This window comes from Macaca fascicularis, chromosome 7 (assembly GCF_037993035.2).
Source record: "Macaca fascicularis isolate 582-1 chromosome 7, T2T-MFA8v1.1".
Lineage (NCBI taxonomy): Eukaryota > Metazoa > Chordata > Mammalia > Primates > Cercopithecidae > Macaca > Macaca fascicularis.
This window is the reverse complement of record NC_088381.1, coordinates 74,261,992-74,403,831: the sequence shown is the minus strand read 5'-3', so window position 1 is coordinate 74,403,831 and position 141,840 is coordinate 74,261,992. Positions and strand designations below refer to the sequence as shown.

Below are 141,840 nucleotides of genomic sequence, written 5' to 3'. Positions count from 1 at the left end.
ATATCAAGCTAATTAATGTATGCATTACCTCACGTACTTATTTGTACTGAGAACACTTAAAATGTACTCTCCTAGCAATTTTCAAGTATATAGTACACTGTTTTCCTTTCTTTTCTTTTTTTTTTTTTTTTTTTTTGAGACGGAGTCTTGCTCTGTCGCCCAGGCTGGAGTGCAGTGGCACGATCTCCGCTCACTGCAAACTCCACCTCCTGCGTTCAAGCGATTCTCCTGCCTCAGCCTCCTGAGAAGCTGGGACTACAGGCACGTGCCACCATGCCCAGCCAATTTTTTGTATTTTTAGTAGAGACGGGGTTTCACCATGTTAGCCAGGATAGTCTTAATCTCCTGACCTGCTGATCTGCCCACCTGGGCCTCCCAAAGTGTTGGGATTACAGGCGTGAGCCACCACGCCCTGCCTATACTACCTTTTTATTTAATCATTCATCCATTGACAGTTAAGTTGATGACCTATCTTGGCTATTATAAATAGTGCTACAGGAAACATTGGAGTGCTGAAAACTGTTTAACATACTGATTTCATTTCTTTGGGATATAGAGTTAGTAGTGGGATTGCTGGATTATATGGTAGCTCTATTTTTAAATTTTTGAGGAACCTCCATGGGTTTTTTTGCGGGGGTGAGAAGGTCTCACTCTGTCACCCAGGCTAGAGTACAGTGGCGTGATTGTAGCTCACTGCAGCCTTGGTCTCCTGTGCTCAAGCAATCTTCCCACCTCAGCCTCCTGAGTAGCTGGGTCCACCGGCACGTGACATCACACTTGGTAATTTTTTTTTTCCCAGTAGAGACAAGGTCTCGTTATGTTGCTCAGGTTGGTCTTAAACTCCTGAGCTCAAGCAATCCTCCAACTCGGCTGGGATTACCGGTGTGAGCCACGGAGCCTCGTCATCTATCTATATATACTGCATCGTAGTGTATATAATTAATTTGAAGTCTCCTTGGTTTCTCTGTTTCCTGAGTTTGGTATCTCTGTTTTAAGATTGTGTTTTTCCTCAAATATTTTTTGATTCCTGGATGTGCGACTGTCTTTTTATATTTGAGCATCCTTGTTGGCTTTCACAGAAGACCTTGACAATGGGCTAGTAATAGGTATTTCTCACTTCTTGCTTCCTGACCAGCAGAAAGTTAATTGAGTTTGCGCAATTGCATGTTCAGCCAGCTCAGGTAACAAATCATGACGGTTCTAAACCAATTGTTGTAATTCTAATTTTGTTTTTTTCCAGCCTCTCTTGCAGCAGGGCTGATGTGTGACAAAGTTCTGGCCAATGAGATATAAGTGGAAGCCTACTCACGAATTTCTGGGGAAACTTTCACTTTATCATAAAAGTGACACTTTTTTGAATGAAAACTCAGTAACACTGCGTCTTTCTCTTCTTCTTTCCTTTGACATAGATGTTGTGTTCGGAGTTGGTTCCTTCCGGTGGGTTCATGGTCTCGCTGACTTGAGGAATGTAGCCACGGACCTTTGCAGTAAGTGTTACAGCTCTTAAAGTTGGCACAGACCCAAACACTAACCAGCAGCCAAGATGTGTTGTGAACAGCAAAAGAACAAAAGTTCCACAGTGGAAGGGAACCCCAGCAGGTTGCCAGTACTGGCTGGCGGTGGCTAGCCTTTATTCCCTTATTTGTCCCCGCCCATGTCCTGCTGATTGGTCCATTTTACAGAACGCTAATTGGTCTATTTTACAGAGTGCTGATTGGTCTATTTTATAGAGTGCTGATTGGTCCATTTTACAAACCTTTAGCTAGCTACAGAGTGCTGATTGGTGCATTTTTACAGAGCACTGATTGGTGCATTTTACAAACCTCTAGCTAGCTACAGAGTGCTGATTGGCACATTTTACAATCCTTTTGTAAGACAGAAAAGTTCTCCAAGTCCCCACTGGGCCCAGGAAGTCCAGCTGGCTTCACCTCTCAGTGTTAAATCTGAAGTGCAGCATACATCATGCGACCATAAGGCAGCTGTATACTAAGGATGATGAAGTGGAAAGGTAGAAAATCTGTTTTCTGTATAGCTTCCTTGAGTCAGAGACACTAAACCTGAAACCACCTATCTCTAGACATCTCATGATGTGATTTCATTAAATGTCTTTTTTGCTTGCATCACTATTAGTCAGATTCCTTATTATTTGCTAAACATTACTAACTAATGTGACCAGTGTGTGACACTAACTGTTTGCTACATCCTGAATCCAATTATTGTGGTAGAGGAACGGGATACTCTGCTGGGTGGGTTGAGCCAGTAGCTTATGGTTTTTATCTTTTTTTTGCTCCTAAGTGTTGGTGGTCTTCCAGAGCACTGCCCTACTTTTTGAGCTGAAGTGCCCACCCTGCTACTCCTAACTGCAGGCAGAGGCCTCTGCTGTCCTCTGTTTGGTACAAAAAGGGGAGGAAAGCAGAGAGTCAGACCTTTGTTCCCACTGTGAAGCCTGAATTAACCACCTTCATGGTGCCCCAGAGCTTCCTTCTTTTCCCCGTATCTACCATCTCCAAGCTTAGAGCCCCTAAGATACTCTTGACTTGTACAGCAATCTTTTCTTGCATGTGGTTTAGGCTGTGGTTTCCTCCTGTAGTGTAGCCTCATTCTCTTTCTGCCTTTCAGGGGTCCCTGATCATTTATGGTCTACTGAGAGCACTCTGTTTTCCAGTGTTGCCACTGTGTGTGTGTGTGTGTGTGTGTGTGTGTGTGTGTGTGTGTGTATCTATGTGCCTACCTCACGTCTGATCCAAAAACTGTGATTTGTATTCATGAAAAGAATAGGCCGGGTGCAATGGCTCGTGCCTGTAATCCCAGCACTTCAGGAGGCAGAGGCAGATAGATCGCTTGAGCTCAGGAGTTTGAGATTAGCTTGGTCAACATGGCAAAACCCCATCTCTACCAAAAAAAAATACAAAAATTAGCTAGATGTGGTGGCGTGTGCCTGTAGTCCAGGTACTTGGGAGGCTGAGGTGGAAGGATTGCTTGAGCGTAGGAGGATTGTTTGAGCCTGGGAGGCAAAGGTTGCAGTGAGCTGAGATCATACCACTACACCCTGGTCTGGGCAACAGAGACAGACCCTGTCTCAAAAAAAAAAAAAAAAAAAAAAAAAAAAAAAGCCTTATTTTTAAATATCTAAACTCTCTCTTCTGGGACTCTATCTGAAGAAATAGCAGAGTTGTAGTCAAAGTTTTATATTCAAAGATTTCCTTTCCAGCAGTATTTGTGTAATAGGATTAATATCTTAGAAAGTATCAAAGAGCCTTTCCAAGTACATGACCTTCTCTCCATGTGGTTTGAAGCATCCAGCCTTCCTAGAGGAAGGAGAAGAGGTGCGAGAAGGAATAGTATTAAGGTTTACTAGAATTCATTATTTCTTTGAAATTCATATGTGTCCCTATAATCACTGTTTGCTGACAATAGCTGTTGGCCAGGCAGTAGTTACGATATAGTTGTCATTGTCTGCATATATGAAAACTTGGCCTAAAAACCTTCTATTGACACCTTCTATAAGATTAAAAGAAGAAAAAAAGGACAGGAGGTGCAGCATAAAAACCTGCAGAATGAGGACGGGCGTGGTGGCTCACGCCTGTAATCCCATCTCTTTGGGAGGCCGAGGAGGGTGGATCACTTGAGGTTGGGAGTTCAAGACCAGCCTGGCCAACATGGTGAAACTCTGTCTCTACTAAAAATAAAACAAATCAGCCGGGTATGGTGGCGGGCACCTGTAATCCCAGGTACTTGGGAGGCTGAGTCAGGAGAATTGCTTGAACTGGGGAGGCAGAGGTTGCAGTGAGCCGAGATCGTACCACTGCACTCCAGCCTGGACGACAGAGCAAGACTCTCAAAAAACGAAAAACAAAAAAACTTGCTGAATGAGTGTCGACATTTGGGAAGGCAATCCCAGAGGCAGCGGTGGAGCACTGGATGAAGAAATCCTATATCAACAACTCTCTCAATGTACAGGCAGCAATGCTGTATAGAGACTCGGTCATTATTGACTTTGATATGAAAAGGGGTTCAGAAGAATTAATGTCTACATCAGTCTCTTCTATAAAGAAGGTATAGAAATACCTTCCAACTATTTCACTTAGATTTTCCTTTTTACATGTGCACAAGATGACATATAAAAATATATGTCTAAATAAGTCTAAAAAGAGCTTTTGAATGAGTGTAAACCAAAATTCTAAATAAGAATGCATTGTTCACAATTTAATTGGCAGTTTGTTTTTCTTTCTTAGGAGTACCTAAAATAACAGTGCATCTTACAACTGATGGTGCTAGTTGTGGTGAAATGCAAAATTATAGAAAGTATGAGGAGAGAAGAAGGAATTAATATCGAGTTCTGACATTCAAAATAGATTATGCAGCAAGACATTAGCCTTGCAAAATAGGTGTTTGTCTTAAGAGATCTTCTAAATTATTTTCTTTCGATCCTATGCACAGACATCCTTTAGCATTTCAACAACCAAGCCCAGAGGACTTAGCCTGTAGAGTTGTCCCCTAAGTGGAAAAGAGAGCCCTTTCAGCCTAGACTGTGGGCCTCAAGGCTTGCCGCCTCGCTGGATGGATGTGTGTGGCAGAGCAAGGTGGAAGGCTGCCTGTTTGAGGCCATGGGGAAAGTGGGAAGAAGAAAGCAGTGAAGGGTCGGGCGCGGTGGCTCACTCCCAGCACTTTGGGAGTGCGAGGCAGGCGGATCACTTGAGGTTAGGAGTTCGAGCCCAGCCTGGCCAACATGGTGAAATCCCATCTCTATTAAAAATACAAAAATTAGCTGGGCATAGTGGTGCACGTCTGTAATCCCAGCTACTTCAGAGGTTGAGGCACGAGAATAGCTTGAACCTGAGAGGCAGAGGTTGCAGTGAGCCGAGATTGCACCACTGTACTCCAGCCTAGATGACAAGGCAAGACTCCGTCTCAACAACAACAACAACAACAACAACAATAAAAAGGGAGCAAAGGAGGAGAGGGATTCAGGCAGAAGCGCGACCAGAGTTAGAGAAGTCAGTAACTCAGTGATACCCATGGTGAGGGGGGCTTTGCCTCTCTTCTGCTTGGAACCCCTGAAGGAGGTTGCCTCAGAGGAGGCCCTGTAACTCTCTGAGGCACAGTCTCATCAAATTAAGGCACAGTTTGAGTAGGCAGAGCAAGGAGCTGAGCTTCAGCCTACCTGAACTTCTGTACAGCCCCCGTGGGGTGAATGGGATCCAGATGTCGCTAGGGTGGGCTGTGAAGTTGCCAGAGGGGATCACCCTGGGTTCAGAAGAGGCCTGAGCAAACCCACGGCCAGAGAGCCCTCGGCCTCCCTCCTACTCCTGCCCCTGGGATCTCAGCAGCCACAGTCCTGCCCCTAATACTCCCCAGCCATCACTTGGGACAGGAGCAGAAGATGGGCTGCTTTTCTTAGAGAGACTGAGACCTGTGTATAAGGATTATTGGATAGGACTAACTTTTCAAGGTAACTTCTTTCCCCCCACAGTAACCAGAGAAGAGAACTTGGGAAGACCAGAAAAAAATAAAAGAACTACATTTTTTTTCTTTACATCCCAGATATAGTTGAGCTGCATTTTAAGACCCTGCTACATTTAGAAAAATGAAAGTGTGGAAACAAATATGTTGTCACAGGAGAGTGATTTAACAAGTTACTACACATGCATAAAATGGATTTTTACACAGTTATTAAAATTATGTTTTTTAATTTTGAATTTATTTAATCTTTTGTAAAAAGTAAATTATTTAATTTAATGAATTTATTTTATTTTATTTTATTTTATTTTATTTTATTTTAGAGACATGTATGTCTCTCTCTGTTGCTCAGGCTGGGTGTGGTGGCACAATCCCAGCTCACTGTAGCCTTGAACTCCCGGGTTCAAGCAATTCTCATGTCTAAGCCTCCTGAGTAGCTGGGACTACAGACACCCACCACCATGCCTGGCTATTTTTTGTATTTTTAGTAAAGATGGAGTTTCACCATGTTGGCCAGGCTGGTCTCCAACTCCTGGCCTCAAGTGACCCTCCCACCTCTGCCTCCCATAGTGCTGGGATTACGGGCGTGAGCCACTGCACCTAGCCCCGGCTAATTTTTTAAATGTTTTGTAGAGGCAGGGTCTAGCTATTCTAGCTATGCTGCCAAGGGTGATCTTGAACTTCTGGCCTCAAGCCATTGTTGAGGATCAAAAAGATAGGGTCCTTCTACAAGACCACTAGCTTGGACTCTGGAAAAAATGCCGATGACATGAAAGTTAAAACAAGGCTGTGGGCTCTGAGCTCGGAGATGGTAGGTACAGGGAACAGAAGGAAGTTCTGGGGCACCATGAAGTTGGTTAATTCAGGTATCACAGTAGGAATAAGGGTCTGGCTCCCTGCTTTCCTGCCCTGCTTGTACCAAAACAGGACAGCAGAGGCCTCTGCCTGCAGTCAGGAGTAGCAGGGTGGGCACTTGGGCTTAGAAGGTAGGGTAGTGCTCTGGAAGACCACCAACACTTAGGAGCAAGAAAAAGCTAAAAGCATAAGCTACTGATTCAAGACGTCTTGATGGAGATGAGTGCTCCCAGACCATGAGGAAGACGACATTGAAGCAGCAACGCCAGAACACAAATTGACATTAGACAATCTGGCAGAAGGGTTTCGATTATTTAAGACTGCCTTGACTTCTTTTATGACATGGACCCTTCTATGGTACAGGCACTGAAACTAAAGCAAATGGTGGAAGAAGGATTGGGACCACACAGGAACATTTTTTAGAGAAATAAAAAAGCAAAAAAGTCAGACCGAAATTCTGATGTATTTCTGCAAGTTGCACTGAGTATGCCTGCCTGTCCTGCCTCCCCTTCCACCTCTTCCACCTCTGCCACCCCTGAGACACCAAGACCAACCCTCCTCTTCCTCCTCCTCCGCCTAATCAATGTGAAGATGACAAGGATGAAGAACTTTACTTAATAAATAGTAAATATATTTTCTCTGCATTACAATTTTCCTAAAACATTTTCTTTTCTCTAGCTTACATTATTGTAAAAATACATCATATAATACATATAACATATAAAATATGTTAGTAAAATGTTTATGCCATTGGTAAGGCTTCCAGTCAACAGCAGGCTATTAGTAGTAAAGTGATTTCTGCTGTTCCAATAGAAAGAAAGAAAAAGAAAGAAAGAAAGAAAGAAAGAAAGAAAGAAAGAAAGAAAGAAAGAAAGAAAGAAAGAAAGAAAGAAAGGAAGGCAGGCAGGCAGGCAGGCAGGCAGGCAGGCAAGAAAAGTAGTTAAGTATTTGGAGAGTGAAGAGTTATACACAGATATTTTACTGCATTGGGGAAGGGGGGGTGTCACTGCCCCAACTCCCCGCATTGTTCAAGGGTCAACTGTATTAAGTTGTAAAACTTTTTTTTTTTTTAAAGAGATGAGGTCTTGCTATGTTGCCCAGGCTAGTCTCAAACTCGTAGGCTCAAATGATCCTCCTGCCTTGGCCTCCCAAACTGTTAGGATTGTAAGCATGATCCACCACGCCCAACCTAAAACATTATTTCTTTTCTTTTCTTTTCTTTTTTTTTTTTTGGTTTTTTTTTTTTTGTTTTTTTTCTTTTTTTGAGATGGAGTCCTGCTCTGTCACCCCGGCTGGGGTGCAGTGGCATGATCTCGGATCATGGCAAACTCCGCCTCCCAGGTTCAAGCAATTCTTATGTCTCAGCTTCCCAAGTAGCTGGGATTATATTCTCACGCACCATGCCCAGTTAATTTTTGTATTTTTAATAGAGACAGAATTTCACCATGTTGGCCAGGCTGGTCTCGAACTCCTGGCCTCAAGTGATCCACCCGCCTTGGCCTCCCAAAGCATTGGGATTACAGGCATGAGCACCATGCCTGGCCCATTCACATTGTTGTACAACCATCACCACCATCCATCCATGGAACTCATTTCATTTTGCAAAATGGAAACCCTGTGCCTGTTAAACAACATCCTCCCTTCCTCTTCCCTCTGCCCTGGCAACCACTATCCTGCTCTCCGTTTCTATAAATTTGACTACCCTAAGTACCTTATGTAAGTGGAATCATAGAGTATTTATCCTTTTGCAACTGGCTCATTTCTCACTTTGCATAATGTCCTCTAGGTTCATCCATGTTGTAACATGTGTCAGAATTTCCTTCGTAAAGCTGAATGATATTCCATTCTATTGTGTATATCACCTTTTGTTTATTCTTTCGACTGTCAATGGATATTTGGGTTGCTTCTACGTCTTGGCTATTGCAAATAATGCCCACTATGAACATGCATAGACAAATACCTCTTCGAGCCCCTACTTTCAGTTCTTTTGGATATATACCCAAAAGTAGAATTGCTGGACATATGGTGGTTCTATTTTTAATTTCTGAGAAACTGCCATACTGTTTTCTATAGTAGCTGTACCATTTTACATTCCCACCAACAGTGAACAAGGGTTTCAATTTCTCCACATTCAAACTTGAAGACTGATATACATACACAAACTTGTCTGATGAACTAGAGTGTTCCCGCACATGCAGGAAAGAGTATGAAGCTCTGAAACAAAATCATCATGTATAAGGAAGATGCTGGCAGACAGGATGCAGGGTCAGAGGGCACAAGGATTTCAGGGACCCCATGACCCTGACTCAGACACTCCACGAAGTGCCTGTGGGTAACTGCAAAGCCATTTTTATATCATTGCATTGATCTTTCTCTTATTAATCAATAACAGCTTCTCATATTTCCCAATTTGTCATTATATTCAGAACTAAATACAACCCTGAAAGTTTATTTGAAATGCCATCTTTGTAATATCCTTTAAAAAAAAGCTATGGATACTCTTTTTTTTTTTTTTTTTTTTTTTTTTTGAGACAGAGTTTTGCTCTTGTTGCCCAGGTTGGAGTGAAATGGCGCAACCTTGGCTCACCGCAACCTCTGCCTCCCAGTTCAAGCGATTCTCCTGCCTCAGCCTCCTGAGTAACTGGGATTACAGGCCTGTGCCACCATGCCTGGCTAATTTTGTATTTCTAGTAGAGATGGGGTTTCTCCATGTTGGTCAGACTGGTCTCGAACTCCCGACCTCAGGTGATCCACTCACCTTGGCCTCCCAAAGTGCTGGGATTACAGGTACGAGCCACCACGCCCAGCCAAGATATGGATACTCTACTTGCAAATATTTCTTGGTTTTTTATTTTTTTTTTATTTTTTTTTTATTTTTATTTTTATTTTTTTTTTTGAGACGGAGTCTCGCTCTGTCGCCCAGGCTGGAGTGCAGTGGCCGGGTCTCAGCTCACTGCAAGCTCCGCCTCCCGGGTTCACGCCATTCTCCTGCCTCAGCCTCCGGAGTAGCTGGGACTACAGGCGCCCGCCACCTCGCCCGGCTAGTTTTTTGTATTTTTAGTAGAGACGGGGTTTCACCATGTTAGCCAGGATGGTCTCGATCTCCTGACCTTGTGATCCGCCCGTCTCGGCCTCCCAAAGTGCTGGGATTACAGGCTTGAGCCACCGCGCCCGGCCTTTATTTTTTTTTTATTTTTAAGTAAAAGCAAGTTTATTAGGAAAGTAAAGGAATAAAAGAATGGCCACTACATAGAGCAGCCTCCTGGCTTTTTATTCTGGTCCACTGATCTGTACATGTACTACCATGGTTAACATTTTTTTAGTTTTATGAGATAATCCAATAACCAACAGGGCAAGTTCCCCTTTGTGATCCTGTCTGTCAATCTGACCTTGAATTTTCCTGCTGCACTTGTTTTTCTAGGTGTATCTATTCTAGAATGATTAGAGCCCCTGGAGTGACAATCAATTGTCAGGGCTTAGGACATAATGATGCTGGGCCTCCCAGGCAGGTCTCTCTCTGTCCAGCAAGAACCTCCATGGTAATCACAGTCAGTGATGGTAACTTCCCCTAAGGTATTCCCATTATGCCAGACTGAGTTTTCCTTCTTTTTTTTTTTTTTTTGAGATGGAGTCTCACTGTGTCACCCAGGTTGGAGTACAGTGGCACAATCTCGGCTCACTGCAACCTCTGTCTCCTGGGTTAAAGCAATTGTCCTGCCTCAGCTTCCCGAGTAGCTGGGATTACAGGTGTGCACCACCACACATGGGTAACTTTTGTATTTTTAGTAGAGACAGTGCTTCACCATGTTGGCCAGGCTGGTCTCGAACTCCTGACCTTAATGATCCGCCCGCCTCAGCCTCCCAAAGCGCTGGGATTATAGGCGTGAGCCACTGCACCCGGCCAAGTGCCCTCTTTCAGTGGGTCTCTACTGGTGCTCCACCCAGTGTGGCTGATTGGACCAGAGCACCTGAAAAACTTCCGCGTTTCCAGGGACGAATTAACCTTCTTTTCCCTTTGACTAGAGGCCTTCACACTGGGCGCAGGTCTGTCAGTGGATAGCTGTGGTTTCAGAGGTGCCTGAGACTCCTGTCTGCTGGTATTACATTTTGTTCTTTATTCCTGAGGTTATCTGCAAGACAGAGTTTTAGAAAATAATGCTCTTCATAGTCAAAGTTGGAAATGTTTTAAGGCTGACTGTACAGGAAACCCTTTGGCAGTGTGGCCAGTGTAATTTCTGTGGGCATTGATTCAGGGACCTTCTCCTGGCTCCTCTGCTCTTATTACTGGATATCATTCTGCCTGATCAGACATCTGGCCTGTCTGCCTGGACATCTGGTCACATTTTAATGGTATTTAAATCTTTATTTGTCTTATCACTGAGGATTAGAATGTCAGAATCAGGGGGTTCTCCTAAAGCTTCCACTGCAAATATTGATCTAAATGAACAATTCCTCAATGTTCATAAAGAAACAGGCATTGCTAAATGGGGACAATCTTGGAGAAACTCTACCTTGATATTTCTGCTTTGAGGGCTAGCGTTAGGGAGGTATCCTGTTAACATTACCTTGCAAACTGTCATACTTGTACCAAATATCAGGGATCAGGGAGAAAGAATCATTTCCCACATTCTGTCCCTCAGTCAAGTCATCCACATCCTGTTGTAGTCAGGTTATGTTGATTTGGGAAGAGTAAGGGTCTTCAGAATCCATTTGTAACATTTGCTATATGAAATTATGTTGGTTGGGTGCGGCGGCTCACACCTGAAATCCCAGCACTTTGGGAGGCCGAGACAGGCAGATCACCTGAGGTCAGAAGTTCAAGACAAGCCTGGCCGACATGGTGAAACCCCATCTCTACTAAAACACAAAAACTAACCAGGCAAGGTTGTGGGCACCTGTAGTCCCAGCTACTTGGGAAGCTGATGCGGGAGAATCTCTTGAACTCAGGAGGTGGAGCTGAGATGGTGCCACTTGAACTCAGTGAGCTAAGATGGTGCCACTACACCCCAGTCTGGGAGGCTGAGGTGGGAGGATCACTTGAGCCCAGGGGTTCCAGACCAGCCTGGGCAACATAGTGAATCCTCATCTCTACAAAAAGTAGAAAAAATTAGCTGAATGTGGTGACATGTGCCTGTAGTCCCAGCTACTCAGGAGGCTGAGACAGGAGGATTGCTTGAGCCAGGGGAAGTGGATGCTGCAGTGAGCCATGATCATGCCACTGCACTCTGGCCTGGATGAGGCTCAAAAATTTTTAAAAATTAAAAAAATTTTCTCAAAAATTAAAAAAATTGGCCGGGCTCGGAGGCTCATGCCTGTAATCCCAGCACTTTGGGAGCCCGAGGCAGGTGGATGAGCTGAGGTCAGGAGTCGAGACCAGCCTAGCCAATTTGGTGAAACCCTGCCTCTACTAAAAATACAAAAATTAGCCGGGCGTAGTGTTGGACGCCTGTAATCCCAGCTACTCTGGAGGCTGAGGCAGGAGAATCGCTTGAACCCGGGAGATGGAGGTTGCAGTGAGCTGAGATCATGCCACTGCCCTCCAGCCTGGGCAACAGAGCAAGACTCTGTCTCAAAAATAAATAAATAAGTTAATTAATTAATTAAAAAATTAGCCAGGAATGGTGGTACACACCTATTGTCCTAGCTACATGGGAGGCTGAGGCAGGAAGATTGCTTGAGCCCGGGAGTACAGGATTATAGTGAGCTGTGATCATGCCACTGCACTCCAGCCTGGGTGACAGAATGAGACTGTGTCTAAAAAAAAAATAAAAATAAAAATATGAGTGCATTCAATGCCACATAAATGTACACTTAAAGATAGTAAAGATAGTAAATTTTGTTATGCATCTTTTACCACAATTGAAAAAAAAAAAAAAAAAAAGGAGGGCACTGATAAACACAAAATTAGGATGGTGGTTACTTTTAGTTGGGGGAGGATGGGGATGGTAAAGGCAACAAGCCATGGATAGTTATTGGCAATAGTTATTGGCAATGTTGTAGTGGGGTGGTGGAGAGGGTATTATAAAAAGTATTATTATTATTTATTACTATTATAAAAATACTCAACCATGTGTGGGGCAAATAATGATAGTGGGCTCTTTAAAAAAATTTTTTTTCAATTTTTAAAAAATTACACTTTAAGTTCTAAAAATTTTTTTTAATTTAAGATATATTTTTAGGCAGGGTGTTACTCTATTGCCCAGGCTGGAGTGCAATGGCACGATCATTGCTCACTACAGTCTTGACCTACTTGGCTCCCCTCCCACCTTCACCTCCCAGAGTGCTGGGATTTCAGGCATTCACCACTGCACCCAGCCTATAACGTGTTCATAATTAAGAATTACAGTCTTTTTTTTTTTTTTTTTTTTTTTGAGACGGAGTCTTGCCCTGTCACCCAGGCTGGAGTGCAGTGGCCCAGTTTTGGCTCACTGCAACCTCTGTCTCCCAGGTTCAAGCAATTCTTCTGCCTCAGCCTTGCAAGTAGCTAGTAGCTGAGATTACACGTTCCTGCCACTATGACTGACCAATTTTTGTAGTTTTAGTAGAGACGGGGTTTCACCATGTTGGCCAGGCTAGTCTCGAATTTCTGACTTCAGGTGATCCGCTCACCTCGGCTTCCCAAAGTGTTAGGATTACAGGAATGAGCCACCACACCCAACCTACTGTCTATTAATTGCATGCACTTGAAGCTCAAAAAGTCAAAGTCATTTATAAAATGTATGATAATAAAGAGACCATAAATCACCCATGACTTATTAGGTCTTGCTAATACTTTTGCAGTCTTTTTTTTTTTTTTTAAGTGGAGATGGGATCTTACTGTTGCCCAGGCTGGTCTTGAACCCTTGCCCTCCCAAAATATTGGGATTACAGATGCGAGCCACCATGCCTGGGCTTTTTGTAGTCTTCATATGTGTGTGTGCTAAAATTGGAATATGGAACATTCTCTTTTGTAACTGTGTTTTTCATCCAACAGTAAATTGATAATATTTTTGCATGCCATTAGCATACTTTGACAGCATTTAAAATATAGTCATACAATTCTATTACATGGATATACCATAGTTTATTTAAATAAGTCACTAGTGTTAAAATTTAAATTGTTTCTATAATTTCCCTATTATAAACCTGCTGGAATGAATATCTTTGTAGCTTAATCTTTGCATCTGTTTCTTATTCTTTGGGGAAATTCATGGACATGGAATAGTTGAGGCAAGGATATACTAAAAAAACGCCTTTGATACCAAAATAGTCAAGTGATCCTCAGGAAAGGTTTGCCAATACTCATTCTGACAAAATATACAAACAACACGTGAGTCCATTTTCTCGTATCCTCATCAACAATGAGCTTTTTGAGTTTTTAAATCCTTCCTGAAAAATCTTATTTCCCTGATGTTTTAATTTGCATTTATCTGATTACAACTGGATTGAATATTAAGATGTTTTCACAGTTTAAAAAATTAACTAGTTTTTAATTGAAAAAGTAATTCATGTACATGGTAAAAATATCAAACAGCATAAAAAAGTACACTATGAAACATAAGTCTCCTTCCCGCCCTGGAGCCCCAGTCCCTCAGAGGCAGCCACCATAATCGGTTTCTTGTTTCTCCCTCCAGAAATATTATGTATATAAAGAAGCAGGCTGGGCGTGGTGGCTCACGGCTGTAATCCCAGCACTTTGGGAGGCTGAGGTGGATGGATCATGAGGTCAGGAGTTCGAGACCAGCCTGGCTAACATGGTGAAACCCCATCTCCACGAAAGATACAAAAAATTAGCCGGCGTGGTGGCGCATGCCTGTAATCCCAGCTACGCGGGAGGCTGAGGCAGGAGAATAGCTTGAACCCGGAAGGCGGAGGTTGTAGTGAACTGAGATCATTCAGGAATATATACATACACATATACATATATATACACACACGTATACGTATATATAGTATACATATACATACATATATATGTATGTATGTATATGTATATCCCCAGTTTTTTATGCACTGAGAACATGTTCATGTTCTTAGAATAAAATACAAATTCTGAGCCTTGCCTACCACTCAGACCTCATCTATGCTGGACTCCCTAAGAGTCACTGAGTTCCATCAGCCTTATTTCTTTGTGCCCTCAGCACTCTACATTCTCTCTTGTCCCCTGACCTTTGTTCTTGCAGGTCCCAGTGTCTCAACTCAAAAGGCACCTTCTAGAGAAGTCTTCCCTGGCTACGTGTCTCCTGACCACCCCAGTGCACCCAGTCTCTCCCTTCCCCATCCCTTTGTTGAGTTTCCTTCATAGCAGCTACTACTGCCGGAACCTCTCTCATTTCTGGGTTGCTTTATTTGTTCATTACCCCTCTCCTCTACCAGGATGTCTGCCTCATGACAATTTGGATCTTATCTGTTCAGTTCACCTCTATATCTCCAGCACCTAGGACAGTTCTCAGCAGAGAGGAAGTCTCAAACGCCTGACCTCAGACGAGTCGCCCGCCTTGGCCTCCCAAAGTGCTGGGATTACAGATGTTAGCCACCACGCCCAGCCTGTTTTTGTTTTTTAATACAAATTGAACATCATGCTGAGAGGCAGACCTATCAAGGCTGCACACTCAGCCTCCTTTGACAGCTCTGTCGTCATCAGATACCAAGTCCGATTTTTAGCAGTTGTCCCTGAAGCTTCAGGAAGTGACAGTCTCCTTAAAAACTGCCACAAAGCTCCCCATGGCTCTTTTTTTTTTTTTTTTTTGAGAGAAAGTCTTGCTCTCTCATCCAGGTTAAGGTGCAGTGGGATAATCAGGGCTCACTGCAGCCTCTACATCCCAGGCTCAACTGATCCTCCACCTTAGTCCTCCAAATAGCTGGGAACCACTGGTTTTTTAATTTTATTAGATATGAAGTCTTGCTATGTTGCCCAGGCTAGTCCTGAACACTTGGGCTCAAACAAGCCTCCTGCATCAGCCTCCCAGAGTGCTAGGATTACAGGCATGATCAGCACTACACCCAGCCCCCTCTGGGCTCTCTTAATCACTACTTCCCCTTCCACAAAGATAACTTCCTTGCTTTTCTTTTAGAATATAACCACCCAAGCTTTTATTTCCAAACAATATAGTTTAGTCTTGCCTAACTTTTGAACATTGCATAAATGAAACTATATAATCTACGGCTCTATGAATTATTTAGTGACTATCTTCTTTCGTATGACATTCTATTTGTGACAGTCCTCCCGTTGTTGTGAGTTGCAGTCAGTCATTCATTTTTATGGCTGTATCATATTCCATCATAGGACTACACCGCAATTTATTTCTAAATTCTACCTTCTCTAGACATTTGAATTGTTTCCAGTTTTGAACTATTATGAAAAGTGTTGCTATAAATTTTATTTATTTATTTGTTATTTATTTATTTATTTATTTTTTGAGACAGAGACTTGCTCTGTCACCACGCTGGAGTGCAGTGGTACAATCTCGGCTCACTGCAACCTCTGTCTCCTAAGTTCAAGTGATTCTCCTGCCTCAGCCTCTTGAATAGCTGGGACTACAGGCAAGCGCCACCACGCCCAGCTAATTTTTGTATTTTTAGTAGAGATGGGTTTTCACCATGTTGGCCAGGATAGTCTCCATATCTTGACCTCGTGATCCTCCTGTCTCAACCTCCCAAAGTGCTGGGATTACAAGTGTGAGCCACTGCACCCAGCCTCTATACATTTTCTCATATATATCTTTTTTTTTTTTGAGGTGGAGTCTCGCTCTGTCCACCCAGGCTAGAGTGCAATGGCGTAATCTCAGCTCACTGCAACCTCTGCCTCCCAGGTTCAAGTGATTCTCCTGCCTCAGCCTCCGGAGTAGCTGGGATTATAGGCGTGTGCCACCATGCCTGGCTAATTTTTTATATTTTTGGTAGAGACAGGGTTTTACCATGTTGGCCAGGATGGTCTCAAACTCCTGACCTCAAGTGATCCTCCTCCTTTTTTTTGAGATTTGGTCTTGTTCTGTCACCCAGATGGGAGTGCAATGATGCAACCAGAGCTCACTGCAGCCTCCATTTCATGGGCTCAAGGGGTCCTCCTGTCCCAGCCTCCTAAGTAGCTGGGACTACAGGGATAATCTACCAGGCCCAGCCAATTTCTTTTATTTTTAGTAGAGACTAGATTTCACTATGTTCCCCAGGCTGGTCTCAAACTTCTGAGCTCAAAGGATTCTTCCCCCTCGGCCTCCCAGAGTGTTGGGATTACAGGCATGAGCCTCTGTGCCTGGCCTTGTCTATATCTCTTGGTGTAATGTTTCTATTGGTTGTATACCTGGGAGTGGAACAGCCGGGTCATAAGGTTTGCCTATGTTCAGTTTTCACAGATACCAAAATAGTTTTCTAGAGACTGATTTGAGTAATGAATAATTAAGCTCTGGTCTCCTGCAAAAAAAAAAAAAAAATTCTAAAATGATTGTATCCTGTCCCTACACCCAGCCTCCCCATGGCTTGTACATATCTAAAATTGGCTGTTAGCTATCCTGAGACTATCATTTTCTTTTTTGTAAGATTTCAATGCTGTTAATAAAAGCTGGTCTACCCCATATTTCTTTTCTTTATTTTTTTGATACAGAGTCTCACTCTATTGCCCAGACTGGAGTGCCATGGGGCAATCATAGCTTACTGCAGCCTCAAACTCCTGGGCTAAAATGGTCTCCCACCTCAGTCTCCTGAGTAGCTAGAACTACAGGCATATTTCACCATACCCAGCTAAATAAAACATTTTTTTTTTTTTTGTAAAATTACCAGTTTCAATAATAGCTAAAAGTGTTCAAAATGTTAACAAAGGTTTTTGTTGCATGGTTAAATAAATAAATAAATAAATAAATTTTGTAGAGACAGGATCGTACTATGTTGCCTGGGTTGGTCTTCAATTCCTGGCCTCAAGTGATCCTACCTCCTTGTCTGCCCAAAGCACTGGGATTACAGGCATGAGTCACCACACCTGGCCCAATAAAAGCTAGCCTACTCAACATTTCTTATAATGATCATTGCTCCATACCAATCAAATGCCACAGACACTCCATTTACCTGCCCAATTTCACTCTCCACCTACAGCTCACCCCCAATTAACTACAGATGAAAACCTTAATAATTTTGATGTCACTTCATGTCAAGGGTTATCATGAGCCACTTACCACTAGTAACAGTGTACCTATTGCTGTCATGAGGGATTGTTTCCACATGAGATCAGTGGGGCCCTAGGCAGAATTGATCACTGTAGAGAGGTGAGGACAGAATAGGTCAAAGACCTGGGAAGAATGTGAGGCCAAGAGGCTCTGATGTGGCATTAAGAGATGTTTGATCTAGGCCAGGCGCAGTGGCTCATGCCTGTAATCCCAGCACTTTGAGAGGCTGAGGCTGGTGGATTACCTGAGGTCAGGAGTTTGAGACCAGCCTGGCCAACATGGTGAAACCCTGCCTCTACTGAAAATACAAAAATTAGCTGGGTGCGGTGATGCACGCCTGTAATCCTAGCTGCTTGGGAGGCTGAGGCAGAATTGCTTGAACCTAGCTATTTAGGAGGCTGAGGCAGGAGAATAGCTTTAACCTGGGAGGTGGAGGTTGCAGTGAGCTGAGATCACACCACTGCACTCCAGCCTGGGCGACAGAGCAAGACTCTGTCAAAAAAAAAAAAAAAAAAAAGAAAGAAAGAAAAGAAAAGAAAAGAAAAGAGAAAGAAAGAAAGAAAGAAAGAAAGAAAGAAAGAAAGAAAGAAAGAAAGAAAGAAAGAAAGATGTCTGATCTAAAGGCATATATCTTTCCAAAGTAGGGTTACTCCATTTGCATTTATTGATGTGATGTGATGGATAGGTTTAGTCTTCATTCTGGCATCATGTTATGCTTTCTCTCTTGAGCGATTCCTTTGTTTTTCTTTTGCTCTGTGGTGTGTATACAATTTCTTCAGCCTTTTTTTTTTTTTTTTTTTTTTTTACTGTCTTGATGGCAATTTGGCATGCTATTTCTTCTGGAACCACCAGACTTTGTCAGGACAAGATGTGTCAGATATGCTAAGATCTGATGTGATGCCTAAAATCTAAAACTCGATACACAAGTGCATTTTCTGTTTGTTTTACTGCTAGACATTTGTGCCCTACACAGGAATCCTGATAAATTCTATTTTGCCCGATGCCCATCAAAAGACAGGGAGAAAAATGGTTGGTATGTTTATAATTACATGCACAGCTTTAGGGAAGACATTCCTGAGAGAACTTTGATTTTGACTACAGTTAAGGAGAATCTTCTGCTTATAATTTCATCTGTCTGATAACTGGAAAAATTTTCTTTTCTTTTCTTTTTTTTTTGAGACAGACTCGCTCTCTTCCCCAGGCTGGAGTGCATCTCAGCTTACTGCAACCTCCGTCTCCTCAGGTTCAAGTGATTCTTGTGCCTCAGCCTCCCGAGTAGCTGGGATTACAGGCGTGCACCATGACATCTGGCTAATTTTTGTATTTTAGTAGAGACAGGGTTTCACCATGTTGGGCAGGATGGTCTCGAACTCCTAATCTCAAGTGATCCGCCTGCCTCGACCTCCCAAAGTGCTGGGATTACAGGTGTGAGCCACTGTGCCTGGCCCAAAGAATTTTCTACACACCAGCTTCTGGCACTTTATGACTCACACTTTGTTCCTTCTCCAGCACCCACGAAGTCTCAGTGCCAGGCACTGTAGGGCACATTTCTACTGTGATGTGACCTCTGGCCCTACTCCTTCATGTCATCCACTCTGTGCTCTGTACCAGATGAGTTGGCACAGAGGGAGGTAGGATATTTCTACACCAGGATGGCTGGCAATAATTTAATTATAGGTGGAAAAGAGTACAGACCACATAAAAGTATTCCACTAAACCCAAACTAAATGTATTCCATGTCAGCTTCCCCTCACTCGTATTTCATACCACCATCACTTGACATGAGGCAAAGGAGAATTCTGAGCAAAAAGAGTAGTCTCTGCTTGAAGCAAAATTGCTTCATCTATGAAAATTTTACAAAAGTGGATGGCCATGTGAACATGTTATGAGAGCCTTCCAACACTGGCCTAAGTAGGGGCTCATGGAACTGAGAGGCCCAAAGCTTAGGCATCTGTAGCTGTAAATTTGTTTAAGCTAACAATTAAAAAAAAAAAAAAAAAAAAAGAGGGCCGGGCGCCCTGGTTCACACCTGTAATCCCAGCAGTTTGGGAGGCTGAGGTGGGCGGATCACCTGAGGTCAGGAGATTGAGACCATCTTGGCCAACATGGTGAAACCTTGTCTCTACTAAAAATACAAAAATTATCTGGGCATGGTGGCTCATGCCTGTAATCCCAGCTACTCGAGAGGCTGAGGCACGAGAATCGCTTGAACCCAGAAGGCAGAGGTTGCAGTGAGTCAAGATCGCGCCATTGTATTCCAGCCTGGTGACAGAGCAAGACTCCATCTCAAAAAAAAAGAAAAAAAAAAAAAAATTAGCTGCACGTGGTGGTGCACGCTTGTAATCCCAGCTACTTGGGAGGCTGAGGTGGGAGAATCGCAGAGGTTGCAGTAAACCAAGATTGCACCACTGCACTCTAGCCTGAGTGACAAAGTGAGACTCTGCCTCAAGAAAACAAAAAACAACAAAAAACTGGACATTTTAGAAAGTTTGATGATGATGAAGAAATCAAAGCAAGGGGAGTTAGTGTAGGAATCGAATGTTGAATGGTGTTAATCGAAGATGACTTGATACTGTCTCCATGGTACCTTGTAGTTTATAATTTAATATAGCGACATTATTAAACTGCAAAATACATGTAAGAAAGTCCAACAAAATTCTGGGTTTTTTTTCCCATGATGATTGATGCTTTTTAGGAAATAAATGTCAAAACCTTTCCAAAATTTTCCTTTTGTTCTTTTGGGTTCCTCTGTCTTGCTGGTGCCTGGCTTGCAGATCGTGCTGATGGGGTGAAGTTGCAGAGCCTAATAAGCAGATGACTCTTCCTGAGAGGATGTAGAGCAGCCCTGTCCAATAGAATGTTCTGCAACGAAGAAATGTTCTGTGTCTTGTAGTCGCTAAACACACATTGCTATTGAGCACTTCAAAATGTGGCTAGTGAAAGTGAGGAATCGAGTTTTACATTTTATTTAGGTTTAATCAATTAGAATCTAAATTTAAGTAGTCACATGTGGTTAGTGGCGACCATAGATGGCTATTCAGAGTTGGAGCCACAGTGAGGGGGAACGTGACACAGAAAGGTGAAAGAGGAGGAGGGCATGCCAGCCAGCTGGCTGGGAGCAGCTGGAGGGTTTTGAGCAGAGAGGGCCAAGGGACAGTTCTGCCCAGAGGGGCTTTCCAGTAGGGCTTTTCTATGTTTTTCCTTCTCAGACATATACCAGGCAGCCAGGTAGGCCAGATAGGAGTGGAACTGATTCATCCATTAGGCCCATCATACTTTTAGTGGTCCACAAAATGTTTTTATTCTTTTGAAATTTACATTTAATTTCATTAATTTTTTTTTTTTTAATAGACAGGGTTTTGCTATGTTGCCTAGGCTGGACTCAAACTTCTGGGCTCAAGTGATCCTCCCACTTCGGCCTCCTGAGTAGCTGGGACTACAGGTGCTCTTTCTTCCTAAAAATATGTTTAGTAATGGATGATTGTATGCAGAAAAAAATATATATATGTTTAGGTTGAAGAAAATACATCAGGCCAGGAGCAGTGGCTCAGGCCTGTAATCCTAGCACTTTGGGAGGCCAAGGCAGGCAGATTACATGAGGTCAGGAGTTTGAGACCAGGCTGACCAACATGGTGAAACCCCATCTCTACTAAAAATACAAAAATTAGTAGGGTGTGGTGGTGAGTGCCTGTAATCCCAGCTACTCGGGAGGCTGAGGCAGGAGAATCACTAGAACCTGGGAGACAAAGGTTACAGTCAGCCAAGATTGCTTGCACCACCGCACTCCAGCCTGGGCAATATACCAAGACTCTGTCTCAAAAAAATAAAATAAAATATATAAAATTCATATATTCATCTTTATGCCAACCCAGTGGTAAGATATAATTTAAAATTTTTTTTTTTTTTTTTTTTTGAGACGGAGTCTCGCTCTGTCGCCCAGGCTGGAGTGCAGTGGCCTGATCTCAGCTCACTGCAAGCTCCGCCTCCCGGGTTCACGCCATTCTCCTGCCTCAGCCTCCCGAGTAGCTGGGACTACAGGCGCCCGCCACCTCGCCCGGCTAGTTTTTTGTAGTTTTAGTAGAGACGGGGTTCCACTGTGTTCACCAGGATGGTCTCGATCTCCTGACCTCGTGATCCACCCGTCTCGGACTCCCAAAGTGCTGGGATTACAGGCTTGAGCCACCGCGCCCGGCCTAAAAAATTTTTAATGGAGAAAGGGTCCCTTGAAAACAAAAGTGCCTAGGACCCAAGAAAGTCATGGTGTGTGTGTGTGTGTGTGTGTGTGTGTGTGTGTGTGTGTGTGTATAGCAGGGAAGGGAGAAAGTGCTTGCTTCTTCCAACATTGACAGCTCATGCTGGACTCCTAGGCATCTGCCTGGCCACCACCCCCTTTAAATGCCGCCCCACCCCCACCGGGGTTACACCTGGCCTCCCTGAATGGGCCCACCTGCCCCGAGGTCTGGCACGAAGAAACCAAACAGAAGAACAAGATTCTTCAGCAATCCCAGGGTCAGAAGAATCTCCTGTACCAGGCTTGGAAAATGCACCTATGGACTATGACATACTTGGGCAAAGGGCACTGTGGGACCAGGGAGGAGTTCAGGAGCTGTGCGGGAAGAAGGAGGGAGGGCAATGCTATATTGTAAAAAGAGTGAGCTCGTTAAACTTTACAATCCTCCTGATACCGACCCCATTTTACAGAGGAAGAAGCATGGGCTCAGAGAGGTTGAGGATCTTGCCCAAGCTCACAGCTGGGATTCAAACTTAGGCGTCTCTGTTCTGACACCCATGCCCCAGCTCCCTGGTCACAGATCCCTGGGATGCCTGACTCAGCCATTGTAGGGCCGCCGGCAGGGCATAACGGACAGCTTCTAAGCTGACCACCCAATTCTCCCCAGTGGCTGTTCTCCATTCCTGCTTCCCAGAAACCCATCCTTCACGGGCTAATCCTACAAAGGATCTTCTTTAATAGGATCTCGGGGCCTCAATTTCCCTTGTTGCGTGTGCTGGGGCAGGAATCTTCCTCTAGGAATGAGGAAGAGAGAGAGACAAGAGAAAGGCATGGCCTTTCTGCCCCACTGTGCTAAGCCCCTAGCCAGGGTCCTCCCGGAAGCCCAACCCCTGCCGCGCGCGGCCTGGCGGGCAGGAATGGAGCTCGGTCCCTTTAAATCCCGCCGAGGAACGCCGGAGGGCCGGGCCGCGCCATTCCCGGATCCGCCGGCTGGGAATCGCTGGTCCCCAGCGCGTCCTGCAGCGCTTCCCGCGCCGCGCCCCCAGCCCGGTGCGCCGGCTCTGTGCGCGGGTGCCTGGGCGGTCTGGAGAATGAGCCGCATCTACCACGACGGCGCGCTTCGGAACAAGGCGGTGCAGAGCGTCCGGCTACCAGGGGCCTGGGACCCCTCCGCCCACCAGGGGTAGGCCTGGGCGCACGGCCTCGGGTCGGCCTCATCTGCCCCGGCTCGAACCCCGCTCCAGGATCGGGGGATGGGATGCGGGTGGAGAAAAACTGGGGTTGCCAAAGCCGCCTCTCCGCCTCCAGTCCACCCCTCCCGGCGCCCCTGCCACCGCGCCCGCCCTGCGACCCCATGACACAGATCGGCTTAAAGCTCCCCGCACGTCCTCCTGCCCTTGAGAGAGGGTCCCGACCCCCAGACAGGTCTCGGAAGGCTGTGCTTCGCCTCACGCCGACCTCCGGCCCTACCCCACCCCCATAACTATAAACTCCAGCTGCTTGCCGCGCTGCTTTTGCACAGGCTCATGCGCTGCCCCAGAAGGGACACTGGCCGTGCTGTGGCGGGAACAGCGGGCGTGCTGGTCCAGAGCAGGGCCTGCCTGGGTGAGGAGGATTTGGAGGGCCAGGCCCTGTCGTCACAGGGTTATGAGGCAGAACGGACCATTCCATTTACAATTGCACTAAAGAATTGTGCTAAGTGAAATAAGCCAGACACAGAAAGACAAATACTGTGTGATCTCGTATGTGGAATCTATAAAGGGGTGGAACCATAGAAACAGCAGAACAGACCGGGCGCTGTGGTTCACCGCTGTAATCCCAGCACTTTGGGAGGCCAAGGCAAGTGGATCACTTGAGGTTAGGAGTTTGAGACCAGCCTGATGGTGAAACCCTGTCTCTACTAAAAATACAAAAATTAGCGAGGCGTGGTGGCAGGTACCTGTAATCCCAGCCATCTGGAAGGCTGAGGCATGAGAATCGCTTGAACCCGGGACGTGGAGGTTGCAGTGAGCCAAGATTGTGCCACTGCCCTCCAGCCTGGGCAACGGAGGGAGACTCTGTCAAAAGAAAAGAAACAGTAGAGCAGTGAACAGTGATTGCCAGGGGATAGTGGATGGGAGTGGGGATGGGGGTGGGGAAATGATCAAGGGTACAAACTTTCAGTTACAGAATAAACAATTTCTGGGGATCTAATGTACAGCATGGGGTCTGGTGGGTGTGTTCATTAATTTGTGGTAATCATTACATAGTGTGTACTTAAATCATCGCGTTGTGCACCTTGAATATATAGTCTTTGTCAGTTAAATATTTAGAAAAATAATTGCCCGGGGGGGTGGGGATGGATTGGATAGAGACAAGTTAGGTAGAGTTTTCACTTCCCACTCCCATCCCTCTTCCACTGTCATCTTCAGCTGTCCCCACCCTTCTCCATTTCTGTGGATGCAAAAAAGGAAGCCTCCAGGTTCTGCTTTTATGAAAACCAGAGTCAGGAAGCCAGGGGTCCACTTCCCCTCAGTGAAGGACTGTGTGATCTTGCGCTAGTCCCAGACTCCTGAGTTTTGGGTTCTTCACCTCTCAGAAATAACCTTTTCCTTGGATTAATGACCACCTGGATATGAATGAGAACAGGAATATGAGAGTGTTTAAAAACAGGTGGAAAGGGAAAATAGCTTATTGCAGCTTAGATACCTACCCTCACATTTGGCCCAATAAAAAAGTAAAATATTTTATATTTAGTAAGCACTTAATAGCTTACAAAACACCTTCACACACATGATCTTGTGTCATCATCAGAGGAGCAGAGTGAGGCGGCTGTTTTCCTCGCCATTTTGTAGATAAGACTGAGACTCTGGTTCCAATAACTCCCAGTGGCCTTGTAGGAGGGGGCCGTAACTTGATCTTAGGACAGCCTGACAAGGTTCCTCCTGGCATCTGGGCAATGCCCCAGCCTTTGGGACCCTTGCAGGGTTGGAGACCCCTGTGTAGGAAGCACGGGGAAGGGAACTGCTCAATACCCAGCCTGCTCAGGGTTGGGTGAATAGGAGACACAGGTGAGATTTCCTGAGGAGTGACAGAACCGACTATCCTTTCTTTCCCATTCATCCCCAGGGGAGATGGTGTCCTGCTGGAGGGAGAACTGATCGATGTATCTCGGCACAGCATCTTGGACGCTCATGGCAGGAAGGTGAGGATGCTTCCTCAGTGCTAGCTAGAAGGCATTGACTTCACGGTCGTTACCCACTGTGGCATCTCCTTGTGCTGCGTCCTTCCAGTGCCATAAGTGGAGATTCTTGATGGGCTTAGAAAGCAAGTGGGAAGTAGGTCAGGAGATTTACAGCCAAATGGGACCACCAGCTGGAAGCAGAATAGTTTAAGGCTGTGTTGGGCAGCAGACAGGTGGGAGGGCCTGTGTTCTTGCCAGAAGAGCCTGGGTCATGGCTGAGAAGGCGGACCAGGCCATAAACCCCAGTCTTGCCTGAATGTAAACTCAGACACTGTCTGGGGCTTCAGTTCCCATGTTGATGTCCTGGCTGCCTTTGCCCTCTCAGCCTCCTGGGGTCATGCCCCGTGTCACCACCCCATCTCAGGTGTCTGTGGATACACCTGGCATTCACCATCCACTACTAGCCTGTGTCTTTTTTCTGAGTGCTAGTTCTGACTTTCCATTCCCCTTTCAAATAGCCCCACCTAGATGTGCTGACCACCTTATCTCCTTGGTCTCTATAACTGACCTTGGTCTCTAAAAATGTCCCCTCCAGTAGGGCCAGAGCCCTGGTGCTACGTGGAGCCTGCATGTCCCTCCTATACCCCACGAGAACACTCAGCACTATTTTCATGTCAGGTGGTATTTTGCTGTACCCTCCCCTCCTTAGCACACAGTCAGCAGGTGGGAACACCCCTCAGAGCCCCTAACCAGCCTGCCCAGGAGAGCCCAGCAGTGTCTCCATGCTGATATGGGGCTTACTTGCCTCAGCTGCCCTCAGGCAGGGCCTTCTCCTAGCCCCTCTTAAAACTTGCCTCCTCTGAGTTCCATTCCTGGTGACGGTTCAGTTGCCCTCCCAGCCACCAGGCTGCGAACCCTCACTGTCTGCTCCCCAGGAAAGCAATGCCAGGTCCCACTGGGCTCCTCCCTTGCCCATTCCTCCCCCTCCCCTGCCTTCCCTTCCTCTTTCCATGGCTGCTTACCTCAGATGGGCCCTCAGCCTGTCCTGATAAAACCTTGCACCTGTCCCTCTGCCTTCTGGCTGTCCCCAGAGCTCATCCCTGCCCTGCTGCCAACAGGACAAATGTCTTTCCAGAAATACATATCTGAGGGTCTCACTGCTGCTCAGAAACCTTTCAGGATTCCTTGTCCATCAGATAAAATCCAAACTCCAAATGCCAACTCAAGGCCTGTCCTGAACCAAGCTCACTTGCTTTCCCAGCCTGGGCTCCCAGAAGGCCTCCAGGTGCCCTGCGTGGCTCAAACATGCACAGGGGCCTCTTGACTTTTATTTCCTATACTGTCCCAGGCTTTTAATATTCTTCCTACGGCTTCTTATTCCCACAGTTGGCAGACTTCCTCACCCTCCAAGACTTCATCTTTCTTGATTCTACCAGGAAGTGGCCACCTGTTCTTCAGGCCCTGGGAGCATTTCACCCACCTGCCTTGAACAACTGGCAAATAGCATTTACAGCACACTTCACACTTGGCACTGTGCTTGCCCCTCTGTTATCTCGTTGAACCCTCATAATATTCTTAAACACAGACATCGCGTTATCCCCATGTGATGGGGAAACTGAGTGGCTTGTCCCACGCACTGCATCTGCTGGAAGGGGCAGAGTGGCTACCCTCACCCAGGGCTCCTTTTCAGTGCCCTTTCCATTGTACCTTGGCAGTACCCATTCCTGCTGCATGGTATTTGGGGTCCTCGGACTTGGGTTATGGATTTTGTTTTGTTTTGTTTTGTTTTTTTGAGATGTCACCCCGGCTGGAGTACAGTGGCATGATCTCAGCTTATAGCAACCTCCGCCTCCTGGGGTCAAGCGATTCTCCTGCCTTAGCCTCCTGAGTAGCTGGGATTACAGGAGCATGCTACCACACCTCGCTAATTTTTTATATTTTTGATAGAGACAGAGTTTCATCATGCTGGCCAGGCTGGTCTCGAACTCCTGACTTCAAGTGACCCACCCACCTTGGCCTCCCAGAGTGCTGGGATGACAGGCATGAGCCACCTTGCCTGGCCGAGTTATGATTTTCTTTCTTTTTTCTTTCTTTTCTTTCTTTCTTTTCTTCTTGAGATGGAATCTTGCTCTGTTGCCCAAGCTGGAGTACAATGGCATGATCTTGGCTCACTGCAACCTCTGCCTCCTGGGTTCAAGCGATTCTCCGGCCTCAGCCTCCTGAGTAGCTGGAATTACAGGCACCTGCCACCACACCTGACTAATTTTTTGTATTTTTAGTAGAGACAGGGTTTCCCCATGCTGGTCAGGCTGGTCTTGAACTCCTGACCTCGTGATCCACCTGCCATGGCCTCCCAGAGTGCTGGGATTACAGGCGTGAGTCACTGCACCCAGCCCAAGTTACGGTTTTCTGTATATACTCTTGGTCTTTGGCTGTGTGGAAGCCCTGGGCTTGCCCTGTTAGGAACTTCTAGCAGGGCTCATTATATGTGGCAGGTGCTCTTGTGAACCCATGAATGAATAAATATTTGGTGGGGTTGGGGCGTCTGTCTAGCTTGAACATCTTTTGGAGCTGAGGTGGGCTTCCAGGGTAGATGTGAGGTTGGCGGGGCTGCAGCCAGAGCCCAGAGTGTGTGTGTTGTGGGATGAGGCCGCCTCCCTCACTCTCTGTCTGCCTGGCCCCAGGAGCGCTACTATGTGCTGTATATCCAGCCCGGTCACATCCATCGCCGTAAATTCGACGCCAAGGGAAATGAAATCGAGCCCAACTTCAGCGCCACCAGGAAGGTGAACACGGGCTTCCTCATGTCATCCTACAGTAGGTATCCTCTGCCCTTCCTCCCTCCCTTAGGGCCCTCCTGCAGTGTGGCAGCCTTTGTCTTCTGAGCCTCTTGGCCCCTGGAAAGTGTCTTCTCATCCTGCTTGATGCTGAAGCCCCGTGTGTGGCCTGAGGCTTCCCCACCCACTCCTGGGGCTGGACTCCTTCCTGCCTCCCATTCACTCAGAGGATCCCCGTTTCCTCCCCTCCATCCCAGGGAGCAGGCTGGCCTTCCCACCTCCTGCCATTTCCTGTGTCTGGCAGAATCACCCACAAACCTGGCTTTGGGCTCTAACTGCCTTTGTGCAGAGCCCAGGCCAGGCCCTAGGTGGTCTCCGTTTTACTGCCCAAATCCTCATTTGGTTCTGGGCTCTTAGTCCATGCGTGTTATATAACAAAATAGCTTAGGCTGGGTGATTTATTAACAACAGAAATGTGTTTGTTTATTGTATTCTTAATTTAAAAATTTTTTATTTCTTTGTGCATTTTTAGTGGCTGGATTTTGCTATGTAGCCCAGGTTGGAGTATAGTGGCTATTCTCAGGTGCAATCATAGCACACTACAGTCTTCAAGTGATCCTCCCTCCTCAGCCTCCAGAATAGCTGGGACTGTAGGTGTGTGCCACCGCACCTGCTTAAGAACAAAAATGTCTTGCTTACAGTTCTGGAGGCAGGGAAGTCCAAGGTCAAGGTGCCAGCAGATTCGGTGTCTGGTGAGAGCTTGCTTTGTGCTTCAGAGACGGCGCCTTCTTGCTGAGTCCCACATGGCAGAAGGCAAGGCAGCTCTGTCTTCAACCTCTTCTGTAAAGGCACTCATCCCACTCATATGCCATGACCTTCTCACCTCATAAAGGACCCACCTCTTAATACTATCACGTTGGTGATTAAGTTTCAACGTATGATTTTTTTCTTTTTTAAAAAAATTTTAGGGTGAGTGCGGTGGGTCACGCCTGTAATCCCAGCACTTTGAGAGGCCGAGGTGGGTGGATCACTTGAGGTCAGGAGTTCGAGACCAGCCTGGCCAACATGGTGAAACCCCGTCTCTACTAAAAATACAAAAATTAGCTGGGCATGGTGGCAGGCGCCTGTAATCCCAGCTACTTGGGAGGCTGAGGAAAGAGAATTCCTTGAATCCTGGAGGTGGAGGTTGCAGTGAGCCGAGATCCCACCACTGCACTCTAGCCTGGGCAACAGAGTGAGACTCTGTCTCAAAAAAAAAAAAAAAAAAAAAAAAAAAAATAATAATAATAATAATAATACTTTTCAGTGGCCACTTTACTTCTAGGCATTACGTCCATACTCCGTCAGTGGAGGAAAGACAGCTGAGTTTGTCTCTTTGTTTTTCTTTTCTTTTCTTTTTCTGTCTGAGACAAAGTCTGGCTCTGTCACCCAGGCTGGAGTGAGTGGCTCGATCTTGGCTCACTGCAACCTCCACCTCTCAGGCTCAAGTGATTCTCCTGCCTCAGCCTCCTGTCAACATATGAATTTTGGGGGATACATTCTGACCATAGCAGACCCTCCATGATCTTGTTCTTCTTCCTAATTTTGTCTCTGGTAGGGCCTCTTTGCTGTCTGCCCCTGGGTGAGAAGGTTTTGAGGTTGAGTGGGACGCCATCACTTTATTCATTCATACCTTCAGTTACTCATTGACTCTCTGAACATTAGGGATCATCTATATCATGTGCCAGCCCTTGTGCCACATACTGAGGGGTCCAGGGATGAACAAAACCCAGTCGTATACTTGAAATGTTCTCAGTCCAGTAGAGGAGATAGAGAGGCCTGGGCCTGGATCCTGTGAAGGGTGCTGAGCCCAGGCAGGCATGACTGGGGACGCCCTGGAGCAGGGAATACCAGGACTGAATCCTGAAAGATAAGCAGAGGTCAGCCAGGTGCCAGGGATTTGCAGGGTGTTTCAGAGAGGCAGAGGGTGCCCAATGCCTGGAAGTTGAAGAGTTCCTGACCCAGGTATGAGAAGCCATGCAGGGCAGGCAGCAGGAAGAGCAGGCGCTGAGGAGCTCAGCTCTAACCGAGGGTGCAGGGCAGCCCTGTAGTGAGTGGTTTTAAGTAGGCAAGTGACATGATCAGGTCTGTGTTTGAAAATCCCCAGGGAGGCAAATAGCCTGGAGCCCAGCGAGGCCTGTGAAGAAGCTGTTATGGTCACCTAGGACAGAGATAAGAAGGCCAGGATTAAGGACCTGTCAGTGGGGGTGCAGAGACTGGAGCAGCTCAAGCTAGAGGAGGCACAGTGGCCTGTTGGCTTGGCTATTGGGGAGGAAGAGGAAGGAGTCGTGATGACACCAGAGGTTGGGCATGGGTGCCAGGCTCAGGGGAATGGAGGAGTGAGAGGTTTGTGTAGAGGAGATCTGTTTGGAACACACCGAGTTTGAGTTGCCAGGAGCACTGCTGGGTAGAGGTCCACTGAGGCCTTGGAGGACAGTTCTAGAACTTGGGGAGAGAACTGGGCTGCAGCACATTGAGAGTATTGAAGCTACGGAAGTGGACCAAGTTACCCAGGAGGAGAAAAGAAGTGGGCCCAGGAGGTTGTCTTGGGAAACAGCAACAACGGGAGGTGGATGGAGAAGGAAGAGCAGGAGATGGAACCACTGAAAGGTCCGAGGGATGGGGAAGGTGTCATGTCTCTAAAGCCCCTTGAAGCCAAGGGGAACAGGCGTGAGGAGCTAACAATGGGGTCAGGCACTGCCCAAGGGTTAGTTAGGTCTGAGATATGGAGCATCCAAGAGGTTTGCCCGTTAAGACCTCACCGGTGACTCTGGTGGGGGTACACGGGGTCTGGAGCAGTAGGTGTCAAAGCCAGAATGCAGGAAGGCCTTGAGGAAAGGTCAAGGAGTAGGGAGAGAGAGACAGGTCCTCAGGAGGTGGGAAGGGGTCTGCAGCCCAGATGGAGGAGCTGGCTTGAGGCAGGAGGAGAGGCCTCCTGTCCTTTGAGACTGAAGAAAAGAGGAGATGTTTTGTGTGGTCAGAAGTGAGTTGATGGCTTGGCGTGGTGGCTCACGCCTGTAATCCCAGCACTTTGGGAGGCTGAGGTGGGTGGATCACCTGAGGTTGGGAGTTTGAGACCCTCCTGGCCAACATGGTGAAACCCCGTCTCTACCAAAAATACAAAAATTAGCCAGGTGTGGTGGCGCACACCTGTAATCCCATCTATTCGGGAGGCTAAGGCAGGAGAATTGCTCAAACCCAGGAGGCAGAGGTTGCAATAAGCTGAGATTGTGCCACTGCACTCCAGCCTGGGTGACAGAGTGAGACTCCATCTAAAAAAAAAAAGTGAGTTGACAGGTAAGTGGTGTCAGGGAAGTGAGAGGCCCCACTTGATGGCTTCTGTTACCTTGCAAAGAAGGTGAGATGCCCCGTCTAGCCGGTGTCGGGCAGAGGGCTGAGGAGAATGGAGCGGTCCTGTGGGGGCAGCCACTTGTGCAGTCCCAGAAGGCATCCCTGACAGAGGTCGGCTGAGGTTGTACCCCATGAATGAAATGTGCTCCATGAAATGTGTTCATGGGTTGACTGGGATGTTCTTCAGCAAAGTGCAGCCACCTGGGCTTGGCGTGGCGCAGGCAGCCTGTGGGACAAGCTCCGGGATTGCTGTGCTGGGGTGTGGCCTTGTGAACACCCAGCCCTGTGAGGCTGGGCCCACTTCACAGTCCAGGAGTGCCCCTCCCCTAATCCAGCACCTGGATTTAGGACTCCTCCCTTACCCCATGAACTCTGCCAGGAACAGGAAAGAGGAGGGGGACTACCAGAGTTTACTCCTGGTTCCAGTAGACCTCACCCCAGCCAAGGAGACCCTGAGGGCTTGGACAGAACCCTTCCTGGCCACTGGGGTCTCAAGATGGAATTGTGTTGGGGTGCTTTGAATCCTGCCTCCTCTACTACTATGTGACCTTGAGCTAATTACTGAACTTCTCTAAGCCTTGGTTTTCTCATCTGTAAGATGGGAATAGTGAAAACATATGAACGCTCCCTGAGGCGTCCACATGCCAGGCGCTGTGCTACGTGCTTTATTTCCTTTATATGTCATGTCAGTCCTGTCAGGTAGGTACCGATTTTATCCTATTTTTCGGGTACAGAGAGGTGATGTAACTTGCCCAAGTTATTGTGGAGCCCAGATCTGCACCAGGCTGCCTGTCCCCAGCCCATGCCTGTCCGCCTCTGCTGTGGAGTTCCTTGTTGAGGACTCGCAGAATGGGCACCGAGTCCCAGCCTCCGGGTGACTGAGCTTGGAACCACTCAGCCCTCACCTGGCTCTTGAGAGGCCCTGCAGAAGTGCTTGCTGCCACAGTGATAATGACCCTCCTGTGCTCTGTGCCTGCAGAGGTGGAAGCCAAAGGGGACACTGACAGGCTCACGCCCGAGGCACTGAAGGGGCTGGTCAACAAGCCAGAGCTGCTGGCACTGACAGAGAGCCTCACCCCCAACCACACAGTGGCGTTCTGGATGCCCGAGTCGGAGATGGAGGCAATGGAGCTCGAGCTGGGGGCCGGGGTACGGCTGAAGACTCGGGGCGATGGTCCCTTCCTGGGTGAGCAGTGCAACCCTCACTGTGGCCCACCATTCCTGTGTGGCCCATGGGAGCTTTCGGCCTCCCTAATGTCTAGAGCTCATGGGAGCAGGCAAGGTCTGGCCTCCGTGGGGACACAACCAAGCCCCGGAGATTTACTCCTAAATCCCTGCACAGGTGCCCTAGGGCCATTAGGCTCGACAGCCTGGATCCCCAGGTGCCACCCAATCCCATGATTCCTGTGAGCGACCTCTCCCCACCATACCTTGGGGGTCCCACCCAGGGATTCACTGACCACATCTAGGCCTGGAAAAAACAGTGGCTTAACTCAGGCCTAGGGGACCCCACCACAATGGGCCCAGCCCTCGCTATGTTTCCACCACAGGGACAGAGGACATTCAGCTTCATCTCTTCTTTCAGATTCACTGGCCAAACTTGAGGCTGGAACAGTGACAAAGTGTAATTTCGCTGGTGATGGAAAGACAGGGGCATCCTGGACAGACAACATCATGGCCCAAAAGTGTTCGGAGCGGGCTGCAGCGGAGATCCGAGAGCAGGGGGACGGGGCAGAGGACGAGGAGTGGGTAGGTCAATGGGGAACTGTGCACCTGGTGTTGGTGCAGTTGAATCTCCTGGCAGGAGTATGGTACATACTGGTTGAGGTTATGGCTAGGATGAGAAGATGACAGAAGAATCTTACCCCCCAGCTTTAGTGGAATTCTGTGAAACACCTGGGAGTGTGTTAGCATCAGGAAAATTCCTTTAAGGTATGAAGAATGACAACCTGGGACCTTCCTTGTAGGTGGCTGTGAACCTAACTATGCCCCAAAGATTCCCAAGTGGTAGGAAGAAGGGGGTGCAGAGGGATATTAATGATGATCATTAAGTCTCAAAACATCTCTACTTCAGGTGAATATATTAACAATGCTGAGGCAGTTGAACAACTGAATGCGTAGTTTTTCCTCCTTTGGTTTGGGCTGCTTGCCTGAAGTGTCTGGAGAATGGCTGACCTGGTCCTTACTGGTTTTTCTTTTGCTGAGAGTCAGTCCCCTCATTGATCCTCAGCCTATTCACAGTTGCTTTTCTTTTCATTTCTTTTCTTTTTTTTGGAGACGGAGTCTTATTCTGTTGCCTAGGCTGGAGCGCAGTGGCATGATCATGGCTCACTACAGCCTCAAACTCCTGGGCTCAAGTGATCCTCCCACCTCAGCCTCCCAAGTAGCTGGAACTATAGGCATGCATCACCATGCCTGGCTAATTTTTTTATTTTTTGTAGAGACAATGTCTTGCCATGTTGCCCAGGTTCACAGTTGTTTTTCTGAAATATATTTTACCCAAAGAGTTGAATTGATGTCAAAAGGCCCCCAAATGCACACTTATTATTTTATTTTATTTTTTCGAGACGGAGTTTCACTCTTACTGCTCAGGCTGGAGTGCAATGGTGTGATCTTAGGTCACCGAAACCTTTGCCTCCCAGGTTCAAGTGATTCTCCTGCCTCAGCCTCCCAAAGTGCTGGGATTACAGGCATGTGCCACCTTGCCTGGCTAATTTTGTAGTTTCAATAGAGACGGGGTTTCTCCATGTTGGTCAGGCTGGTCTCGAATTCCCAACATCAGGTGATCCACCAAAGTGCTGGGATTATGGGCTTAAGCCACCACACCTGGCCTCAAAATGAACATTTAAAGCAAAGAATTCACAGAAAAATGCTCTATCTAGGTGATGGAGATGATTTTTGCCAGAGAAAGCAAGGGCACGCAGATGAGAGTGTCTGAATTCCTTTGTCTTCATAAAGCAAGTCTTGGACTGAAAAACAGTCTAAGAGCTGTTGGAGCTGCCAGGCCAGCTCTAATGAGGGTAGGCCCAGGCAAGCACTCATGGGCCCCGCAGGTACCACACGATTGAACCCTTGTTTGTCTGATAACTTGCAGCGATGTTTATGACATGTGCTCTCTCTGTATCTCTTTACCCCTTGGATTTCTCCAGGATGACTGAGGGATGTGGCTGCCTCCGGGGGCACCAGCACCTTCTGTAGCATTGTTGAGAATTTCTTCCATGAACTTCTACTCTGGAGCTGGAGAGAACAGTCAGCCAAGTCTTACCTGGTTCTTCCCCACAGCCACCTTGGAATACTCTTTGAACAAGCTCTGCTAAAACCAAACCCATGACCACTGTGTTGGTGGTGGGGCCCCATGCTGTGGCTCACGGAGGGCCCCTCCCTGCATGTGAGTCTAGCCTTCCTAGACATTACATGATGACCCTTTAAAAAAAAATTAGAGGCCAGGTGTGGTGGCTCAAGCCTGTAATCCCAGCACTTTGGGAGGCTGAGGCGGGTGGATCATGAGGTCAGGAGATCGAGACCATCCTGACTAACATGGTGAAACCCCGTCTCTACTAAAAATACAAAAAACGGCTGGGCGCGGTGGCTCAAGCCTGTAATCCCAGCACTTTGGGAGGCCGAGACGGGCGGATCACGAGGTCAGGAGATCGAGACCATCCTGGCTAACACGGTGAAACCCCGCCTCTACTAAAAAATACAAAAAACTAGCCGGGCAAGGTGGCGGGCGCCTGTAGTCCCAGCTACTCGGGAGGCTGAGGCAGGAGAATGGCATAAACCCGGGGGGCGGAGCTTGCAGTGAGCTGAGATCCGGCCACTGCACTCCAGCCTGGGCGACAGAGCGAGACTCCGTCTCAAAAAAAAAAAAAAAAAAAAAAAATACAAAAAACTAGCCTGGTGTGGTGGCGGGCGCCTGTAGTCCCAGCTACTCGAAGGCTGAGGCGGGAGAATGGCGTGAACCCGGGAGGCGGAGCTTGCAGTGAGCCGAGATCGGGCCACTGCACTCCAGCCTGGGCGACACAGCGAGACTCCGTCTCAAAAAAAAAAAAAAAAAAAAAAAAAAAATTAGAGATGGAGGTCTCACTGTGCTGCCAAGGCTGGTCTCAAGCTCCTGGACTCAAGCGATCCACCCACCTCCACCTCCCAAGGTGTTGGGATTACAGGTGTGAGCCACCGCACCCGGCCTCATGTTGACCCTCGCCCTGGATAGCAGCCTGGTTTTTGGAGGCAGGTGGTGGGAGAGACCCTAGGGCAGCCGGAGAGTAACTGGACCTGGTATTGGTGCAGAATGGGGAATATCCCTTGTCTAAATGCAGAGCAGCTGAGAGAAGTTAGCGGGGCTCTTCCTCTGTTCTCATTGTTTCCTGCTTTCCTTCCCCACCGGCCCCCTCCTTAGCACTCCATGTTGTAGCCTCTACTATCCAGCTTCAAGCCTCTGTGTCCCCTGTACCTTCCCCCCGCCTCCCAAGTTGCCAGGTCTTTATTCCCCCATTGACCCCATGCCACCTCGGGGGTTCCTGTCGTCTGACATCCCTGGCTGCTTTCCTGGTAGATGGCATTCCCAGAGAGGCCAACAGCGTTCCCAGAGAGGCCAACAGTGTTCCTAGGTGTGGCTGGCTGGTCTGCATCTCTCAGACTCACTCTGCCAGGCTACAGTTTTGAGAATACCTTTTTTGTTGTTGTTTTATACCTGGAGGACTTTTTATGAATGAGCAAATCTTCAGAAAGGAATTCCTCCACCCTTACTGGGTTATTGTCAGGTGTAAACAGCCTTTCAGCTGGGCAATGTTCCTAGGAGAAGGAAGCCATTTATCTTGGGTCGTGAACATTGCCTTTTTGGGTGGTATACCCACACCCAGATCTGTGAAGAGACCTGGAGTTGAAGTCTCCATGTCATCAGGACTTTGGCATGTGGATCTTGCTTGACTTGGGAAAAGAGAGGGTGGTGGTGAACTAATAATTATGGAGTGCCCCTAATGTGTCAAACACAATGCTGGATGATTTCCATGATAATAATGACTCATACTTGTGCTAAGCACTTGCGATATCTTACTTGTCACAACAGTCCGTGAGGTACTGATTATCCCCATTTTTTCATGAGACTAAAGCTCAGAGCTCTAGGATAGTATACAGTGGCAAGAGGAATTTACACCCAAGCACCCAGATTTCAAAGCCCACATTCTTAACTACTGGACTATTCATATTACAGAGCAGGAAAAGGGTCTCAGAGAGGTTAAGCAACCTGCCCAGAGTCACACAGCTAATGAGCAGCAGAATCAGGATTCAAACCAGAGCTGTCAAAAGCAAATCTTATGTTCCTTCCACTGTCCCCTGCTTCCTTACTTTTAAGAAAGGTCTTGGAAACGGGGCCAGAAGACGTGGTAGCCACTTCACTGGTGTTCTGTGTCTGAATGGGACTTTCTCACAGGCAGGCCATGCTGGGACCTCAACCATGGGGGTGGCCAGGGAGGTGGTTGAGCAGAAGGATAGCTCGGGACACTGACTGGGGGTAGAGTCACCCAGTGTCTTTAGACATCCTGCTGTCTAAAGCACTGTGCCCAAATGGTATGGCAAACTTATATGGACAGGTCACCATTCCAAACAAGGAGGCCCAGTGTGTCAATAGGAGAGGTCCTAAAGCAACAAAAAAGGCGGGGTGTCTTGGAGGGGCTTCAGAAAGGGAAAGGCCATTGTGTCTGGAGCTCAGAGAATGGGGGCTGGTGTTTGAAATGAAGCTGGAGATTGGGCATGGCATCCTCACGCATTTGGGGACTTTACCCTTAACATCCTGGAAGCCAGTGATACCATGAAGAGTGAGATCTGATCTATGTTTCAAAGGTCACTTGACTACAGAGCAACTGGAGGTGAGGAGCTCCTTTAGGAGACTGCTGCAGTTGCCTGGGTGAGAGGCTAGAGGGTTTGGGCTATAGCAGTGGCAGGGGAGATGACAAGAAGAGAATGGTTTCAGGGGCATTCAGGGGGCAAAATCAACAGGACCTGGGGGGAGACGAAGGGGTCAAGAATGATGCCCAGATTCTGGGTGAGTGGCAGTGCTGTGGTGCACAAGTAGTGATGTTATGGTTCTGGGTGACCTGCTGTTTAGGAGGAGCCCAGCCTGTGGCTAAGAAGTATAGAGAACTGAAACCAGCTCCCTAGGGATGGGAAAACCAAGTGGGCTGATGATAAGAACAGGGCCCCAGGGCCGGGTGCAGTAGCTCACGCCTGTAATCTCAGCACTTTGGAAGGCTGAGGTGAGCAGATCACTTGAGGTCAGGAGTTCGAACGCAGCCTGACCAACACAGTGAAACCCCATCTCTACCAAAAAATACAAAAAGTAGCCGGGCATGGTGGCACGTGCCTGTAGTTCCAATGCCTTGGGAGGTTGAGGCATGAGAATTTCTTGAACCCAGCAGGTAGAGGTTGCAGTGAGCTGGGCGACAGAGTGAGACTCTGCCTCAAAAAAGGAAAAAAAAGAAAGAAAGAATAGGGTCCCAGGCTCAGCAGGTAGGGAAACTGATGCAAAATCCTATTCCCTAGGGCTAGGGACTATGAAGGGAGAAGATGGGAAGCTGCTGTGGCTCAGAGGCTGCATGGGCATCTACATGGGCAGATGGTGAGGCCAAAGCCCCTGATTTTGCTGCACCTCCTGCCCTGGTCAGGACTGGCTCAGGCATTAGGGCAGGCCCAGCCAGGGCAGGAGCCTTCCTAGATACACTTGTGGGGAGCTGAGCAAATATGGCAGGGCTGAAACCTTGCTTTCAGGGGCCCCCATGTGGCTGGCAGGGGCAGCTTTCAGAAGCTAGACTGGAGCCTATTACTCCCCAGATGGAAAGTTCAAATTCCTTAATACAACTCAGAGCTCATCACAACGTCACAACCCTCCTCTCTTGGCTCGCTTCCTCCTTAAGAACTCTGCGGCGATCCCTTCAGACCAGCTCGAGGGATATTCCACAGGTTGTTAATAGGGCTAGAAACAAAAAGCGGTTGGTGTTTCTATGATCTAATTTGTTGGGACAAACGTAATGTTAAACTCAAACATTTCTGTAGGATTTCCCAGAGCTTTTACTATACTAACATTTACTGTAACTCTTCAGGACAGGGTATGATTAAGTATTTCCCACATTTCTTTGGTCATAGAACCTGTTTTTGTGAGGAGCATTTCATGGGACAGCTGCTCTGAGAAACAGTTTGGGAAGGGCTGTGTTGGTCCCATGGAGGGGCTGGCTGTTTCCGAAGCAGGCCACTCTCCCACTTCCATCGCCTTGCCTGGACTCTTTTCTTATTGGGAGGTGCCTTTCCTCTATCCATCTGAATTTCTTTTCTTCCACCAGTGTCCAGCTTGCCTTTCACCATGGGCCTAATGATAGAAATTGACAGTTATTTTGTATCTTCAAACAGAACCAAGAAAATCCTCTGAGCTTCATTCATATGGGAATTTTTTTTTTTTTTTTTTTTTTTTTTTTTTTTTTTTTTGAGATGGAATTTCACTCTTGTTGCCCAGGCTGGAGTGCAATGACTCAATCTCGGCTCACTGCAACCTCTACCTCCCGGGTTCAAGAGATTCTCTTGCCTCAGCAGGAGTATTACCATAATCCCAAGTAGCTGGGATTATAGGCATGTGCCACCACACCCAGCTAATTTTGTATTTTTAGTGGAGATGGGATTTTATCATGTTGGGTAGGCTGGTCTTGAACTCCTGACCTCAGGTGATCCATGTTCCTCGGCCTCCCAAAGTGCTGGGATTACAGGCATGAGCCACTGTGCCCGAACGATATAGGAAGAATTTTTGAGGGACTAAACTAATCTCCATAAATAGCAATGCACTTAGGAAATATATTTAAAGGGGAAAAAAAACTCATAGTTTCACTCAGTCATGTTCATAATTTTTAGTGTTTGGGTTTTTTAGCATGTAATTTGTGTACATGGTTTTGGTTTCTGTAAACTTGCATAGGGGTTTTCTGGTACAAACTGGAAAACCTGCTAGACAAATTCTAAAACATCTGTAATACTTGTACATAGTTGTTGTAACACTATGCCCACACATAAAATTTGATACTACTTTTTCGATTAATGTTACATAATCACTTTCCATATTGCTACATAGTCTTTGTAACCATTTTTCTTTCTTCTTTTTTTTGAGATGGAGTTTCACTCTTTTTGCCCAAGCTGGAGTGCAATGGCGCGATCTTGGCTCACTGCAACCTCTGCCTCCCAGGTTCAAGCTATTCTGCTGCCTCAGCCTCCCTAGTAGCTGGGATTACAGGCACACGCCACCACGCCCGGCTAGTTTTTTGTGTTTTTAGTAGAGACGGGGTTTCACCATGTTAGCCAGGCTTTTCTTGAACTCCTGACTTCAAGCGATCCTCCCACCTCAGCCTCCCAAAGTGCCGGGATTACAGGCATGAGCCACCATGCCCACCTGCAACCATTATTTTTAAGATTGCTACCACTGGATAGTTCCGTCATGGTCCAACTTTTGGATATTTAAATTGATCCCTGTGTGGCTAACAGGATTGTTTCCAAAAATGTTGAAAATTATATAGTTCCCTTAATTCCCCACCTCTAACTATATTTTTGGGTTATTTCTTTAGGAGCAGATTCCCAGGAGTCATATTACTGAGAATCTAGAAATCTTTTGTAAAGTTCTTGTTATATTGCCAAATTGCTTCCCAAAAGAGTTGTTCTAAACCATAATTTCACCAGCAATGTAGGGGAGAACCATTTTTATGCTGCCCTTGTCAGAATTGGGTATGAAAACATTTTAAAAATGATTTTGGATAAGGTGAAAATTATATATATATATATACACACACACACACACACACACACACACACACATATAGTTTTTTTTTTTGAGCCGGAGTCTCACTCTGTCGCCCAGAGTGCAGTGGTGCGATCTCGGCTCACTGCAACCTCCGTCTCCCAGGTTCACGCCTTTCTCCTGCCTCAGCCTCCCGATTGGCTGGGACTACAGGTACCCACCACCACGCCTGGCTAATTTTTTTGTGTTTTTAGTAAAGACAGGTTTTCACCATGTTAGATAGGATGGTCTCAATCTCCTGACCTCGTGATCCACCCGCCTCAGCCTCCCAATGTGCTGGGATTACAGGCGTGAGCCACCGCACCCGGCCTATTTTAATATATTTTAATTTGCCTTTCCCCTCACTTGTAGTGAGCTTAAACATTTTTTCCTTTTCCTAGCTGTATTTCTCCCTTTGTTATTCAGTTTTTTTGTCCATTTATCTACTGGGGAGATGGGGAGTGATACCTCTTTATCAGAGTTATTTGTATTTTAAATGTAACCATTTGCCATATTTTAATGACTTTTCCATTAAATAATTCTTTTCATAAAAAAATCTTTATATATCTGTTGATGTTTTGTGATTTTTATTGCTTCTAAGCTAATGCAGGTTTTTGGATATTATTCAATTTCGTTTTCTTCTATTTAGGTTATTATCTGGTTTTATACTTAACTACTTATTTTCAAATTGCTAACCAGTTTATCCTAATAGTATTTACTGAATTCCTTCCCACTCCTACATCACATATTAAAATTATTTTGTGCCTAAATTATTTATAGTATTTCAGTTAGTCTTCCTATAATTACAATTTGAACCATCAAAGTAGGTTTTAATAGTTGGCAGAGCTAGTTCTTCATAATTCTGTTTCAGAATATTCTTTGATATTTTTCCTCAACATTTTAAACATTTTTGTCAAGTTTCAGTGCAACTGACTTTGGGTTTTTATTTATTTAAAAACTGGGCCACGCCAAGTGCAGTGGCTCACGCCTGTAATCCCAGCACTTCGGGACACTGAGATGGGTGAATCACTTGAGGTCAGGAGTTTGAGACCAGCCTGGCCAGTGTGGTGAAACCCCATCTCTACTAAAAATACAAAAATTTGCTGAGCATGGTGGCATGCGCCTGTAATCTCAGCTACTGGGGAGGCTGAAGCAGGAGAATTGTTTGAACCCGGGAGACGGAGGTTGCAGTGAGCCAAGACTGTGCCACTGCACTCCAGCCTGGGCAACAGAGACTCCATCTCAAACAAACAAACAAACAAACAAAAACAAAAAAAACGCTGGACCAGGCATTGTGGGGGTTTGGGAGGCTGAGGCTGGAGGATCGCCTGAGGCCAGCAGTTTGAGGTTACAGTGAGGTATGACTGTGCCACTGCACTCCAATCTGGGTAAGACCCTGTCTCTGAAAAAACAAACAAGCAAACCCCAAAACTCTGGCTGCAAAAGTAGCACATATTTCTTTGAAGGAATAAAAGGAAAACTTGATAATCCTACCACCCAAAGATGTTTTAAAATCACTTATGTGGTACTCAGTTATGTGCCATGCACTGTTCCAAGTGCTTACAAATATTATAATAACTCCTTTTGTGTTTATAACAACTGTCTGCAGTCAGTAGACTCATTTTCCAGTTTAGGAAACTGATATTACACCTTTTCTACAGATGAAGAAACTTGCCCAGGGTGCCCAGGCAGTCCGCAGAACCATGCTTTGAATCAGGGCAGTGTGGTTCCAGGGGCCTGTACAAATCAAACCACCCTGACTCTGCCATTCCATCAGATACATTATTCATATTTTGGTGTATTTGCCGCCAATCTTGTGTAAAGTGGGTTGTCCCTGTGCATACTTCGTGTAATCTTTTGGCTTAACAGATGTCATGAACACTTCTGTATCATAAATCTTTCCCAGCATGATTTTTATTAGCTATTTAATATTTCTCATATTCATGTAGAACAATGCACTTAACCAATTTCTCATTTTTGTAATAAATTTTTTCCCGTTTTCCCCTGTAATAACACTGCTGAGATATATATTTTTTTCTTTTTTTTTTTTTTACTGTTCTAAAGATACTCTGGCAGAAATGTATGTTCCTGAGGCTAAATCTTTTCACACATCCACAATCATTTTATTATAAATTCCAGAGCTGGAAACACTGAGTCTAATGTTAAATAAATACATATATATATATACACACACACACACATATATATATTATACATATATATACATATATATTTTAAATAAATATATATATATATATATATAGAGAGAGAGAGAGAGAGAGAGAGAGAGAGAGTTTTGTTTTTGGAGACAGCGTCTCGCTCTGTCGCCCAGGCTGGAGTGCAGTGGTGCAATCTCGGCTCACTGCAACCTCCGCCTTCCAGGTTCAAGCCATTCTCCTGCCTCAGTCCCGGGACTAAGTATCTGGGTATCTGAGTCCCAAATATCTGGGACTACAGTCGCGCGCCACCACACCCGTCTAATTTTTGTAATTTAGTAGAGGCGGGGTTTCACCATGTTGGCCAGGCTGGTCTCGAACTGCTGACCTCAAGTGAGCCACCCGCCTCAGCCTCCCAAAATGCTGGGATTACAGGCGTGAGCCCCCGGGCCTGGACTGTTACATATTTTAAAGGCTTCTGATCCATATTGCCAAAAAGTCCTCTGGATCGATTTGCAGCTGTATCCGCTGCTCCATCTGCAGTATACGAACGTGCTCCACCTTACCCACACTGGGTCATTAAAAGAACAAACAAAAATAAGAACTTGATTGATTTGGGATTTTAAAGGAAATGCACTAAAACTTCTTTAATTCCACCATTCACCGTCTACCATGGAGGAACAGCCCATATGCACGGAGAGACAGCTACGTAATTCACTGCAGCATTGTAATACTGAAAAATAAAAATGAACGAAACGTTCCTTAACCGAGGAACGGCCGAACGACCGGCGTCTCCACTCCGCGGAACGTTCTGCGAGCGCTAAGGGGAAGGCGGGAGTACAGGTTTTGGAGCGGACGGTGAGAAAGGCAAGCTCGCGCCGCCTCTCTGTGTTGGCAACCCCGCTGGTGGTCAAGTTTCGGCTTCTGGGGCCAGCTGTCGGTCTTGGCGAGGGACATAGATCCGGATTCGCATCCTGACCGGCCAACCGACGCTGGTCGAGGTGACCACGCTCCTGGGCACCCGCACCTGCAGTCCGCAGGGGACCCCGCCGCCTTCTCCAGGGCGTCAAAGAGGCCGGACCCTTGGGTGCTAGGGCTCCTGGGTGCCGGGGCCAAGTTTCCGAGTGCCGCTCTCAGCAGCGCACCAACCGGAAGTAGCCGTGTTGTGGCGGAAGGAGGCGATTTCTGGGAGTAGCCGGTGCTGAGAGAACCGTGGCCGGCGAAGATGATTCAGGCGATTCTGGTTTTCAACAACCATGGAAAGCCGCGGCTAGTCCGCTTCTACCAGCGTTTCGTGAGTGCGGCCCGGCTTCACCACGCCCGTTGAGGGTGCCCACTATCTCTTCCCTCCTCTTTGGCCTCTGGGCGCCCGGGGGCACCGCTCCTTGGTCACCTGGGGCTCCTGCACCGTGCATGACCCTCACCCTTCTTAAGCACTTAAGCTGGGCGCAGGCCGGTGCCAGGCATTCTGTCTTCCGCCCTACTGCCCTCGCTCTTTCTGACCCTTTTCTGGATCCTGGCATTTCTGTGCCATTTTGTGACATTTTCCCTTGGGTCTCTGGGAACGAGATAGAAGCGACAGTGGGGAGTGTGCCTCGTTGAGAACTTGAATGATTGAAGTCACGTTCTGTCATCTTTTTGGTTGTTGACCACAGTTTCATGAGGAAGAAATATTAAGTTTCTGAAAGTTTTTGTTATAGCCAAAGGGTCTGGAAAAGTTCTTTATTTGGAATTATTTTGCTTCAGTGTTGGCTGGGACTTTCCAGAGACTAGATACCCTTCACTCTGTAGGGTTGAAGAAAATTTTAGTTTAAAAGTGGAAACATGATGAGAAATTATAAATGCTGCTGCATAAGGGCTCAATAAGTGATTACGTAAATTTGAATTTTCCCAACACGTTCCTTTGCAAACACATAAACATCAGTATTTGCTTCCTATCTTCCAATATTTTATTTCTTCATGGCAGGGTTTCAAAATGTTACATAATTGGGGTACTGGCCAAACTGAAGAGGGGAGTCAGAAAACGTATTCCGGCTTCAGCTCCACCTTTTCTACTCTTGCGTCTATTGACAAGTTAATAAACCCTTTTCAGACTTAAATTATTCTGTCTTTTGTCAATTAGAAATGAAAAACTAATTTTACTCCTTCATAAGATTTTTAAAGCTAGATTACATTTAATTAAGTAGATTACATCGAGGTAAAAATATGAGTATTCAACATAACTATTTGTATTTGCATTTGTGTGTATACAGATTCCCCCCTAGTTTTTTTCTAACAGGGTTATTGAGATAAAAAAAAAAAAACTAACATGCCATACTATTTACTTATTTATTTTACGTTATTTACTTACACAGATGAAGTCTTTCTATGTTGCCCAGGCTGGTCTTGAACTCCTGGGCTCAAGCAATCCACCAGACTCAGCCTCCCAAAGTGCTGGGATTACAGGCATGAGCCACTGTGTCCGGCCCCAGTTTACCTATTTAAAGGGGACAGTTGAGTGTTTTTTAGCACGTTCACAGAAGCTGCACAACCATCACCACAATCAATTTTAGATCATTTTCATCACCCCAAAAAGAAACCTCTGCCCATTAGCACTCATTGCCTATTTCTCCATGACTGTCCCAGCCCTAGAGAGTCTCTTTCCCTCTAAATTCGCCTGTTCTAGAATGGCAAATGGAATTTGACTATTCCAGAGTGGCAGATGGAATTTGCCTACTCCAGAGTGGCAGATGGAATTTGCCTATTCCGTTGCATATAAATGAAATCATAAATAAGTGGGTTTTTTTGTGTCTGCCATGTTTCATGTAATATAATGTTTTCAAGATTCATCCATGTTGTAGCATGTATCTGATCTTCATTTCTTTTATTGCTGAATAATATTGCATTATATGGGTATGCCATATTTTGATTGTCTGTTTATAAGCTGATGTTTCTACTTTTTGGCTCTTCTAACTAATGCTGCTATGAACATTCTTGTGCAAGTTTTTATGTGGACTTATGACTTCATTTCTCTTGGTTATATACCTAGGAGTAGAATTGCTGGATCATATGGTAACTATGGTGAACATTGTGAGAAACTGCAAACTATTTGACAAACTTTCCAAGTGGCTGCACCATTTTACATTTCCATCAGCAATGTATAAGGATTCCAGTTTCTTCACATCCCTGCCATTCGTTATTTATTTATTTTTTGATTAAAGACATTTTAGTGGGTATAAAGTGGTATCTCATTGTGGCTTTTTTTTTTCCCCCGAGACTGAGTCTTGCTCTGTCTCCCAGGCTGCAGTGGCGTGATCTTGGCTCACTGCAACCTCTGCCTCCCGGGTTCAAGTGATTCTCCTGCCTCAGCCTCCTAAGTTGCTGGGATTACAGGTGCCCGCCACCATGCCTGGCTAATTTTTGTATTTTTAGTAGAGATGGGGTTTTGCTATATTGGCCAGGCTGGTCTTGAACTGCTGACCTCAAGTAATCTGCCCGTCTTGGCCTCCCAAAGTGCTGGGATTACAGGTGTGAGCCACTTCACCTGGCCCATTGTGGTTTTGATTTTAATTTCCAAAATGACTAATGATGTTGAGCATCTTTTCATGTGCTTATTGACCATTCATGTATCTTTGGAGATCGTAGGATTTTTATAAGACCTCATGAGCTCATAGATGAAAGTACCTTGAAAACTACAGAGTACTAAAATGATATGAGGGGTTATTAAAATCACTGAGGCATGTAAGCAATTGGTAGTTTACCTTTTTACTGAACTAGAAATTAGGTAGCCTCATCATTTCATACCATTTCCCACTGCTGCCACTTCCTCCAGAGTCAGATAAAAGGCTTTAGTTCAAAAGATGTGTTTTCAGTTTTAAAAAGTGCTGATGTTTAGCATGTTTCGTATTTTGCAGTATATAGACTTAGTTCCTTACAGCATCCTGTCATCTGTGAGCTTTGTTCTTTAAATGGAAATGAGGAAAATAGTGATTGATTTACTCAAATTTGTAGTGACCAATGATTAGCAAGTTTTCATTCATTCAGTAAATACTGTGAGCCATTCTATACCCATGTGAGTCAAAGTAATTTCCCCACAATTACGTTTTCCCTGTTTTTTCCCCTCTCTGTTTCTTTTAAATAACCCTTTCAAAGCTAAATTCAGGGCTGTAGAAAAAAAGGGATTAAAATTACTTGAACCTATTTTCTAACTCTTGGGGCAAGTCCAATTTAAGGTTTTCTTATGCTTTGTTACTCAAAGTGTGGTCCCCAGACCAACAGAAATGGTATTGCCTGGGTGCTTACTAGACTTGCATCTCAGGATTTAACCTATACCTGCTAAATCCGAATCTGTATTTTAACAACATTCACAGCTGATTCATTGCAAATTATTTGAGAAGCAATGGTCTAGAGCTTTAAATTATTTTCTATCTTAATTGCTGGTTTCTCCCTCTCGTTACCCTTTTTAACCATACTTCTTCTGAAACTCATATGTATAATTAGAAATCAAAGGTGAGTTATCAAAGTGATTTCATCAGAGTTGAGCTTTCTTATGCACGTAGTAAGTGAAAAAATAAGGCCAGACATGGTGGCTCACACCTGTAATCCCAGCACTTTGGGAGGCCAAGGCATGTGGATCACCATGAGGTTAGGAGTTCAAGATCAGCCTGACCAACATGGTGAAACCCCATCTCTACTATAAATAAAAAAATTAGCGGGGCATGGTGGCACATGCCTGTAATCTCAGCCACTGGGGAGGCTGAGGCAGGAGAATCGCTTAAACCCGGGGTTGGAGGTTGCAATGAGCTGTAATCGCACCACTGCCTGGGCAATAGAACAAGACTCAGTCTAAAAAAATAATAATAAAACATTTTATTTGTAGCTCTCTGATTGTTCAAAATTTTAATCTGTGATCTATTTTTCTCAATAATACTTTGTTGATGAGTAACACAGCATCTTATATGTAGTATCTATATTACCAGTACAAAAGATGGCAGCTGTATTTGCCAATACAACTTTTTAAAACATTTACATGATTACTTCTTGACCTTTTTTTTTTTTTTTTGAGATGGAGTCTCACTCTGTCGCTCAGGCTGGAGTGCAGTGGCGTGATCTCAGCTCACTGTAACCTCTGTTTCCTGGGTTCAAGCAATTCTCCTGCCTCAGCCTCCCAAGTAGCTGGGATTACAGGCATGTGCCACCACGCCCGGCTAATTTTGTATTTTTAGTAGACATGGGGTTTCTCCATTTTGGTCAGGCTGGTCTCAAACTCCTGACCTTGTAATCCACTCCCCTCGGCCTCCCAAAGTGCTGGGATTTCAGGCGTGAGCCACCGTACCTGGCCCACATCTTGACCTTCTTAAAATGTTAGACCTGTTGAGATTTATTATATACTTGTCACAGATGTTTTCCAGGGGAAGACAAAATATTTCAGGATCAGGCCTTCTAGTTATTCTCTGACTTTGTATGAGAGTTTATCAATGTTCCTTTTCTTGTTTAAATATCAGCTTACCTATAGGACAGTAATGGTTAGTGACTTAGATATTTAGGTAAAATACCCTATCTTAATTCCTGTATCAGAGCCTTGTCACCCATTTTTCATAGATTCACTCTTATTTTTTCCTCATCATTTTTATCATTTCTAGAAACAAGTACTAAATGTTTAGATGTTCCCAGCTTAGAAACACTTCTTCCCTGTCCATCCCCATGGATGGGATGTAGTTTTTCAGGCCTGCCCACTGATTCACTTATCTTTTTGTTCCATAGCCAGAAGAAATTCAACAGCAGATTGTTCGAGAGACTTTCCATTTAGTCCTCAAGCGGGATGACAACATCTGTAACTTCTTGGAGGGTGGAAGGTAAACTGTCAGCTTCATTTTTCTCCCCATATATCCACTTGTGAGTGCCCTTCATTATTGCATCTTCTGGCAGTAATCAAGTGTCAGGTGGATACTTGATGCAACTTTAACTGGTCTCACCATGATCTGCTCAGGGAGAGACACAATTCTCTCTGGGGGCGCAGTTCAATTACTGTGCTTCTGATATCGCTCATTTAGATGATCGGTCCCTGGGAGGATAGGCAGGAGAAAAGGTAAGGTAAGGTGGCTTTAGGTACCTCTGCCAAACTTGGTTGCCATTCACCTAGTAAGAATGGCCTGCTTCTAGCATCTGGCCTTCTCCTTTCCAGTGGGCCCTTTCTCATTCTTTGGCACAAGGTTCCTTTTTGATGTGTTTAATTAAGCTGTGGGCATTTAAATGTTTCCCATCTTCTGCAGTTTGATTGGTGGCTCTGACTACAAACTGATCTACCGACACTATGCTACCCTCTACTTTGTATTTTGTGTGGATTCCTCAGAGAGTGAACTTGGAATCTTGGACCTCATCCAGGTATGTGTAGTCAGCTAATGATGGCAGCAACTTTAGAGAGTTTCCACGGGATTTTTGAGTAACCTTGTGTCCATCTCCTTATTGATACTGGTAAAAGTTGCCAGACGTCCACCAGGTGGTGCTCTGGGAGAGCTCCTGAGAAACCCTCAGCACTTGTAGATTTATTGGTTTCTATCTAGCCCTTGCGCTGCCTTGGTTTTCATTTACAAACTTATACTTTTGGCCGGACATGGTGGCCCACAATCTGCTTTCAGATTGTTTTTATTACCTTCATGAAAACTGAGATGTGTAGGGACCCTAGCTTGGGAACTATTCATTTAGCATAATTTCATCATTTTATATGTGAGATTCTAGATGAGCTTCTTTTAAGTACTTGAATAAGCCCATAGGTAGAAAACACTCAAATAGATGCTACATTGAAAACTTAAGTAACAACAATTGTGGAAAAGAAAATTCTATAGCTATAAAATGTAAATTTTAAATGCTTACAACAACAGGCCAGGTATGGTAGCTCATGCCTATACTCCCAGCACTTTGGGAGGCCAAGGCAGGCGGATCAGTTGAGGTCAGGAGTTTGAGACCAACCTGCCAATAGGGTGAAAGCCTATCTCTACTAAAAATACAAAAATTATCCAGGCATGGTGGTGTGCACCTGTAGTCCCAGCTACTCAGGTGGCTGAAGCAGGAGAATCGTTTGAACCTGGGATGTGGAGGTTGCAGTGAGCCGAGATCGTGCCACTGTACCCCAGCCTGGGCAACAGAGTGAGACTCCGTCTCAAAACAACAATAAATTAAAAATAAATAGGCCGGGCATGGTGGCTCACGCCTGTAATCCCAGCACTTTAGGAGGCCGAGGCGGTCAGATCACGAGGTCAGGAGATTGAGACCATCCTGGCTAACACGGTGAAACCCCGTCTCTACTAAAAATACCAAAAATTTGCCGGGCATCGTGGCGGGCGCCTGTAGTCCAAGCTTCGGGAGGCTGAGGCAGGAGAATGGCATGAACCTGGGAGGTGGAGCTTGCAGTGAGCTGAGATCGCGCCACTGCACTCCAGCCTGGGCTACAGAGTGACACTCTGTCTCAAAATAAATAAATAAGTAAATAATAAATAAATAAATGCTTACAACAAAATTTGTTTTCTTAAGATAAAAGTTTAAAAGCTAAACATATCTTGGAACAAATAAATTGAAATTTTGAATATATAGTTTTGTAAGATAATTAAAAATTTCATACATTGTATTCACGTAATTATACATAAAAGTATACATAAAGATGAACCCATCTAAAACAGATGCATCTTGGAGACAATTTTTAAATACTTTCTTAAAACCTGAGTCAGATTGGACATTGAGAGTCAGCATAATTGAAAGAGCTCAAGGTGGGGCGCAGTGGCTCATACCTGTAATCCTAGCACTTTGGGAGGCTGAGGTGCGTGGATCACTTGAGGCCAGGAATTTGAGACCAACGTGGTCAACATGATGAAACCCTGTCTCTACTAAAAATACAAAAAATTAGCTGGGCCTGGTGGCATGTGCCTGTACTCCCAGCTACTTGGGAGGTTGAGGTGGGAGAATCGCTTGAATCCAGGAGGCAGAGGTTGCAATGAGCCAAGATCGCACCTCTGCGCTCCAGCCTGGGCAACAGAGTGAGACCCTGTCTCAAAAAAAGAAAAAAGCTCAAGATCTAGCATCAGGAAATCTGAGTTTGAGTCATGAATCTACCATCTGAAAAGTGATATTAGGTTGTAGAATTCAAATGTGAGAATGTGCTTTATACTACTGTTAACTGTATGTAGCAGGCTATAGAAATGTGTACATAATATGAGTTTATTTGAAAATTAAGGAAATATAGTGATAATGTGTTTTAAAAATTGGGATAGAGTGCTTGCTTCATTCAGCAGCATATATTCTAAAAGTGGACCAATGCAGAAAAGATTAGCATTGCCACTGTGTAAGGATGACATGCAAATTGGTGAAGCATTCCATATTATAAAAAATAAGGAAAATTTTTTAAAAGAGAAAAAAAAATTGGGCCACAGTTATTAGAGAAAATGGACCTTTGAGATTTATATTAATAATACAAAAGACCAGTTTTATAATTTTTTTAAAATTATTTATTTATTTATTTATTTTTGAGACAGAGTCTTGTTCTGTTGCCAGGCTGGAGTGCAGTGGCACGATCTCAGCTCACCGCAACCTCCAACTCCCTGCTTCAAGCGATTCTTCTGCCTCACTCAGCCTCTCGAGTAGCTGGGATTACAGACACACACCCAGCTAATTTTTGTAGTTTTGGTAGAGACAGGGTTTTACCATGTTGGCCAAGATGGTCTTGATCTCCTGACCTTGTGATCTGCCTGCCTTGGCCTCCCAAAGTGCTGGGATTACAGGTGTGAACCACTGTGCCCGGCCTCTAACTTTATAATTTAATAGACATTTATTAAATATTTAGTGTACATTGGATTTGGTAAGATCAGATAAGTAAAATGTAAAAATAATAGGAACTAAAAAGTTTGATCTTTGTTTTTGTTTTTTTTTTTGAGACAAGGTCTTGCTCTTAAACTGGAGTGCAGTGGTGTGATCACAGCTCACCGCAGCCTCCATCTCCCAGGCTTAACCCATCCTCCTACCTCAGCCTCCTGAGTAATGGGGCCTACAGGCATGCATCACCACATCTGGCTAATTTTTTTAATTTTTTAGAGATGAAGTCTCACCATGTTTTCCAGGCTGGTCTCGAACGTCTCAGCTTAGGCAGTCTTCCCACTTTGGCCTCCCAAATTGCTGGGATTACAGGTGTGAACCACTGGACCCAGCTGATCTTTGAAAAAATAAAAATTAATAAATAGTTGGCCTAATTGATATAAAGAAGATAGAAATAGAAAACATTGTTTTAAAGAGATGATATATACATAGTTATACTACCAATATAACTGAAATAGCTGACTACAAAAAATAACCGCACTGGCCTGGCACAGTGGCACGTGCCTATAATCCCAGCACTTTGGGAGACCAAGGAGGGTGGATCACTTGAGGCCAGGAGTTTGAGACCAGCCTGACCAACATGGTGAAACTTCATCTCTACTAAAAATAGAAAAATTAGCTGCGCATGGTGGCACATGCCTGTAATCCCAGCTGCTTGGCTACTTGGGTAGCTGAGGCATGAAAATCACTTGAACCTGGGAGGCAGAGGTTGCAGTGAGCTGAGATCACACCGTTGCACTCCAGCCTGAGCAACAGGGCAAGACTCTATCTCAAAAAATATGAAAACAAAAAACTGCCCAAATGAGGTCAACATAAAAGCACTGAAATAATATTAGGATAAAATAATAGATGTTAAAAAAAAAAAAAAAAAAGAACTGACTCCCTAATGGGGTCACAGTAGAATTTTTTAAAGTTGAAGTACATTAAAACCTGTATGTTGCATTCAGTTATTTTTTAAAACTTAGAACAAGGAATCCTACTACCTAAGCGTATTTCATGGAATAAATTGGTTATCATCCAAAAACCTGACTCTAAAAAGCAAGATGGGCCGTGCACAGTGGTTCACGCCTGTGATCCCAGCACTTTGGGAGGCCAAGGTGAGAGGATCACGAGGTCGGGAATTTGAGACCAGCCTGGCCAATGTGGTGAAACTCTGTCTCTACTAAAAATACAAACAAAATTAGCTGGGTGTGGTGGCCTGTGCCTGTAGTCCCAGCTACATGGGAGACTGAGGCAGAAGAATCACTTGAGCCTGGGAGGCGGAGGTTACAGTGAGGTGAGATTGGCCACTGCACTCCAACCTGGGTGACAGAGTGAGACTGTGTCTCAAAAAACAAAAAAAAGGGGAAGATGTTTGTCAAATATTGCTTGTTAGTATTGGTATAAAATTACATACTAACTAAAATCTTAGCCAACAATCGGTTGAACCAAGGGATTGTGAAACCTGACTTTTTTTTCCTTTTTGACTCTCCCATTAACAAGCAATGTACCCTTAAACAAATCATCTAGGCTTTATTGGCCTTAAGGGTTTTTGTTTGTTTTGCATTTTGTCTCTTCTGTGTGTTGGGTGTTTTTGTTTTTTTTTTAATCTACAAAGATACTAGATATTCTTTTCTAGCCCTAAAATTATTTCTTTAGCAGGAAAACTGCATACTATTAAATAGAAGAATTATACATTGTGTCCAAATAGTATTTATTCCCAAGAATGCAAGTCAGTGTAACAAAGAAAAATTAATAGTTGGCCGGACGCGGTGGCTCAAGCCTGTAATCTCAGCACTCTGGGAGGCCGAGACGGGCAGATCACAAGGTCAGAAGATTGAGACCATCCTGGCTAACACAGTGAAACCCTGTCTCTACTAAAAAATACAAAAAGACTAGCCGAGCGAGGTAGCGGGCGCCTATAGTCCCAGCTACTCAGGAGGCTGAGGTAGGAGAATGGCGTAAACCCGGGAGGCGGAGCTTGCAGTGAGCTGAGATCCGGCCACTGCACTCCAGCCTGGGAGACAGAGCGAGACTCCGTCTCAAAAAAAAAAAAGAAAAAAAAAGAAAAAGAAAAATTAATAGTCTATTATAGCAGTAAGAAAAACTAATATAATAAAAATTAGTAGTTTCTGAGAGGAGTGATTATCCAAATTATATTAAATACACTCTTAAACTGGAATAAGCATTTTTGATTAAAAGTACACATTTATTAATTGTTTACTTTCTGAAGAAATGAATATAGTTATGTGGTTCAGAATTCAGAGACACACTATGAGTATGCAGGTTGAATATCCCTTTGAACTGCTTGGGACCAGAAGTGTTTTGGATTTTGGATTTTTTCACATTTGGGAATATTTGCATTATACTTATCCTAAATCTGAAAGTCCAAAACCTGAAATGCCCAATGAGCATTTCCTTTGAGCATCGTCGGCACACAAAATTTTGGATTTTGTAGTGTTTTGGATTTCAGATTTTTGGATTTCGAGTGTTCAACCTGTATGGTGAAAAATATCCTCCTTCCCCTTTCCCCTCATCACTTAGTTTACTTTCCCTGAAGCAATCAATTTTAGTTTCAAAACCAAGAGCCAAGAAACCAGAGCCACTGTTGTCTCAGGGTAAAATCTGTAGGCATTTGTGAATACTCTTGTTGAGTGTTTCATCCAGGTGCAGTGGCTCATACCTATAATCCCAACCCTTTGGGAGCCTGAGGCAGGAGGATCACTTGAGCTCAGAAGTTCAAGACCAGCCTGGGCACCATAGTGAGACCTACCTAGTCCCTATAAAAAATCAGGTGGTGTGCCCCTGTGGTCCCAGCTACTCATGTGGCTAAAGCAGGAGGACTTCTTGAGCCCAAGAGGTTGAGGTTTCAATGAGCCATATTCACGCCACTACACTCCAGCTTGAGTGACAGAGCGAGACTCTGTCTCAAAAAAAAAAAGGAATATCTTTTATTGTTTACTCTAATTTTAACAAACATTCGTAGTGAGTGATACAAAAACAAATGAAGAAGTGACATAGTAAAGAAAGACAGAGAGATAAGTTATGTAAGGTGGCTGGATTATGGACATAGAAAATCTTTTAAAAAAATTATAAGTAAGGAAATTATATCAGCAAAATGACAGAATATGAGATAAAGCCAACAAAATTAAATTTCCTGTTTCTGAGAAAACAGCTAGAAAATTCATAATTAAGTCTCATTTACGGTAGTAATAAAGGATAGTTAGTGCTTGGGAATGAACTTGGTATGGAATACTTGACATTGATTCCAATAAAATTATAAAATCTTAAAGGAGAAACAAAGGAATAGTTGGAACAAATGGAGCTACAAACTCTCCCCTTGTTGGAAAGAGTCAAGCAAAGATGACAGTAGTCCCAAAGGTGGTGAGCAACACATCAAATGGAAAACCAAGTATAATTCCATCAGGAGAGTTTATAGAACTCGGTAAAGGCAAAATATATCAGGGAAAAGGAGTGGCCAAGAAATGCAAAAGTATATTCTAGGGAAAAAGGACAGTGATGGGAGATTTGCTTTACTAGGTTTCAGAATATATAATAGTTACAGATGAATTGATTAGAAAATCGAAATCAGTTGGAAACAACTGGAACTAATAATAGAGTTCTGTAAGGTGACTGAATACAAGTTTAACATATGGAAATTAGTAGCTTTTGGCCAAGCGCAGTGCATCACGCCTGTAATCCCAGCCCTTTGGGAGGCCAAGGTGGGCAGATCACTTGAGGTCAGGAATTTGAGACCCGCCTAGCCAACATGGAGAAACCCCGTCTCTATAAAAAAATACAAAAAATTAGCCAGGTGTGGTGACACGTGCCTGTAATCCTAGCTACTTGGGAGGCTGAGGTAGGAGAAACTCTTGAACCTGGGAGGTGGGGGTTGCGGTGGGCTAAGATTGTACTCTGGCCTGGGCAACAAGAGCGAAACTCTGTCTCAAAAGAAAAAAAAAAAAAAGGTCAAAGCAGAACGGGGGGTAAAATGAGTGTTCTCAGCTGATTCAGGTAGCAGAGCACCTACGATAACAGACACTGAATACTTTGTTTCTTTTTTTTTTTAATTAATATGAATAAAACTACTGTAAGTCTTTATGCAAACTGTTATGCCTATTCATACCCTGCTAAAACCAGAATACCTGGGTCAAAGGGAATTAGTATTTCTAATCATAATGCGTATTGCTAGATAGATATTTAGAAAGAGTATGTTAGCCAGGCACGGTGGCTCACACCTGTAATCCCAGCACTTTGGGAGGCCGAGGCGGGCCGATCACCTGAGGTCAGGAGTTCAAGACCAGCCTGGCTAACATGGTGAAACCCCGTCTCTACTAAAAATACAAAAAATTAGCCGTGTGTGGTGGCATGCGCCTGTAATCCCAGCTACTCGGGGGGCTGAGGCAGGAGAATTGCTTGAACCTGGGAGGTGGAGTTTGCAGTAAGCTGAGATTGTGCCATTGCGCTCCAGCCTGGGTGACATATCTCAAAAAAAAAAAAAAAATGAAGAGTATGTTAATTTATAATGCCTCCAGTACTATATAAGTTTGTTTCCTTGTAACTCTAGTACTGAAGTATATCGTTTTAAATTTCTACTCAGAGATAGAGGTACCTCACATATTTGAATTTTTATTAATCATGCTTTTTCCATATGTGAGTTTATAATTTTATTTTCCATGTCAGCCTTCTGTAATATAATTGAACCACTTGTCCAGTGAAGTCTAGATCCTGGCTTATAATATCATATTTTATATATTCTAAGGTGCACATTTTATCACACTTTAATAACTCTAAAATCTGGATGTGTGTTATAGTGGGTGACATCTTACAATTATAATTGACAGCATTTTTTTTTCTTTGTTAGCAGATAAAACAATGGTTTGCCTTATCATCAACAAATAAGTAAATCTCTGTGTATTTTGAGTTTATTTTAAAACTTATTTTTTTCAAACTAATTATTGTCTAACCTATTATATTAAGTGTAAGTAATCCATTTTTACCTCCCCTTGTTGAATAAACTCTAATGTTGTATACTGTATTAAGTTTAGAGTAAAACTCAGGCCCCCTATTATAGCCTGTAAGGCCCAGCATGGTCTGGCTCCTTTGCCTCTCTCTCCCCTCACTGGATACACTCTCATCTTCACTGTGCTCTGGCCTTCTTGCTGTTCTTCAAACACAAGTACATTTTTGCCTCCAGGCCTTTGTACTTGTTCTGTCCCCTGGAATACTCTCATCTAGGTTCCTTCACTTCAGCTCTTCAAATGACTGATGACTTTTATCATTTATGTCTCAGCTCGAATTTTAATCCTTAGACAGACTTCCTTGACATTCTATCTGAAGTAACCCCCATCACATCATCCTGTTTACTTCCTTCAGGGCACTTAGGACAATAGAAGATACCTCGTTTCATTTGCCTCCTTATTCTTCCCACACCCAGAATATAAACTCGATAAGAACATGACTTGTTGACTGTGGTGTCAACAATGGTATGTTCCTGGCATGTAGTCATCACACCTTTCACATTGGTTGAATAAACATTTAATACATAGTTGGATTTAGTTTTTACTCTTCATTTCTTCATTTTATTCCACTGAGTTACATTTTTCTTTCTGCATTACTTTCTTGTTGTTTTATTTATTGTTTCTTTTCTTTTTCTTTTTTTTTTTTCTGAGACGGAGTCTTGCTCTGTTGCCCAGGCTGGAGTGCAGTGGCTCAAACTCGGCTCACTGCAATCTCTGCCTCCTGGGTTCAAGCGATTCTCCTGCTTCAGCCTCTTGAATAGGTGGGACTGTAGGCGCCCACCACCGCATCTGACTAATTTTTGTATTTTTAGTAGACACGGGGTTTCACTATGTTGACCAAGCTGGTCTCAAACTCCTGACCTCGGCCTCCCAAAGTGCTGGGATTACAGGCGTGAGCCACCGCACCCAGCTATTTATTGTTTCAATATAGTTTCACATACCTAGTAAGACTAGTTATTCCCCTTTGTGGCAGTTGTTTTTCAACACATTCTCTGATATTTGTAACTATTTATTCATCCATGTATATTCTTGAATAATTTGTAAAGGTCCCAAAAAGTCCCTGTTGGATTATAATTATAATTAGAAGTGAATTAACAGTTAGCATTTCCCTCTTGTTTATTCATTTCTTCTTTTGAAACTTACATTACTTTTATTTATTTTTTATTTTTTGGAGACAGAGTCTCACTTCGTCACCCAGACTCCAGTGAACTCTAGATCCTGGCTTATATTATCATATTTTATATATGCTAAGGTGCACATTTTATCATACTTTAATAACTCTAAAATCTGAGATCACACCACTGCACACTGGGCGACAAGAGTGAGATTGCATCTCAAAAAAAAGAAAAAAAATGAAGAGCATGTTAATTTATAATGCCTCCAGTACTATATAAGTTTGTTATGTAATTTGGAATCTCACTCTTGTCGCCCAGAGTGCAGTGATGTGATCTCAGCTCACTGCAACCTAACCTTGAGGTTAGGAGTTCGAGACCAGCTTGGCGCCACATGGTGAAACTCTGTCTCTACTAAAAATGCAAAAAAATTAGCCAGGAGTGGTGATGGGTGCCTGTAGTCCCAGCTACTGAGGAGGCTGAAGCTGGATAATCACTTGAACCCAGGAGGTGGAGGTTGCAATGAGCCGAGATTGTGCCACTGCACTCCAGCCTGGGTGACAGAGTGAGACCCCAAAAAATAAAAATTAATAAAAATTAAAAGTAATCACACTCTATATATAGTTCTAAAACTTTCCTTTTCATCATTTAAGTTCTGGAGCTTTTTCCACATGCATTTTTTTTTATGGTGTGTGATTTTCTATAATATGAATGTATTCATATCTTCATCTTTGATTCATCATGCTGCTTGTGTGAAGGGGTGGCCTACCCCTCCACACCTGTGGGCATTTCTCGTTAGGTAGAACGAGAGACTTGAGAAAAGAAATGAGACACAGAGACAAAGTACAGAGAAAGAAAAAATGGGCCCAGGGGATGGCGCTCAGCATACAGAGGACCCACGCGGGCACTGGTCTCTGAGTTCCCTTAGTATTTATTGGTAATTATCTTTACCATCTTAAAGAAAAGGAAGTGGCAGGATAATAGGATTATTATAGGGAGAAAGCAGTAAGACATATGAATAAAGATCTCTGTGACATGAATAAGTTTAAGGAAAAGTACTGTGCCTTGATATGCATATGTAAACATCTCCATAAACCTTTTTAGTGCATAAAGAGCAGCATTGCACTAGCAAGTCCCGCCTTTCGCCCTAAGGCGGTTTTCTCTTTTCTCAGTAAACAGAACATACAATCGGGTTTTATACCGAGATGTTCCATCGCCCAGGGACGGGCAGGAGACAGATGCTTTTCTCTATCTCAACTGCCAGCAACCGCCAAGAGGCCTTCTTTCCTCTTGTACTGGTCCTCCTCAGCACAGACCCTTCACGGGTGTCAGGCTGGGGGACGATCAGGTCTTTCCCTTCCCACGAGGCCATATTTCAGACTTTCACATGGGGAGAAACCTTGGACAATAGCTAGGTTTTCTAGGCAGAGGTCTAGAAGTGTGCGAGTCCCTGGGTACTTGAGATTAAGAGAATGGTGATGGCTTTTAACCAACAAGCTGCCTTCAGGCACTTGTTTAACAAAGCACACCCTGCACAGCCCAAAATCCTTTAAACCTTGAGTCACCATAGCACATGTCTCTTGCAAGGACAAGGTTGGGGGCAGGGTCACAGATTAACAGCATCTCAAATACAGAACAAAATGGAGTCTCTTATGTCTGCTTCTTTCTATATAGACACAGTAACAAGCTGATCTCTCTTTTCCCCACATTTGGGGGCATCTATGTTTTTCCCAATTTCTTGCTATTTAAAGGAGGCTGCAATGACATCCTTCCATGTGCATCTATATGCACATATGTTAATTCCCATAGTACAGATTTCTCAATTGGAATTGCTGCTTTAATAAGGGTATGTGTTTTTTAAATGAATAGATACTGCCGAATTGCCTCCAAACAAAGGCTTTGCTTTTGATACTTGTACTAATGGAATGTAATAAGAATGTATCTGTTTACCTGTAACCTCACCGACTTTTGAATATTAGAATATTAAGAATATTTTCACGCTGGGTGCAGTGGCTCACGCTTGTAATCCCAATACTTTGAGAGGCCAAAGCAGGAGGATCGCTTAAACCCTGGAGTTTGAGACCAGCCTGGGCAGCATAGTGAGACTTTGTCTGTACAAAAAAATTAACCTGGCTGGGTGCAGTGGCCCACGCCCGTAATCCCAACACTTAGGGAGACCAAAGCAGGCAGATCACTTGAGGTCAGGAGTTGGAGACCAGCCTGGCTAACATGGTGAAACCTTGTCTCTACTAAAAGTACAAAAATTAGCTGGGCCATGGTGCGGGACATCTGTAATCCCAGCTGCTCAGGAGGCTGAGGCGGGAGAATCACTTGAACCTGGGAGGTGGAGGTTGCAACGGCCTGAGATCATGCCACTGCACTCCAGCCTGGGTGACAGAGACCCTGTATCAAAACAAACACAATAACAACAAAGAAAATTAGCCTGGGGTGGTAGCATGCCTCTATGATTCTCAGCTACTTGGGAGGCTGAGATTGAAGGATTGCTTGAGCCTAGGAGATCAAGGCTGCAGTGAGCTATGATTACACCACTGCACTCCAGCCTGCATGACAGACCAAGACCTTGTCTCAAAAATAAGATAAGAATATTTTCAAATGTTTGCCAATCTGATGGGTGAAAAAATGCAAATTCATTGTTTTCACTAGAGTTTCCCTGAATAGTAGTGAGGCTGCATATCTTTGGTATTTGGAAATGTCTATGATATTTGTCCACTTATCAAATGGCTCATTTGTTTTGTTTGTAAGTTGGATTCTTTCCTAATTGTATGGATATTCTTTTTTTTGTTATATTTATTGCAAATATTTTCTCCTAGTCCATTGGTCTTTTTACTTTATGTAGATACATCTGGAAGTTGTTTTCTTCATAGCTCCCAAGGTATGAAAATATTCTCCAATAGTTCTGCTGGTTTTTTTCCTTTGGAGAAAACCATTTTTATTATCATCACCACCCAGCTTATTTGTGCTGGGTTATGTACCAGTGGCAAGATCTTCTAACGAACATCTGCATAACATTTCTTTTATGTTTTAAAAGATGAAAATAACTGTACAAGGTTAAGTACAAAAGTACACAAGATAACAGACACAAAAAAAATGCATGTATGAGATTTCATTCTACCTACAGCATTTTATGTTCAAAAAGTAGAATTCATGAACCAAAAAATATTGTCCTTCTATAGTCCTGTCAGGTTTAGTGGAAGTGAGTTTAACATGATTACAACACCTATATCACTGATCTGATATTTATGGAAAAAATCTTATTTTTCAATAAATTAAAGCCAATGCAAATGGGAATAGCATTTCAGTTTTTTGGTGTTTTTCTTTTTTTTTAACTTTTATTTTGAGACAGAGTCTTACTCTGTTGCCCAGGATGGAGTGCAGTGGCATGATCTTGGCTCACTGTGACCTCCGCCTCCCAGGTTCAAGCAATTCTTGTGGCTCAGCCACCAAGCCACCCAGGGTTTCACCATGTTGGCCAGAGTGGTCTCAAACTCCTGGCCTCAAGTGATCCACCTGCCTCGGCCTCCCAAAGTGCTGGGATTACAGGCGTGAGTCACCGCGCCCAGCCACGTTTCAGCTTTATAAGATAGAGATATGAACATGGTTGGTGGTGATGGTTGCACATTATGAACGTTATCGAATGCTACTGAATTGTACACTTAAAAAATGGCTATGATGGTAAATTTTATGTTATGTGTATTTTACCACAGCTTAAAAAAAAGAGAGGAAGAAAAGCCAGTGCAACAAACTGGAACACTAGCTCTTTGGGAACAAGGACCTGACATCAGAACAAGAAGGCTATAAGTTCCCAAATCTTAAAAGTATGATCTTTTTTAAACTGCATTCATTTCTTACGTTGAAGAGTGAAACCCAATCCCATTCCTCTTTGTGTGTGGGTTTGTGATCTTGCCTTTTCATATTGAGCATCTACATTTCTAAATACAGTACTTCCTATTGCTTCACAGTCCTCTAAGTTTCTTCATCAGCTGAGCTACATCCAGCTTTATCGTCACTCTTAATACCCGCTAATTTCCTATATATGACATTTTGGTCCTTGTTTCCCAAAGTCATAGTTCAGCAGATGGGGAGTTTGCCCAGTTTTTCTTGCCTTGATTTTTTTCCTCTTGTTCAGCAAATTTCACTGGATTTCTAGCTGCTGTGTCATAATCCCTTGGTATAGCTGTTCCATCTCTGCCAAAGCTGTTGCTTGCAGGGCTCTCATTTGAGCTGCCATAGCTATCTGAGTTATTGGCATTCCTGATGCCAACAGGGCAGCAACATTGAGAACAAAATCTCTAGTAACTGGAGCTATTTCTTGTTTTTGTTTTTCAACAATATCTTTTTCTTTTAAAAACTTTTTCTGCAACACCCATCCCAACTATTTCTTTTTCTTGCTGTTCTTGTAATTTCTTTGCCTATTCCATCCTCCCAGCTAAAACTCTTATGCATCCATTGCTGTGCCTTTACCTCTGAAGAGAGATGAACTAGAAATCTGGCTTAAACTTCTGGTAAATCTTCTTAGTTTCTCAATGCTCTTCTTTCTCTCTAGTCTTCTGCTTCCTGTACTACTTCTGCTTCTTTCCTATGCGTGTCATATTTATTTATTTACTTATTTTTCACACACAACACAGATGTAGTTTTTATCTTGAACAGGAGCAAGATCTGATCCATGGTTTTCTTTCTTTTTTTTTTTTTTTTTTTCCTTTTTGGAGATGGAGTCTCACTCTGTTGGCCAGACTGGAGTGCAGTGGTGCGACCTCAGCTCACTGAAACCCCCACCTTCTGGGTTCGAGTGATTCTCCTGCCTCAGCTTCCCAAGTAGCTGGGACCACAGACGTGCACCACCACACCTGGCTAATTTTTGTGTTTTTAGTGGAGACAGGGTTTCGCCATGTTGACCAGGCTGGTCTCAAACTCCTGAACCTTGGGTGATCTGCCTGACTTGGCCTCCCAAAGTGCTGAGATTACAGGTGTGAAGCACCGTGTCCAGCCCATGGTTTTCTTTTCCTTCTCCTAGATCATGATTGTTCTTCTCTCTGCTTCTGGATTGAGACTACTTCTTTTCCCTCTTTCTACTATGATGATGCCTTTCACGAGACCTGTATCTTGAGTGGACTTCTGCTTCCTGACGACTTTGTTTGTGTTTGTGTCTGTCCTCATCATTTTCAGATGAATTTATTTATTTATTGAGATAGCATGTCATTCTGTTGCCCAGGCTGGAGTGCAGTGGCATGATCACAGCTCACTGTAACCTCTGTTCCCCCGGCTCAAGATTCTCACCACAGCCTCCTGAGTAGCTGGAATCACAGGCACACACCACCACACCTGGCTAACTTCTGTGTTTTTTGTAGAGACAGGGCTTTGCAATGTTGCTCAAGCTGGTCTCAAACTTGTGAGCCCAAGCAATTTGCCCACCTTGGCCTCCCAAAGTACTGGGACTACAGACGTGAGTTACTGCATCCAGCCCATTTTCAGATGAATTTAGTCCCTCTCTTCCTTTATCAGAATAGTGTTCTTTGTCATTAGGCTCCTCAGAAGTGTATTTCTTAGAGGAATTGTTGTAGGATTCCTGTCTCCTTGCCTTATCATGAAATAGGCTTATTATTTTCCTACCTGAGTCTGCAGTGTCTTCAGTTCAGCCTTTTTGCCCATCAGCATGCTCTTTGTGTTTTCGTCCTTCATTTTCTTTCTCGTTTTCTTTCTCTTGACCTTGATTGTGATCTTGAATAATAATATTTTGAGTAAGAAAAACCGATGTATCCGACAGTTCTTCTTTTTCCCCCACCATCTGGGGATGTCTTTTTCTGGGGCTAGTCCATCTTGTCCTGGATAACTACCCTATCTTGAGAACCCAGTCTTAATTTCATTAAACATCTTTAATGAAGACAGCCTTTTGGCACAGTGCTGCTGCAAAATGTGGTCTGGCTCTCCTCACATGTTCTCTGGCTGCCACAGTTCAGAGCTCCGGCCACTAGGGTGGCACCTCCACTTGCCACTTTTAGCAGTACCAGCCACCTCAAAGCTTTGCCACAGACTGAATAGCTCCTTCTGGGGGCCTGGATGGCACCCAGGGGATCTGCCATTGCTTTTTTAATTTATTTTTTACATTTAGCTCATTAATATCTGTTAGATATTTTTATGTCTGCATTGAAATAGGTAACTTTATTTTTCCCCCAAAGGGTAACTGTTCTAACATTATCAGTTAGCTTGTCTTTTCCCCACCAACTTAAAATATAACTCTTACTTTAAAAATTGCATGTTATAAACGTGTTTCAGTAATTTATACTCTGCCCCACTGATCTATATTCCCATGTTAGAATTATACTTTTATTTTATTTTTAAAATTTATTTAGAGACAAGACCTTGCTATGTCACTCTGGCTGGAATGCAGTGGTGCAATGATAATTCATTGCAACCTTGAATTCCTGGGCTCAAGCAATACTCCCACCTCAGCCTTCGAAGCAGCTGGGACTGCAGGTGTGTGCCACTGTGCCTGGCTAATTTTTTTATTTTTATTTTTTTGTAGAGACGATGTTTTGCTATGTTGCCCAGGCTGGTCTCAAACTCCTGGGCTCAAGGGATCCTTCTGTCTTGGCCGCCCAAAGTGTTGGGATTATAGGCGTGAGCCACCGCACCCAGCCTTAGTATTATACTATTTTAGTTAACAAAGCTTTACAATGAATTTTGATACCTAGAAAGACAAGTCATTCCTTATTATCGCTGTTTTTCCAAATTTTTTTGGCAGGGTAGTCTTTCACATTTAATTTTCCGTAAGAACTTTAGTCTGTCAAATTTCATTTTCTAAAGTCCTACTGGGGACTTCCATACTTCTAAATTCATTTTTTTCCTTTAAAACTGTAGAAAGTGAATTTTAAAACACACACACATACAAGGACAGAGAGTACAGGAAAGGAGACAATAGCAATGAAATTTTTGAAAGCAGACAGGAATATGAATGCCTGGTAATTGACTTGGAAAGCCACATCCCAGCCAACAATAGGGAAAGCTGACAGGCAAGCCGATAGAACTCTCAAAAGGCACAGAGCTGGCAGCATAGAGTCTCACTGGGGTGTGGGTCTGGAGCAGACAGGGAAAGCTGTCTGAGAACCAGTTAGCTCCCTAAGTCCTTTTCCCAATTCCAGTTCTCTGGTTAATTGCCCTTTCCCCAGCACAAGACTGCAGATTTATTCCCTGAGAGTGAAAGAAAGTGTCTCTGGCTTAGGCGACAAAAGGTGTGCTTGAAGGTACAAGTCGGGGATTAAATGATCATATGGATTCTGATTGTCGAATACTAATTTGCCAGCCCACTCAGCTCCCACGTATCTAGCAGCCAGTCTTTTATTCTCCAGGCAGGAGATTGTAAGATTCTGTCTCATGTGTCCATGTGAAGAGACCACCAAACAGGCTTTGTGTGAGCAACAAGGCTGTTTATTTCAACTGGGTGCAGGTGGCTGAGTTCGAAAAGAGAGTCAGCAAAGGCTGGTGGATTATTATTAGTTCTTATAGGTTTGGGGATAGGCGGTGGAGTTAGGAGCAATGTTTTGCAGGCAGTGGGTGGATCTCACAAAGTACGTTCTCAAGGGTGGGGAGAATTACAAAGAACCTTCTTAAGGGTGGGGGAGATTACAAAGAACCTTCTTAAGGGTGGGGGAGATTACAAAGAACCTTCTTAAGGGTGGGGGAGATTACAAAGTACATTGATCAGTTAGGTTGGGGCAGAAATAAATCACAATAGTGGAATGTCATCAGTGAAGGCTATTTTCACTTATTTTGTGGATCTTCAGTTGCTTCAGGCCATCTGGATGCATACCTGCGGGTCACAGGGGATATGATGGCTTAGCGTGGGCTCAAAGGCCTGACATTCCTGTCTTCTTATATTAATAACAAAAATAAAACAAAATAGTGGTAAAGTGTTGGGGCAGTGAAAATTTTTGGGGGTGGTATGGAGAGATAATGGGCAATGTTTCTCAGGGCTGCTTCGGAGTGGGATTAGGGGCGGCGTGGGATCCTAGAGTGGGAGAGATTGAGCTAAAGGAAGATTTTGTGGTAAGGGGTGATATTGTGGGGTTGTTAGAAGGAGCATTTGTCATATAGAATTATTGGTGATGGCCTGGATGCAGTTTTGTATGAATTGAGAAACTAAACGAAAGATATAAGGTCCAAATAAAAGAAGGAGAAAAACGGGTATTAAAGGACTAAGAATTGGGAGTACCCAGGATGTCCAATTAGGGAGTGTCCAAGTGGGGTTCAACATTATTGTTTGCTTGGTTGGTGAGTTTTTGGGCTCTGTCCTTGAGTTTTTTTATGTTGTTATATACTAGGCCAGATTGATTTAGGTAACGACAACATTCTTCATTTAAAAATATACAAAGTCTTGGCCAGTCGCGGTGGCTCATGCCTGTAGTCCCAGCACTTTGGGAGGCCAAGACGGGCGGATCACGAGGTCAGGAGATTGAGACCATCCTGGCTAACACAGTGAAACCCCGTCTCCACTAAAAATACAAAAAATGCTCCAGGTGTGGTGTTGGGCGCCTGTAGTCCCAGCTACTCTGGAGGCTGAGGTAGGAGAATGGCGTAAGCCCGGGAGGCAGAGCTTGCAGTGAGCCGAAATCATGCCACTGAACTCCAGCCTGGGCGACAGAGCGAGACTCCGTCTCAAAAAAAAAAAAAAAAAAAAGTATATATGTATCTACACACACACACACACAAAGTCTTTTTTTTTTTTTTTTTTTTTTTTTTTAAGCAGCGAGTAAGTCAGGGCCTCGGCGATTTTGGAGGAAAGAAAAATGCAAAGCCAGCAACTGTTCGTTAAAGAAGGATTAAAAACGGCTAGGAGAGAGTGAGATTGATAGTATGGTGGAGATAACTGGGGAGAGGTAAAGGGTGGCATAAGAACAGGAACCAGAATAAGAGTGAGTATAAAAGTAAAGAATAGAATTTCATCAGGGTGGAAGTATTGGAGGGTGCCCTGCCACCAAAGATCATCTATCTACTCCAAGAGGGAGTCAAGGGTGGCGGTTTGGGGATGGCACCGGGAGATATCAGCTGTGATGTCTTGGAGAAACAGTGTAAACTGGCAGTGTAAACAAGAGCAGGTCATTTATGAGTAGTTGAGAATGGTAAATAGGAGTATGACTAGACAGAATATAGTAGGGATGACAGGTTTTTGGGGCACAGTCCAAGTAGTGGGGGTGACTGCATAAAGCCCTGTTGCAAAGAGTAGGGTAAGGATGGATAGACCTAACAGAATGAAGGGATGTATTAGGCTCATAAGGGTTATTATTGTTCTTCAGAAATGTGAGTGAGTTTAAGGGCAGTAGGGGAGAGTACTGGCAACTTCCAGGAGGAAGAGGAGATATCAGGCTGGCTGTCCTGATATCAGACAGACACAACTTTATCCTGGAATGATGAACCCAGTGGGGAGGGTCCTGCAGGCAGATGGTGGTTGGAGTACTATAGATGACTAAGTAGGGTCCGGTCCATCGAGGCTGTAGAGTTTGAGGGGTCAGATTCTTAATAAGAACTGATCGTCCAGCTAGAGTGTCTTCATATGGCTGGGAATCTGGACTGGGCAAGAGAAGATTAGCAGCTTGACGAAATTTCCTGTCTAGCCTGATGGAGGACTGGAAGATAGTCACCTAGAGGTCTGGTGTCTGGGACGAGATTGAGGCCGAGTAAGAAAGTGCATCCACATAAAAGTTCAAATGGACTGTACCCTGTAGTATCTCGAGGACAGGCTCTAATTCTGTCAGGCCTCTGAGCCCAAGCTAAGCCATCATATTCCTTGTGACCGGCAAATATGCATCCAGATGGCCTGAAGCAACTGAAGATCCACAAAATAAGTGATAATAGCCTTCACTGATGACATTCCACCATTGTGATTTATTTCTGCCCCAACCTAACTGATCAATGTACTTTGTAATCTCCCCCACCCTTAAGAAGGTTCTTTGTAATTCTCCCCACCCTTGAGAACGTACTTTGTGAGATCCACCCACTGCCTGCAAAACATTGCTCCTAACTCCACCGCCTATCCCCAAACCTATAAGAACTAATGATAATCCACCAGCCTTTGCTGACTCTCTTTTCGAACTCAGCCCACCTGCACCCAGTTGAAATAAACAGCCTTGTTGCTCACACAAAGCCTGTTTGGTGGTCTCTTCACATGGACACATGAGACAGATTTCACTGGGGAAGCAAATAGCCATGGGGGTGGGCAAGAAGTATCCATGATTGTGGAGCTTCCAGTCAGCCTTTTATTCTTGTAACAAATGAAAAACCAAGGATTATCAGACGTCTGAGGAAAACCTCTAACATAGAAGAAGGAGATAAAATGAACAAACAATAAAAAGCAACTTAAAATGTACACCATATAAAGAAAGGAAAACAGTTAAAAAAAAGAAAAACCAAACAAACAAAAACCCAAAACCCTATTCTTAAGCTACAGAGAAAGCCTGGCCAACATGGTGAAATCCCATCTCTACTAAAAATACAAAAATTAACCAGGCGTGGTGGTGTACGCCTGCAGTCCCAGCTACTCAGGAGGCTGAGGCAGGAGAATCACCAGAACCCGGGAGGCTGAGGCTGCACTGTGCTGAGATCACACCACTGCACTCCAGCCTGGGTGACAGAGTGAGACCTTGTCTCAAAAAAAAAAAAAAGAGCCACAGAGAAATAAAATCAGACAAACATAAATGGGTGCTAAACAAAAACACTCACAGAACAAAATGGTCTCTTAGAAATAAAAAAATTAGAGGAAATGGAAACAAACGAAAACCCACTTCAATTGAAGTATTAGAAAATCAAGTTAAGCAGTTGTCTCAGAATGGGCAGAGATAGAAAATGGGAGAGAAAAGATAAGAAAATAAGACAGAGGCCAGGTGCAGTGGCTCATGCCTGTAACCCCAGCACTTTGGTAGACCGAGGCAGGGGGATCACTTGAGGTCAGGAGTTCGAGATCAGCCTGGCCGACATGATGAAACTCCCATCTCTACTAAAAATACAAAAATTAGCCAGGCGTGGCAGTGCACACCTGTAATCCCAGCTACTCGGGAGGCTGAGGCAAGAGAATTGCTTGAGGCAAGAGAATTACCCGGGAGGCAGAGGCTGCAGTGAGCCGAGATCATGGCACTGCACTCCAGCCTGGCCAACAGAGCAAGGCTCTGTCTCAACAAAAAAAAAAAGACAGACAGAGGTCCAATACTTGAATATAAGCAGCTCCAAAAAGATTGATGAGGAACGTGGAAAGGAGGGAATTCTCAACAAAATAATTTGATAAAATTTCCCAGAACTGAAGGACTTGAACTGCAGGATTATAAGGGCTTACCAAGTACCCAGCATAGTGATTGAGAAAAAGACCCATTTAACTATGTGTTCTTACAGTGAAATATTCTGGCACTGTTAAAAATGTAAAGATTTATGAATAGCACTAATATGAAATTATTGTATGTGGTTTTTCATCTGTAGCATTACTAGTCATAGAACATGAATACATAATGTCAAATAGTTTTCCAAAGTGGTTGGTATCTGACAGAACACAGTGTACTGGTTATCAGTCTCAGGAAAGGAATCTAAATGCTTTTGCCCATTGCATCTTGGTATCAGAGTCAGCAAGGAAAACAGTGCAAACACTGGATAAAGCTTTACTTACATAGAGAAGAGACAGAGCAGAATCAGCTCCAATAGTGTGCATTGGTTCCTCATGGCAAGTGGGTCTGTCTCCCCAGCACCCGCTGCAGGGTGGTTTGCCTACAAGCACCCATCTTGTGCTACAGTGAAACGGTGTGCCTGGTCTCCATCACTTGCTGGCCTCAAGTAAGACTCATTTTCATGCAGTGCTGAACAATTCGTGACACTGCTGACAATGAGATTGTTTAAATGAGGTCATTCTCTGAGAGAAATTAAAAAGTTATGGACAGATACCTAGGTTGTAGTTATATGGTATGTTCATTCTGAAAATTCATTAAACTATGCCTTTGTCATTTGTACGCTTTTCTGTTACATTTTATTAAAAGTTAAAAGGTTCTATAGAGAAGTAAGCTCAGAGCTTTTTAAAAAAAATTTTAAGTTGTAAACACATAAATTAAATTTATTCATAGGAAGGTGTTTTGTAGGCTAAATAACTCTGACCAAAAAAATTAAAAAGGGAAAGTGTTTCCAAGTTAATGTTAGCTGAAATTAAAACACAGCCATGTTAACCCTGTAATAATGAAAACTTTTTTGTACATGTATTCATTGAGGACATAGTATTGTAAGTAGTTGGTTTTTTTTTTTTTTTTTTTTTGAGACAGAGTCTCGCTCTGTCACCCAGGCTGGAGTGCAGTGGCCGGATCTCAGCTCACTGCAAGCTCCGCCTCCCGGGTTCACGCCATTCTCCTGCCTCAGCCTCCGGAGTAGCTGGGACTACAGGCGCCCGCCATCTCGCCCGTCTAGTTTTTTGTATTTTTTTTAGTAGAGACGGGGTTTCACCGGGTTAGCCAGGATGGTCTCGATCTCCTGACCTCGTGATCCGCCCGTCTTGGCCTCCCAAAGTGCTGGGATTATAGGCTTGAGCCACCGCGCCTGGCCTAGTAGTTGGTTTTTTAAATTTGTTATTTTATGGAATTTTTTTCTTTCTTTCTTTTTTTTTTTTTTTAAGAGACTCTCACTCTGTCACTCAGGCTGGAGTGCAGTGGTGCAATCTCTGCTTACTGCAGCCTCCACCTCAAGCGATTCTCGTTCAAGCTATTCACATGCCTCAGCCTCCCAAGTAGCTGGGACTATAGGCTTCTGCCACCACATCTGGATAATTTGGATAATTTTTGTATTTTTAGTAGAGATGGGTTTTCACCTTGTTAGCCAGGCTGATCTTGAACTGTTGGCCTCAAGTGATCCGCCTGCCTTGGCCTCTCAAAGTGCTGAGATTGTAAGTATGAGCCACCATGCCCCACCATAAATTAGCATCTTATAAAGGGGGAAAGAGCCACATGTGTCTGCTGGTTGTGTTGCTATCCTGAAAACAAGGTTTTCCTGTCCTAGATTATTCCCTCTGGGTGATCAGCTAATGCTGGAGACAAAAGGTGGGTGGTTTTTTTTTGAGATTTGTCATAAAGTAAATAGTATTGTGACAGCCGCCTTTACTTTCAGATGTGACATTGATAAAGCTGTGAATATGTTCCTATTTCTCCTCTTTATCTATTTCTCTTTGTTTTCTAGGTTTTTGTGGAAACTCTGGATAAGTGTTTCGAAAATGTGTGTGAATTGGATTTGATCTTCCATATGGATAAGGTACATTCTCTTGCAGTTCTCTTCCAAACTAGGGTTACCAGAAAACCAAGAGCCTTGGGCATCTCTAGCTACCTCTACACCTTCATTTTGTTTCCTGTTTTTTTTACTCTTAAGATAGCCCTAGAACCTGTTTTATTTAATAGGTTTAATAGTTTGGGTTTTGCTTTGTTTTTGCTAAGATCTATTAACAGTTTTAACGTGCATAAGATTATTACTAGGCCTATATCATGGTTCATCTGCTCACAGACTGACTTCTTGATATAGGAGAATGATGTCACTGGCTACTTGGCCAAAGGTGAGGTAGTTTTATGTTGATTATACAATTAGTTTCCTAGTCATAGGCCAGTGACAATGAAACTTTGGAATAATCATGACGCAGAGGCTTTGACTTAGATAGCAAAATTTATATCTTTCCTAAAGAGTAATATAGTGACTAAGAGATCTGTAATGTAATTCAAGGTCAGGTGATATTCTGTAGGAAGGCAGACTATCAGAGGCAGAATTAAAATGGCCCCAAGTAGGTGTTCTCAGATTTGTTTTGCTAGGATAACTGTGACATGGCTTGTGTGATCTTGGCTCACTGCAACCTCTGCCTCCCATGTTCAAGCCTCTCCTGTCTCAGCCTCCCAAGTAGCTGGGACTACAGGTGCCTGCCACGATGCCCGGCTAATTTTTGTATGTTTAGTGGAGATGGGGTTTCACCATATCTGTCGGGCTGGTCTCCAACTCCTGACCTCAGGTGATCCACCCACCTCAGTCTCCCAAAGTGCTGGGATTACAGGCGTGAGTGAGCCACCGCATCCAGCCTCCTAGGTGACTTTGAAAGTCAACATTTGTTGTTTTGTATTTTACCTTCTTTGCTCTGTGTTTTTTGTAAGAATCACCCATTTTGTTACATGTAGCCTCAGGTAGTTTAATTTCATTGCTGCATAGGATTTCATTATATGATTTTATCCATTCTATGACTAATGGAATTGGATTGTTTTGAGTTTGGAGCTTTTATGAAATACGTTGTCATGAATATTCTTGAAAATAGATGCTATTGTACATTTTTGTACATTTTCTTGAAACATCTATTTCTCTTAATAGTACAATTCCTGGGTCATAGATGAGGCCTCTAGAAGGAAGAAACAGGGGACCACAAAGGCACCAGCAGGCCTGCAGCACTGGCAGAAGAAGTCTGAGGCTCAAGGCCTCCGGACTGTAGGCCATAGTATCTGCCACTTTGTTAGATAATGCCAAACTTGCCAGAGTGATTGTATCAATTTATACTTCCACCAATGGGGGGTGAGTGTTCCCTTTGCTACATATGCTCACCAAAAGTTTATATTCTCAGTGTGGTAATCATTAGAACTGATAACTAAATATTTACAGTTCTTTCCCCTTAAGGACACATGGTAAAATTACACTTCTATGCCCTCCTGAAGTTAGGTGTAGCCATGTGACTTGCTTTAGCCATTGAAGTGTGAATGGAAGTGCCATGTGTCACTTCTAGGCAAAACTTAGGAGCCACTGCTAATATATATAATAATGGAGTGTGTGTGTGTGTGTGTGTGTGTGTGTGTGTGTGTGTGTGTATGTGTATATATATATATATTCCATTTGTGGAAGCATGGATACACAGCCTCCCACGGCCTGGGTCCCTAACTGAGGATGAGGTAGAGCACTGTCCCCAAGTGGACCCACAGTGGATGTGTGTATAGTATGAGAGAGATAAACTTGTTACTTTAAGCCATGAAATGTTAAAATTGTTACTGTGGCTTAACCAAGCCTGTCCTGACTGACGGATATAGAACTTAATTTTTATCAAGCTAGTAGGTATGTACTGGCATTTCATTGTCATTCTAATTGCATTTCTCACGAAGATGAGCATCTTTTCTTGTTTATTGGCTATTAGGAGGTCCTCTGTAGTGAAATGTTTGTTCAGGGCCTTTGTTCTTCTGTGAGGTTGTCAGCCTGTGTTTTAAAAATGTATTTGTAAGGGCTGGGCACGGTGGCTCATGCCTGTAATCCCAGCACTTTGGGAGGCCAAGGCGAGCGGATCACCTTAGGTCAGGAGTTTGAGAACAGCCTGGACAACATGGTGAAACCTTGTCTCTACTAAAAATACAAAAATTAGCTGGGCATGGTGGTGCACCTGTAGTCCCAGCTACTTGAGAGGCTGAGGCAGGAAAATCACTTGAACCCGGCAGCCGAGATCACACCACTGCACTCCAACCTGGGTGACAGAGCAGGACTCCATCTCAAAAAAAAAAAAAAAATGTGTTGGTAGAAGTTGTATTGAATAGAAGTAGTGACAGTGGGCGTCTGCTCTGATTCCTGGTTTCAAAGGGAAGCTTTCATCCTGTCACCATGAAGTACAGTATTTGCTATAGGTTTTTTTGGTAAAGATGATCAGGTTAAGGATGTTTCTTCCTTTCTCTTCCTACTAAGCATTTTTAATCACAAAAGGATGTTAAAATTTATCAAAAGCCTTTTTTCTAGTTCCTGAGGTAATCATGAGTTTTTTGCATCATCATTCTAATACTGCTTTGTAAACATCTATAAGGATGCCCTCTAAAGCAATAAAGTAATTCCACTTCCAGCCATTTTATTGGACATGTCTTTTAGAAGGGAATAAAAGGCCATAAAAATGTTGTTCTCCCTCATGTCTTATCTTCAGATAAGTTCCATAAAGTATTTTGCTGCCACTGCAAATTTCTTTTACAGTTTATGAAACTGTTTATTTTTGTTGTTCATGCGGTATTAGGAAATAACTGTTCATATCTCCTGAGATTTTTGAAAACTAGTGATGCAAGGAATCAGAATCCTACCCTATTCAGCTTTAGAATGTCTGAGACTTCCAACAGGTGGCTTCCTTTTCATAGGATTTCAAGCTTATCTTTGCTGTCATAGAGAGCAGTTGCTAATTCAAGTACAGCTTCTTTCTATTGATAATAAAAAATGATCTTTTTACTAAGATAGGCAAAAGCCTTGTCCTAAGACAATAGGAACATCACCTTGAACTCTGTTCTTTTTGACTAAAGAATCTCTTCACCTTGAGGTCAGAAACTCTCATCAGTTCCTAGGTCTTTAAGATCTGCATTAGATAGTCATGGATAGGCCGGGCGAGGTGGCTCAAGCCTGTAATCCCAGCACTTTGGGAGGCTGAGACGGGCGGATCACGAGGTCAGGAGATTGAGATCATCCTGGCTAACACGGTGAAACCCCATCTCTACTAAAAAATACAAAAAACTAGCTGGGCGAGGTGGCGGGTGCCTGTAGTCCCAGCTACTCGGGAGAATGGCGTGAACCCTGGAGGCAGAGCTTGCAGTGAGCTGAGATCTGGCCACTGCACTACGGCCTGGGGACAGAGTGAGACTCCATCTCAAAAAAAAAATAGTCATGAATAGATACCCCACCACCTTAAGCAGATGTGGCCAGAGTAGTAGGCCTGTGTAAAGACTAGACATAACTGAATTCCTCGGCTCCGACAAGTTGTTTATTCCTAATCTTGTGATTTCTTGTTTAACCTCCTAAGTTGTTTTTGTATACTGTCTTTATCACTGCTTCTCTCTTTTTCACCTCTTCTCTCTCCTTTTCTTCCTGTGTTAAAGGAGGGTTTATTTCATTCCATTTCTAGAGCCAGGTTCTCTTTCTGTCTCTCCCACACACACACCATAATGTCACTTCTTGCACCGGTCTGTAAGGTGTCCTTAGTGTTTGTTCTTCTGTGTCTACAGATCCCCAGAATGCCCCAGTCTCAGAGAGAATATAGCCCTTCCCATGGCTCTACTGCCCCCCTAACTGTAGTTCCATTTCCGTTGTTCTCATGCAAGGTGAACTTGAATTAGTGAGTGATTTATGCCCAGTCTTTAATTCTACTTTCTCTGTTCTCTTTCTAGAGTCCCATAGCCTGGTTTTCACTCCTACCCAAAATTCACTGATGATTTCCCAATTTTCAAATCCTATGGTCGTTTCCTAGTCATCACTTTCTTTCTTGTTTCTGCGGTATCTGATGCTGTTAACCCTTCAATGGAGCACTCTCTTAATCTTTTTCCACCTTTATTTCTGTAATATAGAACCCTCTTGATTTTTCTCCTCTTCCCACTCTATCAGGAAATTACGTTGTCAGTCATCTCTTACCTCTCTCTTCTCCCTCATATTTCTAGCATAAATCTCATCCATTTTTCATGTTCTAGGTCTTAAAGCAAAACTTGGGTATTTAAAAAAAAAACATTTTTTATGCTCAAACTATTGTCTATGTAGGTAATTCCCAAAATGGTCATTACCAATTACCATACATCTAGTCTTGATGTATGGCTTGAGTCCTATTCCTGTATTTCCAACAGCCTGAAGGCATTTCTCGCTAATGTCATTCTCACATCTAAATTTCTTACCAGTTATCCAGAGCCAGCTTCAGCATATGTCTTCTGAAAACCATTTCTCCCTGCAGCTTCCCTTTTCCAGGAGTGTTAGTACCATCCTCTGTCATCTACGTTCAAAACCTTTTCTCCTTCTTCCTCGCTCCCAAGATCCAGTCAATCACTAAACCTGTTGCTTTTTTCTGTAATGTCCTTCTTTATATCTTGTTCTTAGATTCATCAACTATTAACATTTGGCATACTTGCTTTTATCTCTATATACATATATACTTTTTTCCTGAACCATTTTGAGAGTTAGTTGCAGACATCATAACTTTTCATCCCTAAATATGTCAATAGACATCTCCTAAGAACAAGAATATTATTATATAATATGTTGTATATAATTATCTAATGATGCACAACACAATTAACATAGTTGGGAAATTTAACATTAATAAATATTGTTTTCCAATATATAGTTCATATTTAAGTTTCCCCAATTGTCCCAGAAATGTCCTTTAGATCTTTTTTTAAATCCCATTTTCAGTTATGAGTCAAACATTGTCTTTAGTTATCATATCCCTTGCTTGTTTCTGGCAGGTTTTCTAACCTTATTCTCTCTTCCTTCTTGTTGAAATTAGTTTTTCTAATGTACTTCTTAGACTAGCCTTGACTCCTTGGCCAGACATCAAGGCTGTCCACAATTTGTCTCCATCCTATCTTGGCCTTACTTCCATAACTATTTGCCACTTTCTGCTCCAGCCACAGTAGACCACTCTTACTTTGTAATTGCTGCCTCAACTCTCTGCCTAAATTGTGTTTTCATGTACTAAATACTGCCTGTCATTCAAATGCAGCTCAAATCCTACCACCCTAAAGCTTGTCCTCATGGTCTAGCCTATTGTGATCTCTTTGAACCATGTGTAGTATTATTTTTATCCTTCTGTGACCTTTATTTATATACCTTTCTATGTTTTCCCTGCTTGATTAGACTACCTTATCTTTGTCTTCCTCACTGAATCTAGTGTGGTACCTTTTACTGACTGGGGTAGTCTTCAGGTGAGTGTCACTAAAGAGTTCCCAGGACTCTCGTCTCATAAGGTTGTTCATGATTTAAACTGTTGGAGGCTGGAGTAAGGTCTGATTTCATATTCTCTGGGGTAGACATCAGCTCTCCTGGCTGTGCTATTTAGAGCCTAGGGCACTTGGTTCCCTTTTGCTCTCAGAAATTCCTAAACACAGCTCAACATCATGACTGAGTTGGGTGTTGATGTTAATTATGGTGAATTGAATTTTTGTTCAAAGAAAACTGTGTGGGTGACCTAATATTCTGATCTACCAGTATCTAATAGCAAAGCTGGATTTAGAATTCAATTGGGCTTTCAAGATTTGGTCATCAGAGTCACAAATCAATGGCTATGTCAAGGGAATTTATCCAGCTTTTTTTTTTTTTTTTTTTTAATAGATTTCAATTTGCAGTGGGAAACATATGCTTCTGAATGGTGCTGAATCCAAGAAAACCTCATAGTATGGAATTTTAAATCTCTGCTAAGCATAGGCTGCTAAAATAGAAAAATGCTGAGGGTTCAAAATTGGACTTGTGAACACTAAGATGAAAGAATCATAAACAGTAATATTGGGTTATGTTTGCCAGATGTCCCTTCTGTGAACAGAGCTTGTGATAACAAAGCTCATTAATACCCGCCACACCCTGTGACGTTGAAGCAGGTGTGCTGACTGCAGGTCTCCAGGAATGGAGGGACAAGTGAGGGACATACAGTTTGTGTTTTTGATGATGAAAGAGAAGCTATTTGGTCTAGAAGAATAAGATATTCTGTTTGAGTTTTAGTTCTTGTAAAAGGTGTGAGTTAACACACTTGACTATCCCTGGCTGCCTCTATTTCTATATCTGGATGTGCCAAAGAGAGAAGAAGGGAGCTGAGGCCAGCCTTGGGTTCCATTGCATCTATAAAGCCCTTCTTTACTGATGCTTGGTAGGTAAGAATTTTGTGGCAGAATTTTTTTTTTGGCTTAAGTAATAAAGAAATGTATTATCTTACATACAGAAAGGCCAGTTGAAGGGCAGAGTTAAACCGTGGTTAAGACAGTTTTATCTGCAGTTTCATTTCTGTAGTTCCAGTTATGCACAGTCAACCATGGTCCAAAAATATTAAATGGAAAATTCCAGAAGTAAACACTATGTTTTAAATTGCATGCCATTCTGAGCAGCATGATGAAATGTTGCTCTGTCCTGCTCCAGGATGGGAATCATCCCCTCATCCATTGTATCCATGTGATGTACACTAGCTGCCCATTGCTTACTTAGTAGCCATCTTGACAGTCACAGTGTCGCAGTGCTTGTGTTCAGGTAACCTTTATTTTACTTCATAATGGCCCCAAAGTGCAAGAGTAGTGATGCTGGCATATTGTCATAATTGTTTTTATTATTAGTTATCATTGTTAATCTCTTACTGTGCCTGATTTACAAATTAGACTTTATCTTAGGTATGTGTGTATGGGAAAAAAACATCGCATCCACTGGGGGTCTTAGGATATATCGTAGGCAGGTAAGGGGGGACTACTGTACTTTCTATGTGTTATCTTCAATTCTTAGTGTTGGCTGTAGAATATTTTTTTCAGAGGCCAAAATCTTATTCCCTCAGGGTAGCATAAAGACAGAGATCGGCCGGGCATGGTGGTTCACGCCTGTAATCCCAGGACTTTGGGAGGCCGAGGCGGGTGGATCATGAGGTCAGGAGATCGAGACCAACCTGGCTAACACAGTGAAACCCTGTCTCTACTAAAAAATACAAAAAATTAGCCAGGCATGGTGGTGGGTGCCTGTAGTCCCAGCTACTCAGGAGGCTGAGGCAGGAGAATGGCATGAACCCAGGAGGCAGAGCTTGCAGTGAGCCGAGATTGTGCCACTGCACTCCAGCCTGGGCAACAGAGTGAGACTCCATCTCAAAAAAAAAAAAAAAAAAGACAGAGATCAGCAATAATGATTTCTCAAATTTTTATTTTTTTTTATTTTTTTATTTATTTATTTTTTTTTTTTGAGACGGAGTCTCGCTCTGGCACCCAGGCTGGAGTGCAGTGGCCGGATCTCAGCTCACTGCAAGCTCCGCCTCCCGGGTTCACGCCATTCTCCTGCCTCAGCCTCCGGAGTAGCTGGGACTACAGGCGCCCACCACCTCGCCCGGCTAGTTTTTTGTATTTTTTTAGTAGAGACGGGGTTTCACCATGTTAGCTAGGATGGTCTTGATCTTGTGACCTCGTGATCCGCCCGTCTCGGCCTCCCAAAGTGCTGGGATTACAGGCTTGAGCCACCGCGCCCGGCCTATTTCTCAAATTTTTAAAATCCCTGTAATTTGTTTAGAAAAAAAAGAAAGAAGGGCTGGGCGTGGTGGCTCACACTTGTAATCCCAGCACTTTGGGAGGTCGAGGTGGGTGGATCACCTGAGGTCAGGAGTTCAAGACCAGCCTGGCCAACATGGTGAAACCCCGTCTCTACTAAAAATACAAAAATTACCCCACCCCTAATCCCAGCTACTCAGGAGGTGTGAGGCAAGAGAATTACTTGAACCTGGGAAGTGGAGGTTACAGTGAGCCGAGGTCACGCCCCTGCCCACCAGCCTGGGTGACAGAGCAGGACTCCATCTCAAAAAAAAAAAAATAAAAGAAAAAGAAAGAGAGAGAGAAAGAAAAGAAGGAAGGAAAGGAAGGAAGGAAAGGAAGAAAGAACACTTAGGCTGGTTGTGGAGGCTTACGACTGTAATCCCCAGCACTTTGGGAGACTGAGGCAAGAGGATCACTTGAGCCCAGGAGTGTGAGATCAGCCTGAGCAACAAGTGAGACCCCACCTCTTTAAGTAGAAAGGGGAGAAAAAAAAGAAAAGAAAAAAACAAAGATTGTTCCAGATTATACTTAATATCTGCTGCCATATAGGCACTCACTTTCCTTACTTGAACTTTGGACTGCCTCAGTGCACAATCTCATTGATTACCTGCTGCTTCAAGTTTGGTGTGTTAGTCATTCCTTATTACTGGTTAGTGGAATAACAGTGTACACAAAACAACACAATTTGACCTTTAGAGATATCCCTTTGATATCTAGCCTTTTTCAGTAAAACCTAGTGTTTGTCAAGGTTGTAGTCAGTAAGCAGAGCTTATTACCCATGGTATTACTTGGATATGTTGCAGATAAAACAAATTGTATTTTGCTTTGGTTGCTGATTTACAGGCACCCTGAAAGGCTGGAATTGAGATTCAATTCTACTGTTCTTGCTATTATTCCTTATATTGCAGAAGAGGATTGGCCTACTCTATGATAAAAGCAGAATTTTTTTTTTTTTTTTTTTTTTTTTTAAACGGAGTTTCACTCTTGTTACCCAGGCTGGAGTGCAGTGGTGTGATCTTGGCTCACCGCAACCTCCACCTCCTGGGTGGAGGCAGCAATTCTCCTGCCTTAGCCTCCCGAGTAGCTGGGATTATAGGGATGCGCCACCAAGCCCGGCTAGTTTTGTATTTTTTTTAGTAGAGATGGAGTTTCTCTATGTTGGTCAGGCTGGTCTCAAACTCCCAACCTCAGGTGATCTGCCTGCCTCTGCCTCCCAAAGTGCTGGGATTACAGGTGTGAGCCGCTGCACCCGGCAAAGCAGAATTTCTTGATTCCTAACTAAGAACCCTTTTCCAGGCTTAGTTTTTGTATCAATCAAGGTAGGCTAGGTAATGCATTACTCCAAAATCCCGATGACTTATGACAACGAGGATTATTTTTCACTTGTGCTATGTGGCCATCGTGGTGTCTCTGCTCACTGTAATTCCTCTGAGGTCCAGGCTAATGGAAATCTCCTCAACATATGCTTCTACCTGGGCAGTGTGTGTGCCAGCTCTTGAAGTGACACATCCCTGTACACTCACATTTCAGTGATCAAAGTAAGTAACATGCTCCCACCCAAGGGACTGGGAAGTGATACTATTATGTGCCCAAGAGAGAGGAGAACCTGAACTAGTTGAATATTACCAATGATGACCATGGTTTTTCCATGTATTTTCTTAGAGGAAAAGCTGACATTTGATTTATTATCACTTTGTAGAAGGGAAGCTAGAAATTATTATAGTTACAGAAAAATAGAGGAGTGCTCTAATAAGAAGGAAATATGGTTGAATCTTAGGAAAGGTATTCCACATAGCAGCTTTTCAATTTCTCTAACTGATTATTTGGTATTTATGTCTTCTGTACTTCCCAAATGAATTTAAGGTGACTTAAAATAAAATTTCTTAACAGAATAAGTGGCTTTTATATGTGGGAGGCAAGTGTCTACTTCCTTAGAGGCTTTCTGCAAATCATTCATCTTCACCTTGGCTCTCTGACGTTGATGAAGTACCGATGTCTGTTGAGAGTGTTTTTGTCTTTTCTCTGATTACCAAACAGCAACCATTTATGAAGCATTCACTAGGAAAAAGACAGTGTGCTAAATATAGAGATACAAAGATATAAAAGTCAAATTTTCTACCTGTAAGAAGCTCATAAGCTAGGCGTGGTGGCTCACACCTGTAATCCCAGCACTTTGGGAAGCCGAGATGGATGGGTCACTTGAGGTCAGGAGTTCAAGACCAGACCGACCAACATAGTGAAACCCCGTCTCTACTAAAAATACAAAAATTAGCCAAACATGGTGACGCATGCCTGTAATCCCAGCTATTTAGGAGGCTGAGGCACAAGAATTGCTTGAACCCAGGAGGCGGAGGTTGCAGTGAGCCCAGATTGCACCACTGCACTCCAGCCTGGGTGAGAGAGTGAGGCTGTCTCAAAAACAAAACAAAACAGAACAAAACCAGGAGCTTATAGGTGAAGTAAATAGATGGATCATACAGAGACATCCCTTGGTCTTGGAGTCAACGGCATATTTTTGGAAAACATTCTGTAAGTTTAGTGTAATTTTTCAGTGGGCATGATGTTCATATTGGGAGTTCTCATCCTGTACTGCTTTTCACAGAAGTGATCGTAAGCATGTCTTAGTCAAATATGTATATATCTGCAGGTTGCATTTTGTAACACTAAATTGCATATAAATTATTTATACAGAATAATACAGTACCTAATCATAAGCTCTTTCATTTAATGATATTTGATCAAAAGTAGAGAACAAAGAATAGGACTTTGAAGTAATAGCTGTCTCTGAGGCTGGGCTCTGAAACAGACTAGCAGAGTAGATGGTAACCCATCTGCAGCTTTCAACTGAGCATCTGTGGCCCTAGATACAGAAGCATGGCAGGCAGCCTCCTGACTGAGTGCAGTGTACAGCTCTTGAGCTGTGCCGAGTGTGTAACAACATAGGCAAGGCTGGCCTGGCACCGCAGGTATGACTTGCCTTAAGCCAGATAGCTGGGGGAAAAAACACTGGCAATTTGGGGTAGAAGATCAATGCCAAGTGAGAAGAGCAATGAAGACTATAAATTCCTGAGTAAGAAATTATCAGGCCAGGTGTGACTCACGCCTCTAATCCCAACACTTTGAGAGGCCAAGGCAGGTGGACCACCTGAGGTCAGGAGTTTGAGAGCAGCCTGGACAACATGGTGAAACCCTATCTCTACTAAAAATATAAAAATTAGCCAGGTGTAGTGGTGGGCACCTGTAATCCCAGCTATTCAGGAGGGTGAGGCAGGAGAATCGCTTGAACCCAGAGGGCAGAGGTTGTAGTGAGCCGAGATCTCGCCATTGCACTCTAGCCTGAGCAACAAGAGTGAAACTCTGTCACAAATAATAATAATAAAAAAAAGAAGACGAAGAAGAAAAAAGAAATTATCAAGGGAGGAGTAGTCATAGGAAGGGAAGTTAATGTTAACTGAGCAGCTGCCAAGTACCAGGCATTGTGCTAGGTACTTTATTCTCAGTAATCTTCTATAAAGTAGATGGTAGCATTCCTGTGTAACAGATGAGGAAGCTGAAACTCAGGCTAAAGTGCCTGAAACTTTAAAACCCATGTTCTTTCCACTAAACCACAGAATTTGAGAATTTTAAAGCATAAATAATGTGATAGATATAGATAGATATAAAAATTTATAGAATTTATTGATTTTTTGTTTTCAAAACCAGAAGTCTAAGAGTCAAGACAATAGGAACAAAGGCTGGGGGCTATGGGAGATTTGGAACTATGCATAAGCTCCAGCCAGACCAAGGGTCTGCCAGAGGAGGCACTGTTTACATTTTGGGCAGTGCAATTTTTCTTTGAATTGCTGGTATTTAGTGTCCTTAGCCCCTTCTACTAAATGCTGGTAGGGTGCCTACCTGATACATTTCCAAATGCCTTCTGAATGGGAGCACTTTCCTAGATCAAGAGCATGGGGTTAGAATACGGAGTATGTATAAGAGATCATGAAGTTTGAAGTAGACAGTGATCCAGTTGAGAACCTTGTCCTCTGTATTGGTAAATCTGATGGACACTTTCCAGTGCCCTTCACCAAGCAATTTTGACACTTCCTTATTTTTAAAATAGTCTTTGTTCTTAGTTTCTATGATACACATTTACTGGTATTTTTTTTTTCTACCTTTCTGGCCACTCTCTCTGGCCCACTGGGCTTCTTACCTCTGAAATAGCCATTCTTCTCTTTTCTTTGAGACATTATCTTCTTAGGAAATCTCTCACAATCCCATGACTTCATTTATCTGTCTGTTGGTGACTCCTCAGTTGCTGTCCAAACTCACTCTACTTTAAACATGGTATGTCCAAAGCAGAACCTCCAGCTCCTGCATCTTCACACTGACAGTTTTTTTTGTTTTTTGTTTTTGAGACAGAGTCTCGCTCTGTCGCCCAGACCGGAGTGCAGTGGCTCGATCTCGGCTCACCACAACCTCCACCTCCCAGACTGAAGCGATTCTCCTGCCTCAACCTCCCAGGTAGCTGAGATTACAGGTGCATGCCACCACGCCCGCCTAATTTTTTGTATTTTTAGTAGAGACAGGGTTTTATTGTGTTAGCCAGGATGGTCTCAATCTCCTGACCTCATGATCCGCCCGCCTCAGTCTCCCAAAGTGCTGGGATTACAGGCATGAGCTATAGCGTCTGGCTTTTTTTTTGAGAAGGAGTCTCACTCTGTTGCCAGGCTGGAGTGCAGTGGCATGATCTTGGCTCACCGCAACCTCTGCCTCCCGAGTTCAAGCGATTCTCCTGCCTCAGCCCCCCGAGTAGCTGGGGCTATGGGTGCGTGCCACCACATCCAGCTAATTTTTTGTATTTTTAGTAGAGACCGGGTTTCACCATGTTAGCCAGGATGGTCTTGATCTCCTCACCTCCTGATCCACCTGCCTCGGCCTCCCAAAGTGCTGGGATTACAGGCGTGAGCCACCACGCCCCGCCTTTTCTTTTCTTTTTTTTTTTTTTTTCTTTTTTTTTTCTTTTGAAACAGAGTCTTATTGTGTCGCCCAGGCTGGAGTTCAGTGGCACGATCTCGGCTCACTGCAACCTCCGCCTCCTGGCTGCAAGTGATTCTCCTGCCTCAGCTTCCTGAGTAGCTGGGATTACAGGCACGTGCCACCGCACTCAACTAATTTTTGTATTTTTAGTAGAGACTGGGTTTCACCACGTTGGCCAGGCTGGTCTTGAACTCCTGACCTCAGGTGATCTACCCGCCTTGGCCTCCCAAAGTGCTGGGATTATAGGTGTGAACCACCATGTCTGACCCACACTGACAATTCTGACTCACCCTTTGAAAAAGTCAGCCCTCAAAATGCCTTTCCTGGCACTTCCCTCCTGCCCATAGACTGAAATAGATATACTTGTCTTGTTTGCCCAGCACCTTTGACTAATTTTGCCACTGCATCTGACACAGGGTGTTGTTTTCTCCTGTTTGCATGGATAAGGGCACAAACTCCAGAACCTGTGTGTCTGAGCTTAAATCTTGACTTTGCCACATAAGAGCCGAATGACTTGTGCCTAAGAAGCTTTTGTGTGAGGCTGAGCGCAGTGGTTCACATCTGTAATCCAACCACTTTGGGAGGCCAGGGCAGGCGGATCACTTGAGCTGAGGAGCTGGAGACCAACCTGGGCAACATTACAAAACCCCATCTCTACAAAAAAACACCAAAATTAGCTGGGAATGATGGCACATACCTGTAGTCCCAACTACTCAGACAACTGAGATGGGAGGATGGCTTGAACCTGGGAGGTCAAGGCTGCAGTGAGCTGAGATCGTGCCACTGCGTTCTAACCTGAGCAACAAAGCCAGACCCTGTGTCAAAAAAAAAGAAAAAGAAAAGAAACTTGTGTGTGATAGCACCTTGCTTATGTGGTAGCTGTGACTATTAAAAATATGTAAAGTACTTAGAACTGTGCCTACACAAAGTATTTCATTATTTTGTTTGTTTGTTTCCCCCACCAGATAGTATTAAGAAAGTAGGGATCAGATTGTCTTGTTCACTACTGTATTTTCCATTTTAAGCACAATAGTTGGCACACATTTGTTAATTAATTACTGTAGAATTCATATATTCACCCACTGTTCTAGGCGGGAATTCATATATCCACCCATATTCTGGGGAAACAGTTAATAAAACATTCCTGTCTTCATGAATCTTACCTCTAACAGGGGAGACAAAATAAAGCATAGGTGGTGATAAGTGCAGGGGAGAAGATACAGCAGGGTAGGGGCTGGGTAGATGTGGCTTGATAATTTATATAGGATAGTCAGAGAAATGTTTGATAAGATAGCATTTGAATAGAAACTGGAAGGAAGTGAGAGAAGTAAGAGGGAAGCCGATAATAATCCTGAAAGGAACAATCCCAGATATTGAAATCTGGAAAGATCAAAATTCCTAAAGTCTAATGTCCTGAAAATCACAATCCAGAAAAATCAAAATCCTGAATTACAATTCTGGAAAAAGTAATTAAAGAGTTCTTTAAGCCAGGTGCAGTGGTTCATGCCTGTAATCCCAGCACTTTGAAAGGCTGAGACGGGAGGATCACTTGAGCCCTGGAGTTGGAGACAACAAGCCTGGGCAACATAGTGAGACCCCCCATGTCTACAAAAAAGTAAAAAATATTAGCCAGGCATGGTGATGCATGTCTGTAGTCCCAGTTACTGCAGAGGCTGAGGTGGGGGGATCGTTTGAGCCTGGGAGGTTGAGACTGCGTTGAGCCATGATTGTGTCACTGCACTCCAGCCTAGGTGACAAAGGAAGACCCTGTCTCAAAAAAAAAGGCTGGGCACAGTGGCTCATACCTGTAATCCCAGCGCTTTGGGGGAGACCAAGGCGGGCAGATCACCTGAGATCAGGAGTTCAAGACCAGCCTGTCCAACATGGTGAAACCCCATCATCTCTACTAAAAATACCAAAATTAGCCGGCCATAGTGGCAGGTGCCTGTAATCCCAGCTACTTGGGAGGCTAAGGCAGGAGAATTGCTTGAACCCAGGAGGCGGAGGTTGCAATGAGCCGAGATTGCGCATTGCACTCCAGCATGGGCGACAAGAGCGAGACTTCGTCTCAAAAAAAAAAAAAAAATGAAAAGAAAAAAGGGACAGGTCTGGCTATGTTGGCCAGAGTGGTCTTGAACTCCTGAACTCAAACAATCCTCCTGCCTCGGCCTTCCAAAGTGCTGGGATTACAGGCATGAGCCACCGTGCCCAGCCCTAGCCCAGTTTTTACCTTTGATGAAGCTTTCTCTGAAATTCAGTATTGTAGTTCTCCAACCTGTTTTGTCTTCTTGCTCGTGCTCTCATGTTTTTAATTCTAATTGTTTCTAGTAGATTGTAAACTCCTTTGGAATAGTGTCAGTGTATAATACTTTGTTGGTTATCCAAACAGTACAGGACAGTCAGAATTGATTAGTTGAAGTGAAATAGATATGTGTCCCAATTTTGTGAGTTTCTTTTTCTTTTCTTTTCTTTTTTTTTTTTTTAGACAGAGTCTCACTCTGTTGCCCAGGCTGGAGTACATTGGCACAATCTTGGCTCACTGCAACCTCCGCCTCCCGGGTTCAAGTGATTTCCAGCTAATTTTTGTATTTTTAGTAGAGACAGGGTTTCACCATGTTGTCCAGGCTGGTCTCAAACTCCTGACCTCAGGTGATCCGCCCACCTCGGCCTCCCAAAGTGCAAGGATTACAGACATGAGCCACCGCGCCTGGCCTTTTCTTTGTTTTTTTTTTTTTTTGAGACAGAGTCTTGGTCTATTGCCCAGGCTATAATGCAATGGCACAATCTCAGCTCATTGCAATCTCTGCTTCCGAGCGCCTTCCACTTCAGCCTTCCAAATAGCTGGGACTACAGGCGTGCACTACCATGCCTGGGTAATTTTTTTTTATTTTTTGTAGAAATGAGGTTTCTCCATGTTGCCCAGGCTGGTCTTGGACTCCTGGGCTCAAGTGATCCGCCCATCTCAGCTTCCCAAAGTGTTGGGATTATAGGCATGAGCCATCTTACCCAGCCTGTTTTTTTATTTTCAAGGCATACTTTTCAGGTATATTACCTGAATAGCACAGCTAGAGGCCCCCCCACCCCCGCCTTTTTTTTTTTTTTTTTAATTTTGCGACAGAATCTGGCTCTGTTCCCCAGGCTGGAGTGCAGTGGCTCAATCTTGGCTCACTGTAACCTCTGCCTCCTGGGTTTAAGCAATTCTCATGCCTCAGCCTCCTGAGTAGCTGGGACTACAGGTGCGCACCATCACGCCCGGCTAATTTTTTTTTTTGGGACGGAGTCTCACTCTGTCATCCAGGCTGGAGTGCGGTGGTGCAATCTCGGCTCACTGCAACCTCTGCCTCCTAGGTTCAAGTAATTCTCCTGCCTCAGCCTTCTGAGTAGCTGGGATTACAGGTGCACACCACCATGCCCGGCTAATTTTTTGTGTTTTTTAAAGTAGAGACAGGGTTGCACCATTTTGGCCAGGCTGGTCTTGAACTCCTGACCTCGTGATCTGCCCACCTCAGCCTCCCAAAGTGCTGGGATTACAGGTGTGAGCCACTGCGCCTGGCCCTCATTTTTGTGCTTTTTAGTAGAGACAGGGTTTCGCCATGTTGGCCAACCTGGTCTCGAACTCCTAACCTCAAGTGATCCACCCGCCTCGGCCTCCCAAAGTGCTGGAATTACAGGTGTGAGCCATTGCACCCAGCCAAGGCCCATTTTTTAAAACCAAATTCTAATTAGACCTTGCCTCTGAAGGTTATGACTTGTGCATACTGGCTAGTTTCAGGGTGGGCTCACTTTTCACTTTGCCTTTGCTCCCTTGGGAGATAACCTCTAGGTGCACTCAGGAGGAACTAGGAACCCTATGTTCCTCAAGTGGGATTCTGCATGAAGTGCTTTTGTGGGCTTCTGACTCTACCAGATTCTAACTGTGTAATTTATGCAACCCTCTTAAAGACCTCTTTGTGCCTCAATTTTCTTCAGTTGTAAAACAGGGATGATATCACATTTCATTGATTCTTAGACTCACTTTTTGAGTACCATTTATAATTTTAACATCAAATCAAGATTTTTCTTATAATCAATGGTATGTCATTTTTCTTTTTTAGTAGCACATAAAATGGTATGTTTTACAATCAGTGAAGTCTTAGATTTGATATAATACAGTAATATCTACCATTCAATTACTTGAGGATTGGAGTTAGTGAATATATTTCTTAGTTGAATAAATGGTGAATTTGTCTTTATTTTTACTTTTTCCTACTAGTCTCTCTGCCTCCTTATATTGTGCCTTAAAACTATCCTTTACACACGTTCCTAATGATATATATATATATATATATATATATATAATATATATATATATATATTTTTTTTTTTTTTTTTTGAGACGGAGTCTCGCTCCGTCGCCCAGGCTGGAGTGCTGTGGCCGGATCTCAGCTCACTGCAAGCTCCGCCTCCCGGGTTTACGCCATTCTCCTGCCTCAGCCTCCTGAGTAGCCGGGACTACAGGCTCCCGCCACCTCGCCCAGCTAGTTTTTTGTATTTTTTAGTAGAGACGGGTTTCACCGTGTTCTCCAGGATGGTCTCGATCTCCTGACCTCGTGATCCGCCTGTCTCGGCCTCCCAAAGTGCTGGGATTACAGGCTTGAGCCACCGCGCCCGGCCGATATATTTAAAAATGTATTTTTTACTAGCTCTCTTGCTGATGTATACCCCTAACTGCAGCGATTCTTGAGGAGGAGAAGGACATGCCTCACTCCCCTCCACCACCTTCCTCAGAACCTTATGATAGTTCAGTGACACTAAGTGATTGAGGGAAGTATGTTATTTAGTGAATTTTCATGATTTTTTTTAAAGTTGGGGACCACTGCCAAAAGGGTGAAGCCATAGCCCCTTCTCATGTACAAAGACCTCCGTGAGCATGCCCAGCCTGCCTCTCTAGCCTTACCTCTTGCTTTGAACTTTACGCTCCAGTGATACTGAACTATTTTTGTAACTTGTGTTTAGGGATGTTACAACTTTGGAAGTCTTTGATCCAGCATGTAAAGGGTGAGCGGGTGGAGTGGGGCGCAGGGCTATTCCATGGGCAGCGATTTAGAGGAGCAGGGGACTGTGGGGATGGAGATAGTCTCCTTAGAAACAGGTTTGTGAGATCTAGGCGTGGCATTTGAACTTTTTTTTTTTTGATGGCCAAATTGTGCTTCACTTATCTGCCTGCCTATGTGGTTGCCTTAGGCAGAGTGATAGAATCTCAGGGTAAAGAGCAGGGACTTATTCTCTGTTGCTCCAGAGGACACAGGTAGGATTGGGGGTGGAAATTATTTGATGCTTGTTGTAGCTCAGTACAGTTAAAAACTCTCTGACAGTTGTTGCTGCTCAACAGCCCACTGAGCAGCTTGGAAACAGTAGTGAGCTCTCTTCATGGAGGCGAAGGATCTGTCACCAGAGTGAAGGATCTATACTGTTGCAGGAGCCAAAGAACAGAATCCTGCACTGGGAAAGAGGTTGGTCAAGATGACTTTGATTATAACTACCAAATTAACCAACATCCATCAAGTACTTACTAAGAACCAGGCACATAATAGATAGCCAAGTGCTTTATATACAGTGTCTCATTTATTTCCTACATCATCTTTTTTAATCTTTAGAATAAGCCTGGCAGCCAAGAACTCTGGTTCTCCCCATTTTACAGATGAAGAAACTGAGGTTTATTGGTAGGAAGCCTCAGTTTCTCTAAGGTCACACAGCTGGTAAGTGATAGAGCCAGATTCAGATTCTGAACCTGCTCCCTCTACACTCTGCAATGCTGCCTGTAATGTTCCTGCCTCCTTTGACATCCTAAATATGGGGAAATGTGTTTGTGTCATGTTTTGTTAGCAGATAAGCAACCAATGAAGGATAAAATTCAAAAGGACAAGGTTTGGATCTTTTTCTATACTTAGCACTGTGCTTGGCGTTTGGGATCAGCAGTGCAAACAGGTAGTAGCCAAAGGAGGATGAAACACTGGGCTAGAAAGAAAAAGTCCTGCTAGAACATTTAAAAAAAAATGATTTCACAGAGAACCCTGACTCATAATAGGAATTCGTTTTTTTAAAAAGGAAGTAATAATATGTAGTGAGTATACTTTACTGTAGTCAACTGTGTATACTCAAAGAGCATAAAACATGAAGCCAGTGAGTGAGTGATCCTTTTATTAATTATAAAAGAAGATGAGCTGGGTGTGGTGGCTCATGCCTGTCATCCCAGCACTTTGGGAGGCCAAATTGGGCAGATCACAAGTTTAGGAGTTCGAAATCAGCCTGGCCAACATAGAGAAACCCCATCTCTACTAAAAATAGAAAAATTAGCCAGGCGCAGTGGCACATGCCTGTAATCCTAGTTACTCAGGAGGCTGAGGCAGGAGAATTGCTTGAACCTGGGAGGCGGAGGTTGCAGTGAACTGAGATCGCACCACTACAATCCAACCTGGGCGACAGAGCGAAAATCTGTCTCAAAAAAAAAAAGATGATGAATTAGTAGAGCATGAAGAATAATTAATGAGTTGCTAGGTAATTTGCCATTCCCTCTGCCTGGCTGCCTTTTCCTCCAATTGCCAATTAGTTTTAAGGTCACCCTTCTCTGAAATAACATAGCACTTTGTACTTGGGTCATAGTATTTATCACAGACTTCGTTTTATTATAGTTAATTCTCTACATGTTTAATCTTTCTTACTTGATTCTAAACCCTTTAAGGACAGGATCCACATCTTATCTTCATTTCCTTCTTCCAGCTCTTAACATTCTGTGATGTTAAGCCTATTTGAAAATAGACATTGTTAGAGATTATATTCTTTTAGTGAAAAATCGGCCAGGTGCTGTAATCCCAGCACTCTGGGAGGTTGAAGCAGAAGGATTGCTTGAGCCCAGGAGTTTGAGATCAGCCTGGGCAACATGGTGAAACCCTGTCTCTACGAAAAATACAAAAATTAGCTGGGCGTGGTGATGCACATTGGTGGTCCCAGCTACTCTGGAGGCTGAGGTGAGATCACTTGAGCCTCGGAGGTCAAGGCTGCTGTAAGCCATGATCACGCCTCTGCTCTTCAGCTTGAGTGATAGTGACAGAGCAAGACCCTGTCTCAAAAAAAAAAAAAGAAAAATCAGTGAATGCCTTGAACCTAACACACTACCTTTTATGTGGTAGGTACAGTGGGCTCACTGAAACATTTAACTTATTCACCTCTATCCATTTGTCCAAAAACAAAAAGGAAACGAAAAATTCTAAATACAGGACGAAAAATTCTAAATACAGCCCTCAATTCTACTTAATTAGTGTGTATCTGGAATGAATGTGACATGGAAGATTTGAATCTGCTCTTCTTTGCCTCTGTTCTCATGTGCCTGTGCTCATGTGCATCTTAGAGTGCTTAGAGTGATTGTAATGCTTAAAACAAATTTTCAATCTCTGTGGCCCCTAAACCAGCCAGCCACTTCCATCTGATGTGTAAGAGGAGGCTCCCCTGGATTCATTCATTGCCCATTGAAACAATGTATGATCATGTGAGTGAAAGAGAGAAAGAAATCAATGGCTAGGGATTGAATGTCTTGTGGGATTTTATGACAAGAAGACATCTAGAGAAAACCATGGAAATGTCCAGTCTGAAGGTCAAAAAGTTCATAAAAGTGATTTAGAAGACACTAAGAGCAGGTGAAAGGGAAAACAGAACTTTACAAAGCAAAGTTGCTTTCTTGGCTTGCTTTCTTCAGAGCTGCTTAGGACCAGACAGCTCTATGTGCCTGAGAGTTCCTGAAGGAATCTTAGCATTAAAATACAATTCACCATGAAATACTATGCAGCCATAAAAAAAGGATGAGTTCTTGTCCTTTGCAGGGACGTGGATGAAGCTGGAAACCATCATTCTCAGCAAACTAACACAAGAACAGAAAACCAAACACCATATATTTTCACTCATAAATGGCAGTTGAACAATGAGAACACATGGGCACAGGGAGGGGAACATCATACACCAGCACCTGTTGGGGGGTGGGGGGCTAGGAGAAGGATAGCATTAGGAGAAATACCTAATATAGATGACCGGTTGATGGGTGCAGCAAACCACCATGTCACGTGTATACCTATGTAAAAACCTGCACATTCTGCACATGTACCCCAGAACTTAAAGTAAAATAATTTTTTTAAAAAAGTACAATTCATAGGCTGGGCACAGTGGCTCATGCCTGTAATCCCAGCACTTTGGGAGGCCAAGGCATACGGATCACTAGGTCAGGAGATCGAGACCATCCTGGCTAACACAGTGAAACCCACGGTCTCTACTGAAAATACAAAAAATTAGCCAGGCGTGGTGGCACGCACCTGTCATTCCAACTGCCTAGGAATCTGAGGCAGGAGAATCGCTGGAACCTGGGAGGTGGAGGTTGCAGTGAGCCGAGATGGTGCCACTGCACTCCAGCCTGAGCGACAGAGTGAGACTCCATCTAAAGAAAAATAAATAAATACAATTCATTACTTGATATTAACAGTGAGCTGCAAAAAAAGCACTCCCCCCCCCCAAAAAAGCCCAATTACATTTAGAATATTTCTTTTTTAGAAGTCATGGGAGTGTGTAATATACTTTTGAAGGTTTCTGTTAAAATGATTTAATGGTGATTTAATGTCTAACTCTTTGACTCATATTGTTTTGTCTCCTTAGCTAGAAGTCAACTTTTCAGTGACATCAAGTATGCCTGGTACTTCTTAATGTGCTTCATGTTGTTCATTGTAGTTACACCTACATAGATATCCACCCAAGAGTCATTGAATCTAATTACCATATGTTCGTTTTTAGGTAAAAGAGGTGCAAAGGAACGAGGATAGTCAGTTCTTTGCTTGTCTTAAAACACCGATAAAACATTGGACTTTGGAATGAAAGTACCGAGTAAGAGAGAAAAAGGCATATGTACCAGGCCCTCAATTCTACTCATAAAGATATCTTGGCCGGGCGCGGTGGCTCAAGCCTGTAATCCCAGCACTTTGGGAGGCCGAGACGGGTGGATCACAAGGTCAGGAGATCGAGACCATCCTGGCTAACACGGTGAAACCCCATCTCTACTAAAAAATACAAAAAACTAGCCGGGCGAGGTGGCGGGCGCCTGTAGTCCCAGCTACTCAGGAGGCTGAGGCAGGAGAATGGCGTAAACCCGGGAGGTGGAGCTTGCAGTGAGCTGAGATCCGGCCACTGCACCCCAGCCTGGGCGACAGAGCAAGACTCCGTCTCAAAAAAAAAAAAAAAAAAAGATATCTTCTTCCCCTTTTCATTTGTTTCTAAAATGAATAATATGGGAACTAGAGTCTGACTGTGGGCCAAGATGACTCTCAGATGATTTTCTCTTCCCCTGTCAGTGCTGAGTCACCTCAGAGCGTCTTGTTACCCTTTGACTTATTAGTAGCCACCACGCCTTCAAGTATAGACAAGAAAATGATGCATTTCCCATCTCTCAACAATCTCTTCCCTACTTATTTTCTGAAGCCCTTTCTTAGGAATTAATGAAACTAGTAAAAAAGCTATCAGCCTGGGAGGCTGAGGTGGGTGGGTCACGAGGTCAGGAGATTGAGACTATCCTGGCTAACACAGTGAAACCCCGTCTCTACAAAAAAGACAAAAAATTAGCCAGGTGTGGTGGCACGTGCCTGTTGTCCCAGCTACTTGGGAGGCTGAGGCAGGAGAATCACTTGAACCTGGGAGGCGGATGTTGCAGTGAGCCGAGATTGCACCACTGCACTCCAGCCTGGGCCACAGAGCGAGACTCTGTCTCAAAAAAAAAAAAAAAAAAAAAATTAGCCGGGTGTGGTGGCATGTGGCCTATAGTCCCAACTACTGGGGAGGCTGAGGCTATAGGATCGCTTGAATCCGGGAGATGGAGGTTGCAATGAGCTGAGATCGTGCCACTGCATTCCATCCTGGGCGACAGAGTGAGACCATGTCTCAAGAAAAAGAAAAATGAAGAGACACAGATGTCCAGAGGTGTTGGGGGAGAATGGAGAGACTCGATAACAGGTTAAATTGTCTTTAGAGGAACTGACATTTTGACTACAGTACTCATTCCTACTCTTGACTATTTTCAGGGGTTCCAAGAGAAAAATCTAAATAGGACAGAGCTAAAAACACCAACTTTCACTCACTAAAATGTCATAAATTTATGTATCTTGATCTTGGAAAACATCAGTATCTATGCCTCATTTTACCTTTTAAGATTTCAGAATTATCGCCTGAAGCATTTTTTCTGTTGTCTTCCCCTTATGTCAAGATATCCTGTTGGTTTATTGAGGTTATCCTAATCTTTATGTCAGATGAAACTCATCCTGGTTGTAATTATTTTTAGGTTAAATAACCATTGGATTTGCCAAGTACTGAAAAATCAGTAGCACTTTTGTTTAAACTCTGTTAATAAACACTTCTGAATGCATTTTGCTAGTGTCATTATTTCCCATGCTTGCTGAGTAGAGAGAAAGTTGAATTATCATTACTTGATAATTCATATTTGTTCATTGCACACTGTGTGAGTCTGGGTTTAGGCCTCTTGAAGACTTAGCCTCTTTCCTTCTGTTCCTGTGGTTTCGAATGCCATTTACATGACTCACATCTCAGATTTTCTTTCCCTACCAGCCTCCCTGTGTTGGTTTGTGACTTTATCTGTCAGTCAGTCTTCTCTCAGGTATTTACCTAGATTTCTGCAGGCTTCCTCAAGGTCAGCCCACCAGCCAACTTCCGTTGTTTCAACAGAACCCTTCTTTGTGCCCTGACTGTATCTCCAGTTCTTTAGATACATGAGTTCAGTATTGATTCTTGACTGCTTGCTCCCCACACCCATGCTTAGCAGCCTCCAACTTTCTCAAGTCCTGTCTGTCTCCAGTCAGAGAAATGTTAGTCATCTTTCGTGGTCAACTTTTCATGTTCAGTGGACAAGGTCTGAACTGACTAGCAGGACTAATACGGGCAGCTGTTTACTTATCCATTGCTCAGTTACACTTGAGTCATTTTGCTTACTAAAGGTCAGTTGTTATGTTTCCAGATCTCTTTATGCCAGTAAAGTGGTACTGTAATTATGTAATTTGATTAAATAATATACGTATTAAATTATGAGGAAGAAAAGAAAATTATTCTGGCTGTGCGTGGTGGCTCATGCCTGTAATCCTAGCACGTAGGAGTTCGAGACCAGCCTGGGCAACATGGTAAAACCCTGGCTCTACTAAAAATACAAAAGATAAGCTGGCGTGGTGGCGTGCGCCTGTAGACCCAGCTACTCAGGAGGCTGAGGCAAGAGAATTGCTTGAACCTGGGAGACAGAGGCCGCAGTGAGTCGAGATCGCGCCCCTGCACTCCAGCTGGGCGACAGAGTGAGACTGTTTCCAAAAAAAAGAGAAAAGAAAATTATTCTGTGAAAACTAAGAGGAATGCTTTGGAAGGACAAGTTACTTTAAAAAGGAAATGAAGCTGAATTAGGTTGGGTAAGATAACTATGGAAGAGTAGAGGTGGAGGAATCCTAAAAATCTAGGATTCTGTACTTACTGTTTCATAGCAGTCTGAGTTCTAACTTTAGAGAAACTGGAAATTGTAGATGATGCATTTTGGGTGAGTTTTTTGCAATAATGGCAAAAAAAATCAGCAGAAGAGATCTTTCTGGGTTGGGCACATTGGCTCACACCTGTAATCTCAATACTTTGGGAGGCTGAGGCGGGAGGATCCCTTGAGCTCAGGAGTTCAAGATCAACCTGAGCAACATAGCAAGACCTCATCTCTACTTAAAAATTAAAAAAAAAAAAAAAAGCTGGGCATGGTGGCATGTGCCAATAGGCCCAGCTACTCAGGAGACTGAGGCAGGAGGATTGCTGGAGCCCAGTAGTTCAAGGCTGCAATGAGCTATAATCATGGCACTGCACTCTAGCCTGGGTGACAAAGCAAGACCCTGTCTCAAAAAAAAAAAAAAAAAAAGAGTTTTTTGGCCTTTGCCAAAAATTTAATGGCTCTCAAAGTTTTGTTTATAGCAAATAATGGTAGGTGTGGACATTCATGGGAAAAGTCGCAGTAAAAGTCAGATTAACCATACCATTATTACTTTAGTTTTAAATGCTATCCATGGACTCTCAGTTACTGAGGGTGAGGAAATCAGTGTTCGTATTCTACCTCCCTCCTTTTTTCCCCTCTTCTCTTCCTAGTTTTTACTAGCTGGAGTTTTCTACATCATCAAAGCATATAGTATTGACACTCCGTTGTTACCCTAATCCTATTTTAGTCTTAGACCTACAGTTAAGTAGTTTCAGTGCTCACTGCAAGTTTTTGCCGTAGTTTTTTGTTTTGTTTTTGTTTTTGAGAAGGATTTTCGCTCTTGTTGCCCAGGCTGGAGTGCAGTGACATGATCTTGGCTCACTACAACCTCCTCCTGGGTTCAGGCGATTCTCCTGCCCCAGCCTCCCAAGTAGCTGGGATTACAGGCAAGTGCCACTTCTGCCCAGCTAACTTTTTTTTTTTTTTTTGAGATGGAGTCTCGCTCTGTCACCCAGGCTAGAGTACAATGGCGCAATCTCAGCTCACTGCAGCCTCCACCTCCCAGGTTCAAGCGATTCTGCCTCAGCCTCCTGAGTAGCTGGGATTACAGGTGTGTGCCACCACACCTGGCTAATTTTTGTATTTTTAGTAGAGATGGGGTTTCACCATGTTGGCCAGGCTGGTCTTGAACTCCTGACCTCAAATGATCCACCCGCCTTGGCCTCCCAAAGTGCTGGGATTACAAGCATGAGCCACCAGGCCTGGCCCTGCCATAGTTTTTCCAGTCACCTCTTAGTTGGCACAAGTGCTTCCTTTTGTAGATTCCTTAAGAAATACTTGGCCGCGTGTGGTGGCTCATGCTTGTAATGCCAGCACTCTGAGAGACTGAGGTGGGTGGATCACTTGAGGTTGGGAGTTTGAGACCAGCCTGACCAACATGGAGAAACCCCATCTCTACGAAAAATACAGAATTAGCCAGGCGTGGTGCACATGCCTGTAATCCCAGCTACTCAGGAGGCTGAAGCAGGAGAATCGCTTGAACCAGGGAGGCAGAGGTTGCGGTGAGCAGAGATAGCACCATTGCACTCCAGTCTGGGCAACAAGAGTGAAACTCTGTCTCAAAAAAAAACAAAAAAGAAAGAAAAAAAAAATATTTGGGAACAGTGGTCCCCATTCTGTTACCCTTGCTGGACAGTTGACTGGGTATAAAGTCCTTGAGTCTGCTGGGCACAGTGGCTCACACCCTAATCCCAGCACTTTGGGAGGCCAAGGGGGGCGGAATATGAGGTTGAGAGATCCGGACCATCCTGGCCAACATGGTGAAACCCCATCTCTACTAAAAATACAAAAATTAGCTGGGCATGGTGGCGCATGCCTATAGTCCCAGCTCCTTGGGAGGCTGAGGTAGGAGAATTGCTTGAACCCAGGAGGTGGAGGTTGCAGTGAGCCGAGATCACGCCACTGCACTCCAGCCTGGTGACAGAGCGAGACCCCATCTCAAAAATGAAAATAAAAATAAGTAAAGTCCTTGAGTCACACTTTCTGTCCTTGAGAATTTTGTAGGTATTGTTCCATTTTCTGTTAGCATCAAATATTAATGTGGAAATTTTCATGATTTTGTTTCTCTTTTAAGTGATTTGATCTTTTTGCCTGGTTGCAGGAACTCAGAAACCTTACTTAAAGGTGTATCTTGGTACTGCCTATTCTGAATTTGTTTTCCCTGGGATACAGTGTGACCTTTCAGTATGTACACCCCAATCCTCTTATAGTTCAGAAACATCTTGGATTCTATCTTTATGAACATATCTTTACATATTTTTCCCATTCATGTTAAAGTTTTCTTTTATGCAAATATTACATCTCCTTTGCTGTCTTTTGTAACTGTTTCTTCTCTATTTCTTTTAGCCCTTTTTGGTTTCTTTTTTTTTTTTTTCATTTCTCTCCTTTTGTTCCCACTGTGTTTTTAGCAGTCTCTCTTCTCCCTTTGCTTATTCCAGTTTCACCTTCATTTCTATAACAGTATTTTTCCTTTCACTTCTTTCCTCAGTTCTGCTAGTATACAGCTTGTCTTCTCTTCTCGTCTCCCTACCTCTGCTGAAGTTCTGTATTTCTGCTTTGAGCTCTCATTTCATAGAGACAACTATTTTGTCAAGTTTTCTTTTTTTCATTGTGTAAAATATTTTATTACCATTGTATCTAGTCCATGGAGGCCCTTTTCCAGTGTGTGGTCTTAGTCTGCCATTTGGTTTTCCTATTTCTTTCCTAATTTTTCCTCACTGTATATTTTTATAGATCCTGTTTAGATTTTTTGTATACTTAAATAGGCAAGTTTTTCAGGGACCAGCTGTTTGCAGGATGCTTGCTGGGGGAGCTACCAAAACTGTGTTCTGGGCTGGCTACAGTTGTTCCCTTGATTTAGGGTTCTGGGTGAGTCCGTGTACCCTTAGTCTCCAACCAGCCAATCAAGATAGGCAAGGTGTCTCTTAGCATCTCCTCAATGCAAAGGCTGTCTTCTCTACTACCATGGAGACCACGTCTGTGAGGCAAATGTAGCTTGTGTGATTTCTCATTTAGCCTCAACTTCAGGTCCAAGGAAGTTCCTGCCTTCTAAAAACGAGGAATTAATTTGATACCGGAGTGTGTCCTTTACTCACAGGAAGTACATATTTTTGCAGATCTTTCTGAGATCTCCAGCTTCCCTGTCCTCTCCCTGTAGCATCCTTTCTTCTTTTCCTTCTGTGAAGCAAAGGAGTCCCTGCCGGAGCTCCCTGCTTTTGACAGCTTTTTCACCTGTTTGGGGGTTTGGAGTTTTGGATATCCTATAGTTATAACAAAAATGGAGTTTGCTTTTCTATTTCTTCTTTTTGCATTTGGAACACATTTTGAACAGCATTTGAAAATGCTGACTTTATGATGCAGTGTTAAATAAGAAGCTTTAACTGACTTTCTGTTAACCAGCCACTAGTCTCCACGACATCATGTGTTAGGCCTTTTACTATACCTTCTCCATAAAGCCCCCACCACCACACTGTTGTCGGTCTTCGAAGTCCCTAAAGCCCAAGGAATATGCTACTCAGATATATGGAAAGCCTTTCATTCTTTCAGCATGCCTACTCTGAGCATTGTTCTAGGCCTTGGAGATAAAGCATGGAAGAATTAATACATGATCTTAACACACCAAAGTCTTAAATGATTTCATGTGGAATAGGTGTCAGGGATGAATAGAGTGGAAGACACAGTTTGGGATTCTGAGGAAGTATGATAGAAAGGGTAGAACATGAGCTCTGGAATCAACACCATTCTGCTACTAACATACATGACATTGGGATCATTTTATTGCCTTTTCCTCATACATAAAATGTATCAATTTATTCATATATAAAGACAAGGCAGGCCGGGCGTGGTGGCTTACGCCTGTAATCTCAGCACTTTGGGAGGCCAAGGCAGGCGGATCATCTGAGGTCAGGAGTTCCAGACCAGCCTGGCCAACATGAGGAAACCCCGACTCTACTAAAAATATAAAAATTAGCTGGGCGTGGTGACAGGTGCATATAATCCCAGCTACTCAGGAGGCTGAGTTGGGAGAATTGCTTGAACCCAGGAGGCGGAGGGTACAGTGAGCCAAGTACACAACACTGTACTCCAGCCTGGGGAACAGAGTGAGACTTTGCCTCAAATAATAATAGTAATAATAATAATAGTAGTAGTAATAATAATAAAGTGAAGGTTACATTACCTACCTTAGATGAATGTTGTAAAATTAAGGTAAGTTACATAAAGTACTTGGTTCATAATAGATACTCAACAAGTACTACTTTCTACCCACACAGGGATTGGCTAAACAAAAGGAATAAATACTGAAAGTACAGGTATAGAGGACTGTTTCTCTCCTTTTTTATTAAATTGTGGTAAAATATGTAACATAAAGTTTCCTGTCTTCACTATTTTTAAACTTACAGTTCTGTGGCATTAAGTGTGTCCACATTGTTGTGCAGTCGCCACCACCATCCATCTCCAGAGCTCTTTATCTTGCAAAACAACAGCCCTGTAACCACTGCCCTCTTGCCCCTGCCCATGGCAGCCCCCATTCCAGTTTCTGTCTCTGAATTTGACTACTCTGGGTACCCCATAGGAGTGGAATCACACAGTCCTCATCCTTTTGTGTGTGGGTTGTTTCACTTAACAGTGTCTTCAAGGTTCATCTGTGTTACAGTGTGTCTCAGAATTCCCTTCCCTTTTACAGCGTCTCAATTCAGATAGAAACAAAACAAAACAAAACAAAAAAAGCAGAATTCCTTTCCTTTTTAAGGCTGAATAATATTCTGTTGTATTTCTGTGGCACATTTTGTTGATCCAATTGTCTGTTCATGGACACTTGGGCTGCTTCCAATTGTTCCAGTATTGTTGTGAATAATACTGCTATGAACATGGGTGTACACATTCTCCTCAAGTCTTTACTTTCAGTTCTTTTGAGTGTGTACCCAAAAGTGGAATAGTTGAGCCATATGGTAATTCTGTTTTTAATCTTTTTGAGGAACCACCATACTGTGTTCAGAGGCCTATTTATTGATGGGGACAAGTATAAACAGTGGAATTCCCCCAGGGAATTATTTTAAAACCAATCTTAACATTTTGTAAATTATCTAAATATGAGACTTTTACCATTAAATCTTTATTTGCATATAGCTAATGAATAATTCATATTGTATAAAATGTAAGAACACCTCGTGAGAGTGTGTGTGTATGTAGACAGAACAGTGGTTAATAAGGCTCAATGTGGGCACACATACACGGGAATACATTTGATTTATTATACTCTGTCCTCAAGATCAGAAGTTCCCTGCACTTCCTGAGGGCAAAATACAGGGAGCCAATGCCAGAGAACTTCAGATGTCAGAAGTGCACAGTGCCCAGATATGCAGACACATCTTTCTTCTTGACTCTGCATTGCTTACAGAGTAAACTGGTGGTTGACTGTAGACTCTAGACCAGTGGTGCTCAGCTGGGGTAAGTTTGCCCCCTGGAACACATATGACAATTCTGGAGACATTTTTGATTGTCAAGCTGGAGGAGTAGAGACCAGGGATGCCAGAGAACAGGCCTCAGCGACAGGACAGCCCCACAGCAGAGAATTTTCTGGCCCCAGATGTCACTGGTACCCAGGCTGAGAAGTCCTGCTCCAGACCCAAATTACCTTCTCAGCCTTGTCTTAGCCTCTCTCCTGCGTAAATAAAGTTGCCATCCCAGCCAGACCCAGAAGCTCCCCATACCTGCCCACACACCAGCTGAATTGCTCCTTCCAACACCTTCTACCTGAAATTCTTTCCCCTGCTTCTCTAATGTCAGAGCCCAGCTTCAGTCCTCCCACTGTCTCTGTGAAACTCTCTGATCTCTCTAGCCACAGTTCCCTTTCTTCTCTGACTTCCCCAGGATTATCCCAATCATTTGGCACTTAGTTAACAATAGAAGGTTGTACTTGCTATCTTCTCACCTTGACTGAAAGCACCTTGAGGGCCATTTGATACGATTTGGTTTGAAATATGCAGTACCATTCCTTATGAACCCCAGTGGGCATCTCTGCTTTGACCCACCCAGGGCTTTCTGTGACAGCTTTCCTACTATGATGGGGTGCAATGGTTGAGTCAACCTCTGTCCCATCACAGCGGTTAGGTACACTGAGATTCAGCTTTGTTTAGATAACTAGCTAGATGGAACCTAAGCCCAAATGTGAGCCTTATGCTTAGAAAGATGTTTATGCTGAATCTGCTTTCTAATCTAAGCAGTAAGAAATGAGGTTAGGAGAGGTGCAAAGGAATTGGGCTCTATCTTGCTCTGATCACGTCCCTTCAGTGGAGCACAGCCTGGAGGATCTGCCTTATGGAAGGTGGGAGACATTCATTTCAGTTGCTTGGATAGGGATTATTCTGTCATAACTGGACCTACTTAATGACAGTGTTGATGGTAATATTAATAATGAAAGCCATAATTACTTACTTGGAACCCAGTGTGAACTGGGCATCAGGCTAGGTGCTTTACACATATTTATCTCATCCAGCCCTCACTGCAATCCTGGAAGGAAGCTGAAGCACTTTAAAGATAATTTGCCCAGGGCCACCCAGCTAGCAAGTAGCAGAGCCAGAATTTAAACAAGAGCTGCCTGACTTTGAAGCCTGTGCTCGTAGCTACCACCTCACTGCTGAGGGGAGAGATTCATGTTGCCCTGTGCCAAGACCTGGGAGAGACCCCTCGTGGTGTCACTGGAGAGGTGGATGGGCAAAGGGGCTTGAGTGTCTGAGTCAGGACCTGTTGTCATATCTGACCACTCTGCTGCTGCAGGAAAAGGAAACCTCATGGGTTACACTTTGACCACCACAGAGTATTCTGACTCTTCTGATTTTTGCTTCCACTTTAGGTGCACTACATCCTCCAGGAGGTGGTGATGGGTGGGATGGTGTTGGAAACAAACATGAATGAAATCGTGGCTCAGATTGAAGCTCAAAACAGGCTGGAGAAATCCGAGGTGAGTAAGCAACTGTGTTCTAGCCCTGGCTGGGTAGAGAAAACCTGGGCAGAGGCAGGAGTGTGTACATGTGTTGGTTTGTGTTGCTGTGAAACCTCAGGAAATGATACTCATCTTCTTTCTTCCTTGAGTCCATTGAAACTCATGGATTTGAAGGTCAACCAGCCCTGAAAATTAAACAGATAACAAGGTTTGAAATCTCAGACTTTCAGGGTAAAAGAGTAAATAGAAAAGCCAGATGGCAGAGGAAAGCAAACAGCTTTTGGCTTGGGGGTTATGACCCATGTTTGTGGTTTGTAATTCCTTCTTTGAAAGCCACTCGTTCCCTGGAGGGACCCAGAACCCTCTTCTCCTATTCCAGTGTGGTTTCCTAGTTTGTGTGCTCTAAGAGTCTGATCTCCCAGCAGCCATTTCTCGTGGTGTCTTTCAGACCTCAGAGTTGCCAATTTCCTTATTTCCAGTTAGCCTTATAAAAAACTACAGTAGAGTTTGGGCTAGGCTTGAAAATAACATACCCCAGTCCACCCCCACATGGTACTGGGCTTGATACAGATGTTCACATAAATTCTGTCCTATCCCTCTGAGGCCTCTCCATCCCCTTCCTCAGCCTTACCAGAGCACAGAGGTTACAGACATATACTTTCACATGCAGAAATAGCAGAACAAATTACCTCTTTAATTATCTGAGGGTCTTAAAGAGATTCTTTGCCTTGTATAACGGAACTTGATCTTGCGAAACCAAGAATTCTTCTTTCTGTGAGGACTGGCAGTCCTGTGGAAGAAGCTTTTGCAGACCACAGCTATTGTGACAGCTATAGTTCTTTCAGAAATGTAGGCTGGGAAGATTCCAGGAATAGTAAGTGAGTCAGAGGCAAGGGGGTTGGAAATGAGAAGAAATGGAGACTTGCTGGGTGAGGGCAGAATTGGAGTTGGCATTCGGAAAGAAGGCAATAGGGGAAAAATGATTGTGAGAGAGTCTTCATCCACTTTTGCCCTTCTCTCCACATGGGGATGAGCCTGCCAGGTAGGGGGTTCACTGTAGATGTGCAGACTCTGCGTTTTGTCACCAGCCCTTCTGTATCTGTGATACCCCCACCTTCTCCCAGCTTGTTGCCACACGACACTTCCAAAGCCAGCTCTTTTCATTTCACATTATTAGTTGGCAAGCAGTTGCCCTAGAGCCATGGCTTTTCTTTTCCTTTTAAGAATTTCCCTGTGACTTTGCACGTTTCAGTAAGAGTCTTCAGTCTTTTGAGGAAGGGGTTTTGTTTTGTTTTGTAACCAGAAAAGTGCCCCTGACAAACCACCTTAGATTATTTCAGCATTTTTTGGGTACCCACCATGTGCCAGGCACTGTGAGATGCTGGGGCTGTGAAACTGCATAGGCCACACCCCACCTCTGAGGAACTGGTAGTCTAGTAGGACTGCAGGCTTTGGATCCCTGTGCCAAACCCCATCTAACCTCAAGATTGTTTTGTTGGCTACTTTTGAGGAATAAGGGGGGAAAATTAAAACTTCAGTTGTGTGTGCTCAGTTTGGAATTTCTCTAGGCATCCCTCACCTGTTACTTTGTTTGTTTGTTTGTTTGTTTGTTTTTGAGACAGAGTCTCTCTCTGTAGCCCAGGCTGGAGTGCAGTGGTGTGATCTCAGCTCACTGCAACCTCCACCTCCCAGGTTCAAGCGATTTTCCTGTCTCAGCCTCCCTAGTAACTGGGACTACAGGCGCCCGCCACCACACTCGGCCAATTTTTGTATTTTTGGTAGAGATGGGGTTTCACCATGTTGGCCAGGCCAGTCTCGACCTCCTGACCTCAGGTGATCCACCCACCTTGGCCTCCCAAAGTGCTGGGATTACAGGCGTGAGCTTGTTTGTTTTTGTTTTTGCTTTTCTTTTCTTTTTTTTAGCGTTAAGCAGGTAACACTGAGAATTTGTCTCATACTTGCCTGTCATTTCTTCTCAGGGTGGCCTTTCAGCAGCCCCTGCGCGGGCTGTGTCTGCTGTGAAAAACATCAACCTGCCAGAGATTCCTCGGAACATCAACATTGGCGATCTCAACATCAAAGTTCCCAACCTGTCCCAGTTTGTCTGAGGGTCAAGGATTGGGCTGAAATAGAGTCCTTAAGACAAGCAAAGACAAGCACGTCTGGAAACAGAACCCATTTTGAGCCATAGAAGAGTGAAGCCTCACGACCTAGAACCTTTGTGTCTGGGGAAGACTGTTCGGCATGGAATGGGGAAGGGATTCCTATTGACACTGCTCGGGTGTGCCCAGTTCTCACATGTGCAGCCATGCCGTTCTCTGATGCACACGGCCGCTGCAGATGTGAGGGGCCCTGCCTTCCTCAGCAGGGAGTCAGCATGCCCAAGCCACTCGCACCTTTACCTTACACACGGACGCTCCCAAGGGTTAGGGACTGCATTGAGCAGACCCACCTGCTTCCCAGAACCTCCTCACTAGGGCTGAGCACCTTCTCTGACTGGAGTCTTCATCCTTAGCACCACAGACTTCCGAGGTCCCATGGCCTTTACTTGCTGGTGAGGTGTCATAGGTAGAAATGGGCTGGCCCTTCAGATTTGGGGGTGTGGTGAGTGGCAAGTAAGGGCAAAATTTTAGAAGAACCAGAGTCACCTGCTGACTCTATTGAGATTGTTACACCCAGAATCCTTTTGTAGTTTTTTTGTGGGTTTTTTTTTTTTTGAGACGGAGTCTTGCTCTGTCACCCAGGCTAGAGTGCAGTGGTGTAATCTTGGCTCACTGCAACCTCTGCTTCCTGGGTTCAAGCAATTCTCCTGTCTCAGCCTCCCCAGTAGCTGGGATTACAGCACCCACCATCAAGCCCAGCTAATTTTTGTATTTTTAGTAGAAATGGTTTCACCATGTTAGCCAGGCTGGTCTCGAACTCCTGGACCTCAAGTGATCCACCTGCCTTGGCCTCCCAAAGTGCTGGCATTACAGGTGTGAGCCACCATGCCCTGCCACCAGAATTCCTTTTGTATAGCCGAGCCTTTTGGTTACCACCACATGAAGAATATGCTTCCTGCATTGTTCTATTCCCAGTTGTATTCTCACAGGTGTTATGTGCAGGACACGATCCAAATCATAAACCTGGCGCATGCCCACCACATTTCTGCTAATAGGGAGAGGGACCCACCACACACCCACACATGCCACAGGTCCCTTCTCCCAGAGGAGAGGCCCTGTGTCTGTAGAAGGTTAAAGCTGACAACATGTGGAACATCCCAGAATTATGACTCTTCCCAAGTTTAAAATACATTCTCCTCATGGGAGCAGAAGGTTCGTTGCTGTGTTGTGAATGATGAGCTGCCTCCACAGGGAACCCACTGCCACCTGGGCCAGCTTCTGGAGCGTGAGAACCTGAGCCAGGGTCACCCTTTTGGGGCCTGGACACGACGCATGCTGGCTAAGACTAGGAGCAGGGCTGCCTCTTCTCCCTCCCGGAGCTCTGCTTGTGGGCACGCCCTGTTCCCTCAGGTGCCATTCTCCCAGAGCTTAGGTGCCCATAAATGTTCTTACTGCGGTGGAGTAGGGCCTCCTGCTCCCACGCTGTCGCATGGGCTAGATCTCAGGTGTGCTGTTGAGCCACCTTGAGATGAGGACTGCTTTGCAGTCAAGTTTCCAGCCTGGGCCCCTCTCGGGCCTTCTGGTTGGGGACTCTCAGCCTCCTGATGCTGTTGCAGGGCAGGTCTGAGAGGCTGCCCAGCAGCACCCCGTGTCAGGGCCACCTCATTTTCCATTTTTGAACAGCGCTCCCTGTGGTTTGTGCGCACTGCTCCATACAGCCTCTGATCCTCACTCTTGAAAGCTCCATGATAAGCGCAGAGATGGGCAATGTGGATCAGAAGGTGGGCCTCTTAGTGTGGAAGAGGGAAGTGTAGGTGAATAGATGTCAAAACCCCTGACAGCATTCTTTTGAAGGGTTGGATTTTCTTTTTCTGGCAGACATTTCAGTACATTCACATTTCTCTCATTTGCTGAATGTGAAATCAGAATAAAGGAGATCAGTGTTTATTTTGTACCTTCTGTAAGTTGGCATGAGCAAGATCATTCAACAGTCCTTACAACAGACATTCTTATCCCCATTTTGCAGATGAAGGAAGTAGACGCAGTTCCAGTAACCTTCCCTTAGGTTACACAGGGCTGAGATTCGAGACTGCTCACTTGACTTCATTGTCCTTTTCTTTCCTCATTGCTGAAGATGGCTTCTCCCAATGTTATCATCTTTTTTATAGATGAAACTGAGCCTCAAAGAGATTAAGTGACTTCTCCCAAACCGTGGTCTAAATAGGCTTGATTTTCTAAGGTGGTCAGTGATCATGTCATAGAGTATAAGAGCCAAAGAGTCTTCTGTGTCCCTCCATTTAACTGAGGTTGAAGCCAAAGCCCAAGGTGGTAAGTGTTACGTCGAGGGTCACAAATCCAGAGCTACATCCCTCTTCTTGAGTTCGTTTGTTATGTGGTTTAATGAATTACTGCAGGACAGCCCCTGTGCTAGATTTCCTGAGATAGCCTTGAGATTTTGAATGTTTTGCCTGCCAGAAGCCAATGGTTTTAAAAAATCATTGAGTGGCCCTACAGATTCAAAGTGGGCATCGAAACATCCCTCACACTGCCTCTTACGATGGCATAAAACTAAAGCCCGTTTTTTTATTTGGAAAACTCAGTCCCTTTGGACAAGCCACAATAATTTTTCATTAACTGCTTAAGCTTGCCTGCAAATTCAGCTAGCTTTCCGGCCTGCTATCAGCAAAGCCATAAACATCTTTTTAAAAAATATGTTAAGGTTGGCCGGGTGCGGTGGCTCACGCCTGTAATCCCAGCACTTTGGGAGGCCAAGGCAGGCAGATCACGAGGTCAAGAGATCAAGACCATCCTGGCTAACACAGTGAATCCCCGTCTCTACTAAAAATACAAAAAATTAGCCAGGCGTGGTGGTGGACGCCTGTAGTCCCAGCTGCTCAGGAGGCTGAGACAGGAGAATGGCGTGAACCTGGGAGGCAGAGCTTTCAGTGAGCCGAGATCATGCCACTACACTACAGCATGGGAGACACAGAAAGACTCTGTCTCAAAAAAAAAATATATATATATATATGTGTGTGTGTGTGTGGGTGTGTGTTAAGGTTATATGGAATACTCGGCTTTCCTTTTTTTGTGAGATGGGGATCTCACACTGTGGCTCAGGCTGGAGTGCAGTGGCGTGATCATGGCTCGCTGCAGCCTCGAAGCCCTGGGGTCAAGTGATCCTCTCACCTCAGCCTCCCAAGTAGCTGGAACCACAGGCACGCAACCATCACTCCTGGCTAATTTTATTTTTTTAGTAGAATAAGGTCTCACTATGTTGCACAGGTTGGTCTCTAACTCCTTACCTCAAGCCATCCTCCTACCTTGGACTCCCAAACGTGTTGGGATTACAGGTGTGAGCCACTGGACCTGGCCAAATACTGGGTTTTCAGTGCTCAGTGCCACTAATAAAAATCTGAAATTCTTTCATTATGCAATTTCTAAGTGCCTGGTGAGGGCCAAGCTCAGTTCTAGGCTCTGAAGATTAAGAGGGAAACAAAGCTCTGCCTGCTCCTGTTGTCTCTGTGAGCATCTTTGACAGAGTGCTCAGATTGTTGGGATACAGTGCATCGGACTGGCAGCCTGAATTCGTGGAGACTGCAGTCAGTAACTTTGTGATATATGTAGTATTTAGAGGACAATGACCCATTTCCCTACCTGCTGCCTGATCACATCACACCCTGCTGGGCCATACTCCAAACAGCCCACCTTCCTCTAGGCCTGGCCATGGCCCTGTGCTTGCCACATTGAGGATTAAGTCAGGATATCTTGAGCTTTCTCAAATCCCTGTTTATTCAGGCCTCTGACACATATAGAGCCAGCCTTCTCTCCCCACCACTTCCACTACCATGGAGCCCACTTAGTAAAACCCTCTCTGGGCCCAGCTTCACCAGAAAAGACACCAGGGGAGCAAGGCTCAAACCAGGGGCAGCTAAATCTGATCTTGTGGACCAGTCTTTAGTAAGGGCTTTCAGCTTGGCTGTCTGTCCATTGCTTTCCAAATAGGATGCAGCAATGATTGGTACATGGATATTAAGATCGGTAGTAGGGGCTAGTCCAAGTTTAGCAATAGCCAAACTGGAGAGCCTCTGAAGTATGAGAGTCCCAGAGGGATTTGTCAGCTCCTGGCAGACATCCTGAGTTTCACCTTCCTGAGTCTACCCTCCCGCAAAGGGTGCCAGTCTCACTGTGGTGATGGTTAGCCCAGTGTGTGCTGCACTCACACTGCAGCACAGGGTCGGTGCTTGCAGGCTGGTGGATGCTGTCCTCTGGGTTAAGACTGTATCCCTTCTGGGGAGCACTGGAGGCTTCTCCCATCTGCAGTGTTTCAGCAGAAGTTGGCAGATATGAAAACAGGCCCCCTGTAGGGAAGTAGTTCCATGAAAATGATTAATTCTTTCCAAAAGACTTAAAATTCTTTCCTATTTCAGTTTTTCCTTTCAAAAAAGGAAATACATTCATGTAATTCAAAACTTAACAAGTCTGTTCAGCAGAAGACTCCCGCTCTGTGTCCCCAAACACTGAGCCCCATCCCCCATCCCTGGTAGCAAGAAGTGTTTCCAATTTAAAGGTTAAGAAGCAAAGTCCCTGGATTTGTATTAGGGATGTCTTCCTGAGAATGTGAGTTGTGTTCCATTTGACCCTGGCAGTTGACCTCGGCCCACTAGGATCATGCCGCCCTCTCCAGGGAGGAGGGTCTCCCCATCACCCCGTACAGTGGCACCCTGACCCTGGCACTGCCCTTCCTTGCTCAGCATACCTTTCCCGTGGCACTCACGTGATGGGTATTTGGTTTCTGAAGTTACTGGTTGTTTACCCTGCCCGGATGTAAGCCCCTCCAGGGCAGGGGCTTGTCTCGTGTTCAGCGCTGCATCCCAGCTGCTGGGCACAGTGCCTGGTCCATGGCGTTCAATAAATAACTGTTAGATGAGTGAACACTTGAGGCAAATGGTGGTTCATTCTTATAGTCTCAGCATGTGCTCTCCAGGGCCCTGTGCTCAGAACTTGGGAAGGAGAACCAGGATAGGGGTATTGGGAGCAGAAACTGGGAAGGACCTGATGATGACTTGTGGAGGCTGAGGGAGAGGAGGATGGCAGAGCTGGTGTTGGCAGGTGGAGCCCATGTAACGAGGAGGCGGAAGGATGGGGCTCTTGAGAGAGAAGGAGGGGGTTTGGGAGGGCAGCAATCAAGAGTTTGGATGTGGAATGCGTTCGGTTGGGGTTGTCCAAGCATCTCTGGGGGCAGATGTCCACCAGTCAGCTGGAAAACTGGGCAGGAGAGGAAATGAGTGTCCACCCAGAGATGATGCTTGGAGGTGTGGGGGCATGCACTGTGGCCAAGGGATGAAAGGGTTGGGGACTGAGCCCGCGGGCAGGGGAGAGAGGAGCATCTGGACAGTGGGCGACTTCAAGTCAAGGGAGCACTTTCAGTGGGGAGGGGGACCAGGAAGAGATGGCCTCTCTCAGGCTTCCAGTGGCCCCAGCCCAGCCCCCCGAGTGAGAACTGTGAAGAGACGGCTCTCGCCTCGTAATGGGGCAGGTCCAGACTTAGTGTGGGTCACAGTCCAGCTCTGCAATGTGCAGTTTGAACCTTCGGAAGATCAGTCTCCTCGTCTGAAAAAGAGAGTAATGATTCCTGCCTTGTAGGTTACTGTGCGGATTCACTGAGATCATTGATGCAGACGATGAAGAACTCAGTCAACATTGGCCTGCTGTTATCACTGAGACTTGCAGAGGGAATGGGAGTTGAGGAGGTGGATGGAGTAAGCTCGGTGATGCTGGGAAGGAGAAAGAGCTCAGGTCCTGGCAGAAGGGGAAGGGGAAATGAGGGTGCTGCACGTGGATGGTGATGCACAGTGGCCCTGGCCTGACCTGTCAGTGGGGTCCCACACCCGTATCCAGAGGCACAGCTGGATAAAACAGTTGAGGAGGTGGTGGAGTCTGCAGAAAGTGAATCTTAAGATGAGGAGAGTCTGAAGACATAGAATAGCAACTGGCAGGACCCACGGCATTGGGGTCAGAGGGGAGAGGAGCCCGGAACTTCCTTTCCCTGGAGTCAGGAGGGACATCTGGCAGTCCCAGCAAGCACGGCAGGAGCTTAGATCTGGGGGGACCAGTAAGAGGGCCTATGACCTTGCAGGCCTGGACGAGAGTTGGGGACCCTGCAGGGACTCCACGCTTCCCATGAGAAGGAGGATCTTTGAGCCTTCTCAAGAGCAAACCTTACATTTTAGTACAGCTCTGACAGCCTGGCCTCCCGGGAGCACTTGGAAACAGGTTGTCTCCTCCCCCAGCCTCCAAGGACCAGGCCGTAACTTCAAGAGAGACAAGCTGGAGGTTGCCTTCTGCATTGCTGAGAATGAATGCCCTTTGCACACCGTGAAAGAAAGGCAAAGCTAAAATTGCTAGGAGTTTCCAGGTAGTTTTCACAAATGAGTCCACTGGTCCCACGAAATGAGGTGATGCTCAAAATATTTACCAACCAGCATGGCTCAGGCATTGACCAATCAGGATGGAGGTAGCTGATTTAGGGGTGGGGGTTACTGGTGTCACGTGTGGGCTCTCCCACCTGGATCCCTTCCTCTTCCTTCCGAGGCAACAGCCACATCTGGGGGCTGCTGCAGTCTGCTCCTTTGCTTGCCTGGGAGAGGCAGAGATGAGGCCTGTGGGTTGTGTGCGTTGCTGCATGGGTCAGCATGCCTCCTCCCACTTGGGCACTGTGGTGGGAGGGACAGATACCATCTCACACCATCTCTCTGGACACTCCCAGTCTGGCGCTGAAACTGGAGGCCAAAGGACAGCCACAAACCCAGGGCACTTTGCGCTGCCAAAGATCACCACCTTTGCCCTAGGCAGCCTGAAACTGAAGGTTTTCTCCAGCCTCTTGGTCCAGGGCACTTGGCATGAACGCCCTTTCCCTGACCCCTGTCCAGCCCTGAGTGGCTCCCCAGCTGGGTATGTGCTGGCTAGAGGGAGCTGCGGACCAAAGCCAGCAGCACTGAGGCAAGCCAGGATTTGAACTGTCAACTTCCGAGCCTGCTCTACTGGAACTTCCTTTGTGTGGCTGGACCTGCTCCCACAACACCGTCAGTTCGCGTAGTGGGAGCTCCCGCAGGACTCAGCTCCTTGGGGGTGTTTTCTGCTGAGATTCCCCTTCTGAGTTGTCAGCCTGTAGCTGCCTCTTCTCCACCATTTGGGTCCTGCCTCAGCCCTAGAAACTGTCAAGCAGCCCAGTAGCTGTTTAAAGTACATGGTGTTATTACAGGGTTGGAAGGAAATCCCTGGGTCCAAACCCTGTGTCAACCAGGTGAGGGTTACGGTGACACTACCTGGCCTTGCAGCCTGAGCCTGGTACAGGTTGACACCCCGAAGCAAGTCCTCCTTGTCAGGTCCTACCCAAGCCTTCTTGTCCGCCCAACTGGTTCAGCCCCAGCCCAGCCCAGCCCTGCCCAACTGCTCAGGGCTCCCCTGCCCTGGAAAGGCCACAGGCCCGGCCCTTTCTTTGGGTGTCACAGCTCCTCTTTGCTCTGGGCCCACAGTCCCCAGGCATCCCCAGCCCCTGTCTTCTCCTCCCTGACACGAGTTCCCCTCGCTGGGAACTCGCTGCCCACCAGCACCAGATCCTGCACAATAGTCAGTGGTCCTGGAGCCCACATCTCACCACTGTGTCCTCCACCCCAGTGCCCCTGCCCGGACACCACCACAACCCCTCAGGCCCCTCAGCAGTGTCTCTGCCTCCCACTGTGTCTCCTTGTGGCTCACGTCATCGCTCCACTGCAGAGTGAACCGCCTCACGCATTCATCAGACCCCCACTGCCCTGCAGCCTTGAAAGCCTCCCAAAAGCTTCCCACTAGCCTCAAAGAAATCCAAGACCCCACCCACCCCCTGTTCTCATCTTGCACCCCTGCCTGGCTCCCTCCTTCCAGCCACATTGGGCTTTACGCTTCTCAAACCTGCCGGGCTCATTCCCATGCGGGGCCTTTGCCTTGCCATCCCCTCTGCCTCTGGCTTCAGGTCCCCCTCACTCCTCACTTCTCTCCGTCTTCACCTGCAGAGGACTTCCCGGTCCCACCTGGCTGAAGCAGCCACTTCTCCCCTCACTCCCCATCCCTCACCCCACTTTGTCCTCCGTGGCGCTTGTCACCCGATGTGACAGTGTGTGCCATGTCGACTGTCTTTCTCACTATTGTTTTGCTGCTGCCTTGCTGGTGCCAGGGACAGTGCCTGACACATATTCAGCTGTCAGTAAGTACGAGATTGCTCAACAAATCAACGAATGCGTTCAGCTCCTTCCACTTCCCTCTCAACACGTGCGAAGCTCCATGCTCTACTCAGCCTTGAGGGCAGGTGGCACTGTGTGGTGGGGGCACAGGCCCGGCTTCCACAACCCTGAGCCAGTCCCTTATCTGCCCACTTCCAGGTGGTCAGAATGGTGCATGAGAGGACACTTTACTATGATACATAGTCCTAAAGTCCTGAAGGAGACGTGAACTTGGTTTGAATCCTGGCTCCGCCACCGCCAACTGTGTGACCCTGGGCAACACACCTAACCTCTCTCTGCTGTGTTTCCTCAGCTGGGAAATGGGAACACAGCGCCTCCCTTGCACCTGTCAGCATTCTCAGTGCAGAGAATTGACCCAGAAAGGTACTCGCTGAAGGGCTGTGGGGAAGCTCTCACAGGCTCAAAGGGAAGTGGAAAGCCTAGACTCAAGCTAGCCAGGCTGCAGACAAGACCAAAAGTTCGCCTGGCATGGTGGCTCGCGCCTGTAATCCCAGCACTTTGGGAGGCCAAGGTGGGCAGATCACGAGGTCAGGAGTTCAACACCAGCTTGATCAACATGGTGAAACCCCATCTCTGCTAAAAATACAAAAAAAAGCCGGATGTGGTGGCATGTGCCTGTAATCCCAGCTACTTGGGAGGCTGAGGCAGGAAAATCGCTTGAACCTGGGAGGTGGAGGTTGCAGTGAGCTGAGATCGTGCCACTGCACTCTAGCCTGGGCAACAGAGCAAGACTCTGTCTCAAAAAAAAAAATTCTACAAAATGCAAACCAATCTATAGTGATAGAAAGTAGGTGAGTGGCTGCCTGGGAATGGAGTTGGGGAGATGGGTGGGAGGGAGGGACGACCAAGGGACCCAAGGAAACTTTTTTGAGGTGACCTGTCAGTTACTTACCCCTATTATACAGATGAGACAAATGAGGCTCTTTGGGATTAACTTACTTGCTGATGGTCACACAGCTGTTAAAGGTCAGGTCCAGAATGGGAGCCAGGTGTGCCTGCATCCACACGCTGTTTTTTGTTGTTGTTGTTGTTTTGTTTTGTTTTGTTTTGTTTTGTTTTGTTTTGTTTTTTGAGACAGTCTCACTCTGTCGCCCAGGCTGGAATGCAGTGGTGGAATGCAGGTTCAAGCGATTCTCCTGCCTCAGCTTCCTGAGTAGCTGAGACTATAGGCACACGCCACCACACCTGGCTAGAAACCCTGTGCTTTTTTTTTTTTTTTTTTTTTTTTTGAGACGGAGTCTTACGCTGTTGCCCAGGCTGGAGTGCAGTGGCGCGATCTCGGCTCACTGCAAGCTCCGCCTCCCAGGTTCCCGCCATTCTCCTGCCTCAGCCTCCTGAGTGGCTGGGACTACAGGCGCCCGCCACCGCGCCCGGCTAATTTTTTGTATTTTTAGTAGAGACGGGGTTTCACTGTGGTCTCGATCTCCTGACCTTGTGATCCGCCCGCCTCGGCCTCCCAAAGTGCTGGGATTACAGGCTTGAGCCACCGCGCCCGGCCGAAACCCTGTGCTTTTTAACCTTGGGTGGAAGGTGACTAGCAGACAAGGGGCCAGGAGTGAGGGTCCCTAGGATTGAACATGGGCTACACAGAGAAACCCAGAGACAGCCCCTACTTAAACATGGTGTTCCAAAGAGTGACACCTGGGATGAAGAGAAGGTGGGCCAATGCCAGGCCCCACAGAGTTTTCAGAGCAGGTCCTGGTGCCATGGGCAAGAGGGCACAGCACAGCACCATAGGCGGCTGGGGCCAACTTGGACCTGCTTGGGAGAGCCAACTGTCCACATTTCAGTAATGTCACAGGTCAGTTGTCAAGCATAGCCATCACTAAAAATTAAATTACATATGCTCACAAAGTTTGTCAAAAGAACAAACGTAGTATGAAACACTTACCACTTCTTGATTATGTGAACACAAATGTTTCTGCTTTTGAAGTTATCCACACCTCTTGTATCTGTGCGGTGGAGACAGCATATCCTGGTGTGCCACTGGGCATCTCTTCCCAACGCCACATCCACAGCAGCTTGAAATTGGACAGGGCAGGGTTATTTATTTACACCATGGAAACTGGCAAATGCTAAAGTCAGGGCCAACCCCCTGCACCCTGCGCCCACTCTCTGCCGGTTGCTAAACACTTTTGTCATTACATCATTGAGTCCTAGGGTCTTGGGCCACCCCCATGGGGAGCAGGAGGCCTGGAACCGCAGCTGAAGGAGGGCGCATGGAGCCAGAGGCTGTGAGGCCCGGGACTACCTGGAATGATGGTATAAGATGGCCAGGATGCACGGATCCCTGCTGCCTGGCACATTTCTCACGCATTCGCTCACTCCGCACCACCACCCGGAGAGGAAAAGCATCGTTACCATCTGCTGGTGGGAAAACTGAGGCACAGAGAAGTGACCCAGGGCCACGCAGCTAATAAGTGTCACAGCCAAGATATGAAGCCTGATCCTTAACTGCCATGCTCTGCCCCCTTCAAAGGTACCAGTGTTGGACTGGGGGTCTGGCCTAACCCTTCCCTGAAACTTCCAGCTGTGTGCAGGCCCCAGCCCCCAGAAGCCTGGAGTGCGCTTCAGTGAACACTCAGCCTGTGGTCCTGCTTCCCCTATAGGCAGCCAGTCCTGGGAGCCACGTTTCATGCAGATGTGAGGACTGGGGAGGCCAAATGCAGGTGGGCCTCTTCCCAAGACAGCCCGGGACCTTTCTCCAGGTTCCCTGGAGCAATACGGGCCAAGTTGGGTGGGTGGAACCGCCACAGCCTTCTCCTGAGGGCTCAGAAGAAGAGAAATTCCAGGAATGCATTCACCTGAGGGACTGCTCAGGTGACAGAACCCCCGAGCCCCACCAGCCCGTCCTCAGCCCTTTTTTACTGGCAGTCTGCCTTATGCCAGTGCCGGGTACACTCAGGAGGGAGCAGACTCCATGTGAGAGGCAAGGGGGCTGCTGCAGGTCCAGGGAAAGGCTGATGCACTGATGGTGGGAGAGGAGGCAGCGTGATGCTTTGCGTGGAGTTTGACCTGGGCATTGGTGGAGTCCTGAAGGATTTTCAGCAATTTAGGGGAGAGAGAGGGAGACAGTGACATCTCCAAAAGGTCAATCCAGCTGCCAGTGGGGCAGAGGTTGTGGTGAGGTCAGGGGGACCACCCAGGAGGCTGGAGTGGCCAGTGAGGGGCTGCCGCAGCCCCCCTAAAACAGGTCATGAGGCAGTGGTTACAGAATTGAGCAGAATTGGGGCAGATTGGATGGGGGACAGGGAGGCAAAGAGCCTGGTGGGGGTGGCACCCTTGGCCAAGGTGTAGGGGCAGGATGGCAGGGTCAGGTTTGGAGGTATATTTGAGAGCCCCCAGGATGCCCGGTTCAGATGACTACAAGGAGCTGGTTCTGTGGAGGGGGCTGGGCAGGATGTCTTAGGCCATGGATGGAAATGGGGGATGGTGTCCAGGGAGGTGGTGAACCCATGGGAGTGGGTGGGACACCCATGATGGAGAAGAGGAGACCTCATGCCCAGGACAGATCGGAAGGCATGAGGTCTCCTCCCTCACCCCCACCCAACCCCCTCCACAGAGAGGACAGCTTGGAGGTGTAAGCCACGCCACCTGGTCAAAGACTTCACTAAGACAATCCATGGGGGGCTCCACTGCAAGGGCTTCTTGAGGGCTGGGCGTTGCTAAATGCTGTACAGGATTTTTCTCATTTAATTTTTACAACAGCTCCAGGGATTGTCCCCATTTTATAGAGGAAGCTGATGGCTCAGGCATGAGTAACCACCCCAGACCAGTGCCCTGCTTGTGTCAGACCTCCTGAGGAAGCCACGTCTGTCTGACCGCAAAGCTGCCTCCCACCCAGCACTCCTCTGCAGGGACCCTGCCTTGCTCTGCCCTGCCCTGGAGGACTCCTGGGGGAACCACACACAGACCGGAGCATGTGATCTGTGCATGGGCGTGGCGTCCAGGGAGCACTGGGGAGGTAGCCCGCCGAGGGGTGCCATGCGGGTCTTTGCATCCCCACTTGCCTGGCCCATTCCTCCCCCCACCCCACTCTGCCCCGCCCTGCTGCCGCCTCAGGGACCTCTATCTCTCCTGCTGGGCTCTAGGTCCTTCCCATCCCTTCCACAGCCCGGACAACAACAGGCCCTTTCCCACTTCCTGAGAAAGTTCCCAAGGAAGTTTGCTGTAAAAGCTGCTCTTTGTCTTTTTTTTTTTTTCCAAAAAATGTGTTTTTAATCAATTTTATAATAAAATCCAATCTGAGTTCTTGAAAACAACAGCAATAAGAAATTAAATATATATATATCAGCACCAGAATTACTGACTCTAGCACTGCCCTCCCCAGCCCCAGCAGTGGCCCTGGTGCTCCCTTCCCCTGACTCCCTCCCCCGCTACTGGTCACCAGTCCTCCTGAAGCTGCCTCCGGAATATCCCTGAACTGCTCTCCTTCTGTCTCTGGAGAGCACCCCGCCTCCCCACCCGCCACCAACTGCTCTTCCTGCCTCCTACCTGGCGCCCTTCCAATCTGGTCCCCAGACTGTCCCCAGGGACTCTCTCTAAAAGGCAAATCTAATTCCATCAGTGTCCTTTTCTCCAGCTTCACCAGGGATTCAGCATCCCCAGGAATAGAGCTCAGCTCCCTAGTTCAGCATTCAGTGCTCCACTGTCCCTGAGCACTCCAGCCTCCCCCCTCGCCATGCACTGGACCTCCTGCTTTGCAGATGTTGGTCCCTCTGCTACGGACACCCTCCCTCCACCTGTCCATCTGGCAATGCACCTCATTCCTCAACACTGCCCCTTGGACACTCACCTTCTCCTGCCCTCCCTCGTCACAGTGTGGGGGACTTGTGTCATCTCACCATTCTATCCAGGCTGGCCTTGAAGGTCTGGGCTCCAGCGATCCTCCCACCTCAGCCTCCTGAGAAACTGGAATGACAGGTGCACACCACCATCCCCTGCTTTGGCTCTTTAGTTCACCCTGTATGTGCCAAGGCCTGTGCTAAGTGGTGGCATACAGTGGAAAACAGTGCAGGCAGGAACCCTGCGCCCACGGAGCTTATTATCCCTGCTGTTGTTGCCCAGGTAGATCAGGAATCCTCGATGCACAGGAGCCACGCATCCACACAGCTGACCAAAGTGCCTGCAGGCAGCCTGTGCTGCTTACACTCGTGGCGAGAGGGAAGTTTAGAAACAGCTGCTCCTGTCCTCACCAAGGGACTCCAGCCTAGAGAAGGGGTCTTTGGGAAAAGTCCTCCACTAAGCTGCCACACCCCGAGATCACGCACCCCCTCGCCAGGGCTCTTCCGAGCACCACGTGGGGCTGAGGCACTGAGATGGAGGTGGCAGCAAGGGATGCCACACGGGATGAGCAGGGAGGCATCATTCCCAGTCCTGCCTGCCCCTCCTACTCTCACCTTTTCTTTTTTATTTTATTTTTTTTATTTTTTTGAGACAGAGTATTACTCTGTAGCCTGGGCTGGAGTGCAATGGCACGATCTCAGCTCACTACAACTTCTGTCTCTTGTGTTCAAGCAATTCTTGTGACGCAAGCTCCCAACAAGCAGGAATTACAGGTGCACGCCACCACACCTGGCTGATTTTTGTATTTTTAGTAGGGACAGGGTTTTGCCATGTTGGCCAGGCTGGTCTTGAACTCCTGGCCTCAAGCAATCCACCCTCCTCTGCCTCCTAAAGTGCTGGAATTACAGGTATGAGCCACCACACCTCTCCCTTTAAGCAGTATTTTAGTGGTTTTGTAGTGGTGGCTGGTTGCTGTGAAAATCTCATGTTTGTTCTAACAATTCAAAGAATAAACAAGCATATAAGGAAAAACTGGATAGTCTCTCCCCTGTCTCCCTCCCCCAACCCACCCCTGGCTCAAGTCAACCTCACTGAGGCAGAGTGGGTTAATAATTTGGCAAGTTCATTTCCATTCCATCCCAGCACTCCTGACAATACACCCGAATGACAAACCCAGAGAGAGTTCTTTCTTATGAATACAGGGTGAGATGAAATTGGAACTTGCTTTTGAACTTAAAAATGTACTAATGGACATCATTCCAAGTTGGTGCATAGAGAATTAGCACACACACTCTGTGACTGAGTACGGTGTTTCCTGTGGGCCTGTAATCACTTGTTTAAAGGGTGCTCTACAGACGCTTTGGCTTATTTTTCTTCTGGAACAAGGAATGCTCTAATAAGCCTCCTCCTGCATGAATGGTTTAAGCCCTAGTTTCGTTACTCCCTGGGTTTAGGATAAATTTCCCAAAACGGGATCACTGGATGAAAAGGTAGCTGTGGTTAAATTGTGAATACGGCTTGCCATTTTATTCATAGCGATTCCCAAGTGCCCCAGAACTATGTGGGGATCCCAGTTCCCCACACCCTGGCCAACTCTAGATGTTATCCATTGGTCTAGACCTTTGCCAATATCGTGAGTGAAAACTGACATCTCATTGTTTTGAAATTGTGTCTCCTGAGTACAACTAAGATTAAACGTCTTTTCACCTGTTAGTTGGCTTTTAAAATTTCCTCTTTTGTGAAGTTTTGGATCTAATCCTTTGCCCAGTTTTCAATTGTGTTGTTTTTATTTTATTTTATTTTCCCAAGTCCTATTCTGCCCTAATGTTTATTTATTTATTTATTTATTTATTTATTTAGAGACACAGTGTCACTCTATCACCCAGGCTGGAGTACAGTGGCGTGATCTTGGCTCACTGCAAGCTCCGTCTCCCATGTTCACGCCATTCTCCTGCCTCAGCCTCTGGAGTAGCTGGGACTACAGGCACCCGCCACCACGCCCGGCTAATTTTTTGTATTATTATTTTTTTTTAGTAGTGACGGGGTTTCACCGTGTTAGCCAGGATGGTGTTGATCTCCTGACCTTGTGATCCGCCCGCCTCAACCTCCCAAAGTTCTGGGATTACAGGCGTGAGCCACCGTGCCCAGCAAGCACCCGGTTTTTTTACAAACACCTTGTAGGACCTTTTTAGGACATTATTAATATCAATCTGTTGTTGTTTATATGTGTTGCAAATATTATTGTCCAACGTAATATTTGGCTTTTGCCATACAGAAGTTTGTATATATTTAAGTTTTTCCTTTTGTTATGGAAATTTGAAAACACACTAAAAAATAACAGTAATAATGAACCCTCAATATACCCATTTCTGAGCCTCAACAATTAGCAACATATAGCTAATTTTCCCCTGGTATGGAGTGTTCTTTTTGGCTTTGCTTGACTTTGCTTGTGGTGGTTGTGCAATGCAGAGATTTTTACTTTTATGTAGTCAACTGTAGCAGTCTTTTCATTTGTGGAATATGGATTTCATATACTTAAAAAGGTCTTCCCACTCCACGATTATTAGCAAAACAAAACACAAAATACTCTTTCAATACTTCTAAAATATGATTTATTGCCATTATTATTATTATTATTATTATTATTTTGAGACAGAGTTTTGCTCTTGTTGCCCAGGCTGTAGTGCAGTGGCATGATCTCGGCTTACCGCAGCCTCCGCCTCCTGGGTTCAAGCGATTCTCCTGCCTCAGCCTCCTGAGTAGCTGGGATTACAGGTATGCGCCACCATAGCCACCAGGCTATTTTTGTATTTTTAGTAGAGATGGGGTTTCTCCATGTTGGTCAGGCTGGTCTCGAACTCCTGACCTGAGGTGATCCACCTGCCTCGGCCTTCCAAAGTGCTGGGATTACAGACGTGAGCCACCGTGCCTGGTTATGATTTATTATTTTTTAAATGGTAGCATAGTAATTTTATCATATGGAAGCCCATAATTTATTTAACCAGTGCCCCATTACTGAACATCTAATTGTTTCTGATTTTCCCCTATTTTAAATAGAGGAAAATTGTATTGAGCATTCCTGACTTCTCCACCCCCTCTTGATTAAGTCAAAGCAAACCTGAGACATCTAATCATTTCATCCATAAATATAAGTTTATAATTTTTATTCTTTTATTTTTGAGACAAGTTTTGCTCTTGTCGTCCAGGCTGGAGTGCAATGATGCGATCTCTGCTCACTGTAACCTCTGTCCTCTAGGTTCAAGTGATTCTCTTGCCTCAGCCTCCTGAGTAGCTGGGATAACCGGTGCCTGCCACCAAGCGTGACTAATTTTTGTATTTTTAGTAGAAACAGACTTTCACTATGTTGGGCCAGGCCTCCTGACCTCAGGTGATCTGCCTGCCTCGGCCTCCCAAAGCTCTGGGATTGCAGGCATGAGCCACTGCGCCCAGCCAAGTTAAAAAACGTTTTTAAAATAGAGATGGGGTCTTGCTATGTTGCCCTGGCCTCAATCAATGCCCCTGCCTCGGCCTCCCAAAGTGCTGGGATTACAGATGTGAGCCACCACACCTGGCATTCAAATTTTTATATTATAGCCAGGCGCAGTGGCTCACGCCTGTAATCCCAGCATTTTTGGAGGCCGAGGCAAGTGGATCACCTGAGGTTGGGAGTTTGAGATCAGCCTGACCAACATGGAGAAACCCTGTCTTTACTAAAAATACAAAATTAGGTGGGCATGGTAGCACATGCCTGTAATTCCAGCTACTCAGGAGGCTGAGGCAGGAGAATCGCTTGAACCCAGGAGGCGGAGGCTGTGGTGAGCCAAGATGGCGCCATTGCACTCCAGCCTGGGCAACAAGAGCAAAATTCCATCTTAAAAAAAAAAAAAAAAAAAAAGATGGCCGGGCACAGTGGCTCGTGCCTGTAATCCTAGCAGTTTTGGAGGCCGAGGCAGGCGTATCACAAGGTCAGGAGATCGAGACCATCCTGGCTAACACGTTGAAACCCTGTCTCTACTAAAAATACAAAAAATTAGCTGGGCGTGGTGACAGGCGCCTGTAGTCCCAGCTACTCAGGAGGCTGAGGCAGGAGAATGGCGTGAACACGGGAGGCGGAGCTTGCAGTGAGCCGAGATGGCGCCACTGCACTCCAGCCTGGGCAATGGAGCGAGACTCTGTCTCAAAAAAAAAAAATATATATATATATATATATGTGTGTGTGTGTGTGTGTGTATATGTGTGTGTGTGTGTGTGTGTGTGTATATATATATAAAGCCTGTTAATCTTCTAGTCTTTTGTCTTCACTTTTAATTTTATTTACATTTTGAATAGACACGGTATTCGCATGGTTCAACATTCAAGAGAAGAAAAGGATATGCTGAAAAATGTGTTTCCCACCCTGTTCTCCAGCTCCAGTTTCCTTCCTGGGAAACAACTCGTGTTATCAGTGCATGCACATATAAAAGCCAATTGTGTGTGTCTGTGTTTTTTCCATTTAAGTACAATTGATAAACGACTTGAACACTGCTCTGCATCCAGGTCTTATTACTTAACAACCTGTCTTGGGGAGCGTTCTGTAAGGGGAATCCTAGTTATTTTTGATAGTCATATGCATTCCAGTGTAGGGCATACAATAATCATTCGTTTATCCCATCTCTCTTGGTGGACATTTAGGTGGTTTCTAGCTATTAGGTTGGTGCAAAAGTCATTGCGGTTTTGGCTACAGTGTTGCAGTGATGCAGTGAAAAGCTTTGGGTATTCCTTTCACTTATGTGTGAGCATATCTGTAGGATAAATTTCTGTAAGTGCCAAATCAAATAGGACATGTGTTTATATGTTTGATAAATACTGCCCAAATATTCTCTTTCAAGGTTGAGTCAGTTTACACACCAACCAGCAATGCTGGGGGATGCATGTTTTCCTCCCACCCTTGCAAACAGTGTGTTACCAAACTTTTTTTTTTTTTTTTTTTTTGAGACGGGTTGGAGTGCAGTGGCACGATTGCTCTATCGCTCCGGTTGGAGTGCAGTGGCACGATCACAGCTCACTGCAGTCTTGACTTCTCAGGTTCAAGCAATCCTCTGACCTCAGCCTTCCAAGTAGCTGGGACTACAGGCACGTGCCACCACTCCCGGCTAATTATAATTATTATAATTATTATTATTATTATTATTTTATAGAGACGGGTTTTGCCATGTGGCCCAGGCTGGTCTCGAACTCCTGGCTTTAAGTGATTCTCCTGCCTCAGCCTCCCAAAGTGCTGGAATTACAGTCATGAGCCACTGTGCCTGACCTACCAAACTTTTTTTTCTCTTTGCTGATCTGGTAAGAATAGTATCTTTTGTAGTTATAATTTTCATTATCTTAATAAGTGAGTTATTGAACATCTTCTTACATGCTTATGAGCCCATTTGAATTTTCTTTTTGCAAGAGCAAGAACTGTCTCTTCATATTCTTTTTTTTTTTTTTTTTTACCGGGATAGAGTCTCTCTCTGTCACCCAGGCTGGAGTACAGTGGTGCGATCTCGGCTCATTGTAACCTCCGCTTCCCAGGTTCAAGCGATTCTCCTGCCTCAACCTCCCCAGTAGCTGGGACTACAGGCACCCGTCACCACGCACAGCTAATTTTTGTATTTTTAGTAGAGACAGGATTTCACTGTGTTGGCTAGGCTGGTCTCGAACTCCTGACCTCGTGATCTGCCTGCCTCAGCCTCCCAAAGTGCTGGGATTACAAGCATGAGCCACCACGCCCGGCCCATTTAGGCTATTTGTGATTTTTCAGTATTACAAGTATTACTGCAGTGAAAAGCCTTGCACATAAATATTCTATTTCCTTAGGCTAAATTTATTTATTTACTTTTTGAGACAGCGTCTCGCTCTGCCGTCCAGGCTGGAGTGCAGTCACGTGATCTCAGCTCACTGCAGCCTCCCACCTCCCAGGTTCAAGTGATTCTCATGCTCAGCCTCCCAAGTAGGTGGGACCACAGGCATGCGCCACCACACCTGGCTGATTTTTGTGTTTTAGTACAGAGAGAGTTTCACCAGGTTGCCTAGGCTGGCCCCTTCCTCACCTCAAGTGAGGTGCCTTGGCCTCCCAAAGTGCTGAGATTACAGGCATGAGCCACCACGCTCAGCCTCTTCAGGCTAAATTTCTGAAAGTGATCTTCATTCCTATCCCCAAAGTGCCCTCCAGAAAGCTGGGTTGCACTTCTGCCACAGCAGGATCTTTACTCCTCTTAAAATCTCCGTGGAGCCTGGGCAGGAGAGGCAGAGCCCCAGGTGGAAGATTCTCTCCTGGCCTGATGTAGTGTTTCTTTGGCTTGTCAGACATGGAGGAGATTATGCCAGATATGATAGTGGAGAGGGTCAGACATGCATGAGACTGGAGAGAGAAAAAACAAAATAGCCTCTCAGGTCTCGCTCAGAGCCTACTTACTTTTACTTTACACACAATTGTATATTCCAATATGTTTGTGACCTGGTTTTTAAGAGCACAGCAGCAAATTAGGAAGGAGAAGAAAGGCTGCTACCTAGGGGTACCCTGGTCCTCTATGAAGTTTCCAAAAGAAGAGCAAGTATAAGTAAAATAATAATACACAGCCAGTCACAAAGCAATGAATTTGGACCATGCAGTGCAAGGCTTTAACTGTCCCAAGGATTCCAATCATGGATAAGGAAGAACTTAAATTTGATTATAAATCTGAAATTCGGTGTAATCCCAGCACTTTGGGAGGCCAAGACGGGCGGATCACGAGGTCAGGAGATCGAGACCATCCTGGCGAACACGGTGAAACCCCGTCTCTACTAAAAAATACAAAAAAACTATCCGAGCGAGGTGGCGGGTGCCTGTAGTCCCAGCTACTCGGGAGGCTGAGGCAGGGGAATGGCTGTCAACCCAGGAGGCGGAGCTTGCAGTGAGCTGAGATCGTGCCACTGCACTACAGCCTGGGCGACAGAGTGAGACTCCGTCTCAAAAAAAAAAAAAAAAAAAAGAAAAGAAAAAGCAAAAAAGAAATCTGAAATTCAGGAAGTCAGCTTGAATACTGTGGTAGACATAATAATATCCTCCTCCTCAAAAGATGCCCTGGTTCTAATGCCCAGAATCTGTGAATACGTTATGCTACCCCCGCAAAGGGAAATTACAGTTGCAGGTGGAGTTAAAGTTGACAATCCGTTGATTTAAAATAGAAAGATTACCCTGGATTATCTGGGTAAGCCCAATGTAATCACAAAGATGTTTACCAGTGGAAGCAAGAGGCAGAACAGTTGGTGTCACAGTCACAGGTTGTGAGAGACTAGGGGCCACTGCTGGCTTGAAGATGGATGGGGCCACCAGTCAAGGAATGTGGGCAGCTTCTAGAAGCCAGAAAAGCCAAAGAAACAGGCTCCCTTCCAGCCTCTGAGAAAGCTGTATCCCTCAACCCCCTTGCTTTTAGTCCAGCGAGACCCATTTTGGACTTCTGATTTTACAAAACTTGTAAGATAGTAAATTTGTGTTGTTTTACGTTTGTGTTACTGCAGCCACAGGGAAGCAACACAAATATTATCTGGTACCGCCCAGTAAAGTTGCTCAGAGATGGGGAGCCCTGCCGGTCATGGCTCCACCCGGGCGGGGCTCCTGCGGCTACACAACCTCTGTAAGCAGGATCAAGATGAGAGGCGCAGGCCAGGTGCGGTGGCTCACGCCTGTAATCTCAGCACTTTGGGAGGCTGAGGCGGGCGGATCACTTGACCTCAGGAGTTCAAGACCAGCCTTGCCAACATGGTGAAACTCTGTCTCTACTAATAATCCAAAAATTAACCAGGCGTGGTGGTGTGCGCCTGTAATCCCAGTTACTTGGGAGGCTGAGGCAGGATAATTGCTTGAACCCGGGAGGAGGAAGTTGCAGTGAGCGGAGAAAGCACCACTGCACTCCAGTCTGGGCGACAGAGCAAGACTATGTCTCAAAAACAAAGGAAAAAGAAAAAATGAGAAGCGCGTGTTCCCGACTCCGGTGCTTTTTCGCAAAGTCGTGCTACTTCCCTTAGCCTTCTGCGCTGGGAGCCCCAGGTACCAAGAAAGTTGAACTGCGTGCTGTGGTGGGTCCGTTATCTGCACCACCCGTCTGCACGGGATGCGCGGGCTTCCTGCCCCGGATGCGCTAAGCTCCCTGCGGGACACTCGGGGCGCGGCTCCGAGCCCCTCCCCCGCGGCAGATGCCGTCCAGATGTGGCCGGTGGGGCCTGCGGGCTTCGGCGACTGGGGCCCCGTCGGGGGCGGCTGGAGCCTTGGTGCATCCCAGGCCCGGGGGGGAAGGCCGGGCCGTCGGAGGAGCGGAGGAGCCTTGGGGGGCTCCCGGGAAGCCGTGGGCTGGCGGGCGGGCAGGGGCGGAGCCCGGGCGGAGCTGCAGGCGGGCGGCCGGCTAGGGCTGAATCGGGAGGAGTAGTGGTCGGGTCAGGTTACTTCCCTTTAAAAAGACGGGCAAGGAGGAGTCCAGTACTGGCGGGGCAGGGACGGCGGCAGCGCGGCGCGGTGTCCCGAAGGCTCGGAACCCTCCAGGGTCCAGCGCCCCGAGGCCCAGGCAAGTGGGGCGGGAGGGCGGGGGCTGCGGGCGCGGGTAGGGGTCTCGCGGCCATTGGGTGCGCGGGAACCGAGGGAGCTGCAGACCCAACGCTTGGCGCTTGGGGAGCTGGACTTCTGCGGCCGCGACGCCCCTCTTCCCAGATGGGTAAACTGAGGACCAGGGAAAGCGAAGAATTCTTTTGGCCGAGCTCCCACTACGATCCCGCGGCCAAGTGGGTCCCCAGCAGGCCTCGCAGGGGTCGGAGGGGCTCCCATCTGGGGAGGGGGCCCCAGGGTGGGCGAGGGCGGCGTGAGCCTGGGGAGGACAGACGGGAAGGGCGGCGGAGCGGAGCCAAGCTGCAGCAGGGTGGACCCGGCTCGGTCGCGGCCACTCCGTCCCTCGTGGGTGGGGAGCGGCCGAATGCGAAGGGCGAACCCGGCCCGCCTGTGGGGTCTCTGGCCAAGACTGGGCTCAGAGGCCCCTTCTTTAACCTTAGATCTCGCGCCTCGGTCTAAAACCTCCGCCGCAGCCCTCGGTGAAGAGGAAGGGGAACTCTAAGTGCTCAACGCCCGCGTTACAGTCGCGTTCTCCCTCGCTCCTACAACCCGGCCAAGATGCCGGGGCACGGATGGGGACCGAGGTTTGGGGGTTGTGGAGCCTATTCCACGCCCTCCCTGGTGAGCAACTGAGACAGATCCAGGGCCCCATTGCAATCCAGTCTTGGTCTGGGAAGGGGTTCCCCAAACTGGGCCAATGGGATCCTTTCCTCAAATGACTCCATATCCCCCAGCAGTGCGGTGGGCCGGGACGGCCCAGGTGGGCTATGTCCTGGGGTTTTGTGACTTCATCCCCACTCCTCCCCAACCTCAGCTCCCGGACTGCACCCGCCAGGCCGCGTTCGGGGGTGGTCAGAGCCCTGGTCTCAGCTAGACCTGAGGTCCGATGTGGCTTCATCCCTGAGTCTCTAAACGCCCTGGCCTTACTGGGCCTCAGTTAATTCACCTGTGAAAGGGGAGGCTTGGACCAGAGGGCCCCTCAGGGCATGTGTTTTGTGTTGGGGAGGTGGGCGTGTGCGGCAGGGGTGGCCAGGAGGAAGTGGGGACGGCCTCTGTCCCACAGGAAGGCTGGCTGGCCCCATTTGGTATGGAGGAGCTGGGCAGGTGAGAAGGTGGACTCCCGTCTCCCTGTGGGAGGGCGTGCTGGGCCCATGTGGCTCTCATCCACTCTCGGCCACCTTCCTGTGGAGCCCTAGCCTCCAAGGCCACACAATGAGTGCAAGGAGGCCACCAAGAGCGCTGCTCCCACTTCACAGATGGGGAAACCGGCCCAGTGTCTTGAGGCAGCCTTGCCCCCTGCCCTGTGCTTCCCCCAGAGCCTTCTGGGGAGTGGGACCTTCGTTACACCCTGGCGCTCCTTACACCCCTACAGCCTTTAAGCTACGGCTTCCAGCCCCATCACTGTAAGAATTGTATGCTAGGCATTCTGAGAACATAGATGGGGGTCCCCATGTCAGAAGAGGTAGAGGTATTGGAACTCGGTCCAGTTCCTGGGCTGTGGCTCTGGTGGGAGATGTGGAAGCCTATTCTGGGGCTCCTGGACAGCCCTGGAGGCGTGGCATGGACAGTGTGTCAGCCGCGCACCGAGGCCCTGGGGTGCCCTCATCCACATTGGCTGGCAGCCATCTATTCCCAGCCTGGGCTCCACCCCGGGTGCCTGTCACTCCTGGCCCTACAGTGGTCCCAGTCACACCTTGGAGGCAAGATGTGTGTCCTCCACAGGCCTGTGTCTGGAAGCAGCCCCCAGCACTCCCTGGGTGACAAGTTCTACTTCCGAGAACTACCCCTCAGCTCCCAGCCCTGGTCTGGCCAAATGGGTGTGTGTCTCCTCCTGTGGTCTTCAACTCCCCTGGGCACTGCCACAGTAGATGTGGGGGGCTGTATGGGAGGATATTTTTAGGAGGCATATGTAGTTAAGCTGTTGAACCTGCTGCTAACTAGCTGTGTGACCTTGGGCAAATCACTTAACCTTTCTGTGCCTCGGTGTCTTCATTTGCCAAATGGAGGTGATTATCCTGGTAGGGCACATAGTAGGTGCTCAGTTTCACCTACTATGTGCCCCACCAGGATAATTACCCCCTATTTGGCAGACAGGAGTTGCCAGGCAGGATCTGTGGCCCCTATGTGTACTTCCCCCACCCACAAAGGCCTCTGCTCCTTCCCTCCTGTGTGCCCTGCATTGGGCTGAAGAGGCTGATGAGAGGCAACTTCCCACTGGGGCCTTCTGAGGTTCTTGCAGGAGGGGGCAATGGCCAGGGCTCCCAGAGGAAGCACCCTGGGGTGATGCAGCTATGGACAGAGGCCTCAGAAGCCTGGGAGAAAGGCAGGGGCCTGCGGGGACGGAGTGTGCCCTGGCCCAGCCCCAGCCTCATCCCTACCCTTCTCACTCACTGCTCCCTCAGAGCAGACAGATGAGCCCCAAGTTGTCCCTGAGCTCCCAGTCTACCCAGCCTCATAGTTCACAGTCAGGGACACTGAGTGGGAGTGGGTGGGGCCTACCCAAGGACCCAGTGGTCAGGGATGGAGCGTGGATCACACAGCAGCTTACCCGGCCACAGGTGCTCCGCTATCCTGGCCACAGCCCCTCCCAGGCTCCTGGAGTCTTCATATTAGAGTAGAAAGCCTCTTACACTTCATATCTGAGACCAAAGAACCTCTCCCCACCCACAAGTGTGGGTATCTTCCACACTGTCCCTGTGACTTAGATATGCCCTGGCATGATCGTTGTCAACCTTCATGTTTTTTGGTTTTGGCTTTGGTTTTAGTTTAGAAGAACTTAAGTTTTCTGGGCTAAAACATAGGCAGGGAAGAAATACATAAACCCATAGAAAGGCTGCTTTAGTTGAGGTAGGTTGAGAGCTCAGATTCTACTCCATCAAGAAATTCACAGTGAAAGGAACACATGCATTCTGCTCACTGGCAGAAAGAGCCAAAGACAACCCGAAAGGCCGCCACCTCCAACATCATACAGGGTGGAGCAGCAGTTCCCAAGGCGGGTGCAACTGGACAAGATGCTTTTAGGAGCTACCTAGAGGAACAATTTTTTTCTTTTTTCTTTTTTTTTTTTTATTGAGACGGAGTCTCACTCTGTCACCCAGGCTGGAGTGCTGTAGCACGATCCTGGCTCACTGCAACCTTCGCCTCCCAGGTTCACGCCATTCTCCTGCCTCAGCCTCCCGAGTAGGCTGAGGCACCCGCCACCACGACCGGGTAATTTTTTGTATTTTTAGTAGAGATGGGGTTTCACCGTGTTAGCCAGGATGGTCTCGACCTCCTGACCTTGTGATCTGCCCGCCTTGGCCTCCCAAAGTGCTGGGATTGCAAGCATGAGCCAACACGCCCGGCCGAGGAACAATTCTTAAACCAATAGTCATGAATTGTTAATATAAATTAACACATCCAACTGTGATTTTATTATTGCTCAGAAGGAGGCTAAGAAAGTGAATTGATTTAAAGAAAAATACGAAGTAAATAATCACAAAGGTGAATCACGAAGGTGGTTTGTGCACAGTCCAGAAGCCCAGGAAGGAATGTCGGATAGGGAAGATGGAACCTGTCCCGAGGATCAAGACTCTGAAGTTCCATCCTTAACTGCTGTCTCTCATTCTTGCATTGATGCCCCATTCCACAAGCACGTGTTGCCCGCCCACTGCATGCCAGGTGTGGAGGATACGGCACACCTGGTGCTACCCCCATGGAGGCACTTGGAGGGCTGCCTAGGGGCAGTACCACTGACGTGAGTCTCCAGGGCAAGTGAGCAGTGGATGAGGCAAAGGCAGGAAGCTTTCCAGGCCCAAGGATCAGCTTGTGTGTAGGGAGGAAGGGAGAATGAAGGAGGGAAGAACAGGTTGGACTTGAACTGAAAGAGACCACTGGGGTGGAACACAGAAGTGACAGGGGAGAGGGCTTGAGATGAGGCCAGAGAATCACTGGGGGCTGGATTACACGGGGCCTATAGGTCATGGCAAGGACTGTGGGTGTTGCCATTCATTTGGCCAACATGTATTGGGCTCCTGCCTTGTGCTAGGCATGGAGGGGCATACGAAGCCACCAAGCCTTCCTTTGGGGTGCTTACACATAGCGTCAGGCTTTTGAACACATCACTAGGGTTTTTCTTTTTTTTTTACTTTTTTATTTTTTGAAACAGAGTCTCGTTCTGTTGTCGTTCAGACTGGAGGGCAGTGGCACAATCTCCGCTCACTGCAACCTCCACCTCCTGGGTTCGAGCGATTCTTCTGCCTCAGCCCCCCAAGTAGCTGGGACTACAGGTGTGCGCCACCACGCCCAGCTAATTTTGTATTTTTATTTATTTATTTTTTGAGATGGAGTCTTGCACTGTCCCCCGGGCTGGAATACAGTGATGAGATCCCGGCTCACTGCAACCTCCGCCTCCCAGGTTCAAGTGATTCTCCTGCCTCAGCCTCCTGAGTAGCTAGGATTACAGGCACCTGTTACCACGCCCAGCTTATTTTTTGTATTTTTATTAGAGACAGGGTTTCACTGGGTTGGCCAGGCTGGTCTCGAACTCCTGACCTCGTGATCTGGCCGCCTTGGACTCCCAAAGTGCTGGGATGACAGGCGTGAGCCACCGTGCTCGGCCTCAGTGGCGTTTTCCTAAGTGCTGTGATAGAGGTGGGAACTGAAGACTGGGGAAGCACCGAGGGGAGGGGGCGCTGGTGTGCATGATAAGGCAGTGACATTGAGTTGGGTTTTGAAGGATGAGTAGGAGTTTGACGAGAGGGAGAGGAAAGGCATTCCTGGCAATGGGAACAGGATGAGCAAAGTCACAGAGGTATGAAAAAGCCCAGATGATCTGGGGAGACGCTGGCAGCTGGAGCCGCAGTGGGCAGTAGAAAGAGGACAGGCCAGAGGGTCAAGTTCACAGAAGGTATTAAGGCCCAAGCCAGAGTTGAGGTTTCACTCTGCAGGCAGTGAGGGGCTGGGCACCAGGTTTGAATGGGAGAGTCCCACCCACACTCTTAGGAAGAGCCCTCTGCTGATGTGTGCTGGTGGGGTTGGGTGACAGGTGAGGGCAGCATAGCTGCCACTGCCCGATGGAGTGTGGAAGTGACCAGGCCTGGGCTGTGGCAGGGGACTGGAGGAGGGAAGCCCTTTTGTGTGTTCCTGAAGGTGGGGGCTGCAGAGCCTGGCTGTCTCTATGCCCCCAGCCTGGGTTGGCCTGGTGCCTAGAGCAGGGACCTCTCATTATAGAGCCAACTTTGGGCTACCTGCTGCACCAACTTGGAAGACCAGAGGCCTTGTCCAGAAGATAAAAGATTCCAGCCAGCTGGGCCTATGGTCTGAATCCAAAGCAAACAGGAAGAGACCATGGTGGGCCAGGCAGGGCCTCTTTCTTTGTTTAGAAAAGGGACTAGTTCAGGCCGACTTGTGGGTCTTTCTGTTGCAAAGGTGGGAGGGGGCTGCAGGCTCAGTTAGGGACATATCAAAAGGCTGTTCAGGGGCAGGCATGGCACCCCAGTGCCAGCCTGGGGGGTGCTATAAAGATGGCCTTGCTTGGCAAATTCCACCCTGATGGGAGGAGCCTGGCAGCATGCACCGGGAGCCACTACTCCTTCTCTCACCACGCCCAAGCTGGAGCCCTTCCTGACACCTGATTTTGCACGAGTGCCCCTTGGGGTCATCACCCAAGCCTAATGGGGTGGCTGCTGGTCACTGCAGTAGGAAGTCCACCCTGGTCCCAGACCAAGGCCCCTTAGGGAAGTGCCAAAGGCTCAGAGCACCCTCAGTCTCAAAGGTGGGCACCCAGGACTCCCCCAAAGACCCTGTGCTCAGACTCAGCCTCCACACACCAGATGAGAGGTGGCAGGCATTTGTGTTTTGCTTATGCCTGATTGAATTAATCCATGTGTCCCTTCAATTCACACATTGCATTTATTTAACAAGCCTTCCTGCAAGCTCAGGGGTGGCAGGGGCAACAGACGAGTGAGGCCCTCAGGGAACAGAGCTGAGGGAGCAGGAAGGCATGTGGGCCCTGGCATGCTTGGGCCTGACCTGCGTCCTGCCTGCCTGCCATGCTTGGAGAAGGGCTCAGAAGAGGCAAGCACTTCTCCTGGGGCAGGTGTAGGGTGAGGACAAGCTGGGAGACAGAGGCCAGAAAGACTTTGGTAAGGAGTTTCTCCTGGACTGACTCATTCATTCATTTACTCAGTTCTTCATGCATGTGCACATCCACTCAACATCTCAGTAATGAGGACCTACTGTGTGCCAGACACTGTGCTAAGTGCTGGTGAGGCCCTGCTGTCACGGGGCCTGCAGTCCAGGACTCAAGTTATCACCACACAGATCAAAGGGAAGACTGCACTGAGTTCTGGGGCTTTGCAGAACAGGTTTGTGGAGCTAATGGAGCTCACAGGAGCTTGACATGGTCAGGGAGGTCAGGGCAGCTTCCCTGCGGAAGACTTGTAGGATGGAAAGGAATTAACCAAGGCAATAGGGGAGAGAAGATCCAGGCAGAGGGAACAGATGTGCCAAGGCCCTGGAGCTTGATGAAGGCCAGAGTGGCTAGGGCACTGCAACAGAGGGGAAGAGGCCAGGAAATGGGCAGGCTGATTGTACCCAGGCTTGTGGGTTCCTTTAGAAGGTCTGGTCTGGACTCTACAAGGAGAAGGAAGGTTTTTTAGCAGTGGCATAAAATGATCCAATTTGTGTTGAGCAGGTTCAAGCAGGCCCAAATGGAGGCAGGGAGTCCATAAGGGCCCTGCTGTGTCCACATAAATGATGAGAATGGCTTTGACAAGTGCATCTTGCGATGGGGGAATGTGAGTAAATTGGATGTGGAATGAGGTCAGGCGGTGTCGAGGTCTGAGAAACTGGGCTGGTGGATGGGGAAAGTGACAATGAACATAATTTTCCTGTAAGGTGTGTATTTTATTGAGTATGGTAAGCAATATCTTCATTTCTACCAAGGATAGAAAGAGGCAATCATTGAGCTTTGGGTAAAAAAGAAGGGAATGATTTTTTTTTTTTCTTTTGAGTCGGAGTCTCGCTCTGTTACCCAGGCTGGAGTGCAGTGGTGCGATCTCAGCTCACTGCAACCTCTGCCTCCTGGATTCAAGCAATTCTCTGCCTCGGCCTCCTGAGTAGCTAGGAATACAGGCGCTTGCCACCACGCCCAGCTAATTTTTTTGTATTTTTAGTAGAGATGGGGTTTCACCATGTTGGCCAGCCTGGTCTTGAACTCCTAACCTCGTGATCCACCCACCTCAGCCTCCCAAAGTGCTGGGATTACAGGCATGAGCCACCGCGCCCAGCCGGGAATGATTTTTAATCATTATACTATTTGGTGTTTAATGTGTTTTCTCATTAAATCTGTTCAACAAACCTGAGAGGCAAATACTGTTATTTATTTATGAGGAGAGAGGTTCAGAAGGGTAAAGTTACCTGCTCAAGGTCACAGCTGGAAAGAGATGAAGCCTTCAGCAAAAAAGCAAAACAACTCAATTCATTTTATTCCGTGAGCTGATAATGGAGGAAAAAGTATTTGGCAAGAAGGGGCAGGGAGGGGAACCTGGAGGAACTCCGTGCTCTTGAAGAATGAAAGGGAGGCTGGGACCTTGTCACTGAGGAGCTCCTGGCATCCTTCCAGAGATACAACCAAAGGGGTGACCCCAGTGTGTTCTTAATAGGAGCCAGGAACCCTTCTCTGTGCACCTCCCATCTCTCGCCTCTGGGAAGTCCTTTCCTGACTCTAACCTCAGTTCTGATGCTGTTCCCACCCTCTCAGCTCTCAAGCAGATCAATGCAATGCCACCTGGCCACTTGCTCTGCCTGCTGGGCCCTTAGCCGGCAGCCTGCCCTTCAGCCCTCAGGCCTGATCCCAGGCTGCCTGCAGCCTGTAACCAGACACTGTTTGCTTCCAGCAGGCACCCCCAAGCCCAGCTCTACACACTGTTCCTGGATCTTCTCTCCCCAGGCAGAGTGTGCCCCTGCCCAGTCCAGTGACCTTCGCCTGTTGGAGCCCTGGTTAATTTTTGCCCAGTCTGCCTGTTGTGGGGCTCCTCCCCTTCAGGGATATAAGCCCAGCCTGGGGCTGCTCCGTTCTCCGCCTGGCCTGAGGCTCCCTGAGCCGCCTCCCCACCATCACCATGGCCAAGGGCTTCTACATTTCCAAGTCCCTGGGCATCCTGGGGATCCTCCTGGGCGTGGCGGCCGTGTGCACGATCATCGCACTGTCAGTGGTGTACTCCCAGGAGAAGAACAAGAATGCCAAGAGCTCCCTCGAGGCCTCCACCACCCCGTCTGCCTCAGCCACCACCAGCAACCCCACCTTGGCCACCACTTTGGACCAAAGCATACTGTGGAACCGTTACCGCCTCCCCAACACGCTGAAACCCGATTCCTACCAGGTGACGCTGAGGCCGTACCTCACCCCCGATGACAGGGGCCTATACATTTTTAAGGGCTCCAGTACCGTCCGTTTCACCTGCAAGGAGGCCACCGACGTCATCATCATCCACAGCAAGAAGCTCAACTACACCCTCAGCCAGGGGCACAGGGTGGTCCTGCGTGGAGTGGGAGGCTCCCAGCCCCCCGACATCGACAGAACCGAGCTGGTGGAGCCCACTGAGTACCTGGTGGTGCACCTCAGGGGCTCCCTGGTGAAGGACAGCCAATATGAGATGGACAGTGAGTTTGAGGGGGAGTTGGCAGATGACCTGAAGGGCTTCTACCGCAGCGAGTACATGGAGGGCGATGTCAAAAAGTGAGTGTCGGCTGGGCTACCCGGTGGGGTGGATCCGAGGTGCCGAGGCAAGGCTGGATTCTGAGGGCCAAGGAAGGACTTAACTTGCAGGCCTTTGAACCCTGTGGAGCCCGAGGCTGGCCCATTGCTTCACCTCCAGCTGCTGGCAGAGCAGCTGCCAACACACCAAACTGGGAGGGCTTCCCCACCCCTCACCAGGAAGCTGGGGATGAGGGACGGAATGTCCCTTGGACAGGCAGGAAAACTGAGGCTCAGAGGAGAGAAACTCACCAGAGGTCCCTGAGAGCCTGCTGGCACCCCAAATCCAGAAGGAGCCCCAACCCCCACCAGTCAGCTGGCTTGGCAGGGCTCTGGAGGCTCCCAGGGGAGGCGGGAGCGGGAGCAGGAGAAGGGGTTAGGCTGGGGCAGCCTTCCATGTACCCCTTTCCCTGCATGACTGGTAGCATCCTCAGATCCCCTCCCATACCCTCAGCCCTGGCATACCCTCTAACTTTTTGGTTGGGGCAGGGTGGTGGCCACAACACAGATGGAGGCCCCAGATGCCCGGAAGTCCTTCCCATGCTTTGATGAACCGGCCATGAAGGCCGAGTTCAACATCACGCTTATCCACCCCAAGGACCTCACAGCCCTGTCCAACATGCTTCCCAAAGGTGAGTGGGCCCTGCCTGAGGCCACACGGCCAGGGGGCAGGCACGCTGGGGCTGGGGTATGGGGCAGGAGGGTGCATCCTCACACACGCATGCTCTGTGCCCAGGTCCCAGCACCCCACTTCCAGAAGACCCCAACTGGAGTGTCACCGAGTTCCACACCACGCCCAAGATGTCCACGTACTTGCTGGCCTTCATTGTCAGCGAGTTCACCTACGTGGAGACGCAGGCATCCAATGATGTCTTGGTATGAGGCTGGGCCCATCTCTCCTTCACCTGGGCTGGCCCTGGCTTGAGGGGTCTTCCTGTTCTCTTCATCCCTGTACCAATTTCTGAATCGTTAGGCCAGGGTTTGAATCCCAGCTCTGAGTGATTTCGGGCAAGTGTCTTGTTCTTTGGTTCTCTATTTCTGCACCTGAAAAGTGAAAACAATGGTTTCTCCTCATGAAGGGAGTTCTGACCCGCCAGTACCAGACAGACGGTGGCTATGATAATTGGTATTCTCCAAAGGCCCTTCTCTAGGACCCACAGCTTCCAGGCCCCCCTAGTGTTCCTTCTGCTGACCAGGTCTCTAGGTTTAGCTTGATTGACCCCCAGCCCTGGCCCATCGGGGATCCCCCTGGCCCACTGGGCCCTGGGACCCAGCCCACCTGCCCCAGGATCAAACAGGGGCCCCTGGCCTGCTTCTTCCTCACACCTTGCAGATCCGGATCTGGGCCCGGCCCAGTGCCATTGCGGCGGGTCACGGCGATTATGCTCTGAACGTGACAGGCCCCATCCTTAACTTCTTTGCCAGTCATTATGACACACCCTACCCACTCCCAAAATCAGGTGAGTGGGGGTCCTCGAGGAGGGAGGCAGTGGTTGGAATTCCACTCCCGGAGGCCATCCTGCCAATGGCCTCGCCTCCCCAGACCAGATTGGCCTGCCTGACTTCAACGCCGGCGCCATGGAGAACTGGGGACTGGTGACCTACCGGGAGAACTCCCTGCTGTTCGACCCGCTGTCCTCCTCCAGCAGCAACAAGGAGCGGGTGGTCACTGTGATTGCTCACGAGCTGGCCCACCAGGTAGACCCCCATCTCGGGGAGTGCAGAGAAGGAAACGGGGGCTCCAGGAGGAGATGGTGCAGGTCCAGGCTCCGCCCCAGGCTGCTGAGAAGGGAGGAGGGTGCCGCCTGACAGGGCAGCAGGAAGGGGTCACGATGGGGTTGGTGAAATCCCCACTGTGCCTGGCAGGTGGCCAGCCCTGGGGAGGGTAGTTCTGGGGACTCTCAGTGCCTGGCCTGGGCGTGGCTTGCCCAGCTGACCCCTCCCCCCACAGTGGTTCGGGAACCTGGTGACCATGGAGTGGTGGAATGACCTGTGGCTGAACGAGGGCTTTGCCTCCTACGTGGAGTACCTGGGTGCTGACTATGCAGAGCCCACCTGGAACTTGGTGAGCAGCTGCCCTGGGGTCCAGTCGGGGGGTGTGGAGGGAGACCTGGGCCACCGCTACCAGGCCAGTGTCCTGATGGCCCTGGGGAATTTGCAGAAAGACCTCATGGTGCTGAACGAAGTGTACCGCGTGATGGCCGTGGATGCACTGGCCTCCTCCCACCCACTGTCCACTCCTGCCTCGGAGATCAACACGCCGGCCCAGATCAGTGAGCTGTTTGACTCCATCTCCTACAGCAAGGTGCAGCCCACACCTCGTGAGACACAGGGAGGGAGGTGGGGACTTGGCCTGGAGGGGCCTCGCTGAAGCTGGGGTCTGGGGGCACAGGGTCCTGGTGGCTCAGCACAGCCTTCTGAGCACCCCCTCACCCCCTCCCCAGGGCGCCTCAGTCCTCAGGATGCTCTCCAGCTTCCTGTCCGAGGATGTATTCAAACAGGGCCTGGCAGTGAGTACCGCACCCTGGGTCAGCCATGAGGGTGGGTCTCCTGCCCCTGGCCCTTGACCTGGGCTTCAGCCCACCACAGAGGGGGAACCTGGGGGGCTCCAGCTGTGCCCTCACTGTGCCCCGTCTTTCCACAGTCCTACCTCCACACCTTTGCCTACCAGAACACCATCTACCTGAACCTGTGGGACCACCTGCAGGAGGTCAGTAGCAGCCAGCCCCTCCACAGCCATCCTGTTGGGGTCTTGAGATGCTGAAGGTGCCTGGGGGCAACACGTGTACAAGAGAATGGGTCCAGCTGACCAGCCCTGCAGGGTGGATGGAGCCTCCATTGCTCCTCCCTATAGTGGGCACTAGGATGGCTCCTTGCAGGAGGTGTCTGAGTGAGGCCGTGGTCCAGGCCCTGGCCGACATCTGACCTCAGGCTACAGTGGGCTCCTTGTTGGGAGCTGTAGAGCCCCTTCCTGGTGGTGAGGAAACGGCCCTCACGGTTCCCGAGTCCAAACCCGCCTCTGCCTGGAACTCTGGAGCTGGGCATTCAATCTTCTCCCACTCCTGGCTCCCCTGTGCTCCCGCTGGCACCTTCCAGGCACGTCTCTGCACACAGCTCCACACTCAGCAGGAACTCTGCCCTCTGCCCCTGCCCCGCCTGGAGTTCCTCTCCATCAGACCCCGCACAGCCCCTGTGTGTGGGGCAAACCCTCAGACTGCCTGCACCCTCCTGCCTTCCCCCAGAGGCCACCGCTCCTCCGCCTCCCCCGGGGTTGGAGTCCACCTGCTCTCCATCCTGCCCCCATCATTTCCGCTCCCTGACAGCTGCCCCCCACCCCTTCCCTGCAGCCCTGCCCAATGCCAGCCTCTTCAGCCAGAGGACAGACATGTCCTCTCCTCACCGACAGCCCCTCCAGAGTTCCGGGCCCCAAATTCCCGTCCAGCTTCTCCCCCACTGTTGCTGCTGCACTTCCAGTCCAGGCCAGTCTCACTGGGGAAGCGAGACCCAGGATCTTGTCATCACAGAGTCACAGCTGGGGTCCAGGTCCCTGCTGGGCAATTTCCAATCCCCCGACCCCGAGATGCTGCTGACATGACACTGTCATTGCCTGGGTCTCCCCCACTACCTTCCTTGATCTGCCCCAACTTCCCCTCTGCATTCCCTCTGAAGCCAACCTCTCCTCCCTTCCCTCCTTCTCTCTCACTCTTCTTTCCTGAGCCCCTCGGCCCGCGGTCCCCAGCTGGTTCCTCCCCACATGCTCTTCTGCCCTCTGTGTGGCCCTGTTCTTAGGTGATTCCTTTCTTCAGTTATTAACAAATGATGTTGGCTTTCTGTTGTGATGACAAAGGCAATGCAGGTACATGATCGAAGATCCAAGCAGACAGCAACAGTGCCTAAGCCCCGCCCCACACCCCAGTACAAGTGCACCTCCCTCATGCGACCCCCAGGACCCCCTCCCCCGCCCCTGCCTGTGACACCCGAACACTGGCTTTCCCTCATCTCTTCTCTTTCTTGTCATCCTCCCAGTGTTGTTCAGGAAGAGCCATGGGCATCCTGGGCATCCCCTCCCTGACATACCCACCTCAGGGTGGACCACAGAATGGGGGGCCACATAGATTTGCTGGGAAGTTCTCCAGCTCGTCCAGCACCGAGCAGCCGAGGAGAGGCAGAGCTGAATGGGACCCTAGCTTCCGGCTCCCGGCCCAGTGCCCTTCCCAGGCCTCCCATACAAGTGGCCCCCTGGGGTCGAGGCGAGAATCTGCAGAGGATGCCCTGGATGGCAGGGACTGGAGGGTGGCAGCCCACTGATGGCCATGCCCTCTCGCTCCACCCACAGGCTGTGAACAACCGGTCCGTCCAACTCCCCACCACCGTGCACAACATCATGGATCGCTGGACCCTGCAGATGGGCTTCCCGGTCATCACGGTGGATACCAGCACGGGGACTCTTTCCCAGGAGCACTTCCTCCTTGACCCCGATTCCAATGTTACCCGCCCCTCAGAATTCAAGTGAGCAGATGGGGTCACTGAGGCATGGTCAGGTGGGTGGGGTAGAGGACGGTTACTAAGGGACCATAGTAGGACTGGCCTCCTGTGGTCCCAGCCCCAGCCACTGTAGACAAACCCTCCCTCCAGAGCCAGGAGATCAGGGGCACTCGGAGCCAGAGTTGGGCAGAAGCTGGGAGCCTGGACAGCTGCTTCTCACTGGCAGTGACCACACTGCCGTCTCTCATCACCTCTGGGTCTTTAATTGCAGTTACCTGTGGATTGTGCCTATCACATCCATCAGAGATGGCAGACAGCAGGAGGACTACTGGCTGATGGATGTAAGAGGTAATCCAGCCCTACCTTTGTGGGCAGCAGCCCCCACCCCATACTCCTAGCTCCTGGCCCATGTTCTAAGGGCTGTGATGGGCCATTCCATTACATTCAACAAGTGGAGTTGACTTCTTTGGTTCCAATCTCCACTTTGCTGCTGCCTCGCTGTGTGACTCTGGACAAGTTACCATCCCTCTCTGGTCTCTAGTTCTTCATCTATAAAATGAGGCTAAGAGCAAAACTCCATTGGTTATGTGAGGATTAAAGGAGAAAATCCTAGGCCGGGCACGGTGGCTCACGCCTATAATCCTAGCACTTTGGGAGGCTGAGGTGAGCAGATCACCTGGGGTTGGGAGTTCGAGACCAGACTGACCAACATTGGAGAAACCCCATCTCTACTAAAAATACAAAATTAGCTGGGTGTGGTGGCACATACCTGTAATCCCAGCTACTCGGGAGGCTGAGGCAGGAGAATTGCTTGAACCTGGGAGGTGGAGGTTGCAGTGAGCCAAGATCTCACCATTGCACTCCAGCCTGGGCAACAAGAGTGAAACTCTGTCTCAGAAAAAAAAAAAAAAAAGAGAATCCACATAAAATGCTTAAAGTAGTGCCTGGCACATGTTATGAGCAGCCCTACTCAGCCAGGCACTGAGGAAGCAAAGGGCATGACAAGTCATCCTCTGCCTTGGCCAAGGCTACAGATGAAGGAGGGCAAGAAGTTGGAGGCAATCTAGTGCTGTGCTGAGTGCTTTCAGAGTCTGTGGTTGAGGCGAGTGAGGTATGGGGACATGGACCTGGGAATAAGGGAGATTCGAGTTCATGGAGAGGTCAGGGAGGGCTTCCCAGCGGAGATGAGCTGAGTCTTAGAGGAAGAATAGGAATCAGGCAGGCTAATGTGGCAGAGAAAAGAATTCCAGGCAGAGGAGATAGCAAGTGCCAGGGATAGAGGTAGGAGGGAGTGGGGGGACTGAGTGTGGCTAGGGCACAGGTGTGCGCAAGAGATAAAGCTGGTCCCCAAGAGCCCCAGGGTCTGCAGGAGACAGTGGATGGGGCAGGTGGGAAATGAGCAACCTATTGGCCCTGACCTCTGACTGCTGCAACAAAGTATGGGAGGAGCGAGGGAGGAGGGGGACCCACAGGGAGAAGGGGCACTAAGCCCCAGGAAGAGACAGCAGCACCGGGGGACTGGGTGAATGGGAGGGGAAGGGAGAGGAAGGGCTGCCTGTGGTTCCCACTTGGGTGACAGGTGTGATGGAGTGTGGAGGAGGGCAAGGAGGAGGAACAGCCTGGGTTGCTGAGTGTGAGCGGCCTGGCAGCTGGCCTGGCCGTGCACAGCCTGGGGAGGCAGGGCAGGTGCTGAGGTTTGGAGTGGCATGCCATCCTCATGGGCTTATGGTCTGTGAAGCCACTGGCAGCCCAGTTCTTCACCCCTTCTTTCCCCACCCTTAGCGTCACCCCAGAAGCTTGAGGGTGAGGTGGTGCCAGGCTGCAGGGGCAGCTGCTCTTGCAAGAGGTCCAGGGGTCAGCCCATGGCCTCTGAGCAGCCCTGCCCAGGTCTCATCCCTCTCCGCAGCCCAGAACAATCTCTTCAGAACATCAGGCAATGAGTGGGTCCTGCTGAACCTCAATGTGACGGGCTATTACCGGGTGAACTACGACGAAGAGAACTGGAGGAAGATTCAGACTCAGCTGCAGACAGACCACTTGGTGGGTGTCTGCCACCCTTCGCCCTGCCCCCTGCCCCAGGACAGGCCCGAGACTGCAAGGCCTGCTACCCACAGCCAACCCATGGTCACATGCTCTGCTTCGCATTCTAGGCCATCCCTGTCATCAATCGGGCACAGATCATTAATGATGCCTTCAACCTGGCCAGGTGAGTGCTCTCGCCTTCCTGGCTCAGCTGCAGAAGCTCGTGACTTGAGCACGTCGGAGTCTGCAATGAGGCCCCGCTCCTCCTGTTGCCCTTCCCGTATGCCAGGCGCTGTGCAGTGAGCGCCTGCGCTCCCTGGACGTCCCTCCCCGGGCCCCCACACACCCATTTCACAGATACAGAATGTGACACCTTGCCCAAAGTCACACAGTAGTTCATGACAGCCAGACAGAGGCTTGTCCAACTCCAAAGCCCTGCTCCACTCCACAGCACTGAGCTTTTTTGTTTTCGTTTTTGATTTTTATTCTTTCTTTTTGAGACGGAGTCTCGCTCTGTTGCCCAGGCTGGAGTACAGTGGCGCGATCTCAGCTCACTGAAGCCTCCACCTCCCAGGTTTAAGCCATTCTCTGCCTCAGCCTCCCAAATAGCTGGGATTACAGGCCTGCACCACCACACCCAGCTAATTTTTGTATTTTTAGTAGAGACGGAGTTTCACATCATGTTGGTCAGACTGGTCTCGAACTCCTGACCTTGTGATACACCCGCCTCAGCTTCCCAAAGTGCTGGGATTACAGGCATGAGCCATTGTACCCGGCCATGCCCCTCCACCCCCTTTTTTTTTTTTTTGAGATGGAGTCTTGCTCTGTCACCCAGGCTGGAGTGCAGTGGCATGATCTTGGCTCACTACAACCTCCACCTCCTGGGTTCAAGCAATTCTCCCTTCTCAGCCTCCTGAGTAGCTGGAATTAAAGGCATGTGCCACCATGCCCGGCTAATTTTTGCATTTTTAGTAGAGATGGGGTTTCACCATGTTGACCAGGCTGGTCTCAAACTCCTGGCCTCAGGTGATCCACCCGCCTTGGCATCCCAAAGGGCTGGGATTATAGGTGTGAGCCACCGTGCCCGGCTGCACCAAGCTTTTCCTGAAGGCTGACTGTGCCAAGCCACTGTTCTAGGTGCCAAAAATCTGGGCTTTACAGGGCAGGAGGGATGCATCATGGATAAACAGGTACTTATTGAGCACCTACTCTGCTTGGGGTGAGATACTCTAAGCTCTTGGACATGAGTGATGTCACCCATAGACAAGGACATTTGTGAGCTAAATGTGTACAGAAGGCAGAGGGAAGAGGAGAAAGAAAGGCCTAGAGTGCCCAGAAAGTAAGAAGAGATGGGCAG

General features: G+C 46.5%; 3 protein-coding genes and 2 non-coding genes across 9 annotated transcripts in view; 4 read left to right on the top strand and 1 right to left on the bottom strand.

Annotated features, from left to right (window-relative positions):
* Window positions 1-22,654: 22,654 nt before the first annotated feature.
* Window positions 22,655-34,335, top strand: ARPIN (actin related protein 2/3 complex inhibitor). 2 transcript variants are annotated; one of them, XM_005560497.5, is made up of 6 exons: window positions 22,655-22,864; window positions 24,790-24,865; window positions 27,529-27,661; window positions 31,991-32,197; window positions 32,597-32,760; window positions 34,161-34,335. In XM_005560497.5, exons 1-6 carry the CDS (start codon window positions 22,773-22,775, stop codon window positions 34,167-34,169), a joined length of 681 nt encoding a protein of 226 aa, XP_005560554.2. In that variant the 5' UTR covers window positions 22,655-22,772; the 3' UTR covers window positions 34,170-34,335. The 2 variants fall into 2 exon arrangements, with proteins under 2 accessions (XP_005560554.2, XP_073852812.1); XM_073996711.1 differs by having other exon boundaries at window positions 26,231-27,661.
* A 4,625-nt stretch (window positions 34,336-38,960) lies between these two features.
* LOC123574809 (U7 small nuclear RNA) lies at window positions 38,961-39,022 on the bottom strand. The gene has a single exon (XR_006699994.1). It is a non-coding gene; the product is annotated as a U7 small nuclear RNA (small nuclear RNA).
* Window positions 39,023-43,147: 4,125 nt separating this feature from the next.
* On the top strand, window positions 43,148-105,535 carry AP3S2 (adaptor related protein complex 3 subunit sigma 2). Of its 4 annotated transcripts, XM_065548425.2 has the most exons (7): window positions 43,148-43,261; window positions 47,710-47,801; window positions 48,219-48,330; window positions 70,127-70,198; window positions 88,334-88,454; window positions 101,385-101,492; window positions 103,454-105,535. In XM_065548425.2, the coding sequence occupies exons 1-6, from the start codon at window positions 43,193-43,195 to the stop codon at window positions 101,444-101,446; spliced, it is 528 nt and encodes a 175-aa protein (XP_065404497.1). In that variant the 5' UTR covers window positions 43,148-43,192; the 3' UTR covers window positions 101,447-101,492; window positions 103,454-105,535. The 4 variants fall into 4 exon arrangements, with proteins under 4 accessions (XP_065404497.1, XP_005560553.1, XP_073852814.1 ...); XM_005560496.5 differs by lacking the exon at window positions 88,334-88,454; XM_073996713.1 differs by lacking the exons at window positions 70,127-70,198; window positions 88,334-88,454; window positions 101,385-101,492; window positions 103,454-105,535 and adding an exon at window positions 60,646-61,658.
* On the top strand, window positions 50,216-50,322 carry LOC123574766 (U6 spliceosomal RNA). The gene has a single exon (XR_006699966.1). It is a non-coding gene; the product is annotated as a U6 spliceosomal RNA (small nuclear RNA).
* A 27,761-nt stretch (window positions 105,536-133,296) lies between the features above and the next one.
* The window catches only part of ANPEP (alanyl aminopeptidase, membrane), a 22,716-nt gene continuing 14,172 nt past the window's right edge, over window positions 133,297-141,840 (top strand). Inside the window, exons 1-13 of the mRNA XM_005560495.4 lie at window positions 133,297-133,958; window positions 134,466-134,608; window positions 134,713-134,852; window positions 135,310-135,436; window positions 135,520-135,674; window positions 135,928-136,041; window positions 136,138-136,281; window positions 136,421-136,486; window positions 136,621-136,686; window positions 138,313-138,485; window positions 138,733-138,809; window positions 140,368-140,501; window positions 140,612-140,667. Coding sequence (XP_005560552.3) covers window positions 133,342-133,958; window positions 134,466-134,608; window positions 134,713-134,852; window positions 135,310-135,436; window positions 135,520-135,674; window positions 135,928-136,041; window positions 136,138-136,281; window positions 136,421-136,486; window positions 136,621-136,686; window positions 138,313-138,485; window positions 138,733-138,809; window positions 140,368-140,501; window positions 140,612-140,667 — 2,012 coding nt within the window. The 5' untranslated portion in view covers window positions 133,297-133,341. The remainder of the gene's footprint in view (window positions 133,959-134,465; window positions 134,609-134,712; window positions 134,853-135,309; window positions 135,437-135,519; window positions 135,675-135,927; window positions 136,042-136,137; window positions 136,282-136,420; window positions 136,487-136,620; window positions 136,687-138,312; window positions 138,486-138,732; window positions 138,810-140,367; window positions 140,502-140,611; window positions 140,668-141,840) is intronic.

Excerpts from the sequence above, each read along its gene's own strand:
- ARPIN (XM_005560497.5), top strand. The coding sequence starts at position 22,773 with ATGAGCCGCATCTACCACGACGGCGCGCTTCGGAACAAGGCGGTGCAG. Across the intron at positions 27,662-31,990 it reads CTTCCTCATGTCATCCTACA|AGGTGGAAGCCAAAGGGGAC; the intron begins GTAGGTATCCTC and ends CTGTGCCTGCAG. Across the intron at positions 32,198-32,596 it reads GGGCGATGGTCCCTTCCTGG|ATTCACTGGCCAAACTTGAG; the intron begins GTGAGCAGTGCA and ends CTCTTCTTTCAG.
- AP3S2 (XM_005560496.5), top strand. The coding sequence starts at position 43,193 with ATGATTCAGGCGATTCTGGTTTTCAACAACCATGGAAAGCCGCGGCTA. Across the intron at positions 43,262-47,709 it reads TCCGCTTCTACCAGCGTTTC|CCAGAAGAAATTCAACAGCA; the intron begins GTGAGTGCGGCC and ends TTTGTTCCATAG. Across the intron at positions 48,331-70,126 it reads GAATCTTGGACCTCATCCAG|GTTTTTGTGGAAACTCTGGA; the intron begins GTATGTGTAGTC and ends TTTGTTTTCTAG.